The following is a 124999-nucleotide window of genomic DNA, read 5'->3' on the forward strand; positions in this document are numbered from 1 at the left end:
CCTCTGACTCGACACACACCTTCCACGACATACGCGCCACCACCGAAACCGTCGCCTTCTCTACGCCGTCATGGGGGTGGCTTGGCACCCCTGACTACACCTGCAGCAACGTTCGGGACGGCGCCGGGCCGTCTCAACCTCGTAGGTGCCGTCTTGGCAGGCGGCTCCTCCTTGATCGCTGCCTCTGGGTCAGCGCCGTTGTCGTCCCGAGTCCGCTTTGCGGCGGGCTCCGGTGTCACGGCCGTCTCCATGGGCACGTCGCCTGGGTGTTCGGAGGAGGCGTCGTCGCATGCGCCGGCTGCCTTGGCTCCAGGCCTCGACGCCTCAACGGACTGAACGTCCGGAGACTCGGCCTGGCTCGTCGACCCAGCACCAGGTGCCACGTTGACCGCGGACGTGGCCGTGCCGCTCTCGGGCGTCGCCGCCGCTCTCTGCGATGGTGCCGCCCCGCTGACCGGACCCGCGACGGCCTCCTCGGCGTCGGCCTCGTCCATGAGAAGCTCGGATTTCTCCTCGCCTCCCACAGGGCCCACGGCCGACGCGTAGGTCCTGTTCGAGGCGGGGTTTAGGCCGCACGTCCGGAAGCTTCCTGGCTCGAGACGACGTCCATTCCCCGAAGTGAAGAACCCAGGGGTTCAGTGGAGGTGGGAGACTTGGTAACGTAACGAACGGTTTAATTACATGGTTGCGATACAGTCGTCAAATCCGAGAGAACAACGGAGCAGCCTCGCGCTCCGCCTTATATAGGGTCCGTTTCTCCCTCACTCCCCGCCAGGGCAGCAGGTGCGATGCAGCAACCCGCCGTCAAGTGCGATGCAACAAAGTCCGCCGTCCAGTGCGACGTAGCCAAAGTTCTCCGCAGTTAGGCCATGCCTCTCTCCCTTTCCCGAGCGCACCAACCACCACGCACACACACACGTCCCGCCAACGTCACGGGCGCGTTGAGACTTGTTGCCGCAGGCCCCGTCACGCAGGCGACGGTCCCGGACTCGTCGGGACTCGTTTCGCGCAGGCCCCGACAAGCGGGCGACGGTCCCGGACTCGTCTTGACTCGTTTCCGCAGCGTTGAAACTCGGAAGAAGGTCGCCGAAGGTTCCATTCTTAACAGCCCCTCCGGGGCCAGGGAAACCTCGAATGGCCGGTGGTACTATCGCTGGCCTGAAGAGGTGCGCTTGGAGTAGGCCTTGAGAAGATGCTGCAAGCACTAAGCAAACTCCCAAACCTCTCACAACGGAGGCATCAGCAGAAACGTCCCCCACAACACCACGCCACACCGCAGTCAAACGCTCGGAATCCGCCAGAGACCCGCCAGACTGGATTACGGATTACCAAAATTTGCCAAAACAATGCAATTTAAAACCTTAGGACAATTTCGGGTATCGAGACCCGCTGTCGCCAAAGCAAAACTCATTTTTCCAAAAAGGTCACTATGAACAAAATACAAAAAGACAAAAACTCTTCGCAATTTGTGAGGTCATTTTGGGGTTTTAACGAAGTGCCCCCACTTAGATCCTCATTCCCGTGGATGACGAAAACCTCTGAGATCATCCCTACTCTTTTTGGTGATATCAGAAAAATCTGCTCAACCCATCGGCCTTGCTGTTAAATTTGCCTTTCCTCTTTCTTACGCTGAAGTCATAGTGATCGATTTTCACGTGATTTCTAGACGTGAAAATGCGGTCCTTATAGCGCCGATAAAACAATCCGCCTTTTTCATGCCCCGTCACATTGGTCCTAGCAATCTCCTGAGCTGTACCGCGAAACCCTGACACACTAGGGTCGCTCTTCTGCTCGACTGTCAAAGACACTCTGTCTACTCGTAACGGAGGACCAAAGTTACGTGACGCCGGAGCTACGAGAGATCCTTTGATGATCCCGTCTTCCTCCGCCTTTTTCGCCGGCGCGTTGGGACGGCGTACGCTTTCTGGTGCTACGAGGTCGGGCTGTTCTACAACCCGGACCCCCTCATCCCGTTTCTCTGCCTCCAACTCTGGGAGTGCTTGCTCCCCGTCAGCTGCCTTTCGCTCTGGATCACTCGTTAACAAAGGGGCGAGCTGACGCGATTTGGACCTCGTACACGACTGAACTAGTCCTTCTCCCAGTTGTTGACCCCTTTCGCGCAGCAGGAAATCTGACCGGTTAGAAAACAAATAGGGATACTCCAACGGGACTGTTTGCGAGACAGCCGCCTCTGTCACTAGCTCTCCGAACGGGCCAGTTATCCTTACTCTCGCCATAGGCAGACAGACACTGTGCTTCTCGAGCAGCTGCTTGATCCAAACTACCTTTCCAGTAAAGTCGGATGTCGTTACATACGACGGATGAACAACGTCCATCGTCGCTGCACTGTCCCGAAGCACCCTGCACGGCTTTCCGTTTACCTGGAGCTCGTGAAGATAGGGACGAAGAAGCTCCAGGTCCCTGTCACTACCGCTCACGTACGAGAACACAACCCGCGGTTTGTTACACCTGGCCGCTGTGTGTCCCGGCTCCTGACAGTTGTAGCACAGGAACGGCTTCCTTGCCTCGAACTGCCCTTTTTGGCTTTTCCGTGCCTCGTCTCCGTTCGAGGGATCTCCGCTCGAGGGATCTCCGTTCGAGGGATCTCCGCTCTTTTCTGGGACCTTTTGTCCTGTTTCTGGCTTCTCGTGCCTTTTTTCTCGCGAGCCGTTTCCCTGTTGGAAGGGCTTGCGCTGATCGCTCCGGCCGGGTTCGCTGTCCTCTCCGCTCAGCTTTCTACGCGTTGCGTACTCTTCGGCTAGCTCAGCAGCCCTTTCGACAGAGTCGACTCCCACCCTATCCTGCACCCAGAGCTTGACTGACTGCGGAATGCTACGAAAGAACTGTTCGAGGCACACACACTCGACTACCTTGTCGCGGCTTTCGTACACTTCCTCGCTCTTCAACCATTCTATCAAGTTGGTTTTAAGCGCGTACGCGAATTCCGAGTAGCCCTCGCTGCTCTTCTTGGATGCGTTTCTAAACCTTTGACGGAACGCCTCGGCAGAAAGGCGATACCGCTTCAAAAGGCTCGACTTCACCTTGTCGTAGTCGTCCGCGTCTCTAGTATTAAGGCGCGCGACAACCTCTGCAGCCTCACAGGGCAACAAAGTCAAAAGCCGTTGCGGCCACGTTTCTGGGGCGAAGCTCAACTTCTCACATGTCCTCTCAAAGTTAACTAAGAATAGGCCCACGTCTTCCCCAACTTTAAACGGCTGCAGGAGCTTCTTCATTTGATACGACTCGGCCTCACTTGCTCGTACAGGAGCCCCAACTCTACTGTTCTGAGAGTTTAATCGCTGTTGTTCAATTTCGAGCTCTAGCCTTTTTAGCGCTCGTTCCTCTGCCGCTGCAGCCTGCGCTCGTTCCTCTCTCGCTGCAGCCTGCGCTCGTTCCTCTCTTGCTGCAGCCTGCTCCTGTTCTCGTTCCTCTTTCGCTGCAGCCTGCGCTCGTTCCTCTCTTGCTGCAGCCTGCTCCTGTTCTCGTTCCTCTTTCGCTGCAGCTTGCGCTCGTTCTCGTTCCTCTTTCGCTGCAGCCTCACTTTTAGCGTTCTGAAGTAATTCCCACGCAATTTTAATATCCTCTGCTTCCGCGCTCTCTGAAATTGCTTTACTGATCTCAGATTTCTTCATCTTTTGCTCCACCTCCACACCAAATTCTTCACATAAACAGAGTAAATCTGTTCTCAGTAACCTCATTAGATCCATGATCGCTGCTCTTTAGCTTTGGCTTTGCTATAAAACTTGTCGCGAGGTTGTACACAAACCTAGCGCACGAGTCAAACACTAAGGATTCCCAGCAGTTCAAAATTAATTACCCATAATCTGAAGCCTGGCGAATCTCAAAGCAAAGTCCAAACGCTCACCCACAGATGTAGCACGATGTCGCATGGTCCGATCCCAACTGCTGCCAACCAGTTGTTCGAGGCGGGGTTTAGGCCGCACGTCCGGAAGCTTCCTGGCTCGAGACGACGTCCATTCCCCGAAGTGAAGAACCCAGGGGTTCAGTGGAGGTGGGAGACTTGGTAACGTAACGAACGGTTTAATTACATGGTTGCGATACAGTCGTCAAATCCGAGAGAACAACGGAGCAGCCTCGCGCTCCGCCTTATATAGACCAACACGCGAACCTGACGTCACGCAGCTGCGGTGGCGCTGTCTACGGCACTGCGCATGCGCGGACGCTTCACTCCTTCCAAATTTGGTTTCTGCGCGTGCGCAGTGCCCACACCTGGTGTGGGCAAACGTGGGCTTGTTTGTAAACAGCGTGTCGGTCTATAGGGTCCGTTTCTCCCTCACTCCCCGCCAGGGCAGCAGGTGCGATGCAGCAACCCGCCGTCAAGTGCGATGCAACAAAGTCCGCCGTCCAGTGCGACGTAGCCAAAGTTCTCCGCAGTTAGGCCATGCCTCTCTCCCTTTCCCGAGCGCACCAACCACCACGCACACACACACGTCCCGCCAACGTCACGGGCGCGTTGAGACTTGTTGCCGCAGGCCCCGTCACGCAGGCGACGGTCCCGGACTCGTCGGGACTCGTTTCGCGCAGGCCCCGACAGGCGGGCGACGGTCCCGGACTCGTCTTGACTCGTTTCCGCAGCGTTGAAACTCGGAAGAAGGTCGCCGAAGGTTCCATTCTTAACAGTCCTTACGCACTGCGTGCCGTCGTGGCCGAACCGTCGGCAGACGTTGCACTTGGGGACGCGGCACTCCTTGCGGATGTGCCCCGTCCGCTGACACCGCAGGCAGAGCGGCGCCCTGCCCGGCACGACAACGAGGGCGAGCTCACCGGCGACGCGCAGCTGGTGCGGGATGTCGTCGGGAGTCACGCCCCCCTTCAGGCGCAGCACCGCCGTCCGCGTCATGGTGCTGACGCTGTGGCAGCCGTCGATGTGCCACCGCTCCCTGGAGACGTCCAGGACCTTGCCGTAAGGCGCCAAGGCTGCCCTCACGTCGTCGTCGCCGACGTTAAAAAGCAGCCAGTGTAGCTTGAGGCGTACGTCCCGGTTGCCCGGGTCGACGACGATGCACCGCCGCCCCTTGACGACGAGCTCCGACTCCGCCAGTAGCTTCTTGGACCCCTCGGTAGTCTTGAAGGTGACGGCCCAGACGTGATTCATTTGATACGCCCCGAGGGCGGCAACCTCGGGGAGTAGTCCTAAGCGAACCAGCGCGTCGCGAAAATCTTCGGCGCGATACGGACGTCCCTTAATATCGGCATGTAAAAAAACCGTATTTACCACGAGTGATCCGGTGGGCAGCGAAGGCAGGATGACAGCGTATTCCTTATCATCAACGTCCCTGATACCGCGGCCCGGCTGGGCCGCCAAAACCGCTCCGACGGAGCTAGACATTCCGCGTCCGATCGCTTCGGCTGCCGGAAGTGGAATGCCACGGAGGCGATCTCCTTTCGTGTTGACAACGTGTAAAGTCTGCCCAAAACGTCATTCCAGCCGCTGTTTGAGAGTCATTCATCAGCACCTGGGAGCATAAAAAGTGAAGCCCTCTAGCCTCGCCTCCGGGGGGGCTCCAACCTCCAGCCTTCCGGTTAACAGCCGAACGCGCTAGCCGATTGCGCCACGGAGGCGATGTCCTTTCGTGTTGACAACGTGTAAAGTCTGCCCAAAACGTCATTCCAGCCGCTGTTTGAGAGTCATTCATCAGCACCTGGGCGCATAAAAAGTGAAGCCTCTAGCCTCGCCTCCGGGAGGGCTCGAACCTCCAGCCTTCCGGTTAACAGCCGAACGCGCTAGCCGATTGCGCCACGGAGGCGATCTCCTTTCGTGTTGACAACGTGTAAAGTCTGCCCAAAACGTCATTCCAGCCGCTGTTTGAGAGTCATTCATCAGCACCTTGGCGCATAAAAAGTGAAGCCTCTAGCCTCGCCTCCGGGAGGGCTCGAACCTCCAGCCTTCCGGTTAACAGCCGAACGCGCTAGCCGATTGCGCCACAGAGGCGATCTCTTTTTTTTTTTTTTTTTTTTTATTTATTGCCTGTTTTTGCATTTGGTACAGATAAAATGCTAAAACACGTCAATCACTTCTTTGTCGACGTGGTTACATTAAAGTCTCTTCAGGAGAACCAAATCATTCAGGACGTTCCACCAGTCTGGGGGTTCAGGTAGCGCCCGATACACCTCGCGAATGTAGGCCACACTTTCAACAAAGTTTTCTCTGACCGTGCGAACGTTCACGTCCGCATGGCGTACCCCCATCCTCGTCTTCCATATACTGTGAAGGCTGAGTGCCATAAACATGTCGTAGGGAACCCCGCCGTCGTTGTCAACGGGCAGGAAGCGAATTCCCTGCGCTGTTATGGGTAGCTCTTTCTTAAGAGTGCGCTGGAGGATGTCCCAGTGGAAGATGGCATCCCAACATTCAATGAATACATGTTCTATGGTCTCAGGCTTTTTACATAAGAGACAATTAGTAGACCACGGTACAAATACGCCCTTTTCCTCCAGCCATGTCTTAACTGGCAGGACGCCGCAGTGTAATCTAAAGAAAAACGATTTAACGGTGGATTTTACCGGCATTCTTTTAACTCTTTTCAAAACGTCTAAACCTGAGCTATCGGGGTATAAAGACCTGTACAGGGGGATTGGCAATAAAACATCCACTAAGTCCTTATACAGTTTTTTCCGTGAAACCGAACCCAAATACTCTAAAGAAAAACGCACTTTTAACATCTGGAATGACAGCACCACTTCACGCAAATAACCGCGGACACTCAAACACATGACGTTACTTGACGACACTACGAACTCAGGCAACAAGTTTCTTAATCGCGTTTGAATAACAGTGCGTAAGAAAATATCTTCTTGATCGCGCAGAAACATAAACCTCGATACAATTTGCCGAATAAACAAGTGAGACAAGCCGAGCCCACCACATCGAACTGATCGGAACAAGTTCGTACGAGCTGAGCGCTCCCAGGTTGAACCCCAGATGAAGACTGCGAACACTCTGTGCAGCCTCTGCACGTTGATGCGCGACATAGACAAAAACTGCAACACATACCATATTTTTGCCGTCAGAAAAAGGTTACAAACAGTGGCACGCGCAAACATGGACAAATCCCGGCCCTTCCAATTCTCCGTTTTTGTTCTCACCCTCTCTTTCTCGTCGTTCCAATATGGTTCAGTATCTCGGTAATGCTCTAGCGGCACGCCGAGATACCTCGCAGGCAAGGTTGTCCACTGAACATTTACAAAAACCTTAGGTGTTGTGTCCCAGTTCCCGTGCCAGAACCCTGTGCATTTCCCCCAGTTAATTAAGCTACCTGATTTCGCACAATAAGAAGAAGCAGTGCTGACTACTTCATGCAAACTGTCTTGGTCAACACAAAAAACGGCAATATCATCCGCGTATGAAAGGACTTTCACCTCGCTAGAGTGCAGTTTAAAACCCCGAATATTATGATTACTGATGAGTCTTAAACAAAAAGGTTCTAAGTAGATGGCAAAGAGTAGGGGCGACAAAGGGCAACCTTGTCGCACAGAGGACCGAACATCGATTTTTTCGCTTACACTTTTGTTCACAACTAAACATGTAGAGCAACCATGGTACGACATTTTTACACCCTTAATTATTACAGAGCCGACGTTTACATGTTCCAAAATACTAAAAAGCACCTGATGTGACACACGATCAAAAGCTTTCTCTAGGTCGAGCTGCAACATTGCAACTCGGCCGTCGAGAGCGTCACAACATTCCAAAATGCTTCTTGCAACATGTACGTTAGTGCCAATAGTTCGGCCCTTTATGCCGCAAGTCTGATGCGACCCTACAAGACATTGGATAACACTCTGTAATCGTGTGGTTAAAACTTTCATGTAGATTTTATAATCTACATTTGCTAAACTTATCGGTCTGTAAGAAGCAACAGACAAAAGCTTAACTGGATCGTCTGACTTCGGAATAAGTACCGTATGTGTTCTTAAAAATGACGGTGGCAATCTATTGTTTTCGTACGCCTCGATTAGCACTTTTTGGAGAACATACGCGGCCTCAGTTTTAAACTCCTTATAAAATTCGGCGCCAAGACCATCTGGTCCGGGTGTTTTTCCAGTGCTGAGGTCGTCGATGGCTATCTGAATTTCGTGAACACTAATCGGTGTCTCTAAACTATCACGGATGTGTTCGTCGAGTTGGGGCATCAAAGATAAAAATTCTGAATCAAAACCCTCCCCTTGTTGTGTGCTCTGCCCGAGAAGATGGCGATAATGCTCAACAAATGCCCGCTCGATTGCTTTCTTATCACGAGTGACTGTGTTATGGCAGCAAATTTCTTTTATCTCATTTCGCTGCGCGTACCTTTTTTCATCGCCCAGCGCACGCTTATTAGGCATTTCGCTCAACCAAAGCTTTTCGGATCGCGCCCTCACAACGGCCCCCCTGTATCTTTCAGCATCGATCACTTCCAATTGATTCTTTATGTTCCTTATTTCCTGTTGAAACTCGCCGGGTTTTAAGCTTTCTTCGATTAGAATGAAGTTCAATTGGCGCCTCAGCTCGTTCTCTTTCCTCGTTTTCTGATGGTTTAATATAGTACTTCTTTCTATCGCGTTCATTTTTACCTCTTCTTTCAAAAGTTCCCACCTTACCCCCCACCTTGCTTGTTCACTTTCGTGTAACGTCCTAAAAGACTCTTTGACGGCAGCTCTAAACACTTCGTCCTTCACCAGACTACTGTTTAACTTCCACAGTGACCAATTCCATTTTTTTTCTTTACCTCTGTTACCCAAGGTGAACATAACCATCGCGTGATCACTAAAAGAAACATGCTGAACCGCGTATTGGCTGCATAAGTGAATAAGGTCTATTGAAATATACGCCCTATCCAGTCGCGCGTGACTATAACCTTGAAAATGTGTGAACTGTACGTTGCCGTTAGACGCACAGTATCCAACGTCTTCTAAAGCGTTCTTCCCAACGATATCGTTTAAATAAAAAGCACTTTGGTCGTGTAGGCGTACTTGGCCGGAACGATCTTCTAGAGTGCAAACACAATTAAAATCACCCAGAAAAACAATAGCTCTATTACATTCGAGATACGGACTGAGACTTTCAAAAAATTCTTTACGTTCGCGTTCGCGATTTGGGGCGTATGCACAAATCACGCGCCATTCAACATTTGAATAAGAAAAATCACAAAAAGCGAAGCGGCCAAAAGCGCTCGCGCCTACAGCCGTCTCGACAGCGCCAACTGATCTGCGAATAAACAAACAGCACCCTCCCGACGTCCCGACAGCATGAGAGACACAGACATTAAAGAGAGCTCGAAAAGGCTGCACCATACGGTCTGTCTGTTCTTGGCTTTCCACTTTGCTTTCCTGGACGGCGATAATATCTAGCTCGTTGTCCGCAAACAACCTGCTAAGTTGGTATTGCCGCCGCCTCGCCGCTAGCCCGCGTACGTTAATCGTGGCAAAACGTAGGGCTGCCTCTAGGCTGATGGCCATTCAAAGAAAAGACAGACCGTATGGCGCTTACCTCGGACCGTAGAGACTTCGCTCTGTCGCGACGCAGTGGTGGCGACTGACTGCCCGTCGCGCAGACTCCGAGGTCCCAATCGGGCTCTGTCCCACACACTCAAGGGGGTGGCTTGGCCGCCCTCCTCTCGTCCACGGGAATGTTCGGTTTCGGGGTGATGCGCATTCTCCTGATGGGCGCCGTCTTGATGGGCGGCTCCTCCTGGCTTGCCGCGGCGGGGTCTATGCCGCCGTCTTCCCTGGTTCGCTTCGTGGTCAGGCCACTTGCAGAGGCCACGGTGTCGTCCATGGGCACATCTCCGACGGCCTCTGCGTTCCCGTCGTCGTGGGCCTTGGCATGCCTGGTGCTCGGCGCGGTCACTTCGCCGGCCGAACAGTCCCGCAGCGCCGCTTTCAGCGTCGCGTCCGCACCCTGTGCCGTGCCGTCCACGCTGGTCGCCGCGTCGCCCACGGGCGCAGGCGTGGCACCCGGGGACGTGCCAACAGAGCCCGCAGCGGCCTCCTCGGCGTCGGCCTCGTCCATGAGAAGCTCCGATTTCTCGTCGCTCCCCACAGGGGCCGTGGCCGCCGCGTACGTCCGCACGCACTGGGCGCCCTCGTGGCCGAACCGCCGGCAGACGTTGCACCTGGGGACGCGACACTCCTTGCGGATGTGTCCCGTCCGTTGGCATCGCAGGCAGAGAGGGGCCCTACCTGGCACCACGACGAGGGCCAACTCGCCGCCGACCCGCAGCTGGTGCGGGATGTCGTCCACAGTCACGCCTCCCTTGAGACGGAGGACCGCCGTGCGCGTCATTGTGCCGACGCTTCCGCAGCCATCGACGCGCCACTTCTCCTTGGCAACTTCGACGACTTTTCCGTACGGAGCCAGAGCCGCCCGCACGTCGTCGTCAGCGACGTTGTAGAGCAGCCAGTGCAGTTTGATCCGCACGTCCTGGTTGCTTGGATCGATGACGATGCACCGACGGCCCTTTACGACGAGCTCGGACGCGGCCAGCAACTTCTTTTTGCCCTCCTCGCTTTTGAAGGTCACCGCCCACACATGGTTCATTTGATACGCCCCAAGGGCGATAACCTCGGGCAGTAAGGCGAGACGAACCAGGGCGTCGCGGAACTCTTCGACGTGGTAAGGCCGTCCCTTGATGTCGGCGTGAAGAAAAACAGTATTTAAAACAACTGACCCAGTTGGCAGTGGTGGCAAAACAACGGAGTATTCCTGTGTTCCTTCCTCGGTCCTGTTACCGCGGCCCAATGAGGCCGCTGAAACCGCTCCGACGGAGCTCATGATCGCACGTCCTTTCGCTTCGGCGGCCGGAAGTGGACTCCACGGAGGCGATCTCCTTTCGTGTTGACAACGTGTAAAGTCTGCCCAAAACGTCATTCCAGCCGCTGTTTGAGAGTCATTCATCAGCACCTTGGCGCATAAAAAGTGAAGCCTCTAGCCTCGCCTCCGGGAGGGCTCGAACCTCCAGCCTTCCGGTTAACAGCCGAACGCGCTAGCCGATTGCGCCACGGAGGCGATCTCCTTTCGTGTTGACAACGTGTAAAGTCTGCCCAAAACGTCATTCCAGCCGCTGTTTGAGAGTCATTCATCAGCACCTGGGAGCATAAAAAGTGAAGCCCTCTAGCCTCGCCTCCGGGGGGGCTCCAACCTCCAGCCTTCCGGTTAACAGCCGAACGCGCTAGCCGATTGCGCCACGGAGGCGGGTGACGACCCCGATCTCCTTTCGTGTTGACAACGTGTAAAGTCTGCCCAAAACGTCATTCCAGCCGCTGTTTGAGAGTCATTCATCAGCACCTGGGCGCATAAAAAGTGAAGCCTCTAGCCTCGCCTCCGGGAGGGCTCGAACCTCCAGCCTTCCGGTTAACAGCCGAACGCGCTAGCCGATTGCGCCACGGAGGCGATCTCCTTTCGTGTTGACAACGTGTAAAGTCTGCCCAAAACGTCATTCCAGCCGCTGTTTGAGAGTCATTCATCAGCACCTGGGAGCATAAAAAGTGAAGCCTCTAGCCTCGCCTCCGGGAGGGCTCGAGCCTCCAGCCTTCCGGTTAACAGCCGAACGCGCTAGCCGATTGCGCCACGGAGGCTTTTTTTTTTTTTTTTTTTTTTTTATTGCCTGTTTTGACAATTGCACCAAGTACACACATGAGAGTGTTAAAAGAGAAACCGACAACCTCCGCTAGACTAGCGCGGTTACATTTAAAATCGTTTAAGGCACACCAGCTTTTTTAGAAGCGGCAACCAGTCAGGGGACTCAGGCTGTGCCGCAAGAACTGTTCGAATGTATGCCACGCTCTCAATAAAGTTTTCTCGCACTGACCGTACATCGACGTCCGCGTGGCGCACAGCCATTCTCGTTTTCCAAATACTGTGAAGACCGAGTACCATAATCATGTCGTACGGAACCCCACCTTCATTTTCGATGGGCAAAAACCGAATACCAAACGGTGTTACAGGAAAGTCCTTTTTTAATGTGCGCTGGAGAATATCCCAATAAAAAACTGCGTCCCAGCATTCGATGAAGACATGCTCTATGGTCTCCGGTCTTTTACAGAGCAGGCAGTTGGTTGTCCATGGAACAAATATCCCCCTACTCTCAAGCCACGACTTCACAGGGAGTGTGCCGCTGTGTAGTCCAAAGAAAAAGGATTTAACCGCTGGTTTTATCGGCATTCTTTTAACTCTTTTTAGTACATCCTGACCCGTTCCCTGCGAATATAGAGATCTGTAAAGGGGTACGGGCAATAAGACGTCAACTAAATCTTTATACAACCTCTTTCGCGTTACATTACTCAGGTATTCTAAAGAAAAACGCACCTTCAACATCTTAAAAGATAAAAGAACTTCTCGCAGGTAACCGTACGGACACTGCCACTCGCTTCGGTACTCGATGACACCACAAACTCTGGTAGAATATTTCGCATTCTTACTTGGATAACTGTGCGTAAAAAAACATCATTTTGATCACGGAGAAAAATAAACCGAGACACAATTTGTCGGATGAACAGGTGAGACAGTCCTAACCCACCGCATCGCACTGAACGGAACAAATTCGTGCGGGAAGAGCGCTCCCAAACTGATCCCCAAATAAAAACTGCAAATACTCTGTGTATCTTTTGCACGTTGATACGCGATATAGCCAGCGCTTGCAACACATACCACACTTTCGCTATCAAAAAAATATTGCATACAGTAGCCCGTGCAAACATCGAGAGTTCACGACCCTTCCAACTTTCCGCTTTTGTCCGGACCTTCTCCGTCTCCTCGTTCCAATACCGCGAGCTGTCTCGATAATGTTCGAGCGGCACCCCAAGATACTTGACTGGCAAGGCCGTCCACTGGATGTTCAAAAAAACACTAGGCGTCGCGTCCCAGTTACCATGCCAAAAACCAGCACATTTTCCCCAGTTAATCAAACTCCCCGTTTTTTTTGCAAAAAGAAGATGCAACAGTGACCACCTCGCGCACGCTATCTCGATCAGTACAAAAAACGGCAACGTCGTCCGCGTACGCCAGAACTTTCACCTCGCTTGACTGGATTCTAAAACCATTAATTCTTTCGTCTTGAAGAAGTCGCAAACAAAAGGGTTCTAAATAAATAGCAAAAAGCAAGGGCGACAGTGGGCAACCTTGCCTCACAGAACAGCGGACGTCGACACTCTCACTAACATCCTTATTAACAATTAAGCGCGTAGTACAGTTTTTGTAAGCCATTTTGAGACCGTCTAGAATAACACTACCTACATTAACATACTCCAGAATATTGAAAAGAACTTGATGCGATACGCGGTCGAACGCTTTCTCCAGGTCGAGCTGCAACATTGCAACTCGACTGGAGAAAGCGTCGCAGCATTCTAAAATGCTTCTTGCGACATGTATATTCGTACAAATGGTACGCCCTTTTATACCACACGCCTGATGTGGCCCCACTAAACATTTAATTACGGACTGTAATCTTTGAGCCAGGACCTTCATGTAGATTTTGTAGTCCACATTCGCTAGACTTATAGGTCTGTAGGATGCCACGGACAAAAGTTTTGCGGGGTCATCGCTCTTGGGTATAAGGACAATGATGGCGGCAAAATATTTAAATCATAGGCCTCGGTTAGCACATGGTAAAGGGCATTTGCTGATTCCCATTTAAACATTTTGTAAAACTCGGAGCCTAGGCCGTCAGGACCGGGTGTCTTTCCTGCGCTTAACTCGTCAATGGCCCGCTCTATTTCGCGGACACTAATCGGCGCTTCCAAGCTGATACGAAGATGCTCTTCTAGCTTGGGCATTAGCAGCAAAAACTCGCTGTCAAAACCGTCCTGTAATGGCGCGCCGTGCCCAAGTAACTCGCGATAGTGTTCGACAAACGCCCGTCGAATTGTTATCTTATCACGCGTTACAGAGTGGCCGTAGCTGATTTCATTTATCTCATTCTGCCGCGCGTATCTCTGTTCGTCACTAAGCGCGCGCTTTGTCGGCTTTTCGCTGCACCAAAGTCTTTCGGATCGCGCACGCACGACGGCCCCTCTGTAACGTTCTGCGTCAATAATTTCCAACTGGTTCTTGATGTTTCTTATTTCCAGCGCGAACTCGCCGGGCAGAGCGGTTTCTTCGCTTAAAAGAATGTCCAATTCACGCCTGAGCTCTTTCTCCTTCCTCTGTCTCTGGTAGTTGAGTAAACTACTTCTTTCTATGGCGTTCATTTTTACCTCCTCTTTAAACAGTTCCCACTTGACCCCCCACTTCATTTGATTATTCTCTTTTAACTTCTCAAATAAACTGTTAACTGTACTTTTAAAAACCTCGTCCAGAACAAGACTCCCGTTTAATTTCCACAGCGACCAATTCCACTTTTGCCTTCTGGCTTTCTTTCCAAGGCTGAACATTACTAACGCGTGGTCACTGAACGAGACAGGCTGAACAGTATAATGGTCACATAACGGGGCGAGATCAAGCGAAATGTAAGCTCTATCGAGTCGGGCATGACTGAAACCCTGAAAATGAGTAAACTGAACCTTGCCTGTGGAGGCAAGGCGCGCGACGTCTTCCAATTCATGTTCAGCAATAATATCACTTAAATAAATGGCACTCTGGTCGCGAACAGGGACTTGATTCACACGATCCTCTGGCGCGCACACACAATTAAAATCCCCTAAAAGAATAATCATTCTTTCACTTTCAAGGTACGCCCTTATACCTTCAAAAAAAACTTTTCGCTCACTGTCGCGATTTGGCGCATAAACGCAAATTACACGCCACTCGATATTCGAAAAAGAAAAATCACAGTACACAAAACGACCGGAAGTGCACGAAACCACAGCAGTCTCTGTGATGCCAATCGATTGCCGAATAAATAAACAGCAACCCCCTGACAAACCAACTGAATGTGCAACGCATACATTAAAACGAGATCGAAAAGGTTGCACCATGCGGTCGGTCTGTTCCTGGCTTTCTACTTTCGTTTCTTGGACGGCGACAATATCAAGCTCGTTGTCCGCGAACAGTCGGCTAAGCTGGCATTGTCGGCGCCTCGCTGCCATCCCGCGGACGTTTATGGTGGCAATGCGTAAGGGCGCTTCTAATCTTAGTGCCATTCCATGGAGGGGAGAGAGACCGCATGGTGCTTACCTCGGGTTCGGAGCCGTGTATTGCGTCTCGACGAGAAACTAGCGTCCGACTGTCCACCACGCCTACCCCGAGGCCTCAAGGTAGCCACGGTCGGACACTCACGGGGGTGGCTTGACCACTCTTGCATCGTCGCCAGGGACCTTCGGCTTGACGTTGAGCCGTGGCCTCCTGAAGGGGGCCGCCTTCGGAGGTGGCTCCTCGTGGTTTGACACGCTGGGGCCCGTGCTGGCGTCCTCGTGAGTCCTTTTGGTGGTAAGGCCACTTGCCGAGGCCTCCACGTCAACCATAGATCCCTCAACGGCAGAGTCCTTAACGACGCTGATTTCTGCGCCGTTCGGTGTAACGTTCTCTGCCGTAGGAACCTCTGACCGCCCAGCTTGCCTCGTAGCGTCCGTACCAGGTGCCGCGTCAACCGTGCCTTTCGTCCCGTCACCTTCAGGTGCTGGCGTAACGTCCGCTTTTGGGGCTGCCCTGTCGGAAGTACCCGAGGCGGCCTCCTCGGCATCGGCCACGTCCATGAGGTGCTCCAAGTTATCGTCGCTCCCCACGGGTCCTGCGACGCTTGCGTAGGTTCGGACGCACTGGCTCTCGTCGTGGCCAAAGCGACGGCAGAGCGCACAGCGCGGTACTCGGCACTCCCTCCGAATGTGGCCCTTGCCCTTGCACCGTAGGCAGAGCGGGGCTCTGCAAGGCACCACTACTAACGCTAGGTCGCCGGCGATACGCAGTTGATGGGGGAGGTCGTCCACCGTGACACCAGGTCCCAACTTGAGGGACACCGACCGCGTTGTCGACCCCATGTCCGGGCATCCTGGGACGCGCCACTTGTCTCTTGTGATTCCTGTCACTTTTCCAAAAGGCGCCAGGGCCGCCCGTACCTCATCGTCAGGGACGTGATGCAGCAGCCAGTGGAGCTTGAGCCGGGTGTCCTGGTTGCTTGGGTCCACCACGACGCAGCGGCCGTCCTTGACTTTGAAGTCTGCGACGGCTAGCAACTTCTTTTTCCCCTCGGCGCTCTTGAAGGTGACAGCCCAAACGTGATTGTACTGATACGCCCCCAAAGCGAGCACCTCTGGGAGAAGTGCCACACGTGCAAGGGCGTCCCGAAAATGCTCAAGACGATAGGGCCGAGCTTTCGTGTCGGCATGCAAAAATGCCGTGTGTAGAACAGATGGTCCTGATGGCAGCGACGGCAAAATGATTTCATACTCCTGTGATGCAGCGTCAGCATTCCTGTTACCGCGGCCCGACTGGGCCGCTGAAACCGCTCCGACGGAGCTCATGATAAGAACGTCCGACGCGTTCGGCAGCCGGAAGTCGAATCCAATTGCGCCACGGAGGCGGGTGACGACCCGTCGACCCCGATCTTCTTTCGTGTTGACAACGTGTAAAGTCTGCCCAAAACGTCATTCCAGCCGCTGTTGGAGAGTCATTCATCAGCACCTTGGCGCATAAAAAGTGAAGCCTCTAGCCTCGCCTCCGGGAGGGCTCGAACCTCCAGCCTTCCGGTTAACAGCCGAACGCGCTAGCCGATTGCGCCACGGAGGCGATCTCCTTTCGTGTTGACAACGTGTAAAGTCTGCCCAAAACGTCATTCCAGCCGCTGTTTGAGAGTCATTCATCAGCACCTGGGCGCATAAAAATTGAAGCCCTCTAGCCTCGCCTCCGGGAGGGCTCGAGCCTCCAGCCTTCCGGTTAACAGCCGAACGCGCTAGCCGATTGCGCCACGGAGGCGATCTCCTTTCGTGTTGACAACGTGTAAAGTCTGCCCAAAACGTCATTCCAGCCGCTGTTTGAGAGTCATTCATCAGCACCTGGGCGCATAAAAATTGAAGCCCTCTAGCCTCGCCTCCGGGAGGGCTCGAACCTCCAGCCTTCCGGTTAACAGCCGAACCCGCTAGCCGATTGCGCCACGGAGGCGATCTCCTTTCGTGTTGACAACGTGTAAAGTCTGCCCAAAACGTCATTCCAGCCGCTGTTTGAGAGTCATTCATCAGCACCTTGGCGCATAAAAAGTGAAGCCCTCTAGCCTCGCCTCCGGGAGGGCTCGAACCTCCAGCCTTCCGGTTAACAGCCGAACGCGCTAGCCGATTGCGCCACGGAGGCGGGTGACGACCCCGATCTCCTTTGGGGGTGACAACGTGTAAAGTCTGCCCAAAACGTCGTTCCAGCCGCTGTTTGAGAGTCATTCATCAGCGCCTGGGCGCATAAAAAGTGAAGCCCTCTAGCCTCGCCTCCGGGAGGGCTCGAACCTCCAGCCTTCCGGTTAACAGCCGAACGCGCTAGCCCATTGCGCCACGGAGGCGGGTGACAACCTCGATCTCCTTTGGTGGTGACAACGTGTAAAGTCTGTCCAAAACGTCATTCCAGCCGCTGTTTGAGAGTCATTCATCAGCACCTGGGCGCATAAAAATTGAAGCCCTCTCGCCTCGCCTCCGGGAGGGCTCGAACCTCCAGCCTTCCGGTTAACAGCCGAACGCGCTAGCCGATTGCGCCACGGAGGCGGGTGACGACCCCGACCTCCTTTGGGGGTGACAACGTGTAAAGTCTGCCCAAAACGTCGTTCCAGCCGCTGTTTGAGAGTCATTCATCAGCGCCTGGGCGCATAAAAAGTGAAGCCCTCTAGCCTCGCCTCCGGGAGGGCTCGAACCTCCAGCCTTCCGGTTAACAGCCGAACGGAAGAATTCGAGGAAAGTTATTAAAGCGCACACAATAAACCAAGGCTCTGCCAACACACACATTTATTATCCTGTGCTGTTTATACACCTGCTAATTACATTGCAGGAATTAAGCTCAAAAATTTTCACTCCCAGCGGTATATTTTTTATGCCAAATATTATACAATCTGTCAAAGTTGAAAACATAAAATCGACATTATCAGAACTCAATGCATCAAATGGAAATAAGAAAAAGTAAATCGTTTTCGGCTTATTGTTTCCTGACAACGCTTACTTTTACCAGCATGGTCCCACACAAATTCCTAACATTATGTTCTTTTTCAACCATTGTGAATGTGGCTGTCTTCACAAAAAAAAATATCCGAGGGCAGTGGCGTAGCCAGTAATTTTTTTCGGGGGGGGGGGGGGGGGGGCTGAGGTGGCTGGGATGACCATGACTTGGGGTGCGGAGAGGGGGAGGAGGGGGAGGAGGGGGAGGGATTCAAAATGCATGTGTATATTACAGGGTCGGCTAGATTTCGGAGGGGGGGGGGGGGGGGGAGGAGAGGGGCTGAATAAGACCCCCCCCCCCCCGGCTATGCCCTTGACCGAGGGGACAGGTACAATGGCGCAAGACTGTCGGTTCCTCCTGCAATAACGACGGTCGCGCTGGGATGACCATGACTTGGGGCGCGGAGAGGGGGAGGGGTTCAAAATGCATGTGTATACACGTTTGCAAGTCCGGTCTTAGGGCGCCGCCATCTTCCTCAGTGGGGTGCTCTCTTGGGCGCGGCCATAATCCGATTACGACGCCTTAGCAAGGCTTCGTAATCGGATTATGACTCGTCCAAGCGCACCCCAGCCAAGCAAGATGGCAGCGCCCTGAAGCCGGACTTGCAAACGTGTATATTACAGGGTCGGCTGGATTTCGGGGGGGGGGGGGGGGGGGGCAGGGGGGCTGAATAAGCCCCCCCCCCCCCCCCTGGCTACGCCCCTGACCAAGGGGAGAGGTACAATGGCGCCAGACTGTCGGTTCCTCCTGCAATAACGGCGGTCGCGCTTTCCGCAATGCTTGGATAGAAAATGGTGTACCATTTCGATTCGCACGATTATCAACGACCTGCGCGCTTCCCCGTGTCCCGTTGTTCGGAAGTGCCATAATTTGCGTAGTGAATGTTACGAAAATGTGAAATGCGGGACATTTTGAAGATTTGGGAATATCTCGCGAGACGCGGAACACGAGCCCTCAATTCGGGACAGTCCCGCGAGTCGCGGGACGGGTGGTCGCCCTACTTGGCTGTGACCTGGAATCCGGCAGTAGTCAACGATTTCTTTGGTCAAGCGGGAAGTAGTTGCGCTGTGGATGTGACTGAGGCCAGCAGTGTTCATAAAGGCAGTTTTATGCGGTTGGCCGCTGTAACCTCTTGGCGACCATAGATCTCTGGTGTCGAAGTCTTAGCAGTACGCGCCAGAACCTTGTAGTGGCCGTCATAAGGTGGAATGAGACCCCTTTTTATGCCTTCTTCGCGTAAAAAAGCATAAATGCAGATGGTGAGTTCGTGAACGATAAATACTTTTTATAGTGCTTTGGGTCACTGAGTGACAGGTTGCGAACGACGCATAACATTTTGTGATTCGTCCCGATAGTGATGAGAGGATGGAACGTTACCGTTGCCTTATGCGGAGGAAAGGAGGTCACCCGGTAGACGTGAAAGGTGCGCCCTATACCAACTCTACTGAGGTGCATTTGAGGTCTGCTTTGAAAATAGAGCGGAGACCGAAGAGTACCATGGGCAGGTGATCTACCCCAGTGGGTACGTCCTTCTCTTTTATCCCCTTGGCGTGCCGCCGTGCCCCGTAAGGCCCCAGGCTTGATTTTGTCGGTAAATGATCAGTGGCACTGATCATTTAATTATCAAATAATCATCAAATAAGTTAATCATTAATTATCAAATAATTATATCGTCTAATTTCGTATTCACTGGTGCGTACACAGTACGTCACTCTAACAAAGAGAACTCATTAGAAAACACTTCAATAAAGAAAAAATCGTAAGGAAAACATCGTAACTTTATTAAAATGCGTTGGTCCGACGAGTAGCCAGAAAGGAGGAAACTTCCTTGAAATCCTCCTTTCAACACGGTCCTCTCGTACTAAAGGCAGATTTGTTGGTTTTTCCGTGCTTTTAATATTTTATCTGTTAGCAATTTAAATAAACATACCCTCGGGTTACTTGTGTATAATTTCGTGAACGGCAAACTCGCTCTAACACTTCTTAACGATAATCAGTTTCCACAGCATAAGATAACTCGATTCGCATTTCATCATAACTTGTTATTGCCTAAGCCTAGGACTAACTATGGTAAATTTACCACCAACTTCTCAGCCACGGCTGCGTGGAATTCATTACCTTTAGCCATCAAGCAATCACCATCAATTCACGTGTTTAAGCAGAAACTTCGCATATTTCTTCAGTCCTTTTAGTCATACATTGCTGTCATGACGTCATTGTGTATCTCTCTTTTTGATAATTGCCATTTTGTCTCTCATATTATTGTAATTAGTACTGCATTTCACTTATTCTCAGAATTGATTTGCAATTTCAACTGTTATAACCTTGCTCTGTTTATTCAGTGTTATTTTATTTATAAGTTTATAATTATTATGAGTGTTTAACTTACTGTTATTTTGTTCATTTTATATCACTGCAATTAGTTCTGTGTTTCACTTATTCATGTCATAATTTATTTTCTATTCTGACTGCTGTAAATTTGTTTTATTATTATTGCTACCATTAACAGGAGGTCCCTTTCCAGTCTCCGACTCTGGGACCTCCTTCTGCAATATTTCTAATGTATTTAACTTTGATCTACGCACAATAAAACCTGAACCTGAATTAAAAAAGTTGGCTTTCTTTGTATGCTCAAACAGCCTTGATGTTGGTACGCCCCAACGGGTGAACGGTCTCCCGGCTGTAGATGAGAAATTTAGCCAGTGCAGTACAACCGCTAACGTGTGGTTTTTAACGTGCATCACGCAGTAGTGGTGCATGTTTAACGTGCTTCACGCAGGAAGACTCCTCTTTTCTGGGGGTAGCAGCTCAAAGACGCGCTGGCGTGGTGAGAGGAGACAACAGAGCGATTCCTATAAAAATGCTTAACGCCATTCGAAGTACGTATTATCGCCAAATGGTGATTCGTGTATATAAGCAGTCGATCAGCTGGCTATAAAGGGTAATCGTCGTTTAGACGTCATCCGATCGACCTTCGTAGCCATTTCGCCACCGTCAACTTTTCGCCATTCTATAGGCGGCTATTGGAGAATATCAAAATACTATAAATTTTATAGCCTTTTAATCTCCTCAAATATCCGATTGATGTTAGTATGGCACCAGGATAGCGATTCACTAGTTGACGGTGGCGCAATGGCTACAAAGGTCGATCGGATGACGTCTAAACGAGGATTACCATCCACGGCCGGCCGTGAATGGTAATCGTCAGATAGACGTCATTTGATCGACCCTCGTAGCCCTTTTGCCACTGTCAGATAAGTGACGACCAATCTATTAGTGGGAAGTTAAAAAAAAGTATTCTGTTTTTATTCAAACTTCGTTAGCGTTTAAATTTTTTCAGTCAGTCTATTGATTTCCTAACCAGATAGATCGTCTCCAAATTAAAAATATGTTTGCATTTGGGAAATCTTTGCCTATGAAATAAAGTTGGTCATGAAAAATATTAATGAACTCGGAAGTACTTAAAATCGAAAGAATAAAACGCGGAGGACAAGCACAGGACAACCACGTTCTTTCATTTTAGCAACAACGTTTAATTTGGGCAGGAAAATTCTACCCTGAACGAGATCCCAACTAAGATAGGGTAATAGGGGGGAAGGAAAACTGGGGGATGGAAAGGGGGAGGAAGAAACCACGTGGCAAGGGCAGAACTAGTGATGCATGGTGTGTTTTTTACCGGGAGTGGCGATATTTTTAAAGTTCAGGCCTGATGAATTCTATTTTTCGTCTTGATGAGGTTACTGAGGCCGATGAAACGTTGTTTTCTGCGTTCTGGATGAGAAAGGATTCGATGACCTCACGTCCGTAGTGATTGTGCACGTCCCCCATTTGTTTCGGTTCCCACAAAATCAGGCGCTCACCCAATGCATTCGTTGGCGTTGAGCGCGATCGGATGAATGGCGTTTTCAGTTCTTGAAATGGCTTCATTTTTGTGTTCACGTAAGCGTGGGGTGACCAGACGCCCCGTTTTGGCCGAGACAGTCCCGTTTTCGAGGTCCGCTTCTGCCGTCCCGTCTTTTTGTCCAAATAAAGAATCGTGCCTTGTTTTCGGGACATGATACATTTTTTTTTTTTATATATATAGTTGCGTAGACTTTTACAGCTGAGTCTTGCAGGATAATGTCCCGCTTAGGAGACTTTAATAGTCGTCAAAATACACCCACACCAAAAAGGACCCGAAGCAGGACCTTCCAAATGAGTGCATGCAATTGAACCGTGAGTGGGACTATTCCCTCCTAGGCCCTTAGTCTTAGTGCAATATGGTAACGTTTTGAAACGAAAGCAGTTATTTCATTGAAGTTTTTCTCTCAATCTCAATCCATAGAACAAACGCCCGACTCGAGCTAGGCGCCTATGCTCCTATCCTGCTATCATTGCATTATACCGCCTAAAAATCGAAGAAATTGTAAGCGTACCACAATCATGTGGCTGCAGCAGAAACTACTTTTCTTAAGAAGTGCACAAGGGCCGCCGACCTGTCCCCGACCGCCTGATTTCGCAATGAAAGGCCAGCGTCCCGAGCTTGCCCAGAGCTTGGCCGGCCTTGCGGACCGGGTTAAAGCCCCTCGATGTGTTTGCGTTTGTTTTTGAAGTAGCGTGGAATGCGATACGCCCGGAGCGTCGCGCGCTGATTGGCTGTCCGCTCAAATGTCATTCGTTGTAAATGGCATTTGAGTTGCCCGTGTGGCCACGGGTATTAGAGTAATACCCCTGTTACACGGGCACACTTAACCGCGGTTAACTCAGATTTAACTGCTGTTACGCGGCACCACAGATACCGCACTACACTCTCAGACACCTGTTCCACAAGAAGTGAAGAGAGCGCGTGCACTGCTTCAATGGGTGCTCAAGATGCTCGAGCGCAGGTTCCCCCATAGCTTTGACTGCATAGCCGCAGAATGTTGTCGGCAAGTATTGTGCGCTAACTGTGGCTTAGCGTAACTGCAGTTAAGTGTGCCGTGTAACAAGGGTATAACTGTGTATGCTGCACTTGCGGAGCAGACTACCGCAATGGTGCTCCAAGGACGGCCATGTTGGATCCAAGGCCGCATTGCAGGAAGCAACCGTAGCTTCTGCAAGAGCCCCGAATGCGCGAATGGCGTGGCCGTGAGGTGGCGTGGCTGCGCGCGCTGTCGTCCCGTCATCTGTCTCCAGTTGCTGTGTATGCTTTAGGTCGAATGTAATAGCCACTGATCTCTATGTGGTAATAGCCGACAAAAACGTCGTCCTTCCGCAAGCCATAGCCATGCGTTGTTGTCTGGTTCGAAGTGCCCCGATGGGACATTCCATGCCAAAGGAGACGGTAATTTTCGTCATATTTCGGATATGCTTGAAAAAAATAATATAAATAAAGACAGGTTCGAAAGTTAGGATGACTAAGTTTGAGGGCTGAATTACGTTTATTTTTGCTGACGTCATGCTCCAAAGTGCGGGCAATCGGAAAAAACCTTCTGTATTTCGAAAAATCGCTGAAAAAAAGCTATTCTTACCACATAATTTTAAGTTTGCATGCAATGGATCACTAAAATATCCTATCATACCTCGAAAGTAAAACACCTTACGCCGCCATTTTGGGTCCAGGCAGGCACTCCAAACCTAAGCAAATTTTTAAGATTTCTTAATTTTGTTTAGTCAACTTGAAATTAAAATTTGACTAAGAAACTTTTTTTACTTATTTTCCTCAACCTTATGCTCGACTAGGTTGCAAATAGTAAAAAAAATATTTGGACAGTTTTTAATTAAATGGTTGAATATGGTCTCTTTTTTTCAAAAACGGCCATATAGAGGGTAAAAAAAAGTCATGTGGGCAACGGTGCTCGCCTTTTCTGAAATGGCCGATAGGTTAACCGACCCCCTCTGTTCAACATATCAAAAAATTAAAAAATTAGAAAAGTACTTTTTGATATTTTTGAGAAATTATTTCTTAAATATGAGGCAGAACGGCATCGCCTCCAGGTGTCCACCTCGTCGGCAACGCATGCCGCCGTCTGCTACGGTCGAGTGAAACACTGCACGGGGAACTTAATTTCGTTAATCATATTTGTATAAGTAACGCTAGGAATCTTGCCATTATGAAATGTCTGTTTATAGTGACTAGAAAGTGCATAATTCGTTTCGCCCAAAACATCATGTCCGAGTGCGCTTGCAAGTTGAATAGCGACAACTCGAAATGTTGTTTGGGATACTTTTTATCAAAGCCGAAACAAAGCACATTTGTAGCTCACCGACATTTATTTTTCTTATGTACATAAATGTAATATATAGTTCAGGAATACTATATCACATTTAGAATATCAGTGTTTCATTGGTTTTCAGTTCACCTCATAGTCTAGAACACTGCACACGTCTGGAACATCACCTGTACAGTTCTTCTGTTGCAATGTCTTTAGCGTCGCACGGAGAACTCTTCCTGGACGTCTGATGTGGACGTTATTTTAGCAACCACATGCCCGTGTCCTATAGGTGCCACATAATGGTATTGACGTGTGTTTTGTATGGCTTTTGCTTGTTCATAGCGGTTGCTGAGTCTTTGTCTCTCAGCTGTGACAACGTTATTTGGAACCCATATGACGTTCACAGTTTTCATTGAAGCCTTCGCCCATTCATAAAGATCTTGTGCTGTGGTGATCTGACTCTCAAATGGCCTTTGAATGCTAGCTTTGTTAGCGAGCCTTTTTATAGTGCCGCCTAAGCCATCACAAGGGCTTTTTCCATGAGATGTGGCAAAAAAGTGCCACGTCGCTTCCAGCTCGAAATCTTCCTTGTGAAAGCAGAGGTTAAGGAAGTTTTTGCTGTTCTTATACTGGGAAGCAGCGCCATCCGTAAAATAAGGAACTTTTGCGAGGTCTGTTTTTTGTTTTCTTAGTTCATGCAGAAAGTGGTGTTGAAATGTATGCACTGCCGCGTTGTCATGTTGAATGGAGTCGGACACAATTACGAAGGAATGAGTAATGTACGAGTCAGTACCTTCCTCCATGCTTTGAGTGTAGGCAACAACAGGATGAAGTGTCGCTTGCGTGCTGTTCCAATGGAAGGACTGCGCAGCGTCCTGAACGATGAAGTTGTAGTTCTCTGCAAAGTCTATGATGACAATTGCCTCTGTTGGTGGAAGTGTCGATTTCAGAAACTTAAGATAATTTGACTGAACTTTGCTCACATAGTGATGGCGTTTCAAGTTCTCCAGCTTTTCGAGGAGTTCTTTCACTACTTCTGTGGTACTCGATACAACAGTCATGAGTAGGCACTTCTCCGAATGAACCCACCACTTGTACTTTATTTCGTCGTCTTCGGAAGTCTTGCCTTGGAGAAAAGTTTTTAGCGGTTCCGGTCCTGGGCATCTCGAGCAGGTGTTCATCATGCAGCTCTCTTTTTCGAGTGAACAAACGGTTAAAGCCATAAGCTCGCCACATGTTTCTTTTATTCCCAGTGCATGGAGCATAAGCTTGACGTTTTGATGGTACTCGCACACACAAACAGAGTGTGTGCCAGCTGAGCCTGCTAATACAAACCAGGGGGGACGCAGGGATGCGAAGGTTGAAAAAGAGGCTGGCAGGTCTGGATTTTCCCCTTTCCATTGAATGAAAGCTTCTTTGAGATTCAACAAAAGAAGCCGCTTTTGATTTCCTTTCAGGACGTCTTTCATCCCTGGAAGACAGTACGATATCCTGTCATCTTGGTAAAAGGCCTCAATTGAGGTTTTCACTTCGGAGGACGGTGGGCGATTTTTTTGTGGATCGTGTTTTTCGAGAATTTCCCTTGTGTCTCGGAGTCGTCTGGCAGATCGAACTATCTTCTTGCCGCAACCAAAATATCCACTAGTTTCGGATATTGTCCAAGATGGCGGGCAAGGTGCAAGAATTAACAGCTTCTCTTGCCTGGACTTCGAGTTTTGAAATTTTTTTCGAAGGCTACTCACGAAAGACTTATAATCGCGCAGCAATGATTTGTCGTCTCCAGGAATTTCAGTTTGTGACATATTCGAATAGACACTGACACAGGCATCCACGCAGGAATTTGAATCCGGATTTCTGCACTTGGATGGCTAATTAGAGCTCTCGCAGTCCTTTGCGGGACGCTTTCTGCTTCCTGAGGCCTCTGTTGTGGGGCTGTAAGGTGTATCCGCAACATCCTCCCCGGATGACATTGTAGCTGCTCTGTCGCTGTCGAGCTCAGATGCCTCTTTCAGATTTGCACACTTCATATAACATTTGGGACATAACCTGTCACCAGAAACTAAGCCGAGAGATATCAGCCTTTGCGCCAAAGTGTTAGAAATAGCAGAAGTTCCGCGGCATGATCTTCTGTGTTCCGCGAAGGGGTCCACGCACAGCTTGGAAGTGGTGTGCGTCGTGTACTTAGAAAAGTACATGTAAAAATGGTGCGCACATATGTCCGTTACAGTAGACTTGAGTCTTTTTTCACGACGACAAATAACATCCTGTTGGTCTTGTGGCAAGTTCGAAACAGCTTGACCCACGTGGTTCGTACGTAGTGTTTGAGATGGCAACTTCCTGGGCCAAACGAACAATCCGCTGCGGAATCAACGGAACTGCAATTAAAGAGAATGTTGGCAGATGTAAACCCACTGTTCTAAAATGAGCCTTCTTTCTTATGCACTATCAGTTATGACATTGTTTCTGGGCAACTCTAATCCTACATGTTTAGAGCGGTGCTTTTTCCGAGGCATAAGTTGGGTACAGATGTCACTTAGATAAGACCTCAATATACCAGAAAGGGCAAGCGAATACTTATATTTAGGGGTTTTCGATAGGAGCAAAACACGGAACTTTTTTTTATATATAGGGTAGACTTACATTTTACAAGCGGTAAACGCGCAGCATGCCTCTTTAGTATCATAACCTTCGAATGCCCGTTGGCCTGAATATCCACTTTTAATGTTCTGCTTCTTCCAATGTTTCACTGTCTGTTTTTCATTCAGTTTCACTATCTATTTGCACCACAATACCTTTTCGTCGAAGAGGAAGCCAAATCACCGTTATCGCTCGGCATCTTTCACGATCTCCCGCGTTCACTATTTCATTTTTTACAAGCAAATGCAGTATGACCAAAAAGTGAAGACGCGCCGTCTGCTAACGAATTCTGACGAACCGTCTGCATTCACAAACTCGGTTAGCAGACAACGGCTTTGTCTGCAGTCACCTGAGCACGTGTAAAGTGGAATTAAAACCTTTAAATTAGCGTGCCATACGAATATTATTACGTGGTAGCTAAAATAACACCCACATCCATCGTGCAGGAAGAGTTCGGCATGCGAATTTAAAGACATTGAAGCAGACGGATCATACCGGTGATGTTCCGGACGTGCGCAGTGTTCTAGCTATATGACATGAACTGAAATCCAATGAAACACTGATATTCTAAACGTGATATAGCATTTCTGGACTATATATTACATTTATGTACATAAGAAAAATAAATGTCGGTGAGCTACAAATGTGCTTTGTTTCGGCTTTGATAAAAAGTATCCCAAACAATATTTCGAGTTGTCGCTATTCAACCTGCAAGCGCATTCGGACATGTTTAGGGCAAAACGAATTATGCACTTTCTAGTCACTATAAACAGACATTTCATAATGGCAAGATTCCTAGCGTTACTTATACAAATATGATTAACGAAATTAAGTTCCCCGTGCAGTGTTTCACTCGACCGTAGCAGACGGCGGCATGCGTTGCCGACGAGGTGGACACCTGGGGGCGATGCCGTTCTGCCTCATATTTAAGAAATAATTTCTCAAAAATATAAAAAAGTACTTTTCTAATTTTTTGATATGTTGAACAGAGGGGGTCGGTTAACCTATCGGCCATTTCAGAAAATGCGAGCACCGTTGCCCACGACTTTTTTTTACCCTCTATATGGCCGTTTTTGAAGAAAGTGACATGTTCACCATTTAATTAAAAACTGTACGAATATTTTTTTACGATTTTAATGCAACCTAGTCGAGCATAAGGTTGAGGAAAATAAGTAAAAAAAAGTTTCTTAGTCAAATTTTAATTTCAAATGACTAAAAAAATTAAGACATCTTAAAAATTTGCTTAGGTTTGGAGTAGGGGTGTCGCGAACCGGCCGCGGTTCGAGTTCGACCAGGTTCGACTTTTCGAACTTTTCGTAAAAAGTTCGGCGAACCTTGCATTGAGGTTCGACTCGTGTGCGCATGCGCGACAGGCTGACCAGTTGGCTTCGGATTGGATGGTGATGGCTAAGTGATGAATCAAGGGCAGCTAATTGGTTCTTTCAGTTAATTCAGTACAATAAATTAACTTATTAACTTCTTCAGTGATAAGAATGGATTTCTTTTAATTGCAACTGTTCATAAAATAAAATAACCCATTGCATACAAAAAAAAATTCTCCAAACCTAGACATGCTTGCATCAAGGTCTGGCCACAGTGTCCATAAAGTCGAACTGGTCGATTCTGGTGAAAAGGTAGAAGGTTCGTCGACCGGTTCGACCCAGTCGAACCCCGAAAGTCGACCTAAAAATCCGCTTCGACAAAAGTTCGCGACACCCCTAGTTTGGAGTAGGGGTGTCGCGAACTTTTGTCGAACCAGAATTTTTGGTCGAACTTTTGGGGTTCGACTGGGTCGAACCGGTTCGACGAACCTTCGAACTTTTCACCAGAATCGACCCGTTCGACTTTGTGGACAGTGTGGCCAGACCTTGATACAAGCATGTCTAGGTTTGGAGAATTTCTTTTTTTATGCAAAGGGTTATTTTATTGTGTGAACAACTGCAATTAAAAGAAACTGATTCTATTCACTGAAGAAGTTAATAACTTAAATTTTAGTAGTGTATTGACTGAAATAGCCGATCAGCGCTGCACTTAATTCATCTCTTAGCCATTACCATCCAATCCGAAGCCAGCTGGCCAGCCTGTCGCGCATGTGCACACGAGTCGAACCTCAATACAAGGTTCGACGAACTATCCACTAAAAGTTCGAAAAAGTCGAACCTGGTCGAACTCGAACCGCGGCCGGTTCGCGACACCCCTAGTTTGGAGTGCCTGTGTGGACCCAAAATGGCGGCGTAAGGCGTTTTATTTTCAAGGTATCATAGAATATTTTAGTGATCGATTGCATGCAAACTTAAAGTTATGCGGTAAAAATAGCTTTTTTTCAGCGATTTTTCGAAATACAGAAGGTTTTCTCCGATTGCCCGCACTTTGGCGCATGACGTCAGCAAAAATAAACCTAATTCAGCCCTCAAACTTAGTCATTTTAACTTTCGAACCTGTCTTTATTCATATTAATTTTTTCAAGCATATCCAAAATATGACGAAAATTGCCGTCTCCTTCGGCATGGAATGACCCCGATGTGCCACTCGCGTATCACTCCACGAGCAGTACGCGATCTTCTTCCGTGTCGTCTTGTTCCCAGACTTTGAAAAAATGTTTTAAAACATTGCTCGCGTAATAAAACAATGCGATTATACTGTATCCAGTGACTACACATAATGTTAAATAGTCAAGGAACCTTCCAGTTCGTTCTATTTGAGTGCAGGAAGTATATTTCGCAAACGCAAAGGGAGAAACATAATCCAAACGAAACTCGGCGCCTGCAAGGTTGCTTTTCCGTACGAAGGTCGGATCCAGCTAGGCGCACGTGACCGCTTCTCCGCCAATATGGAGTTGGCGGGAAAGGAAAAGGAATGCGATACTTTGGCGCAAACGGAAAAGGCTGGCTTTCCGAAAGGTGGCTAATGTGGAGCTTGTCAACCGAGCCGATCCAGTAACGTTGGTTTGAACCGAAGCGTGTGAGCGGGCCGGTTAGGTAGGTTCGTCTGCTGCGGAGGGAGCGCTTCGTAATCGGCCTGTCTCTCCGGTTTTAGTGTCCATAAGAAACTCGTTATGTTTGGAAGAACGTCGCCTTACCGTCCGCTGTGCGCGGTAAAGTTTTGGATACCCGAACGATAGGTGAGGTTCGCTTTTTTGATGTTCCGTTTTCAGTTACAAAGTATAAAAAATATAGGACAACAAAGGTTGATCATCGCCACAGGGCAGTAAAAGCAGCACATAAATTCCCCCAGCCAGAGAAATGTTCCCATTTCTAGCACAATCCCAACAGCCTCCAGTGCTTGTACAAAACCCAAATCACAATCTTTTCGTGTTTCGTCTTTTATCGTGTGTCACTCAACACCATAACCATCCCCCTGTTCAAAAAGGGATCCAACCATTGTGTGATTAGCAGCCAAGTTAAAAGCTTAACTCAAAAGGATCAGAATGTAGATTATTTTCGACGCAGCGCCCCCACGACGACCACCCCCTAGAATAATCGAGGCCTGTAAACATCCTCCTCTTCCTTTGTGGAACGTCATCGCAGTGGGATGGCACTGATTCGGTGTCATCTTTGCCCCTTTTTTCACTGCGACGATGTCATAATTCTGGTGGCGTCGACTCGGCTGGGGCTAGCGTTCGAACACTGATGTAACGACGAAACACAAATCCCAGCTGAACGCAGTGCTCGTGTCCATCTGTGCTGCGCACTGGACCGGTCCACAGCCCTCGTGTTGAGCAAACACTGAAGAAAACGAGCTACCTAGGTAAAGCGTCTTCTGTATTTCCATCTCGTCTTCAATACGCCAACTCACTGTTGATGAAGAATCACGTGGTTACGCGATGTCGTGAAAGCCGTGGTCTTTGCACGTAAGCAGACCGCTATTTGTCTCGTCGCGAGTGCGAACGAAACTCAACCTGCAAGCGCGAGCATGCTGCCCTGAACTACTCTTGCCACCCCTCAAGCATGCGTGCTCAAATAGGCCTGTTAAAAGCACGGAGCTCACTCTTGTAGCTTCTGCAGTGATCAAACCTAAAGTGATACGGGCACATGACAAATGTCCCCAATTTGCACGTGAAACGTCGGAAAGGCGCCACCGTCTTGAAGTGATGCCGAAAATAGTTTGCGTAGGGTCTCCCTCTCCGTAGAAATGCTGCACGGTCACTCGGCGCATCGGCCAATAAACGAGGTCACCCTGCTTTGGCAATGACGATGGGAGTGGGGCTTTATTGCCAGCAATGAGAGGCAGGGGTCAGTGGTCCTGACGGTGACGTTTCCAGAAGCGCTTCACTTCGTCGTGCCCATTCCTGTTCACCACCATCACCCTCTTGCTTGGGTTATCCCAGATGAGCACACCCAGGTCCTGAAAAACAAAAAGTTAGGACGCTGAGAACATGTGGCAGCTCACTCAAACACAGGCTATTAACTCAAGAAAACAAAAATTATTTAAGATATGCAAAAATGAGGGAATTATCTTTTCGGGTTAATGCTAGTGACAGCAGCGGGCGTCAGGGTTTGAGTGCCAAGTAATAATGAAACATATTACCGAAATAAACATGTACCTTTCTAAATATTCATCTTAGCTGGCGTATTTGTAGTCTGCCGTGAAAGCAATTTGCACCAGTTATTAGATTTTAGAATAAAATTTTACACTCAGCATTATTCGGTGGCAAAGTTCAGGTGTCTCAAGTCTGCCACACCGAAACTAAGAAAACGAGGCACCAAAAAGCTCTGCGAAAAAACAGATGCCAAAGCATGGTGTGTCTTTTCTACGATCACACTACCCTTAAATAACACGCTGGAGCGATATCGGTTCGTAACGATTCGCCACCTGCTCGGAAGGCAGATTGCTGAGGTCACTTTCTGGAAGAACTTCAGTCGGTCTTTTGCTTTTTAGTTCCAATAATATAGTCTAATTGCATCATAAATGCACTACCGAATAATGCAAAGCAGTTAGATTTTTTTTTTTAAATTCTAACAGCTGTTTTGTTTAGAAAAAGAAACACTATTACCCTAGGGCTACCAACTAGCACCAGCTGACTGTTGTAACACCATATGACATAAGTCATGGAACATACACCTTGCATACATGAGAAAGGAGCAAAAAAACAGAAAGTGAAAAAGTCATCCCTGGTTCAATTGCTCTTTTAGAGCCAGTATTTCGAAACCTAGCATTTTTCATGTAAAACCAAATTCACTGGCAGGTGTTAACAAGATTGTACCGAATTTGTTTGAAAATTCCGAACCCGAATTATTGTGGGTAGTGCACTCGAGCGCCTCCTAGCCTTCCCTAGAGATCTCTAGACATCTCCGGAGAATTTTCTTTTATATATTTAGAGAGGAGGAGATCCCTAGCCTCTTCCTTAGAAGAGGCTAGGGATCTCCAGGGACATTCTCTAGATATCCCTTCCCTAGAGAAGCTCCAGTCTTCCCAAGAAAGGAACAGAGATCTCTAAGGGTCTTCCCCTCAAATCCCCAGCAAAGATCTTCCAGGGAAGTACAAGTCTTGCCCAGAGAGGGCTGTTGCACGAGCGCCGAAGCCACGAAATTGAAGGGAGAGGTGCGAACGTGCCGAGGCGTAGTTCCGCAGCAGCTGGAAGTCGCTCTGTGAGATGAACTGGCTGTAGAGCACCCCTTCCCGGAAGTTGAAGCGGTCCCTCTCCAGCTCCCACAGCCGCAGCTGGTCCATGATGGTCGGGGGCACCACGGGGCTCTGCGCACATGCGTCGTTGCCGTCGGCAAGGCAGCCACCTTTACCAAACTCCGTTCTACCAAGCCTCATGGCAAATTCACCGTCCGGTCTAAAAGCGCTTCGTAGACTTCGATAAGCAAGCATGCACAATTTGATGCTTGTAACGCAGAATGTGTTATATGGCTGGCACCTAACCGTATCTGGTTAGGTGTCAGCGACAAAAGTCGACAGGTCCACTTCCGCCCAAACGCTGACGCAGCGCTAATCTCCTCAACGATTGGACGCCGATGCCAGTCAAACCTCTTCCTCGAGCACCTCTGTGTAACTCTCGGCGGGGGAAAAACGTCACGTATTCAAACATGCAGTGACTGCTCTGCTCTGTCAAATGAGTGTGCTCCGGGCTTGCCCGAAGAAAGAGAGCAACGGAGAGAGCGGCAGAATAGAAGAGAAAGCAGACGCTGACTTCTCCACAACAGGTCGACGTATGGTAGTTTGAGCGTTTGGTTCTCCTTTGTTGCGAGCTGGCGCCAGGAATTCTGCTCGGCGCTCCCGTGTTCCAATTGTTATGTTTTCCGCAAGCTTTGTCTACTGCGTCTAACATTCTAACAGGCTCCGAGAAAGTCGCTTTTACGCTGCAACTGCAGAAGATGTCCCCCACAAGTAAGACGTCCACGGAACTCTCGTGCAATTACCTTGCACGACAAGGGGCCGCTTCGCGCCATCCAGTTTCCACATGTGTAGTACACAGTTTTTCTACACAAACACATTACACTCTGTGTTACGACCGCCTTTGCCACATTAGTACGGCAAAGGGGAAACTTTTCCTTTCATTCTCCTTTACGGCAATGAAGAAAGTAGAGGAGGTGAAATAACACAAAAAACCGGCTGATGACGCTGCAGATATTTCCATACATGGCTGCCTCGCTGGACAGGTAGAGAGGGGTTTGCAATTAAACTGAGTTTATTCCTGGAACAAATGCTAAAATTGCAATAAAAATTAACAACCATATGTGATTGATCTTAGCAACATGGTAGTTACCCCAAGTTTTCTTTTCCTTGTGTGGCATAACTTGACGATCAGCCTACAGGATGTATTTAAAACAGCGTGAATATTAGCTGCTCATGCATTAGGGTCCTCAGCCTTTTTGAAAAGAGAAATCATTACAGGCCAGTGTCATAGATCATATGACAGCTAAACTGCTGTCATATGCCGTGAAAAGTTTCAGCTCTGCACATCGACTGTGGGGAAAATTGCATAAATTTCTATCAGGGACATGTCAACCTTGCTTAGTCTATCATTAGAAAAAATAATGCAATGTACAACATTTTTCTTTGCACAATACAAAACAAAATGTCTCGATAGTGCAACTGCAAAAAAAAAAAAAAAGATTTTGTAAAAAAGCAATTTATTTTTTAAAGAGCAATATGTTCTTCAAAATCGGACAACTTTTAGAACACCTGTGTTTTTGAGAAAGCCTCAACATATTTTATTAAAGGCAGAAATAAAGTAAAGAAAATACAATTCCACAGGCACATTATTCATTAATTGCAGTTAGGAAAAACAACGAACAAGCCTTTTCTTTAGTCCCATAACTGAAATTTATACTACTGAAAAAATAAAATGGAGAAAAATGCATTCAAAATGTTTAGATGTCTGCCATATATTTAGCACCGAGTCACCAAAAAATAGTCAAAAACAAGTTCATTATGCAGCTGAAACAAACAAAACCTTGTAGAAACACTTTTCAGGGGCATGTAGACTTAAGGGGGCACACCCCCTAGGAGGGCCAACTTTTAAACCCTTGACTTAACATAAATGAAATTTACAGGGTAGGCTGGTGGTCATGCTGAAGGGTGCATAACAAAATTTCATGTCTGTCGGTTAAGTGGGAAGAAAATTAGGGCAGCTTTTATCAGCAACATGCCTACATTGTTTAGTTAACCTATCGTCGGAAAACTATCACAATATTCAAGATTTTCATTCGCTAGATATGTAGCAGAATGCCTAGGAGGTGCGGCTATCAAAAGCTTTTTGTAAAAAGTCATTTATTTCTATCAATTTTCTCTTCTGCAAAATTGGTCAACTTTTTGGTCTTCTGTGTCTTTGACAAAATGTCAACATTTTTATAAAAGACATCTGTAAAGTGACAAAAACATTCCATAGCTGCATTCCTTATTAAATTTCAGTCAGGAAAAGTGAAGAACGAGCCTTCTCTGTATTGCCATTATCAAACGATAGGTTGACTAAAATGGAATTTATACCAAAAAGTGGAATAGAGAAAAATGTGTTCAAAGTGCTCCAAACACTATCTTTCCTTTAGCTTCGGTGTACAGAAAATAATTTATAAAAAATTACCTATGTAGTGTAAACTAGTGAAAATTTCTGAAAATACTTGCTAGATGTTGGTGGATGTAAGTATGTCATTTTTCAAAATCAACGTTTTTTGCAGAAATATTTTTTTCTGGGTAGTGTCCCCTTAAATGTGACACTGCTCAAAAATCAAATTTTTTCTTGCAAAACAAAACGTCCAAAATGTCCCCACCGCCTTTTTCTGGCTGAATCGCATAAAAGGCCACATACCTGTTTCTGAGCTTCAGGATGAGCGTGCATTTGAAGAAACCTGATGATCTGTTGGCATGAAACAGACATAGAACAGGCACTTCAAAAAAAGCCTCACTGGAACACAGCACTCGTACATTCATAGATCCTTCTTTCCATTGCAATGTTTTCTACAATAAAAATTTTTAAATACCATTTCAAGGTGAATCTGGCACTACTTCATGGTACAGCCACAACAGAAATTAAAGGGGCCATCATATGATACTAGGTTCCAACTTAGCAAACTTTATACGAGCACAGATATTAATGCCACTCAGTGTCATACATGAGACAAGTGTACCAACTAGGAATGCTAATCAACCAAAAGCTTCTTCGTCGCTACAAAAGTCCAAAAAAAGAAAGGATATTCCATTCTCCCTTTCTCCTACACAAAGCCTGCCAACAAACCATGGTCATGGGAATCATGGTGTTGCAAAGTTCAACGGTCTGTGGGTTTGCATTCCTATGCATCCTTATATTCCTACTGCTTATCGTTTTGAAATGCAAACAAAAAAAAAAAAAAAAAAGAAAACTAGGTGCGGGAAGCAATCACGAGCCAAACAGACGACCCTCTCTATTCTTCTGTATTTCCGACTGGTTGGTCGTAAACAGGACGCCTTTCTGGCACGCCAGTACGGGGCAGTCATGCAATAACAGAAGTCACAGGGCCACCTACGTACCGTAAGATACCGGGCAAGCGCCTACTTAAAATTTAGAGATAATCGAAAAAAAATGGGGTATGGGCGTTTGTCCGGTCATCAATTTTACATATCAATGTACAGTGCATATTTGCTCAGAGCTTACAAATTTGGGAATGGGCGCTTAGTGTGGAATGGGCAGATGCGCGGTATTTTACGGTAGGCACCTGCTCAGAATCGGAAGGTGGTCGCTACCCCAAGTGTCTGGCTCAATGCCCTGTAGGAGACTTATTTCTTCTGAAGCAATGGGGAGGTCAAGAACGCTCGCCTTTTGTAGGTGCACACAAACATATGTAGTATTTACTCGCATAATGAACGCACCCCGCCAACGATCATCAGTTTTTATTTATGTTAATTCCGCGCGCAGCCGCCGAGTCAATTAAGCTGCCAGGTGGACAGGCCAAGCCAAGCCAAATCAAATAAGGCAGCAAAGGCACGCGAGTTATGGCTGCAAGTGGGAAGTTGCGGAAGCAATCAACAGCATAACCGCGTGGCGCGCACGGCCAATAAAATTGGGGTCAAGAAATTGCCCGGCACTCGGACATGTTTTGTCCATCGGATGTACTGACGTCAAAGTTTGTTTTCGGATGGGGAAATCGTGAAAGTGGTTACGCCTGGGGATGGTCGCACCAGTTTTTGTGCTGAGTGCCACTGACACGAAAACTAAGTTGGGCCTAGTGGGGAGCTTTCTGTCGGCTAGAAAAACACCCAACTCCCGTTTTCACACATTGGCGCAAACGACGGCCATCCCGAATTCAGTGGTCGTATTAGGCAAGGGCCCAACAACCGCGTGTTCCTCCTGCATTTTCCCTCTTGGACCTACCAAGCACTTATCCCCCAGTTTTCCACAATTATTTCCCAAGTATGAGCGGGCACTTGCTCGGCATTTTAAGATAGTGACAAGACCTCCCAACAATATTTGGGTGTCTGTGTAAATGACCAAGCCTGGCGGGTAATGATGTTACACAAATTCCGAACGTGCCACAATATCCTAACAACTGTTCTAATAAGCTCGTGCTGTAGCGCACGGGTGCTCACCTGATTCGATGTGATGCCACTTCGCAGCGCTTGCCGCACACTCTCTCTCGTCAGCACGCCGACCACCAAGTTGGGAAACCTGACCAAGGAAACAAAATACGAGTACTTATGTGCTCTCAGCAGATGCTAGTAGAGTCGACTCTCATTAATTCAAACTCTCTTAATTTAAACTAACATGCAGGTTCCATCCTATGCATCTCTATGGGAGGAAACTCCTGGTAATTCAAACTTTGCTTTATTCAAACAAATTTTCAGCCCCCCTCAAGTTTGAATTATCCAGATTCGACTGTATACTTGAAAACACCTTGGCCGTTTTGGAAGAGGAAGAGGAAAAGGTCTCCAAGCGACCTTATGCCTTCTAAACAAAGCACCTGAAAGGCTGTGCCTGAGTAGCACGAGAATTTTGTTTGGCAAAAAGAAACACTTTCTTTTTGTATTTGAAATGTTTCAGACGTTTTGGTCTACCAGGTGCAGTTAAATTAGACGAATCAGTCGGTGCTCAGATTTTAAAATTCCACCCACGGACAGCCAAGTTACAGGCAAGTGACAGACATGAAACGCTGTAATTTAAAAAAACCCTGAAAAGAAAAAAATGTGTTTTTTTTAAGTCTAATTGGGACACGCATGTAAAAAATAAATTTGACATGAAAAAAAAAATTTTTAGAGCAATATTGACGGCGAGAGATTGATTTGAAATTCTGCGCGCGAAGTCCATGATGTCACGGGTCATTCCGGAATGACCATCTCGGTCGTGAAGGCGAAGCTGATCCACCTCTCCTCCACGCGCCCGAAATGCCAACAGAAAAAACAGTGGAAAGGAGGTGGCTCAATACTAAATCGCGTCTTGCGCCGTGAATATTGCTCTAAAAAAATTATTTTTCGCGGAAAATTAGTTTTTTGACATACGTGTCCCAACAAGACTGTTACAAAAAAAACCTTCTTTTCTTTTCAGGTTTTTTTTTTAATACACTAGGTCCGGGTAGGTACGCACTAATGCGTGTACACTGTGCACTTCTACGAACGCTTGAAGGAAATGCCGTAGCAATTCCATTTCACATTTTTGGTACGTCTGTTCCACGAACTTACTGCCATGCCACGGCCCGAGAGGTTTCCACATCAAAAAGTGTGTGACGGCGAGCAGGATGCAACACTTGCCCCTTTACGACGGAGACTGTACCACGGCATCCAAAGATTTTGAGCCAGAGCAATAGGGTAAAAAGCATCAGCCCACAAAACTCTGCCTAATTTGGACCAGAATGAAGCTACTATGCACAACAAAGATTTTAGACCGGCACATGAAAAAACTGTAGGACTGTATCTACGCCTAAGGGGCTTGAGGGCTGAAGAAACGGTTTGTGCCTACCACTCCGTGATGCTTTCCGTGCCGAGTGAGCTTCGTGGGGCACTTCTCTTTTGGCAAAAGGCACGCCAAAAGCGCCTTAAAAAGGTTCGCAATTTTCAAAACATGGTTACTGTCGTGCGCCCCGACCAGCCGTGGGTACGCTTTCATCAGTGGAGACGTGCCACAGTACCTCGCCGTGTCACATTAGCACCTAATATGACATTTGCATGAAGTATCTAAATGCAAAAATTTTACCCCGCGTAACGAACGCACCCCCAATATGTGTCAATTTTTCGGGAAAAAAAAGTGTGTTCATTACACAGGTAAATATGGTATGTCACTAAATTGAGGGGAAAAAATACATGGCTTTCAACAAAGTAAAATACGAATAAAAAAAAACTTTGTTATATTGCTTATATGGATTGATTGAAGATCACTAAGTCATCACCAAATATGAGGACACTTCTCTAAATTAAGAGGCCTTGACTCGGGAGTTCCCTACTACCAAACTTTCTGGTTTATAGTCTGTGCCTGGTGCATCATACATACGTAAAGCATTCTAATGTTTTTGCGCACAAAGAATCTTGCATCATGTAGAAATCATCATTAAGGTTGGACACTAGTCAGAGCACATACTTCCGAGCTGCTAGCCCCATCTAAATAATATATGCAGGGTTTATTCATTGCGCTATGAGACGACACAATGCGAATTTCGAGCTTTATTTATTTATCCTGCAAAGAGTTGCATCAAAATGCATAAAACAAAACGTCCACCCACTGAGGAAACCTATCTTTGAAAAACGGTAACGAAAATGGCCAGTTTCTATACTGAAACATGAAGTAGAACAACTATATGTCCACAACTGTAAAAAGAAAATGTTAAAGATCATAAAATTTTAACGAAAAAAATCAAGTTTTGAGCTGCTTCAACAATGACTTACCTGTACATTAGCTCACAGAACAGTGCCAACAATGCAACCTGAAGTTGGGAATCTGTAGGGATAAGCAAATGACATCAGACATCAATGACCTGCCAAAAAAATAAGGTCATAAGATGATTTCTGAAATAGGATAGCTTTCATTCAATCACTCCTTCCTTCAATGTTTACTGGATCTAAATACACAGAGCTATATTTTTTTTTGTAAGCAATATAATACTTGTTTCTCAAAAGGGTCCCCGAAGGCCTTTTGGGGTCCTTGACGCTCTGGACTGTCAATCAATCCGAGCAATAAACTTTTTTTATTTACGCTAGCTGTTCCACGAAGCTAAATAGACCAAACCATATGCACCGAGCGAGGGCTGATCACGCTTTGTTTCTGAACCGTGCTAGGATTTTAAATACATAAAGTCAAGCTGAAGATGCCAGAATTCCAGAACAAACATTTTTTTTTAAGGAAGTCAGAGCCATAAAAATAAGACCTCATCAAGCACAATTACTCGTTAGAGATTATAGTTCTTTAGAAAAAGAAGTTATCTAATACCCAACCCATCATTGAATGAACCGAAGGTGGATTCAGCTCGGGACCGTTACTACGAGTGATTGGCAAAATAACCCGTAATAACAGTCTTAAAATCAAGGGACAGCACCGTGGAACGGGAGTTCCCTGTGTCTGTGATCTGCCGTGCCGACTGCCACGTCATACAAGTTCGCAGCAGGTGCCCACTTATCAACTGCCCATTTTTGTGCAAGTTTCTGCCGCCGCACAACGAAAGATCGACCACCCCTCGCTTTTTCAATGCTTATCTCATTGCCATAGATGGGTGTCCGTCTGAGAGATAACGACGTGGATTCTCAAACTGGTTCCGAGGAACCCGGACTTTCCCCAGAGTACCCAGAAGCATTCCGCGAGCTCCCAAATTTCCTCATCCACCCTGCCCTTCATCAAACACTATATTAAAATATATGAGCCACCCATTGATGTGTAACTATGTGCCCAAAACTCCCTGGTGCAGTCATGTCTCGCTAATATGGATGCTTCCATTCCCCAGAAGCATTGTCCGTAATGCAAGTTATCGATGATAATGAATCGGGGTCAAAATGCACACATTAACAAGCATAGAGGTGACTTCCTCCTTTCCCTTTTCTCCAACCATAAGACAAGAGAGGAAGGAGGAACTCGTACCGGGACCCTCTTTTGTGAGTCCCAGAGGTCGCTTTGTTAGCCGTTTGCTGAGTTGCGGTGAAAAAGGGGATAGGAGAACTTAGCTTTGTGGGTTCAGAACTCCTCTCCCTCCCATTCCCCAAACAGTGACGAGGTCTACAGTGAGGTGATCAAGCTGCTTTAGGGTCCCTTCTTCCTTTCTCCCCATTATAGGTCATGCATAGGGCTCCGTGTTTATTTTTTAGCAAAAATTCAGTGTTTATCGGAGTTTATTTTTCGTAAATCTCCAATTCTCCGAAATTCGGAGATGAATTTCTCCGTATTTCCTATTAAAAATGATAACTAATAACCGGATGCAAACAAATGCCAGATAAAAAATAAAACGCGCTTCTATTAATTAAGATTTCTTCAGCTGAATTTGGCGTTGTTGTATTTGGCAATACTAATTTATCCCACGACAAAAGTCGCATACAAGTGTGGCTTCGATAAAGGTCGATAACTTAAAATCAATAAACTGCCGGAGGTAGCCGCAAGGAAGCTCGTAGTCATCCCATCAATCCATCCCGCGGCCGCGCGAGGTGGAGTGGTTAAGGATGTAATAGACAAGTTTCAACTGCCCCTCTTCCCTATTTTATACAATCTCTATGATCCATAGCTTTCACTGTTACCCCCAGAAACGTACCCTCTCCTTCCTCTAAATCCCAAATCCCATGGCCCAAACTGGAAACCAAAAGAGTGGCTTTTGTCGTGACACGAATGGTTCGATGACCTGTTTCCCTGAACCAACCTTTACGAGAAAAGCCGTAAGACCTCCTTTTGACAACTGTCCGAGGTTTGAAAGATAAATATGGTGTCATTTTCCCAGGACCATTGGTCCTGCGCTGCTCAAATTGTAAAAAAAATAACCTTTTTTATTTTGGGGGGGGGGGGGGGGGTGGCATGGGCACATAACAATTCTGAGTTTATCGGATAAATCCAAATTGACAAAAATTTTGTTTGCCGGCGGGTGTTTTTCTGAGTTTTTCGGATTTATCCGAAAATACGGAGCCCTAGTCATACACCATCTCGAGCAACAAAAGACTGCAAGCGGGAATGACCCTCTTTACGTCAAAGACGAATCAAAAACATCTTTTGGTGCGCAGCTCTTATTGCGAGACCCGCAACAAACCGTACGGGTGCAAACTGTGACCTCTCGGGTTCAGTGCCATCCTCCGAAAGCTTTTGTACCTTTTAAACTGGGATACTGGCATCCATAATGTTAAGACCCTTCATAATAAGACAAAAATGCCCGTATTTAGTCAATTTGTCCTCAAAATAGCCGCCCATAGTCCGGACTGTGGGTTCTCATATTAGCGGGGCAGAGCTGCACGATGAAGGATCGGTCGCCGAAAATATTATCCATAACGTGAGGTGTCTATATTAGCAAGGTCCGTATTAGCAAGGCCTGACTGTATGTGCATTATTGTTTATGACGTCTGTAAGTCTCTGCATTGCTTTACTGATTTCTTAAATGGACTTCCAGCCGTTAGGGAAATTTTCTCAGACTGTGTATCAAAACACAGCTTTAAAAATAGTATAAAGTGGTAGCTTCTGTCATGTCATATTGAGTAAGTAATTTTAGATTGTATTTTCACTGCGTATGAGTTGCACTACCTGGTTTGTTTATTTCCAAAGTGTTAAGAAATGCACTAAGCTCTGTACAAAATATGCTGTGTTGATTAATGTTGATGTGCTATTGTATCTTCTTGTACTTTTTTAAAGGGGCAGTGACACATCAAAATCATATTTTTTTTCACTATCCGAAACGATTGAAAACGATTCCAAGACATTACTCTCAAAATTCAAAACTTGGGAATTCAGTATTTGTGAAGTAAAAAAAACAATTTCCAAATGCCTAATTCGAAGTTCCCGCGCGATTCGCGCTGGTGCGTTGACGTCAAATATTGCAGAGTCTTGAAAGTCAACTTTCTTTCATGACTATGTGCTGTTGCCATCGTGACCCAAGGCGAGAAGGAAAGGAGCGAGCGCCGGCGGACCGGTTTTGAGCGGTGTCGCCCATTTTTTGAGGGAGGATACAAATCCAGGAGGCGGCACCACAACGCACTCAGATTTTTGGTATTTCAAAAAGAAGGGCCGTAATGCGTCCGCAATTGCATTAAAAAACATGCTTTACGATTGCCGTTATTAAATGTTATAGAAATATTGCCTACAAAGCTTCTAAATTTCATGATCCTTGACGTCACGAATCAAAAGAAGCGAGGAGGCAAAAAGCGGGAGAGGAGGGCGCCAAAAAATAAAGGCGCGCACGCCTGTAAAAAAAATTTTTTCGCAATGCGTTTTTTTTTTTTTTTTTTTTGTTGGCTATGATTGCAACGTGCATCGTTTTAAACAATAAAACAAAAAATACGACCCTTGGGGTGTCACTGCCCCTTTAAAATTTATTGTTTCTGTTTTCGCCTGCTAAGCAGTGTAAACGGGTGATAGGGCCACGTCAGGCAGAGTTAATCTGCCTTTTGCCCTGTTAGCCTAGAAATAGTGTCTAAATAAAACCAATTCAATTCAATTCTATATCAATGTCGAGACCAGGAGAGGATCCTCGGCTGCCTTTAAGAATTCTTTGAAAATGAAAAGTTTGCCGAACCAAAGGGCGAGGGTGTGGCACAAACCCAAGACCTGCACGTTTCGAAGCAGCTCCCCACCTGTGTAGGCGTAGACCCTGTAGTTGGTCTCGACCACAATGTAGCCCGCCTCGTAACTGCGGAGGTTGGTCTCCTTCAGACCCGAGGCCAGGTTGATGGCCAGCCTCGTGGGGTAGAACCGCCCGGAACGCCTCTGAAACAACCGAGACAGCTCCAGTGCTCTGCAACCTCTAAAGGACAGCACGCTCACAAACGCACGACACGCTTCGTTCGAATATTGATGCCGACTCAAGCGCACATTCTCCGAAATATAGAGCCTTGACCCGTGCTGAGTGAACACCCATCTTTTTCAGTTTTGCTAGCTTCCCGACAGACCGAATTTCACGGCGGAGTTTAAGAGTGTCTTGATTACGCACTCGCTATACTGCGCTTGTTGCAATTGTTTACGCTTTCTCCACATCTTATCAAATGGTGTCTCGTGCATTTCCTACCCGCATACAGGGGTGAATTTATGGCTCAGGCTTGGGTGGGGGGAAGGTAGGCGTTTGGCTGGCGTGGGGACAAGGGGGGGAGTCTGCTGAGATGTGACGTTACGGCCGAAACATTGCCCAGATTTATTTTGTTGACCCAATATTAGCTGTCTTCAAAAACTAAACTTTCCGCTGGTGTACACCAATTTTTTTATTAAAAATATTTGACCATAGGAAACTTAAAAGGGGCAGTTGTCCGTCCCACCCGCCCCCCCTAAATCGACCCCTGACCGCATGTCAGGAAACAATTGCCAGAACTCAACCTCTCCACTCGGACAAACAAAACCTTTTTGAGTAAACATTTTGCATTTTCATTTGGCATAGGTATTCACTTTACAAGATTTCAAAGTGTAACTACGAAGTGGCCAATCATGGCTCTACGACAGCAAACATTGCCATTTCTTTTGTACCACATACATACTTTAAAAAAAAAAGATAATTCGACAAGTTCTCTACTTCATTCAAACTGCGCATAAAGACGTCGAAACAAACATGTTTCAAAACACGTGGTCAAAGCTGTAACAGGGATGTGATTGGCCTAGGCCATTTTGGAGAACCTTCCGGAGCAGCCAAAACAGTGTTTTGGGGCAGCAAAAGTGGCCTTTGGAGCAGAGAAAACAGTGTTTTGGAGCAGCAAAAGTGGCTTTTGGAGCACCTGGAACAGTGTTTCGGAGCAGCAAAAGTGGCTTTTGGAGCAAATATTCTTAGAAAAATAAAAATATCTGTTTCAAGTGCTGGACAAACGAAGGACACTTTGCTCGCTGCAATAAACAAATTATAGTCAAGTTAGACCACCTGGGAGTCTTTCCACATGTAACTGAAATGGCAATGACATGACCCATTTTGCAATGCTTCAGTTAAATTATACATAATATGTACCTGGTATAGGCAAATAAAAACCAAACTGCACATAATAAAATTTATTTGAAAATGACCAGCTTAGTAGTAAATAGCACAGCATTAGGTTGACCAACTGATCAAACATGTAACTACTGCAGTGCAATGCAAAATTATCACGCGAGCGGAGATGGCTGTTCAATTGAAACAATGCCACTCCGCTCCGTCGCCAACTGGTTCTCAAAATTGTAAGCAAAATGTAACTGTCCAGCATACGACAAAAAACAGTCCAGCAGCGCGTGCTTGCCAGGCCGGCAGGCAAGGCACAAGCTAAACACACAGAAAAAAAAAAAGAACCTGAGCACATCGATGCAAGACATCGCGAGCCAGGATCAAAAAGTTCTTGGAGCGCTTTGTGCAATGACTAAATTCGAGACAAACAAGCACGCTGTGCAGGTTCAGCGTGCAGACATAGCCTTCTTTGCTTTAGCTCACTTCTCTTCACCAACTTTCTTTCGCGGCAGATTTTTCACATACCGGGGTCCCTCTCAAAAGAGAACCTACCGAGAGAAACCCAGGAAATCAATACTTCAACACAGCAGTATTTGAGCTAGAGAGACTTTTGTAGCAGCGTATTAAACAAAAACAAGAATGCTGATGAACATGCGGCGGTCCTTACATTTCAGCTTAGAAAGCACCATATCTGCAGTGACGTGGGGACGGCAACACCCGACGCCGCGCGACCACGGTGACTGGCAGGCAGGGACCAAATATAGTTTTCCTACGGCCGTTGCGTTCAGGAGTGAGTGCTTCAGCTCACAAAGTAACTCCCGCCACACAAAAAACGTGGTTTCGTTTCGCAACATGACAGCATGGCTGGTACCCAACATGCTAGCGTTGGAGCATCTGCACACGCTCGCGTCTAGCGCTTAAATATTTTTAAAAAGACGCGAGACAATTAGGGCAATGAGAGCGCAAAACGAGAGACGGTGGGAAAAACCACGCAAGACCGGACGAACGATTGACGCAGGGTACTTATGTCAGGCGGCCGCTTGCGCCACCTAGCTCACGCATGCTCATTAGCGGTACTTGGTTTAGTTTCGGTTTTGAAAGGCGACCAAAATTGGTCCTTTGAAGCAGGTTTGGTGCAGATTACCTGTATCTTGTCAAAATGTAGCAGGATGTAGCAGGGTTTGCCCCTTGGCGCAGTTTGGCGCAATTGGCGCAGCAATCACATCACTGCTGTAAGCAGCTTTCTCTTGGACAAATTTGCACCCCGATAGAAGCTTTTGAGGATTTTTAGCCACGTTACATCCCTCATAATGACCAAGCACATTGATTCAATGCAATTCGCTGCCATTGCTTCCCCATATAATTCTCCGCCAATAAACACTAAGTGGCACTGAACAATGGGCAATGAAGGTAATTCCGCCAACTCGCTCGGCCCCTACATTGCGGACCTCACTTATCACCTCATCTTTTATTGATAAATATTGACTCGCGACTGCTCAGTAAGCTTTAATAAAGCTTCTGGATGATGTATCGGTCGTGACATAATCTCACATGCAAAAAAACAGCTATGGCAAGTGAAAGTTGGCAAATTACTATATAGAGTCGCCAACCAATTTTTCGGATGCATACAATTATTCGGACGTTTTTGCCAAAATGTCTCTCACCCCCATAAGAGTTCATGTAAAACATTGACCGAAATTTCGGACACCACAAAGCTTGTTGCTCGATATTTCATACATAATTTGTGTGATTTCCTCAGTTTACAGCCATAAAACAGCCACCTCGACAGCGCCGCAAGCTTAGTCATTGCCATTTTGGTTGTTTTGATTTCGCCCTGTAGCCTCAAGGCCTCGATATCACGTCCTACGCAATAAACAAGTTAAGTTAAGGCTACAGTCTGGTTTCCCGATTCCGCTATAGCCAACATGGCCACCGTCTGCCCATTCTTATGCCTCTTCCAGTTTTTCTTGTGGTCAGTGTTTTCCGAGTGTGACCGCGAGAAGAGCGGCCGTCTGCTGTTCTTGTGGTCTTTGAGCACGAAGGTATTTTGCCAATAGGCGTAGTATTGAAGCAAGCTTGGTGGACTAAACATTGTCTACAAATAGTGCCAAACGGCGCCAGCTTCAACTTCGCCATTTGTGCCAACAAAGGTGCCGACAAAGTGCAGCACCGTGATCAAACATATCAACAAACAAGTGAAAAGTTAACAATATAAAGCGGAAGTTGCACGAGAACTTAAGAATGACATCAAGCAAGTGCTGAAATTGATTTTTCGAACTGCATGATTATTCGGACAATTTCGGGGTCCACTATGAGTCCACAAGATCGGTCGGCGACTGAACTGCACTACTTTATTTTCACAGGATCAATATTCTATGAATTTTGCGTAGTGCAAGTATAGGGAATATTTCGCAGCATGAACTCTTGCGATTGGGAGTGGTACGCCATGTATCCGCTACCATAGGGTAATATAGTTGCAGGGCCTATCGTTCGCAACATTATTCATGTCGCAAAACTTGCCAAAAATTAGGACCTCACAAGAATTAAGTCATTTACAGTTCTTGGTGCCAAGTTTGGGATTTCTGAATTAAAAAGGTTTCTCAAGTAAATATACTGGCCTAGAAGATACCAAAGCAGGATGTCTAACATAAGAAAGCCCCGTGAAACTTATCACAAAAAGCATTTGTGTCTGGCTGTCACCAAGTCGTGACCGGTGACAATCGGCAAACTTTCTTAATTCACTGCCACGTGGTCCAGATAAACTATCTCGGAGATCAAAATAGAGTACACAAAATGCAGTTTGCACTGTCCTTCTATCTAAGAAATTGCCCAAAACATATTCTATTCAAAGTTTTCTGAAATTGCCCACCAGTAACCAAATAGATTGCAAAAATGTGCTACGGCTTAGAAGTTTCACAAATTAAGGTCGGCAGAGATATGAACAGCCCAACAACTTAGTGAATTCACCAAGCACCAAGCTCTCTACTTGCCAGCTCGTACAAATAGCCCATGTACATATTTCAACACCCAATTCGAATATCAGTGTAGTATTCAGTTTCTATGCATTAGGTAGTAGCATTAGGTACTTCAATTCATTATTAAGGATTGAATATTTTTCAAATTTTCTGTTATGGTTCTTTTAGGACCTTTAAAGATACACTAAATCGGAATTTGAGATTTTCTTTTTATGCACAAACTAAACCTACATGCATTAAACATCACATAAAAACAAAAAATACAATCATGTCTGTCATTCTTTTTTTTTTTTCTATAAAAAAAACACGACCAAACATTGCGACATGCCCCTTTTCCCGAGACAGATCTCAGAAAAAGCGGGCGTGGTGCAACTAATGAAGTTCATGCAAGGGTGCAGGCAAGCTGGTTAAGAACTGACATTTTATTACCCGGGAGGGTGGGGAAACAGGACAGGACATTCGTGTTGTCCTGTCCTGTTTCCCCACTTTTCATGGTTACAAAATGTCGGTGATGCTATGTTTGGGTACATTTTATTTAAAGGTAAAGGCCATCCACGACCGTAATTTTCAGTGTTTAGGGTGTTTAGGGCGTGTACGTGAAGCTTGCGTCATAAAAAGAAAATCTCAAAATCCATTATAGTGCCCTTTTACAAGCACCTCCCTTCGGTGCAGACGCACTGCGGTAAAATGACACCTGACACAAGCGGCCTCCAACCTCCAGAAGCAGGAAGAAAGGTCACCTCTCATGGCTGGGTTCGTCAAAGCATGCAACGCAGAGGAGGGGGAGGCTTCAGAGCTACCTTCCGCTGGTAGACGAGTCCAAACTCCCGCAGGTGCTGCAGGAAGACCAGCAGTGACTCCGACATGCCCTCCGTGCTGTAGTCCTGCACGCCAACACCCGCCCCTCGTCACATTCGCGAAGAAGACACGACACTCTTCCGCGGCAAACACGAGCACGATCAAGTCACTTGGCTGCGAGACAGGAAAATTGTAACTTACCTAGACACTTCGAATAAAGCCGACGGACGTAGAATGGGACATGTGTTTGTGTCGACCTGTTTCGTTTTGTTTCAATCTGTTGCCTCATTTTACCCCGTTAGGATTTTTAGGGTAATTTGTTAGACAGTGGATCTCAACCACCAATGTTTTGGGGATTCGATCCCCCAGGGTGGATGGGGCCCTTGGTTACAATGACAAAAAGTAAATTAACAAAAAGACAAAATGAATGCAAACCAACTTTGAAGCCCTCAAAAGGGAACAATATTCAACCCTACTCACTCGTCACATACGGTTTGGTCTATATGCGGGTAGAACCCGAGAGATAGGAGCAGACGAGAGCGACGAGGACGCGAGAGCAGCAAGCTCCGACTGGAATGACTAGTGGGTAAACGCAAACTAGCTACCTTTGTCTCAAGTCAGTGTTTGAATGTGTTTGAATGCGAACTTTGAAAACCGACGTTCGGCGTTTGAGCGCATTCGACGACTGAGTAGAGACAACTCATTGAATGACGTCTACATATGTACTAATTATTCGGTCAAAACTCGGCGCTCTCGCCTCCTCCTTTCCCTCAGCTTCCACCCGCATAGTTTTGTGGGACATTTAGCATCAATAAAGAGTTTTAATGCTTTGGCTCGACCGGCGGTCAAGGGCTTTTGGCACCCTAAGAAGGCCTTTAGGGACCTCAAGGCGTCTGGGAACCCCCATTCGAGAACCACCGTGCAGTTAGGGAATCAGATATGAACATGCGACACATCTTGCATCGGTCGGCTTTATGCAGAGCATCGAGGAGAGTCATTGTTTTCATTACCTCATCACATAACCTATAAACTCCGTGCAACGCGACCGGCGAGTTACCAAACGGCCGTTACCAAAAGTAGGCTGCAAGAAATTCGCACTGTTCGGATCCGCCCGGACTTTGCAAATTCTGGCCAGACTGTGCAAAAGTCTGTCTGCCCTCATGGTTGCGCACATGCACCAACACAATGGGGTGTCGACTACGACCAATACCACCTAGAAGACGAGGCCGGTGTATTGCGTCGTCGTTGGTAGGTCCTCAACCCGCCCCGAGCGGCAAACGCGCCGAAGTCCGACAAGAGCCGCCGCGAAACGGCAGACGCTTCCGACTTGGCGTCCCTGTGTGCTAATGTTGAGCTCGTCGCGAGAGGCTGCAAGATGTGCTGTCAATGATGCTAAGGTAAGCGGCACTGCGTGGATCCACCATTGTTTGGGCAGGGGAGATGCAGGACTTGTGTTCAAGGCGGTGTTGCTACGGCCAACACCTTCTCAAGTCACTGGAAAGGTGAGAACGGCGTCTCTTTTGAACGCCTGGCCTCTAACATGCACTCACTGCCTTTTGCAGTGCTCTGGCTTCACGTGAACGCTGGAGGCTCACGAGATGCTGAAGTGCTACTGAAGGTAAAATTAATTAAATGTATACCGCCTTCAATTCTCCGAAATTTGTCCCCTCGATAGCTCAGTTGGTAGAGTGGTTGATTGTAGAGGAAACGATTGCTGCCATCCATAGGTCACTGGTTAGAATCAGGCTCGGCAGACGGAAATTTTTGTTTTCGTATTAACTTGGCGGCGGTGGCCGGGAGCAATCAAGCGATCGATGACGTCACCGGGAGTTTCCGTGAAGGACGACCTTGCATAGTCCCCGGGAGGTTCCCACTAACGGCTGTAGCTGTAAAATGCGCTCCAAATGCATAGCATTTAAAAGTTGGGTCACGTCAGGTGACACCAGACATGACAGTGTAACATGACATCAGGTCATGTTACGTGACACCATGACATCACTGTGTCATGAGACATCATGGGACGTCACTGTGTCATATGACATCATGGAACGTCACTGTGTCATATGACATCATGGGACCTCACCGTGTCATATGACATTATGAAACGTCAGAGTGTCATGCGACTTCATGAGACATCACTGTGTCATGTGATGTGGGACGTCACTGTGCCATGTGACATCATGAAACGTCAGTGTCTGTGACGTCACTCTGTCATAGGATGTCACTCTGTCATGTGACATCACGGTGTCATGTGACATCACGGGTGGTCACTGAGTCATCTGAATCCATGATGTCCTGTTACGACAGTCATGCCAAGGACATTGCACAAACACGATGACATCACAGTGAACCTTTTGAAACACTGATAATGCCACGGGATCACCGTGACGCCATCATTGAGGCTACATTCCATAGACTCGAAACACTAAGAGCTGATCCTATACATTGTATGCATTTAAAAAGTTTCTCGGAAGTTCAGGTTCCTTTTATATTTAGGGCTTTTTGTTTCTGAATACAACCCAATTTTCCCAAACTTTTGACCCAAACACATTTAATGAAAATCCAATAAAACCCAGTTGGCCAGCAAATATGAAAAAATGTCCCTGTCCTGAGCCTTATTATTTTAAAACTATTTTGACAAATAACAAACAATGATCAGTACTTATAGATAGACAACTATGAAAAGAACCACACATTTTCATCCAAGAAATTTGGCCGAACTCATACGCACAGCGCTGGTCCAACCCATCAAGCTTAGGTGTTGGAGTAATTTTTGGAGCAGAATCAATATTGTTTTGGGAGCAACTTTGCGTCGGGAAAACTGTGACTTTGAAGGAGTACCAGCACAAGCATAATTATACAACCCTCCTCTCAGGAAAAGGAGACTCTCACCTTCCCAAGCGTCAGGAAGCTCAGTTGGAACAAGAACGTCAAGCACTCGACAAGGTTCAGTCCCCGTGACTGCAAAAAATAAGAGTGACCACACAAGGGTTTTGCATCCGCTTTAGCACACAATGCATGGCCCACACTAAGCATTCTTAACAACACAGTGTGGCGTTCCGGCACAGAGGAAGGGGGCCAAACTTGGCTTCTCGGATCAAGCCTGCCCTGAAAGATAAGCTATTCCTAGGAGTTTATCTTTCGTCAAATTTGGAGGGCGTTCATTTCGGGGTTTATTTTGTGCCAAAAATATGGAGATTATTGGAGTTACTTTTCTTCGATTACCAATTATCCGAAATTCACTTTAATTCTGCTATGCTTTTTCTATTTTTTTTTAAATAAAAATAAATATATAAGGGTTTTAATGTGCGCAACGAAAAAACATGCTTGAGTCAAATAATATTTCTCAGCTGGATACTGCATTGCCATCCTTGCCATTGGCAATACCGTTCTGTCCTATGACAAAACTTGCAAACGAGAGTTGCTTCAATAAACAGCGATTCTTAAAATCACTGAACTCCTGGAGGTAGTCGCTGAGAAGCTTGTTTTCATCTTGTACTATTCCATCACCCTACTCTGCTGCAATAGAGTGCTAAAGGGTGTAATATAGATGCTTCAACTTTCCCCCTTCTAAGAAATCTCTATGGTTTATAGCTTTCACTGTCACAAAAACACAACCCTCTTAAAAGCACAAATAGTATGGTCCAAACTGGATACCGTAACAGTGGCTTTTGTCATGACCAAGAAGTACAATGACCCGTTGCCCTGAATGAACTTCGACGAGATAGACGCTAAGACCTCATTTGTCAATATTCCAAGGTTTGCAAAGGAAACTGGTGTGGGATTTCGTCAGTACCATTGACCTTTTGCTCTGACTAAACTTAATTGTTAAATACCATCTTTCTTTGCATTTGCCATTGATTTAAATTCAGAGTTTATCGGGTAAATTTGAATTAAGAAAAATTTTACCTGCAAATATTTTTTCAAGTGTTTTGGATTTTTCCAAAAACAAGGGACATTAGCAAGATTAGTACACATCGGCAGCAAAACGGCAGCGTCCAGTTCAAAGTCATGTGAGGTGGACTTTAGATGAGCATCCAAAATCCGCCACACTGTTTTTAATGTGTTACCGCACCAACTTTGCGTAAAAATACTGTAAAATACCGAGCAAGTAGTTGGGAGATAATCGTTAAAGCCTGGGGGATAAGTCATAGTTAGACCCAAAACCAAAATCGAGAAGAGGCACATGACAGGATGGCCTTCACCGCTTTGCACTGGGTGCTTGGAGAAGCAGTCAGCTAGGTGGGCTCACAAGTCTGGTGTGGGCACTTGGCATGTCCTTTGCTTAGTTTTCAAACATTACTAAAGTAGCAGGTGGGCGCTTGTTATGACGTGGCTGCAGCTCGCTATTTTACGTTAGTCGTGAAGGCGTAAAGGCCGTTTCGCCGACCATTCTTTTAATGTATCGTCAGTCACCATACGACGAAGCAGCAAATTTATAAAAAAAAAGTATACTGCCTCTGCTCTGCCTCACAGTTTCTGGGAAAACCAGTGCCAGAGGTTCACGGAAAGGTTTCCGCCAACCGACAAGAAACGGACGCCGCGGCGGGCAAACAAGGGCTTACCTCCAGAGTGTCCAGGTATTGAAGCACAAAGTGCCACACCTGGGAAGCAGTGTCCATCAAGAGAAACTGGAACCCTTCCATGGTGATCAGGGGGGCACTGCCCTCTTCTTCCTCCCTGGGAGCATAAGGATGGGGGCAAAGAAACCAAACAATGTGTCCTAACAGAATCCAGGTTTCGTACTGTCTGAAGGCATGCCTTTGAGTGGACGCGGTAGGCAGCAGAGTTGACCGCCTGCAAAACACCCCTTTGCACACATTGCGTGCGTTATGAGTGACCCTAGACGACCCTGCTCGACTTCAGTCTGGGTGTTTGTGCACTCTCCGCATCATTGCAACAAGAAAAGATGAGAAGATGCATCATAAAAATATGGCAATTCTGCATAACACAGTTTGATCAAGAAACACAACTGCTAATATTTTTCTTAAAAAATGCACTTCAAAACATAGACAACCCTGATAGTAGTACTTGTGGTGCAGATTCAATAATTTCGCCTTAAATAAATTTTAAGGCATCAAAATTCATATTCTTTCATTGTCCCAAAGGTTCTAAACAAAAGTCTACTCCCTTTTTTTTCTCTCTCTCTGATCCTCCTTACCTCTTCCCTTTCAGTGCCATGCCGTGATGAATATAGTCAAGAAATATTAAAACTTTAGAAGCTTCGAAGCATTACTTTGTTTTAACACATTATCAACATTTATGAACCAACTATTTAGTTGAATTCAAATTATACTAAAAGCAGTGACCGGAAGCCAAGAAAATTCCCTCGCATCACAATGAAGCAGGCAACTGGGAATGACAGAGATTTTGTTTCCCAACACAGAGACATGGGGAGGTAAGGCGGCAGCTTGTCAACCAAGCATGGTGCGAGGCGCGGAAGTATTAGTGCGCGCCATAGTATGCTCGTGCCAGAGTAATTAAGTTTGGTCATTGGCTATTTCTTGATTATTACTTTCTTGTGTCCAGAACCAGCCCTAAGTAGTGGCAGACAGAAGCACATGCACTCTAATACAAGGAACACATGTGCAAGAACAAGCAAAACACCAGCATTAGTTAACAACTCGATGGTCAGGGCATTTCTAAGAGCACGCTTAATACTCAAATATATTTACGCAATACTGAGTGGACTAAAACCATTATCAATTCGTAAGATGGAAGAAATTCGGCATAGATCATGTACCGTATTTACACGAATGTAGGTCGACCCATTTTTCAATTTGTGAACATCTGAAGGGGGGGGGTCGACTTATAATCGAACCAAAGCATTCCACTGCCGACAAAGATGAAACATTTGCGATATCAAGAACACCTCGACTTGTTACAAGTTCAACCGTCTGTACCTGTTGCATTGTACTATTTTTTGCACTCACTTAATAAGTTCTTTTTTTCTTTTATTTGCAAGAACAAGTATTATTGATTGTGATTAGAAAATTAGCTTGAATGTACTGTGGTGAACCGCACACCATAAAACTTGCATCTGCTGCGTCCGCGATTTGCGGTATTCGTTCCCATGAGATGAGAGTTTTTGGCAAGTTTGCCCGGGTCCTTCGCACCGTGAAATGCAAATCTGCTGTGTCTGCAACCTGCGGTATCCTTTCCCATGACACAGGAGTTTGTAGCAAATTCCCACGTGTCTACCGCATCGTGAAATGCGAATGTGCGGTGTCCGCGATCTGCGGTATCAGTTCCCGCGTCACGTGGTTTGTAGCTGGTGCCAGGGTGTTTATCATCAATTTTCGATAAGGTTTTGTTGTGGCGTCCCCAGAGATAGCCCACCCCACGTTTTTGACCATTTATCTTTTCATTTTGGGTGGGCATTCTTTGGGAACTTTACGGTAGTTCTTGCAAATTACAACTACCGTAGAATACCATGCACCCACCCATCCCACATTAAGCGCCCATTTCCAAATTTGTAAGATCTGAGAAAATACGCACAGTACATTTATATGTAAAATTGATGACCGGCAAGCACCCATCCCCAGTTTTCTTGCTATAATCTGCAAAGTTTGAGTGGGCGCTTGCCCGGTATTTTACGGTATGTTTTGTGCGGTGAGATTCTTTTTGTATGTGGTGGCTGATTAGATATAACAAATCAGAGTGAAAGGAAATGACTACTCCTCCATTCACACAAATCAAGTGCATGTCGTGTAATCTGCCATGTTAATTCGTGTAATCCGCCATGTTAAACTGAACTGCCTCTGTCAGTGTCAAGTCAGCCATCTTGCAAAGGTATTGGGTGCATAATTAGTAATGTGTCGGGACTTTTTGACAAGCATTCAGTGGCTCGTCAAATACTCAGTGGACTTATTAGGTGCAGTGAAATGTTATCGTTCTAATGTTAACTTTAGATTCTTCAAGCTGCTATGATGCTTTAGAGACTGGTGCCTGCTATCTTTCTTTCGTATTAATTATCTTTTAAATAACAATGTTAAAAATCAGAACTCCACAAGGTGATACAACTTTCTACAATAAAGCTTTGAGAAAAATTAGGGGCAGGCACACCATCATGCCAATTTTTAGGACTGATTGTTGATCACTGTGTTGATGATCCTTGTTGATCAGTTTTATTCAAACTTCAATATTTCCCCGGTGTATTTATTGTGTACATGATTAAAGCAAGTGCTTCAGCATTGCTGCGATTGCTGCACACGCTTGGCTAAAAACCATAATCCTACAACGTATGCCGCCAGCAGTGCTCAAGCTTGTTCACATATCCGGAAACGCATGGCAAACTTTTGCGGAACATTTTCCAAGAAAATTGGGCAAATGCTCAGCCTTGCCAAACCCCAACTAGGGCAAATTCAACCCGGAGCATACAGCACGGAAACGGTGAAAGCACGTACGACTTCATGAGCCCCGCATGAAGGAGAATCCGCACTGCGTCCGCACTGATGCCTTCCTTGGTGTGGCAGCCCACCATGAAGTGCAGCACACACTGCAATGGGATGACAGCACATGGAGATACTTTGTTGGATAACAGGGAGCACAGAGATCAACCACAAGCCCTAAAACAACTGCTGCAAGTTTAAAAAACAAATGGTTTACCTTACCGAGTTTCAGTGCAATAATTGAATTAAAAGAGGCAAACAACTAAAGGAGGCCACTCCTAACTCTTTTTTTTTTTTTTAAGTGCTTTGGTTTTATAAGCAAATGAGTACAAAACAAATGGAATCTGACTTGTTCCACATACCTTACATCCTAATGCAATACAACCTACTTATCATGCCACTCGAAGCAAAACTACAAAATCAAAATAACCCACTTATACTAAACCCCACGGTAAAACAACCAGCTAAATTGAGCAACTACGGAGCCTGGAATGTGCCTTGGATTGGTCCGTTTACCGCCCATGCGTTCAAAAAGGTCCCAAGTGGCGACCATTGCGTCGCAGAGTCCGGCGCGACACAATGGCGACGAAAAAATTGAGCAGTCCCGTTTCCCAGTCCCAGCGATGGCTGTGACACGTCACGGCGAAGTCGTTCGGCATCGGCGTAGCCTTCACCCACCGTGGGGTGCGTGAACAGAAGCGCTCAGAACAAAATACATAGACATCTGACAGGCAGAAAATGAGGAACCCCTTTTGAGGACGCAGTAAACACGACAGTTGAAGACCCGTTCTAGGCACGACACTCAGCGTAACTTTTTTTCTTTTTGCCGATGATGATAATGCTGTTAATTACTATGAGGATTATTATTATTATTGCGAAATGCCCGGTGCCTCACCTCCCACCGCTCCATGGCATACCGGTCGAGGAACTGCGCGTCCCGGCCGTGCTTGTCCTTCTCCAGGGTACTGTACACTGCCCACGGCTGGCCACTGAAAAGGGTCATGATCCTCCGTCTTAGCAAACTTGATCCGGTCGAACGAGACATCTCTAGAGTATCGACAAAAGCGGAAGCGTGTCAAGCGGCAATTCGCAACTGCTCGCGGGCTGAAATTCGCATTTCGATTCACATTTGGAGCGTCCATCAACGACGTTTAGAAGGGACTCTCTTCTGCAGGTGCGCGCCAACGAAAACGCACGCGAAAGTTGCCACGTTTCTGCAGATCATAGTAAAGACTCTGGCAAAGTTCTCAACAAGTTTCCAAACTTTTCTTGGGCTGCCAAAACTACCTGGAAAGCTTTGGATATTTTCCATAGGTTAGGTAAACAAGTCTAATCAGAAAGCCAGTCTCCCCAACTATGTCAGGTCTACAACTTGCCGAGCAAACTACAGCCGACTACGAGATGTTTTTTTCAAGACAGCAAGTTATACTTTTTTCCGAAGGCACTGGAAATAGAGAGCCGATTCCTTCGGGATAATGTAAGCCACCGTTGGTGGGCTTCAGGTAGAGAGTTGAAAATGAAAATGAATGAATTAATTACCTAAAATTATCTAATTAACTTCTTTCGTATTCCCTTTAGCTGGCCAATTTGTTGCTGAAGATTAGTTGCTCGTCATCAAATTATGCTATAGCAGTTGTTAAAAATAAGGCAACCAGGTTCTGCTCCACGCTATTCATTGGCGAAATTAGGCTGTCAAGTTTCCCCCACACTGTAACTAATGCAGAAAGAGCACAAAAAGCTCAGTGCTTGAGTATCGATACAGCAGGGTAGGGAACACCCTTTTCGGCAAATGGCTAGTCGCCATCCGCTTCCACTGCATAGGCTGACGTTGCTTCCGGGTGGAACTTCCACCACGGTTTTTGTGTCTTGTTTCGGTATGCCGTCTGCCCAAGGCTTAAATCTGACACAGAATTGCACAGAGCAGAATTTTATTGTTCTGACAATTGCTATGGCATATTTTGACGACGGGCAACAAATTTTTAATTGAAATATGTCAGCCGAAGCAAATATTTAAAAAGTTAATTAGTAAATTTTAAGCAATTCATTTATTTCCTTACGCTCTCTACCTGATATCTGCCACAGTGGGTAACATTATCCCGAAAGAACCAATTCTCTATTTTCAGTGTCCTATTTTTAAAAATTACTATTGTCTTAAAAAGCCTCTTGATATAAAAAAGAAATCATAAAATAATGTTGGGTTTCCACTGTGTACTTTCAAATGCCTTTATAACAAGATCCCCAGAATTAATGAGAATGCCCTAGCTAGTTCAGTAATCCATCACTAGCTCCAAGTCCAATGTTTTGAAACAATTGTTAACTTGAATGTTTCTGTGCGTGTTTTGAGTGTTTAATTTTTTTCCCCTGTTTTTGCTGCTTTATATAACAACGTTCGCCAGCATGTAACCCAGTTTTTGTTTGTTCCTTTATATAATGTTTCTTCAGCAGGACTGTGCAATGCCCGTAAGGACCTTCAAGGGTTACAGTCCCCATCGAGAAAAAACTGTTTTCAAAAATTGACATAGGACAGATATGCATCTCATATTTTGAGGTAACAACTCCTCCCGAAATGTTTACATCTGAGTTATAAAAACTAGACAGCCCCAAAGTCCCTCATCCCCATTGTTTATATTCAAGCAGTCAAAAAGGCACTTAAGGGGGGACACTACCCAGAAAAAACAATTTCTGCAAAAAAAAGTTGATTTTGAAAAATGTCATATTTACATCCGTCAACATCTAGAGAGTATTCCCAGAAAGTTTCATTAGTTTACACTGCATAGTTAATTTTTTATAAATTATTTTCGGTCCACCGATGCTAAAGAAAAGGTAGAGATTGGAGCACTTTGAACGCATTTTTCTCCATTCCACTTTTTGGCATAAATTTCACTTTAGGAAAACTATCGTTTTGTTATTATGCAACTTGGATTCATTTTTATGAATTTTTCTGGGGTGAAATTTTAAGGGGAAGATAACTATGAGCTTGTATTTTTTATTTTTGTCATTTTTCATGCTCAAGAACTAAAAGTTTGGACAAAGGATGGAAATCTAAAAAACTGTTTTCGTGTTTATGTGACTTTTTTGTCATGAAAGTTGGTATAATATAGAAATATAGCTCCATAGTTATCTGCTCTGAACTGTCCTAATGCTATGTAACACATGAAAACGACAAATTTATAAGTAATTTCAAAATGATAGTTTTCCTACGCAGACATGCCCACTTTCGTCTTTGATCGTTTGCAATTTTTTGTGTACTTCACCCAGGTTAACAAAAATTGGCAGAAATGTTCTGAACATCAACAGAAACAAGCCCTGTAAATATAATTTTAATCAGAGAAGTGGTTCAAAAATGTACTTTTTTGGGTAGTGTCCCCCCTTAAAAGGCAACTCCACTTTATTTTTTTTTGGGGGGGGGGGGGGGGTTTGGTGGCCGAGTGGGCTAGCGCACACCAGCTCAGAGCCTGTGGAGCGAAAGCTCGCACTGCAGAACCCAGGAATCCTGGGTTCAATCCCTACCTCTGCCCGTTTCGATCTGGATGAGCATCGTACCGGCGTGCGGTCGTGTATCACTATTGCGTGGTTCACATTAAAGACCCCAGGCTAGCGGTCGTACTGCACAGGCTAAATTGCCCATCTACAGCTGGGAGACTCGTCGCCCGTTGAGGCCGACCAAGTTCTAGGCTGTATAAACATACACACAACCCAATTTTTTTTTTTTTTTCATTTCATTTTTTGTTTTGAAAAAAAAACAAAGCAGTCCTCTTCAGTATCGCCTAGGAAGACCATACGTCAAATATTACGACACAGTTCTGTCTAAATGTTTCTTAAACATTCCAACAAGCTTTGCAACTCGTCCAGTTGCCGAAATCGGCTGACTTGAGCGGGCGAATTCAGGCGCAACCAAAAGTGCAGTCAAGGCTACGGCGTGGGCGCAGCCAACATTGAGCTAAACGTCATCACCATTGTCCCCTTTTGCTTGTTTTTACTTCTCTGTGCAAGCGTAACGGGTGATGTCAGCAACGTGTCCTCTTGGCGCTCAGAGGTGTCCATGCGATTGGCGTAATGTGCCTGCGCAGCACACTTCTTGGGAGCCGTACCGCCGACCCGCAGTGGTTTCGTCGTTACCGTCGTCTCCCGCGTCACAACCACCATCGTCGTCTCATCATTTGTGATTATTATCTCTCGGAGTTTCGCCCACACTACGGACACTACGTGTGCAGACATATGCCGCAGTTGTGCAGATGTCGTCGAATGTCATAGACACCAAAACGTGGCGAAGACTGCGGTGCAGATGACACTTGCACCTGGTACATGCCTGCCCCGATCCTGCCCATCGTTGTGTAGAGGACCACGTGACATCTCGTACCACGTGACGGCCATGTTTTTGGCGGCCCGAGGCCAATGTTGCCGGACGGAGCCAAAGTTCCGGTTTTGATTTCCGCTCGCGTTTAAAATTATATTTAAAAATATATATCCCATTTTTCGCGAAGCAAACGACGTGGTGTCTTTTACAAGGGCCTTTTTAATGCAAAATCACTCATTACCCCGAAATCTTCGAAATTGAGCGGAGTTGCCCTTTAATAGCTTCATTTGCATATCATAGATTTCTTAACGAAGAGCGACACATCACCTTATGCAGGTATGTAAAACATTCCTAGAGAGCTGAAAGTCGGCACAGTACACCTACATCCGATGTTAAATCTCCCCTGCAAATTTCATTCCAATCACTCGGGTAATTCAGAAGTTAAATCTCTAGTCAGTGTTCCCCCTAAGATGGCATAAGAAAGGGGATACTAAAGCCCCGTCCCTTCAGTTTTCTGCTGTCCAAGATGAGCGCGTGGTTTATCTAATGTAGACACAAACAGAAAACCTCAATTACAGTTAAGCAGGGGCACAGCACACGCAGGACCAATGAAAATGGGTGCCACAAAACAGCGCGTGGCAGTTTCTGTAGTAACTGGCTCGAGCACTCGGGCGCGTCCCTACGTTACAGGGACCTATGTGCCTTGCGACGCGGCGCCACTCGGATCTGGTGTGTCCAGGAAATGCCGCACGGTGACAGCAAGAGTTGAGCGGCAGAAAAGCAAAGATGGCAACCGTTCCGTTCAATCTTCAGTTTGGGTTCGGTGACATGTGTGGCTCGAACGTTCTCGTGAGAATGTTCTACTCATCTGTAAAGTTACTCGAAGCCCCATGAATTACACGAAAGGTGTTGCGAGATCATCGACTCAACTAGCAACCGGCAGGTCTTCCTGGACAACGACGACAAATCCGAGAAGCGGCGGTACGATGCCAAGATTGGTTTGGTTGTTTGCATTCAAGGCGGGGAATCTGTTAGCTCTCTGTTCGGCGCCATAATTGGCGCCAACTCTATGTTCGGCGCCAATGATGGCCCAGCAACTATGTGCTTCCTGCAAGAGGCTTTGGTGTGCATGTGCCTTGGTTCCACAAATATCGCCGCATATTGCCAGCTCATGCGGAGTGTCACGCGGCGCCCAGTTCAATCGCTCATGTGTCCCCGGCTTTAGACATTTTAACCACCATTTTTGACAGATGCAACTTTGTCGTCCGACATTTCACACTATAAAGAAACATTTGACCGTACAGCCACTCCAAGCTAAGATGTTACGCTCAATTAAATGGTGCAATGCTTATAAGAGCACAGTGCATTCACGAGGGCACCCATCAAACCACCCTGGCATCGTTGCCACGAGGCGGCTATGCAGTTGCCTCGCCACAGACACCATCACATGGTCGTGTCGCCGCGAGGTCGATCGGGATCTCAAATTGGGCTCCCGACGTGCCGCTTTCTCTCCTAGCCATTGGATGGCGCTGCAGGCGCCCCAGGGCAAGCGAGGAGAAACCTCCCCGCCCATCGAGATATAGACGGTGGACCGGGGGGCGAACAGCCTCTGAAGACTCCGGGCGGTACTGAGAACAGGCAAGTGTGTGCTACCGGATTTCGGGTAATTGTAGGACACGAGCCCTGGGGGCCCTCTTTGTGTTTAGCTTTGGCTTTACGTGAGAGTATGAATATTGATGTAATGTCACGTGTCTTTGTAGTTTGAATTGAGTGTTTTGAGCGTTGTGCTTTATGAACCAATAAGAGGGACCGGAACTCCGCACCCGTGAAAGAACCAGGCTGCACTCGGGTTGTTTGTCGGACCACGTGGGATCTGGCGTATCGGCGACGGTACGCAATTTTCTACATGCTCAGCTACAAGGCCAAGCACCGCAACTTACGTCTACAGATTTCTGACTGCAGAAGCGACGCTGCAACTGAAAATCATGAGCAGAATCGCACCATGTGACTCAGGCTCCGTACTCTAAGAAATCCGGATTTCTGAGGTTTGTTCACTTTGACCCCCTCTCCTCGTCTGACCCCAGAGGGGTAAAGAAGGAAGCTGAATGGAAAATCGTAAGTGCCGATATCGAAGAGAAAGATAAAGGCCTAAGAACAGCAGAAAAAAGAAAGCCATTAGGCTTTTTGGTTTCAACATACAAGATACATTGGGCATGTTCGCCCTGCCCCAATGCACTGAAGTTGTTTGAGTGCTTGTCAACACCTGTATTTCTCTTCACACTGAAGAACGCCGGTAAGTGCCTGCAAAATAAAGCTAAGTAGACTAAGTACTGACATCGCAAGAAGTAATTTTCTGCCTTTGTGTTTATTAAAGTTTTGCAAGTTATCTGGGCCCACTGGTCCCACCAATGTCTGCCTCTATGCACGGCCGTTCTGAGGCAAGTGAAAGGCATGGTGAGATGGCAGACCTTTTCCTCTGGATTTATCGTATGAACCAGGGTAGCTCACCCTCCAAGCAAGGCGATCTGGATGTTCTTCCGGAAGACACCACTCAGCGACCATCCAGGAAGGCCTCCTGGAAGGCTCGAGTCCGCCCAGATGTGCAGTGCCGTCAGCGCTTCCAGGGACTCCAAGTGCTCCCTGGGATGTCACAATGACATGCCGATCGATCCAATCAATAGACATATCAATGATAGAAACAACGGTGAAGAGAGCTTAAAGTGGAGAACTTTAGACACTGCGAAAGCCTAGGACATGGAAACAAAAAGGCTGCCCAAAACATGTGAGGATTCTTGCATGTTACAATGCTGAATCTGATATATATATATGCTCACGTTCTTTTTCTTTTTTATCGCATAACATTTTACATATTTAAGCGTGCATTCATAATGAGGCCCTGCAAGTAAGAACATTTGTTTGAGAGAGTCACTGACAACCACTGTTCATCATCAAAGGATTGTAGTAGGGTGCTTCAGAGTATTCTTGGTACCCTTTCGAGAACCAGACACCCACACCTTTATGCACCCCCATCCTTGGCAGAACTTCTAAGACAGCAGGTTTTAATCCCGCTAGCGTTATGCCGTGGCATCTTGAACACGCGAAAAATAATCATAGGCACCATATTATTTTATGCACAATGTGCACCCCCCCCCCCCCCCCCATATTTCGGCAAACTCACATAGTCACTCACACTCTCAATGCGATTGTGAGTGATTTTGAGTGACTCCATGATATGCTCTTGAGTTTGTGAGATATTATCGAGTGACTTCGTGATATGAGCCTAGGTTCGTGAGATGAAATCGAGTGACTCCGTGGTATGACTGAGTTTCTGGTATTGAGTGACCGTGACATCAGCTCGTGATATGACATTGAGTGATTTTGTGCAGAGACTGTGAGTTCATCTGCTTGCATATGAATCTGTTGGAACTTGAAAGCAAGATGCATGGGATTGGTTTCTTGCTGAAATAATGAGTATACTGCACATCTGTGCACTGGAGCTTTGCATGGCACGAGTGCAAAGGCGCTTCCTCCAAGGAAAGCTCTCGCTGAGGGAGGGGGCCGTCATCAGTCAGGATCAGGGGACGCTTACAGGGGGATGATGTGGCACTGAAGTAGAATTGATGGCAGCGCATGGGAAAGACATGCTTAGAAGGGCTGTCGTTTTTTCCCACACTGCACGCACGCCTTTGACTGTCGTGAGAGAAAGGTTTAGGCATTCCCTTTTATGTGTAACATCGCCCTGCATGCGCCTTTTTAACTGTTGGGGGTAGGAGCTGCGTGCTTCCTCTTTTTGGCAGTGCACAGATGTTTTATGCTGCCGCGTCTTTGCTTTTCAAGAGTGTCAATGCTTGAAATTATTGTTTTTTGTGCCCGCTGGATATGCTTTCATCAAATTTTGATCAATGTAGTTATATCTCGAAGATCACATTGTCTGCGGCTCTACCAATCATTTCAAACACCAGCATCACTCATAGTTGCAAAGGACGTAGTCACCACTCATTGGCAGTGGTCATAATTATATTACGAGATCGCCTCATTTGTATAGCAGAACCATCTTGACTGGCATACTGCAGAACAAAACTTCCCAATCTTTGCACACTTTTTGGTTGTTTTACGTATGAAATGCGAAAGCTTAGAATATTTTTTTTTTTCGGGCGTTCAGGCGAAATTGGTGCGCACAGATCTATTTTGAGAGGCTTCCCTTTATTAACAGATGTGGAAACCCTGAACAATGACGGCGAATAATGTTCTAAAGATTGCAGTGCTTTTCATCCGAGCGCTTTTATCATGTAATTCTCACAGCCCTGCACGAGTGTGTTCATCGCTTTCAGATGAAAGGGAAGAAATACAAGGACGGGCCACTCAAAGTGGCACTGGGTGGCCCGTCCTTGTTCCGGGCCACTCAAAGTGGTCGGGAACCGCGCCTTCATTACCCTCACGAACTAAAGCTTGTATACATTATTTTAGTGTTTGCACAATCACAGCCCAGTGTGCTACCCTCACAGCCCAGCGAGCCCATATTTGTGGCTTCGTAAGGCAAGTAAAGCACATGCTGTACATACAAACACTGAAAGTGGCATCGGCGAAATGCACGCCTCTGCAATGGGCTATACTCCATGTCACATACAACTACAGTGCTGAAAAAGGCTCGAGCGCAAGCCTGTGGTTCTCAACTTGGCTTTCGTGCTGGCAAAAGCTTCAGCGAGAGTGCGGTTCTTCAGAAATCTTTGTGTGCATGAGAGGCCATGCATAAGAAGCATGTTTAAAACCACAAGCTGGTGCTCACGCCCTTGCCAGCATTGGAGACAACTTGTGAGATAGAGTATTCGCAACTCCAACGCCCTATAGATGGTGGGGAGGTGGTTCCAAGATGGCTGAAGAGATGGGGATAGATTTTCAGTGCACCCGCTCCCTGACACTGGTCGGTGCGCACAAATTAATTTATTTGGCTATAAATGCAGAACGGTCAGGGCAGGAGCGAATCACGCTCCTGCCCTGACCCTGATGTCCTGATGTCTGTCATGACCTGATGTCTGTCCTGATGGAGATGTCGGCATATGTTAGGAAAGCCAGCATGTTGTTCTTTAAAAGTTGGGGAAACCTCGCAGAACTTGTGCCGCTTTGTGGAAGGCGAGCGTATTTTGGGCAACGGTCACATTGCTGTGTATGGCAATGTATTTTTGTGGGTGTTGAAAATATTGTGGTGCTTACACTGTGCCTGGCCACCAGTGCTCTAAAACACGAGCTGTGCATGGTGAACGTCAAGCTCCAGTAGAACAGTGTTTACAGTATGGACGTCTCTGCGTCAGCAGCTCGCAACTCACTGTACATCATCGCGGTTTTAGTGCACTGCGACACGTGATTAACCCACGCCATGGTTCCTAATAGGCAGTTTTAGCCTAGCATAGTCGCAGGATACCCTACAGTGAAACATTGCAACCAGAAGTTTGTGCTGTACCTTTGAAGCATGATTTTCGGCATGCACCACGAGCTTTGATGTGCCTAAGGTAGCCTGCAGTAACGCCATTGGCATGTTTGGGGTTTTTATTTATTGCTCCGTTAAAAGGCATATTCAAATATACAGTATACTAGTCCTGTGTACTATGTTATAACCATCGTCGAGACCCGCCTCGGCAAAACTGCCAATTGTAAGCACACATCACGATCGGCACAGACGTGCATAAAATTCTGCAGGCATTTTTTTATTTGGTTTTTTAATTAACTGAAAGCAGGTATGCTCAGTCAGTCTTTTGGAAGTGCTTGGACAAAACTGTCATGTTCCTCATCACGGCCTTTAAAGGGGCCCTGCAAGGACTTTTTACTGTTTTTTAATTTGCACCGAACCTGAGCGCACTGAACGTAATAACTTAGTGAAACTTTTCTTTTCGCAAAGTTTGCTTTATTTTAAAAGTTATAGGCAATTTAGAATTACAAAAACAAGCAAAAAATAACCTCCTTCATGACGTCGTAGGTCCTGGCTTGAGTGGCCATAAAGTAGAGGAGGAATAGTGAGCTCATCGAGCGCTCACGGCCGCCGCACTCCGTGTCGATGGCGCCAGAGGGCGCCACTAAAGCATGTTCTGGATAGGCTGTATGCAGCGGGCAGCCAAAGCGGCTTTCGTTGCGTTTGCTGCGCGATTAAACACTAATTCGCCATGACACTTCATTGGCCACAAAACGACAGCAAACACGGGGTAAAGATCAGTTCAGAATGGGAGCCACTTCGCGCTGCCATACCGCGAAACAGCCAAACCACGAAACAAAGCCTTTTGCCGAAGGCCTTCGGAACGCTCGGAGCCGGTCGGATCCTCTTGTCCATACGACCGCAGTGCCACCGCGTACATCCGGGATTTTTCCGTGTCGGCGCCTTATCCCACTACTCCTTTCTAGAATGCACCGCCTGTGCCACCGCTTGGCGGCAGGTATGCCGACGGGTCATTTCTCGTTTCCGTACTTTATAAACTGCAATACTTTCTTTTTTTCATCTATAATAGTGAACAAAAACTACTTTTATAAATAATTGAAACGGTTCGCGCCACTTATATTTTGTATTTCGACCAAAACAAAGTTTTTAGTGGCTCTGACCAGTAGTAAGCCCAGGACCAAAGACGGCACATTTTGCGCGCTTTCGGTACCGCGGGTCGCCCTCGCCGGTGGAGGAGGTTTCCATGTCGTCCGGTTAAAATATAGGGCACTGATATTTAGCTACTCTTTCTGTGCCCGCTGGCTTGCCCGAACCCCAAGAGACGTGGAAAGCGCATAAAAGGTAGACGCTTAAATATGATTGCAGGGCCCCTTTAAGCACATAAAATGTGAACCCATTCCCGATGTTCATCGCTTGATACACCGTTGCACGAGCAGTTCTCTTATACTTTCTGGAAAAAATGCACTTTTTGTAGATGGTATGCGAGAGTTTTGCACTACTAGCGAGATCTTGTGCCATCACGTTGAGCACAGATGGAACAAAAGGACCCAAAATCCACAGCGTATGCGATCTACAAAAACATTCCCAATGAAATGAAAATGCGTTGTACAAGGGACCGGAAATGCGCTGTTACAAAGCGGACAACATTTGGTATCATAAAGGTGCACTGTAGTGCGTTTCGAAAAGTTTGTTTTTGGGTGTTATATTGATTAATAGGTGTCAGTCAACAACATCTAGTTCCAGATTACAAATACAGCCTACTGGTCATACGGCAATAAAAATCATGCAAACCCTTCTCCTCTGTGTTTTATTTCTTTTTTCTGGACCAATGGAGATTACGATCATTATCATTATACCTAGCTTTGGGCACGTCGCACATTATATTTTGACAAAGACCCAAAATATTTATGGTGCAAGAGGCATAATACTGAAATTTCGCTTCAAAACCGGCAAATTTTACTTTTCCTCAGCTTTCGGTGGACCCAGAGAGATGTGTCAACCCGACTCTGTCGGATAAATCGATGGATATTGATTGTATGCTTTATAAAAGGCGGTAGCTTACGCCACTTAGACGCGGTGGGCCATCGCGGTTCATCTCCATCACACTTGACTCGTCGGCGTCGTGCATCGTAACCTCAACGAGCACACCCGTTCGCTTGTGTTGGCCGACGCTGGCTGCGAACGGGAACCTTTACTCCAGTGTGATGTGCGTTGCAACGTAGCGCAGCGTCCCAGCGCGCATCGGCGTAGCTCATGACGGGAAAACAAACCACGAAACTCACGCACCAACGACGGTGGCTTTCCCAGAAGCTCTCACGTGACCGCCCCATGGCCTCATTCAGGAATCTGAATGTCAGGGCCAGTCGGAACTTTCAAAGTGTGAGATGCTCATTTTGGTGATCTGAACCTGCAGTTCTTAATGTGCGTCATGTGCTGTTATTGTGTTCCTGTGTTGGTATGCATATTTAACACTTGTGCGATTGACTGGGCGAGTTTGCGCGTGGGCGTGGACTGCTCCGAGCATATGCAACCCCCGATACGCTTTGTAGGCCTAACGTGCAGGACTCGCATGCATGTTGTGCCGGCAAAAGCTTGAAGTTCAAAGGCACACTGAAGGTAGAGTAAAATAGAATTAAGGACGACCTAATGTGTGAGGCATATATGATCATGTTGTGCTAATGATTGTATGCACCGGCAGCCGTTCCCGATCAAAACAAGTGCCAACGAATCTATGGGAATGGCGAACCCAGTGAAACATCTGCTATTTAGCCGGCGAGAAATTTTCAACTGGTTTGTTTCAGTTTGTAAACGATAGAGGTAGGCATCGTACGCTGTCTTCGGTACTAGTTTCTTGAGTCAGAGTGAAAGGCTAGATATGATAACACCACTCTGGCCATCTGTCAAAACGAAGATGTGGAAGATTCGAGTGCGTCGCTTCCATTAAAAATTCCCGGCAGATTCACCACAGGAATACGGGGTGTGTCTACAGTCAAGAAGTACCAAGGGCCCTTGAAAATCTTTTTTTGTAGATCAAGGTTATTTAAGGCTTTTGAGGGGCTAGAGAAGCACTGACAATGCAACCCAGAAAACGCAGAAGTTGTAGGCAATGGGATGCCCAAGTGTATACCTGGCTAAAGGAGGTTCTTCGGCAATGTCTTTGTGATCTGCACATCTCACGCACACAGAACAGAACAGTGTCTGAATGATTTGAACTTAATAAGAACCTGCTCGAGTGAACTCCAACGTAAGGCTGCGACTTTAAAGCGTCTCTCTCGACATCAGTCCCAGACATTGCTTGCACTGACATCAGCTGCTGCTGTGGCAGTCTCCTAGTTGCCGAGTGCGCACCTGCTGCGGCACACATTTCGTACCACCGGATTGTTTCTCCTCGGCACGAGCTAGAGGGAATGACTACCAGTGTGGTGCGATTACACTGTGTGCAAGCCATGCATACATAGCAATTCTAAGCACCTGTCCAAGGCAAAAACAGGGAGCGTGTTGCTCCTTGAAAAGGAGCACACGTTAAGCAACGGGCGTTGTGTAATCCTATAACCTACTGGAGAGATGGAGGAACATTTGGTGGTTGTCACCTAGTGACAGGACGCAATAAACCATATCACAGTAGGAAGAAAGTAAGCATATTGTCGCGTCTTCGGAGTTATATGTTCATATAGTCGGATCACTTCGTCTTTACCACTCGGTGAATCGGTCTGCGGGTCCGGAAGGAACGTCCGATTCACTCGGTGAATCGGACGTTCCTTCCGGACCCGCAGGGTTAGGCCCTGCAATCATATTTAAGCGTCTACCTTTTTTGCTGTTTCCACGTCTCTTGGGGCTCGGGCAAGCCAGCGGGCACGGAGAGAGTAACTAAACCTCCTCCACCGACGGGGGGCGACCCGCGGTACCAAAAGCGTGCGAAATGCGACGTCTTTGGTCCTGGGCTTACTACTGGTCACAGCCGCTAAAAGCTTCTTTTTAGTCGAAATGCAAAGTATAAGTGGCGCGAACTGTTTCAATTATTTATAAAAGTAGTTTTTGTTCAGTACTTTATATCAGAAAAGAAAAAAATACAGTTTAGAAAGTACGGAAACAAGAAATGACCCGTCGACATACCCGCCATTAAGCGGTGGAAAAGGCGGCGCATACTAGAAAGGAGTAGTGGGATCAGGCGCCGACACGGAAAAAGGTCCCGGATGTACGCAGCGGCGCTGCGGTCGTTTACAGACTGGAGGATCCGATTGGCTCCGAGCGTTCCGAAGGCCTTCAGCGAGCAGCTTTGTCTTGCGTTTTGGCCGTTTCACGATACGGCAGCACGAAGTGGCTCCCATTCTGAACTTATCTTTACCCCGTGTTTGCTGTCGTTTGTGGCCAATGAAGTGTCATGCCGAATTAGTGTTTAATCGTGCAGCAAATGCAATGAGAGCCGCTCTGGCTGCCCGCTGTATACAGCCTATCCAGAACACGCTTTAGTGGCGCCCTCTCGCGCCGTCGACACGGAGTGCGGCAGCCGTGGGTGCTCCCTGAGCTGACTATCCCTCCTCTTGTTCACGGCCATTCAAGCAACCAAGGACGTCATGAGCGAAGTTATTTTTTGCTTGTTTTTTGTAATTTTAATTTGCCTATAACTTTTAAAATAAAGCGAAATTCAAGAAAAAAAAGTTTCATTAAATTACTACGGTCAGTACGCTCAGGTTCGGAGCAAACTAAAAACCAGTAAAAAAGTGCTTGCAGGGCCCCTTTAAGGGATTTTACTGTATATGTATCCCGAGTAGAGCAACTGGTGACCTGCGACCTTCCACGGACTCACTTGACGTATTTCTGCTCGTTCCACGATGACACGACAGCCTGCGGCACTGGCTGGTCGACGAACATGAGCCGCATGATGTAGTGGCGGGAAATGATCGGCAACTCCCTGAGTAAAAAGAGAATTAAGGTTGGCGAATCAAAACCGAAATGAAGACCAAAAGAACTGTCAGCCTTTCCACTCTGGTGAAGAAGGAAGACCAGCAAAGCTGTACTATGGTGGGAAGGAAGTATTTATAAATGTAAGGATTAAGCGCGAAACACATGTGCGATGAAACTGTCCGATCCGACGTGCGGACTGTCGGAATGACCTTGGGGGGCGAGGGTTTTCGTAGCACCGGAGAGCGTTGAAAGCCCTCTCCTCCGACCGTCGCATTGCCTGGTTGGACGTCGGATCGGACGGTTTTTGTCGTACATGTGTTTTGCGCTTTAAGGTGTGATTGGGTAATTGGGTTATTTGAACAATTAAAGAATCAGACATATAAAGAACTGTCCGGGGTTGTTATTTATTTTATAACCAGTGACCATGGCCTTGTGATCGCTGTGGTACACTGCCATAGGGTGCACGCTGACGGCAGGCACGTTTTTTGTGAAGACGAGGTCTATATGCATCTAATGCGTGGTCGTGGGCACCGTAGGTATGTTCACACATGCAAGCCCGAAACGCTCAAACATAAATGAAGTGAACCACTTTCCCTCCTGGCGTGTAATGTCAACATTAAAGTCACCCGTCACTACGGCAGATGTGTCATCGCCGAGCATGACGCAACAGACAACATTCATCATTAATGCTTCAATGTCTCTCTTGGGCGCCGCAGGGGAAACGTACATGAAGGCGACCACTGGACCATCGCGCACCTTGACGGAAAAGCTGAAAAGGTTGCCACTATCCATGAGCAACTTCGGCAAACAGAGTGGCTGTCTGGTTGCCGCCGTCGCTCACAGATGGCGGTAGCTGTCCAGAGTTTTGTGCCGACATTTATTTGGAGACGGACACGAAACTGGGGAAACTAGCCCTTAACAGCTCCACCGTAAAAACGCCATAAACGTAAGATGCCCCCCCCCCCCCCCCGCCCCCAGAAAAAAAGAGGCCCTATTTGGAACTTTTTAAATGCGTTCTAAACGCATTTAAAAGGTTTAGAACTTTTAGAAATTTAGAACGTCTTTGCAAACGTCCGCCCGAAGCCACAGTGTGTCGATCAATACCGTCTGTCGCACCCATTACACACCGCGCGGTCCACACCGAACGCATCGTCCGTGAATTGGCGCTTGAACTGCCGGTCGGCCGCTGTGCAACGGGGCTTCCTGTCGCTGCTGGGCCCGACGATCTCGTTTTACAGCCGCGTCCCCTGCTCCCCCATCTTCCCCTTGATGTGCCCGCCGTTGCCGCTCCTGTACCGCAAGCAACAACTTTCCGTCCTGCTGCCGAGCACACACCGGCGACCGCACGCTTTTCTACATCAGACACGAAAGCGTTTTAGAGCTGACACTATAAAAGCCATGCAATTAGATGTGGACGGCGTACCGGAAGACGGCGAGGCATGTTGCTGGGTGCGTGTAGAGTTGGTCCAGCGTCGCCGGCGACAGGGTCTTCAGGTAAGCGTGCAGATCGTTACATTTCAGCGAACTGCTCGGCGCCGACAGACTCATGTCGTGCCGTCTTCGAAGAAACTTCTCGTTTTTGAGCGAGTCATAAGCTCGGCGTGGGCATCACCTGTGGCCACCGCGTCGGTTACCGTCCAAACCGCACGCGCTCACATTCACCTCTCGGAAGACTCAGCGGCTGAGTGGCTGAGTCGCTGAACAAGCCAAGCAAGGCAGGCTAGCCAAGCCGGCCAAGCGGCCAGCAAGCGGCTAATGAAAAGCAAAAAAGTAAAAAATACACTCAAATAATATTTGTTGGAAAGTAGGCGAGAAAATAGTAGACCACTTCAGCGCGGCCTACTAACAAGAAGCTAAGAATTTTAAAATAATTGATACGAAAAGTTACTTATGATATTAGTACCAGCGCATTAACGAGGTAGCAGCGCATGCAGCGCATGCCATAGGCGCATGCACGAAACGTGTGCGCGCGTCAGCCGCATCGCCAGCAACACCGAACAAAGCTGGGATTTTAAATCGCTTGTTTACTTTATTTTGCTTGAATCTGTTGCCTGGGTCCGTTGTCAGTAATGTGCCAGCCGTCCGATTGAATCTGTCCGCGGGCTCCAGAAAGGAATGGAGGCCGCCTCCAACGTCCTATGGACATTCAGCACGCTAGCGGACGGCTGCGTGACCGCGGTGAGCCTGCTCCTACGGCTCAACGAACTGGTTGGCGCCGTTCTGCTGAGCGCCGTCCTCCGACTGTGTAGCGTCGTGGCCCAGATTTCGACGTCGCTCTACCACGGCCTCTACTACGCGTGCAGAGACTTCGTGTACTTCCTCGAGGACATCGTGGTGCTCGTCCGCTCCGTGGTCAGCGCCGTAGACTGCGCCGTTCACGGCATCACCGTGTGCGTGCTGCTGGCGTACACCTCGATAATACGGGCTATCGTCTTCATTTACGACGTCATCACGAGCACGTGGGACCTCATCGTGGCGGGCCTGTTCTACGTCTCGTCTTCGGTCTCGTCTCTCGTGTCGCTTCTCCTCGGGTCAACCCTCCTGCTCCTCCAGCTTCTACCTTTCGCCGTCTGCCAGACGGCCTTGTACGCGTACAGTTCGGCCGTAAGCGTCCTGACGGGTGTCGTCGGTCTGTTCGTCGCTGTATGCACGGTGACTTGGGGCACGGCGTCAAGGACGGTCTGTTCTGTGCGGACGTTATTTTGGAAGCAGCCGCGGGACGTCTACGCCGGGTTCGCGATTGCCTGTGTCCTCGCGGCCGCTGTCCGGCTGACGTTCCGTTTCCAGCTACACCGACGCCTCTTCCAGCGGCTGGTGGCGCTCCGACCACCTCGGCGACGACGGCCGTCGAGGCGAGCCGGCCCGGACCGCTCGCCTCCGTTCACGATGACACTGCGATCCACCCAGCGCCGGGACCGGCTCCAGTGTCTCGAGCGGGAGCTGGAGCAGGAGCGCGAGAAGCAGCTGTGCGTCGTGTGTCAGGACGAAGAACGATGCGTCATCCTGCTGCCGTGCGGCCACTTCGCTCTGTGCGTGGCCTGCATGGAGACGCTGCTCGAGATGCAGCCCACCTGCCCCGTGTGCAGGCACTTCATCAACAGGGTCGTCAGGGTGTACGCCTAGACTAGACCGAAAATGCTGGGGACAGTGAAGGGGGTAAACACTACATAATCGCTGGACCTGCCACACGTCTTATCGTTCACCCCTACCGACTGACAGAGACCAGGGGGGGGTCACGAAAGGCGGACGGTCGATTGGTCCGGCAAGCATGTATACTGCCAGCTTAGGGGTGCGTGGCGCATACCGTAGGCGTGACGTGATTGGGGGATGCTCCATCCAGCCCCGAGCCAGTTACGCTTCGTTATGACGTACTATGGACCGCAGTGGATGCTACAATGCCGTCGGAGCCAATTTGATGTCGTGCGAGCGTCACGTGACCTTCGAGACGGGTGCAGCAACGCACGTGGTCATGTGATACGTTTGCAGCGCTGGATCAAAAAAAATTGCTCGTAGCATCCACTGTCGTTTGTCTCAAGGTGAAACGGGGCATCTATACCACATTGTTCTGCCGTGCGTAACGCTAAGCCAAGGTGCGTGCACTGATTTGCTGGTCAGAGCAATGTGTGGCTTGGCTTCCAGCTGCCTCGTGATTTGACGTTGCGGCTGTAGTCCCTCATTGGCCGAGACAAAGTGTGACACTTTGTGTGTGTTGCGAAAGGGGACTAAGAAAGAGACAGTTCACAAAATCGACAGACAAGATGCACCACATTACGCTCAACATTGTTCAACTTCCATCGACGATAACCATACCGTACCTGTACAGGCTCATTATTTTCTTTCTGTCTTTTTCATGTACTTCCTTTTCTTAATGCATCTTGTAATCATCTTTTTATACTCTTGTCTTGGTTTTTTATTTCTTTACTGCCATGTTATTTTGTGTCGTTCTACTCTGCAGTATTATCACCTCTAAAGTCCAAATTTGTATATATCATTTTGTGTAAAAAAAGGGAAAAAAAGAGGTTATTTTAGGGCATTATTATGGGGTTAAAATGCCATGAAGTATCCGCTGAATTCTTGCATAGGTTCTCTATATTCTTTGTTTTGAAATTTACCACAGTACCTGGTGTGTTCTGTCAATGATAAAAAAAAACTGAAAAAGAATTCTGTGTCTAATATTCTTAGAGCGACATCGATGCATTGCTCCAAAGACTAACTGAAATGGAAGATACATGGTGGGCGGGCAAAGTGTATTTGCCTGCCCATCCTGTATCTTCAAAACATATTATGCAGTTGTAAAAGAAAAAAATTGTACAATGCCTTTCTATTTGTGAGCTCAATGTGAACACCTTGCTCGTGTGAACAGTTCAATAGTGTGGGCAGTTTGAAGCATCTGTAGCCTGTAGTTTCTTACGATTATGATGTTAATACAGTCTCTGGCCGTCAACTATTGGTGATGACCTGTTTCGATGGCGCCACCTCGCGGGCACTCTCCCGTGACGTAGCGGGTGTGATTTGAGCAGACGACGCTCCAAGTAATTGCACGAAACGGTTACGTTAGTTTGTTTTTGTATGGAATTGATAACTTAATTTATTGTAAAAAGAGTGTATGACATCTTTACGAGTTTTTTCCTACTGAATTGCAACATTTTGGAGCCACTTTTAGAAGTGGCTCGAAAATGCTGCAGGGTCGACAAAAACAAATGCACAAACAGTTGTGATCAATAGCGGGTGTATACCGTAAAATCCCAAGCAAGTGCCCACTCAAGATTTGGAGATAATCGTATAAAGCTGGAGGATGGGTGATTATTGTCCGGGTGTTACAAAATTAAGGGGTAAGCGCTTATTGTGGAATGGGCAGATGCTCAGTATTTTGTGGTAATTCATTTCTGGGATGCCGAGGTGTCATTGACACCCTAGATCTTGCAGGTGTCGACCGCGGAGGTGGTTTCGCACGTCTTGCATCGAACGGGCGAATGAGCGGGCGTTTAGTTACAACTACTCTGAGTCAGCCAGTTGTCTCGAGCAGACGTGTTTATTAATGTGAAAGCATTAACTGTCCCATGAGCCGAAGTCATCAGCTTTGATGCCGCGCCAGATGGCATGTAAACTCCTTTCTCCAAGTGAAGCCGCAATCTAATGGCTCCCAGTTTTGAACCCGCGCAAAAAGCGTAGCTAAGTGGCACCTAGTTTCACTTTACCCAATAAAGCGAAGTGAAGATGAAATCTGATAGATTTCAGCTTCTGTCCCATTGGCTGCACACGTCATAGTTTCAAGGAGCGAGGCTCCCATTGGCCGCAGCACATCACTTTCGAGCGAGGCAGCAACTCCACGGCCGAGGTCAGCGCGGCCTTGCCGCGCTGACCTCGGCTGTGGAGTTGCTGCCTCGCTCGGCGAACAGATGCTTCATTTTAGCGGCACGCTGGTGGCGCTAGAGGCACTGAAGGCGGCGTGGACACGCAGCGCCATGAGGTGGCGGCCGTTGAAAGTGATGTGCTGCGGCCAATGGGAGCCTCGCTCCTTGAAACTATGACGTGTGCAGCCACTGGGACAGAAGCTGAAATCTATCAGATTTCATCTTCACTTCGCTTTATTGGGTAAAGTGAAACTAGGTGCCGCTTAGCTACGCTTTTTGCGCGGGTTCAAAACTGGGAGCCATTAGATTGCGGCTTCACTTGGAGAAAGGAGTTTACATGCCATCTGGCGCGGCATCAAAGCTGATGACTTCGGCTCATGGGACAGTTAATGCTTTCACATCAGCCGCCAGTACGCCACAGACGAAATAAGGGAGCGGAAGAACGACATGCATGCTTTTGCATTCACACCTTATAAGTACGCTGGTGTACCTAAAGCCTTTTGGTATGCAAATTGCGAAAAACAATTGCCTTGAAACTAATAAGAGACTACCACTCACAAAACACAGTGGAATCCAGGCATGTAGCCAGGGGGGGGGGGGGGCCCATGGGGCCTGGGACCCCCCGAAATCTTTCATTCTGCTGGGACCTCCTCTCCCCCCTCCCCCTCATACAGCATTTTGTCATGGGCAAACTCCCCCCCTCCCTCCCCCCCCCCCCCCCCCCCAAACAAAATCCTGGCTATGTGCCTGGTGGAATCAATGGGGTACACGAAGTCGCTTTCATTGAAATATTTACCACGTGATAGGTGTTCGAATTTGGCTTGCCCATTTACAGCTTGATGAACTATTTCGTCCTTAGTTTCTTCTCCTTTAGTTAAAATTAAAGTTGCACCCTGTTCCCCATGGCAGGTGTTGTACAGAGGTAAAGCAGTGAATATTCCATGTTTATTGTCCAGTGCTTTAATACTGGGGTAGAGAACAGTATATCACCATCCCGGAGCTTCAACACTTCAGCACCAAAAATGCTTACTTAGCCCGGCCATGTGTGCCACATCTTCAACCTATGATCAAACGACATGCCACAAACATCATGCAGTCAGAAGAAAAAAAAGTTGCATGGTATAGACCTTTCCAGCGGCAGTCTCGAACGAAGCGATTTACAGCGCGCGTCCCTGGTTTTGAGAGTATACGTCAGTGTTGCCCGACTGCGCTGAGCTGTGGAGTTTCTCGTCAGTGAGCTGTGGCAGCCTGCGTAGGCGCAATTCCGGACGCCGGTAGCGGCTGAATTGCCGCGTTTTCTTTTTTATTTTGTGTTCTGTGGCGAACATAATTTATAGAGGTCTTTAAGGAAGCAGTGCTCTATTTTTGGGAACAAAAACAAAGAAATGAAAGCTGTTTTGGTGAGTCCGTGCGCGACAGAACAAATGCAACTGGAATGTTTGTTTCATTTTATGTTCATCGTTTTACGACACCGTACACCCAGCCGTGTCAATCTATATAGGTCAAAATATTTGACCACACAGGATATCCGAACTGCATGGATATTCCCCGCCCACAACACGAAATTCAATGAGTCTCATCAATCGAACAACATATATTGTTTGTACCCCACGGTGCCGCGTTATCCGAACAGGATTTGAGAAAGGTCTCAAATAACACAGCATATCCAATATACAGTGTCGACGATAGTCACTTCACGACAATCGGACGGAACCCGGCGTGTTTTGGGGAACATGTAGAAAAGAGCAGCTTTTTTGCACAGCTTCGTCAAAGCAAATGAATGAACGTGTCTATTCTGTCCTCACACCCCGGACCCGACCCTATCAGCTATTTTTCGCGAAGACCCGGAACACAGCCGGGAAGGCTTTTTGGAGATTATCTCAAGGGAAATAATCCTCAGAGAACGTCGAACTGCCTGCGTCGCAGGCTGCTTGACGTTCGCTCTCTTGGTTCGTTCCCTGCGAAGGCCGAGCAGGCTACGAGCCCTGGTATTCTCTGGTTCTCACTGTGGAAGATAACATACAAAGTGAAAGCATCCTAAACAGGCGAATAAAGTAAAAACTTCCAAGAAAAGCCGCCGAACTCCGAATGCAAAATGCAGGTGGGGAGTCACGCTGACTGGGTTTCCACAGCTCAGGCGGGTGCCAGAAATTTCTGGCTGATAGGGGTCGCTCGATTCGCAAAATGGCGGCGGCCAGAGAGCTCGTTTTGCAAAGGTCTATAGGTGTGAAACATGGAAACTAGCAACACTAAATGGGTTACACTTAGAGTATCCGCACTCTGTTCCACGGTATTGTTGTGGGTGCCGCCATCTTGGTGCTTGTGCAGAGCAGACGCAACTGCCAATTGTCAAGATTCAGAAATGTGACTTCACAGCATGAGATTCGGTGTTGGAAAGCTCATGTAATATTTGTTTGCTCTGTCGTGAAGTGTTTAAACAATTGTTTCATTTCATTTCATTTATTGTTCCCTTAAAGCGCCCGTAGGGCTTTACATAAGGGGGGGCTTTGGCAGCAAACAAAAACAAACAAAGAAAGGAAAAAACAGGATTAAAGGTTGCTAAATATCGAGAAAAGTAGCAAGTGCAGCTCTGAATCCAGATGAGTCTTGAATTGTAACAATATGTTCTGGCAGAGAGTTCCATTCTGAAAGTGATAATTGCAGTGGAGAGAATTTAAAAAGGTTGGTCCTTGGTGTTACCAGATGAACTTTCTGAGAATGGTCTGTACGAGTAGAAATGTGATGAGCCGCTGGACAGTACAATTCTCTCTTTAAAGGGGCCAGATAATACAAAGCGTGCAATGAAACTAGTCTGGTCAGTTTCCTTCTTTCCGCGAGCAGTGGAAGGCCGAGTTCTTTTTTTAGCGTAGTAATGCTAGTGTGTGTATAGTTTTTAAGAATGAACCGAGTTGCCCTGCTTTGGATCGACTCTAATTTCTGAATTAGGTAAGCCTGGTGGGGGGCCCATGTTGTAGATGCATACTCGAGCTGCGGGCGAACAAGGGCAGTGTAAGCTACGAGTTTTGTCTCCCGGTTAGCCATATGTAGTGTTCGTCTCAAAAAACCGAGGCTTTGGTTTGCCTTTACAACGATCTGATTAATATGAGCTTCCCATGATAAGTTTGACGTGAAATGAACCCCGAGATATTTGTACGTGTGGACATGTTCAATGGGTGTATTAAAAAGAGAGTAGCTAAACACTGTGGCACTTCGCTTAGTGTTGAAGTTTAAGAATTTTGTTTTTAGGATGTTGATTTGCATTTGCCATTTTTTACACCATGTTTCTAGGGTAATCAGGTCATTTTGAAGTTGAATGCAATCACTAATGCAAGATATTTTCCTATACACCACACAATCATCAGCGTACAAACGGATGGTTGAAAGAATACTATCGGGTAAATCATTCACGTACAAAAGAAAGAGCAATGGACCCAGCACGGTCCCCTGCGGCACTCCCGATTTTACTTTCTGATGGGATGAAGATTTGTAATCTTCATCCCATCAGTTGTGGAGGATGTGAAAGCATTTCCTGTGATTTTAAATAACTGGCAACCATGATTTCAAGCCACAAGATGGGTAAGTGTTGTTACTCTAAAGTTTGTATTAGAGCCTTGGACACACTATTGCGAACAACACATGAAGCGAGTTGGCAAGCCAAGAACCTGCTGCCCCTGCTGCACAGTCTGATGTCGTCTGGTCTCTAATATCTGCTACCTCAAAAAAGATGACGATGATAGCTAGGATAGTGCCCCCTAGATTTGCATATGAGGCAAACAGGACAAACCAAAAGATAATTTTACTCGAAGTTAGAAATAGAGCCACTGAATGGCTAGCTAGGAGGCATGCAAGCCCCTGACAAACTGACAAGATCAAAATGTTTATGTACAACGGACCATAGAGTTATCATAATGTATGCTAGAGGTTCAACTGGTGCTAGTGTCCATGTGACTTCCAGGAGGCAAATAATTGAAGCAGACAGCAACCTGTCTACATTTCCGGTGCTCCTTTGCATTCCTATGGTAAAAATGCGCATGCGCATTTTGTCTCCATAGGAAATAACATAGACAACTTTTGTTATTCAGGTCGCACCGATTAGTAGTATGTACGTTTATTAACATTGCAGAAGTTTAATTGTTTTAGTTATGGCATCTTTTTTTTTTGCCACTGAATGATGTTAAACTTATATTTTATGTCCAAACCCCTATTCAATGGCCAGTTATGTACCATATTTTTCGGACTGCAGTCCACGCACTAAACATGTTTAAAAGTTGAAATTGTACCCGGTGAAAACTATATCTACAAATGCGGATTATAGAAGGTTTTGCATTTTTCTAGATTGTTCTGTGTGACAAGACGGGAATGATTTTATGTCTAACAGAGTATATTAATAGTGATTTGTGTTTGACACAAGCTTCTTTGTGAGCTAATACAGCAGACATTTGTCAAGCTATGCTGTATGATCATTTTTACGTTAGGACTAGGCACGAAGTGCGGACACTGCGCTGCATGCGGAATATCTAAGCAATTCGCCCCTGCGGATTATTTACCGGGTGCGGACTATATGAACCGGAAAATACAGCAAAAACAAGTGATGATTCTAAGAAAACGACAATCGAAAGGAATGTAGAGTATGTTCAAGGTTTGCCAGCATTCCAGTGGTGCTTATACAGAGTGTCTCAAATAGCAGCCAGGCTCTTTAAATCGACCACAAAAATCGGTTTCTTAACCTATCGCTCAACAATTTTGTTCAGCGTTGCCCACAGGTGGCACATTTTTTCTATAAAATTTTCAAAGAGCAAACTTGCCTGAGGAAAAGGCTGTAACTTCTATGAAAACGCAACGAAGCCATCGGTCTTGACACAATAGGACGCCCTATTTGAAGGCCAGTGGCTTAGCTGCATTTCCATAGGGGCACTGACAGGGCATTTATGCTCGTCAAGGTTTTTATTTGTACGTGACCTATGAGAGTCCATCTACCCAGAAAACAATTCGCAGCTCAAGATTCTTTTTCTTCCCACCCGAAAACCGCTGATTGAGAAGTGGCCGGCTTGAGTCGCACTCACTCTCTTCTCCATGGTGACGTGCCGTTTTCTGTGCTTTAGACCAGTGGTTTAGACACAATTGACCCAAATGTACTCAAAATCCTGGGTCATCAAAGGCACACATGATATTAAAAATAAAAAAAAAATATGATGCACATTTTTTGTAGCTTGAGTTATTATAATGTACGCTAGAGGTTCATGTGGCACTAGTGTGCTGACGTAAATTGAAGCAGACAGCAAACAGTCAAAAATTGACTTCCGATAATGCATCTCTATGGGGAAAAGTGAGTGCCTTTTCTTCCTGCGCTTGGTCATAAAAGCAAATATTCCAAATTATTTGTACGTTCTAGGTAGCTTGAAACATTTCTCAGTCAGGCCGACGAAATAATTGGTCAGTTACGGCGTTTTCATTTCAAGTTCATCGCATTAAAAATGAAAACGGCTTCATACGTGTATTTATGGCCACTGTCGGACACTGTTAAGGCAAACACGACATCGGCGCTTTTCAGCATAGGGTGGTCCAAGTCACAAGGCTCGATCTAAAATGGACCGTAAAAATCGACGCCTGCACGTAGCCGTTTAAACTTTTCGTCAAAGGTGTATTTCACAGGTCGGTTTTTTCTTGTAAAATTACAGAGCGTAGTTCTCTTTCTGTAAAAAATAATGCCAAGAAACTTGCCAGGGTCTACGGCGGGCAGCGACGTAGACAACAGGGGTCCAGTAACGAGGTGCGTTGGCGTTCGTATTGATAGATGGCGCTGCAGCTCCTTATCACGACAATTCGCGACCACCGTGGCTTATTAAAAGGAACATGATGTTTTTGAAATGTACCTTTGGTTAAAAAATAAATGCGGACAATAAAAGCAAAACTAAAAGTAAAAAAATGTGTCTGCATAACGGCGGTGCTTTTGCTGCCAACGGAGTTTGTCTGCATGTCGTCTGCTCTCTTTCACTCGTCGGCTGCACCTTCAGACACTGCTCCCGACGCCATCTACCAATACGAACGGCAAACACAGCTCGCTACTGGACTTGGTCGTCTGAGTCGCCGCCTGCCGTAGACCCTGGCAAGTTTCTTCGCCCTATTTTTTACTAAAAAAGAACTATGCTTTGTAATTTTACAAGGAAAAACCGACCTGTGAAATACACCTTTGACGAAATGTTTAGATGGCTACATGCAGGCGTCGATTTTTACGGTCCATTTTAGATTGAGCCTGGTGACTTAGACCACCATATATACATGCCAAACGAACGAAGAACATCTGGAATTTAAGGGAGACGGCAAGAAATATGCAGTAACACTGGATCAGTAACTACCCATGCATGTACGATCAAAATAAATTGAAGGCCACGTAATCTATTCCAGTTTTAAATGACTAAGTACCGCTTTATTCTTTCTGCTAGATCTGAGCGAAGATGTTCGTTCTACGTTTTAAAATATCACCCGCACGCTCGAAGTCTTTGAGAACAAGTGGCCGATAAAAGCTGCCTGGCAGAGAAAACAAATACAAAGAGACACCTTTCATAGCCCATGAACTTTATTCTCTATGTTTTTATCCACTCATGCACAATGACAGATCCGGCACCCACTGGTCTCCATGATCAGTGTGCAAATACATTGATTGGAAAACAAAAAGTTGCACAGCCACGTGACTTCCGCCAACTCTCAGTTTGGTTTCGAGCTGTTACGTTTTTCTACTTTTTTTTAAAATAATGCGACGCTAGCAAAATATTCATTGGGTAGTCTTCTGACATCATTATAAATCGCCTGGCAAAAATAAAAAATAAATTTTGGGTGTGTCAGTGCCCCTTTATGCCTTTTTCTTTTCTTTTTTCCTCGGGTAAGTTCGCTCTCTTCAAATTTCATTAAAAAAAAGAGAGAGAGAAATGCACCATTTGTGGGAAACGATGTACATATTCACGTGCTGTCACTATGTGAAAATGGCTCCATCTTCTACTTTACGAACAGTTCAAAAACATTTGAAACAAAAAGAATGAAGTATGTGGGTTATGAAAGGTGTGTCTTTTTATTATTTCCTATGTCGAGCGGCTTTTATCGTGCACCTGATCTCTGGGTTCTTTATTTGCAAATATTTCGAGCTTGCGGGTGATGTTTTCAACGCAGAACAAGCATCTTCGCACATATTCATGAACAGAAAGAATAATCAGTACTTATTCATTGCAAATTGAAATATATGCGTGGATTTAGTTTGATCGTCTGCATGCACAAGGAGTTACCCAGAGTCCACTGTAGTTACGGCGTAGTTCTGGCCGTCTCTCTTGCTTTTAACTAGGGGTGTCGCGAACTTTTGTCGAACCAGATTTTTTGGTCGAACTTTCGGGGTTCGACTGGGTCGAGCCGGTTTGACAAACCTTCGAACATTTCACCCAAGGAGGTTAGAAGTACTAGGAGGGGGCACGTTGCATTATTGGTGAAGCCTAGTCATAAAAAGTTTAAACGATTTTGTGCCCAGCATAACCGCAGATCTGTCTGGCGATTGGTGCGCGTGACATGTCACGTGCGAGATGGATGGTTGATTGTAGGAGGATTCCTTGCAAGCTTGCGCGCGCTCCGTCCGGTAGGCTTTATCAGATCGAAGGCTAGGCTGTGGTCTATTCTAGTACACCATAGCTAGACGAAGGCTAGCTACCAGGGTTGCCACTGGGTTTCGAGTCAAAGTAGCCAAATCACGTACAGAAAGTAGCCAAAAGTAGCCATTCTATTCGAGATTCCGCCGAAAAAGTCGCCACACCAAATATGTACAATAAAAACGTATTAAAAAAAAAAGTAGCGAACACTATATAGGAATCTTGAGTTTACTGCACAAGCGTGAGGGTGAAGCACTTCAAACTCATATCAAACACTGCAGCAAAGTGCTAGTAGATGCTGCTGGCCCCAGAATGATTTGCAGTCATTTTCTGGAGCATTTTATCTGGGATCATGTATGTAGATGATGTTTTCCACTGCAGTCGGTGGCCACACTTAATTCTTAGGATGGACTCCAGAAGTTAAAGCTTCATCTCATTGCGAAGTTCCGTTTTAGTCAGCGCTACATGGGAGAATACTCTATCTGCTTCGGCATTTGAGACTGGAAGCTCCAGAATCTTTACGGCGCCTGCGGTTACTCCTGGAAAAGGGCATATAGCGGCAGCATCCCTGAAAACCAGTGCTTGGTACCAAAAGCTGAACACAGGACTCGTCTTGTTTGTGGCAAAAGCAGACCACAGTGTTGGATCACCGCTTCCAGCTCATTCCTAAAGGTGCTGAAAAGGTGAGAAGGCAAACTGAAAATTTCCCAGCAAGCATTGGGCCCCATTTCAACCTCCGGGCTGATTGCTTGAAACCTGCAGGGTGCAGAAGTTGTGTTAAGAATGCGCGTTTGCAGTTGACTAGGAATTTTATTTAAAACCAAAGCATCGTTCCCGAATGCGAAGTTGCTCTTGGGCAGGCAGTCCGCTAGTAGCAAGCAATTCTGAAAATGCTTCCCCAAGGTCAGTTTGTGCAGAATCCAGGTAAATGCTCCCCGTTTCCAGCGTTTAAAATTTGCAGGACGAGCTTGCTTTGGCCTGGAAACGTGTCTGTGCGATACTGCTGAGAGCCGCAACGAGCCGCCAAAAGTAGCCAAAAAATCGCCAGATCGCCAAGCGTAATTTTTGGTAGCCAAGCGCCCCCAAAAGTAGCCAATTTGGCGAAAAGTAGCCACCAGTGGCAACCCTGCTAGCTACGGTCACGTGATGTGGTGAGAGTAAGGAGGAAAATGCGAAAGAGGCGAGGCGTCAAGGGAGCATGGCTTGTAGAGGCTACGCGGCTGACGTCATGCCCTCTCCTAGGCTTCTATTCTCCATGCTCTCCTACCCTTCTATTCTCCATGATTTTACCAGATTCGACCGGTTCGACTTTGTGGACAGTGTAGCCAGAGCTTGATACAAGCATGTCTAGGTTTGGAAATTTTTTTTATGCAAATGGTTATTTTATATTGTGAAAAGCTGCAATTAAAAGAAACTAATTCTAATCAATGAAGAAGTTAATAACTTCATTTTTAGTACTGTATTAACAGAAATAGCCATTCAGCGCTGCACTTAATTGATTTCTAAGCCATAATCGTCCAATCCGAAGCCAACTGGTCAGCCTGTCGCGCATGCGCACACAAGTCGAACCTCAATAGATGGTTCGTCGAACTTTTCACTAAAAGGTCGAAAAAGTCGAACCTGGTCGAACTCGAACCGCGGCCGGTTCGCGACACCCCTGCTTTTAACATTATTGGTTTAACGTTGTTTAACATTATAATAGCTCTATGCAGCGGACGCACCAGACCCCGTGGAAAAAGTTTTTTTCATAAATCCTAGAAGAAGTTGTTGGAAGAAATAACGCAGAGAAAGTTATAAGCATATTTATTCGATACTTTGGGGCATTGTTATGAAAAAGTGTAAAATGTAGGCCAGGCGGCGCAAGCTACCGCCCGATACAAACATTAGTTCTGTCCATCTGTGGATGATCGCACTTGCAAATCGGCGTTCGGCCAGGTTCGGCGTCGTCCGCATGTGATATCGAGTTGAAAGTGAGTTCTGAACTCGTATTCATCGTGCTCGTCGGCAAAACTGTTCTTCTACAGAAGGTGCGTGAACTGTATTTTTAAATAACGGAAGATTTGAACTACGCGTTTTCAAAATCGGCGAGGGGGCACTTTGTTGATCGTCGGGAGCATCATTTCACCGGCATCTTGTTAATCTAGGCCTAACCTTCGGGATGCGTGAACGATGCGGCCTTTTTTGTCTGTCGACACCACCCTTGGATAAGCGTAAATCGATAGATCAGTGCTCTAATGTCTTCACTAACTAATCGAGCTTCGCTAGCAACCGATTATATTCTCACTGCGCCTGAGAGCGGTTTGTAATTGTCGGGTTACTACAGCAATGTTTTCACTTAAAACGTCGATGTCGGAATATGCGTCGTGCTGCGTACCCCACGTTTCATAATGTGTTCGGCAAGGAACGCGGATGGCAGCCCCGTTGGTTAAGGAATGGGAGTAAGCGTAGATGCTTTACAGGATGTCTTTACTGGACGTTCTCCGCTTGCTGACGGCGCGGCATTAGTGTGTTTTTGTAGATCGCACGTTGCAGAAAGTGGTCCCAGCAGGCGCGTGCGCAGTCCATGCTTCAAAGCGTAGCTCCAGAATACGATCTACTAAAACTAGGGTGCCTTCATGTGCGCTTTGCTTGGGGTGATGACATCTGGACATTTTGTTTCGAACGCTTATTTTTTTTTTTTTTTTTTCTATAGCGCGTGAAAGAGCGTGTCCCTGCACTAGAGTGACCACCTTTCTGCTAGCGAAATGCGGGACACTGGAGGCGGGAAGAGTGGAAATTTATTGACACACAAACCACGAACTGTGCTGTTTATACACCTGCTAATTGTATTGCAGCAATTAAGCTCAATTAAGTTTCACTACGAGTGAAGTATTTTTTTTATGCCAAACGTGTTATTAAATGTGTCGAAGTTGAAAACATAAATCGACTGTAGCAGAAATCAATGCATCAAATGGAAATAAGAAACAGTAAATCTCTTTCAGGTTATTGTTTTCTGTCAACGCCTACTTTTATCAGCATTGCCCTACACACATTTTTAACATGTTTTTTTTTTTTTTTTTTTCGACCGTTGCGAGTTGCAGGCTTTCTGCTTTGTGTGGCTGTGTTCACTAAAACAAAGATCCACAGCAACCCTTTCACATTGACAGAGCGATATCAAAAGTAACTACAATATTTGGTTAAAACTTTGGCGCGCAATTTTTCTCAGAATATTTTGCCACCAAGGGGAGAGGCACAACGGAGTATGCGCGTCGGTCTCCTGCAAGAATGACGGTCGCTTCCCGCAATGCTTTGAATAGAAAATGGCGTACCATTGCGATTCACACGATTACCTGTGACCTCCGGGCTTCTCCGTGTCCCGTTGTTCGGCAGTGCCACGAGTTGCAGAGTGAATTTTACTACATTATGAAATGCGGGACATTTTGAAGATTTGGGAATTTCTTGCGGGATGCGGGACACGAGCCCTCAATGCAAGACAGTCCCGCGAGTCGCGGGACGGGTGGTCACCCTACCCTGTATGCGCTCGTGGCGCTGATTGTGCTACGGCGACATTTTGTTTCCTGCGATTTTTTTCCATTTTTCCTGTGAGCACGTGCTGTCGGCATCGGGTACTACACACGATAACATCACCCTAAACAGAAGGACATTGAGGCACTTTAACTAAAACTGTTGATAGCCGGGTACAGGTATACACCATTCCAGTGTTTACAACTCCTCAGCCCAGCACGTGCATGTTCGTCGCTTCGGAAAACAAGAAAATTGCGCCGTACGCATGAACACTGAAATAAAAACCGGACAGGCCCCCCCCCCCCCCCCCCCCCCCCCTTTTTTTTTGGAAAGGTCTATACATGGCTTGCACATGACGTCATTGAAAGAGCTCTCCAGAGAAAAGGGGAAGAAGGAGCTCCCCATCAGGATCCTCCTTTATGCCTCCTGGATATGCACAGACGTTGCTATTCTCCTCCCAGAAGATTATAGAAGATCAACCTGTCACTCAAAAATCTTACAAAAGCAGCTTCCCTCTCCTCCTCTTACATGGTGGTCAGAAGTAAGGGATTTGACGTCAGTGCAAGGAGCCTATAGGTGCTGTGCAGGATTCCAGAGCGTACCACCGTCGGTTGATCATCAGCGCCTCCGTGGCCAACTGAGACAACACCGGGGAGGCTAAAATCGGCAGCGCCACCGGCTTACCCTCGTGACATTACGTTATTGCCAACTCCGAGCGCTGTGTTGGCGCGCGCTATGGGTGGTAGTCACCGGAAGTCCTAAGAAGACATTCTTGCCCAGGCGAAAATTTTCAACTGGGACCAATTGGTCCCAGTTGCAACTGGTTTATGGAACAATTCCCAGTTGCAACTGGTCCCAGTTGGAGTTGTCCAACTGGTCCCAGTTGGAGTTGGTCCCAGCTGGAATTGGTCCCAGTTACAACTGGTCCCAGTTGGGAGTTGGTCCCAGTTACCGCTGGTACCAACTCCAGCAACAATGAAACACGGCACAAAATGGAAGGTTGACAAGACTTTATTGTCAAAAACTTGAAGAATGAAACTAAACAATAGGTTCGGTGACGTACATGCTCCGGGTTTAGCCACTTGCTTGCGACAGTTAAATCGCTTTTTCAGAGGTGGTATTCATGAGATGAAGGAAGATCGGCCGCTGGCGTCTGTTAGTGAAGACGTCCTCAGCTTCTCTTCCCATCGCGTGAAGAAAGGTGCTCACCCGTGATCCCGCGTTGCGCAGGTGAAGTCCTGATAAGATGCGGTGGCACTCCCACCTTGCAATCTCTGTCACAACAGTCAAACATTTTCGAGGTAGACCTCCCGCCATTTTCGCCATTGTGCTCTCCGCGGCGTTTTCTCTTCCTTCCGGTCTTTCCTGGGTGCCCTCCGATCGCTGAACTGCATCTTTCCATCCTCGAAGTTCACCGCTGCCACCATGGTGTGTGTACAGTTAGGTCCAAAGAAGCGCAGCTGTAGTTTTGACATTTTCATAACGACGCGAACTTCGGCGATGGCGACCCTTCTCTACCGCGTCCAACCAACTCCGGCGTCAGCATAGGCAGCGCCATTTGTCGACAACGCGTACCACTAATCTGCACCCGCGTGCCACAGCGGCCCGCTAGCTCTGATTGGCCAAAAGATAAATTTATTTATTAAAATAAAAAAAAATACTGTAGGTATTAAAATAAATGCTTTAATATATTTTAATAATGCACTAAATGTTCATTTAAGTGAACACATTTTGTCACTAATTATATTTTCCAATTAAAAAAATATTTAGTTAATTAAAAATTTTATATTATTTTTATAAATATATAAATGTACCCCACTAATTAAAAATTTCCCTATTTGTATAAGCCTAAAAATGTTAGTGTTTTTAGTTTTCTTCATTAGCAAAGGTCAATACACCCCCAACTTGTCAAAATTGTTGCCCCGTGTGAACTGGGAACGGGAAAGGCATTTGAAGTCCGACTGGGAATCGCTCCAACCAGTTACCTTCCTAACTGGTTCCAGTTCAGTCCATTCCCAACTGGGAGTCAAACCAGTTGACTCCCAACTGGGAATGGTTCAAACCAGTTGACCCCTCAGCTGGTCCCAGTTGGACTCCTATTGGTCCCAGTTGATTCCCAGTTGGGACCAGTTAGTCCCAGTTGATTCCCAGTTGGGACCAGTTAGTCCCAGTTGAAACCAGTTGAGGTGCCAACTGGTCCCAGTTAGAAATTTTTGCCTGGGTGATGGTGTGCAACGTGCATGTTCGAAGCATTGTGGAAGCTTGCCGTCAACACACTCTCAGCAGCAGCGAGCTCAGCTTTGGCCGCCAGTGAATACCACCTATACTACCGACTGTTTCCAAAATGTATTCACCATTAAAGGAGCTGTGCAACAATTTCAGGGCTTTGCTTAAATAATTGTGGAAGTTGATGCCTGACACTTCTGAAGTGAACTAAGAAAACAGATTTTGCCTGGATACCCTAGTTTTTATTTTGAAAAAATGAAAAAGATCCAGGTTTCTGCCACCTCTCAACGCATACGTCATCTTCCGGGTCACATGCGCAGTGACGTTGATGGGGTAGACGCGGGGTTCCGGAACAGTTCTCTCTTTAGAGCAATCAGTGAGCAGCGAGAACTTGTTTGCTCGCGACCGCGTGACCACGTGCTGGCGAGCGCCGCGCAAACAATATGGTGAAAGGAGGAAAGTCTCATCCGGGTCCAGCCATACCTGTCCGGCTCTGTCCAACCTGTCCCCCTCCCCCTTTGGCTTCTGGCGGCTGTTCGCGGTAGCAGAGAGAGCTGACGGTTTTGTGGACCTAGGATAGATGGCGCCGCTAAAACTCCGTATAATAAAAGTTTTGTCGATGATACCAGGTTTTTGACGCATTTATATCTATGTTGGAACGACAAGATTGATAGAAAAGTTACCTTTTATCGAGCAGGTATTGGTACAATTTGCTATCTTTCTACAAGATTCCCCATTGACGTCATGACGCATGTTTCTCATGGCCGCCGCTCGCAGCTGCAGGTCGGGGAATATTCAAATTTTTGCCTCGCAATTACGCGGTGGATTCGCAACATTTCGATGAAAGGGGGTGTGTTTTCTTTCCTTTGTGGCAAGGTGAACAATATCAAAAGCAGAAGATGCCAATTATTTCAACGTTGAAATCGTTGCACAGCTCCTTTAAATGTTTGTGTTAACCTGTATGCGTATGTGGCTGTGTGGTTCTAGCATTGGGGAGTTTCAGTAGATGCCATCCTCGATAGGTTGAGACAACCTAAAACAAGAACTAGCGGAACAAAATTGAACATCCAGATGTTTCGGCCAAACTTCAGTGAAATCAAGTAGACAAGGCCAGTTTTCTCTTCTTTTTTTTTTTTAGATCGCAGCTCTTAGGTGCTTATTTCCGGCTTGAGCGGCATCGCCGTCGGCGTAATTGTGCGGTGCATTATGGGACGTTTCCCATAATGCACCACAATGACGTTCCGGCACGTTGCCGAAACGTCGCCACGATGCATTATGGGATGTTTCCGGTAATGCGCCGCATGGACATTTTGGCACGGCACTCGCGCCGAAATGTCGCGTGACGTCACCGTGCCGAAACGTTGCTTGACGTTTCGGCACCACTCTGAAACGTCGCGTGTCGACGTGCATTTCATGTGCGAAAGAAGCAGGAGGGGAGGAGGAGGGGGTACGGATGAGCAGGAGGGGCATGCCCTTCCCTCAGTACCCTCTCTTCCTTCTCAAGAGCTATGCTCTAAATCAGTGTTACGGGGGGTTGTAAACGTCTCAATTTTTTCATCTTGCTTGCGCGCGCCTCAAAATTACAAAAGTATTGTCCCCTCGTCGTCGTGTTGAAGACGACTGTGGTGCCTGAGGAATGTGTTTTTTGTGCAAGCTGGCTGTAGTTTGGACGGTGTCGACACAGCTGCTCGTCGCAAGGTGATGCTCATTCTTGTCGATTGAATATGCTGTTCTCTTTTACATAGAACACAAATAAACGCTGCATATTTAACTTTTTTTTTTGTGGGGTACTTGCATTTTTTATTTCTCGAGTAGACTGTCTTCTTGCAACCGAGACGAAGTTGGGATAGCATAGGCACGGGTCGAAATAGAGCAGCCATCTTGAGCAGCTATGCGATCACGCTAAAGGCACAAACGCCACTCCATTTGGCAGTCGGCAAAGCGGAGAAAACGCTCGCTCCGGTAGCTATGCTTACTCCAGTAACTATGGTTAAACATCCATGAAATGTTGTATGATCAAGATGTGTCGGCAGAGCAGTAGGAATATCAAAGGACTGTCAAGCGCAATTATTCCAAATATTGAGTCAAATGGCACATTTAGGAATCCATCTCGAGTCATATGGTTTGAACAGAATGCCTATTTTACATGTTCTATGATATTTATTCATCTCCGATGGCGTTGTATTTCCCACGGCCTCGACGGGAATCTACAGAGCTTTACGCCTGCTAAGCTTTCGGGGTCGCGACAGTTAGGTACGCAACATTGCCTACAGTTTCAACGTTTGCTCGAGTCGTAAGGGCGGGCTGCACTCTACATTTTTTGCATTACTGGAGCCTGGCCACGAGCGTCATCCGCCAAAGCGCCAGACAGCCAGGCAACACTGGCCCGTTGCATTAACATCACCCGGAATCATAGAGGCCCGAGAACGTTTTCCTGCGTGGAACGTCGTCACAGTCAGATGGTGCCAATTCAGCAGTTCGACACAAGCCCGGTTGCCTAGCGCCCTTCGACGTGTTCGTTCGACAGGAGGACTGGCGGAACGCTTACGCAGCACCCGCGTCGACGCCAGAATTTTGTCCGCAGGCTTAGAATCTTGGGTTGCGTTGGTTTAATGCGGCATTGCCTTTCCCTCGTTCTCTAGCTTTATATGGGTATCCTGTACGGACCTTGCTCGCTGGTGTTGGTCACGCCCTAACAAGGGCTTGGAAAAGAGTCGGCAACCGAGTGCAGCAGCTGTTGGTTTGCGGTCATTGCACCAGTGGTGTGGCACCGCGTGGGGTGAAGGGGAGTAAATGGTGCATTAGCACACTCCCTACTTGTAGGAACGGGGGCTACATTGCAGGGTAGGGTGATCTAATAGGTGCGGAGATGTTACGGTCGGTTCGTATTCGCAGGGGCATTTTGGAGAAAATTGCCTACTGGCCTCAAAGAAGAGGTATGTGAATGAAGTGAGGTCCTTCATACACTCACAATTCCTTCACCACATGTCTCGTTTCATATCGTTCCGATTGCAAACACTGGTCATTAAAAAAACCCAAGTGCTATCCCACCTTCACTGCATATAACAGAATGTCTTAGCCAGATGATCTTTTTGTAAGCCATCGTAATTCAAGCTTAGTTTTTATTTGCGCGTGCGTTTGTCTGTGTCACCCCGTGAGTGAACGGACAGATTAGCACCACTTTGTTGTAAGCCGCCTCGGTGGCTCTGAGGCGAGAGCGTCGGCCTACGGATCCCCATGTGGCGGGTTCAAATCCCGGCCGAGGTGCCCGCAATCTGACGGAGGCTTATTGCGAAGAAAACGCCGTGTAACCGAGCTTTCGGTTGCGCGTCAAAAGGTCCCCAGGTGGTCCAAATTAATCCTCAGTCCTCCGCTGGGGCATACCACATGTCCGTCATTGGTTTGACACGTAAAACCCCCAAATTTGACTTTTAGCACTACTTTGTTTTCTCCGCATGGACATCGGGTTTGCTCCTTGGCGCAGGTGCGAGCAGCGAGGGAAGTGAGCGGCGGCCATGTCGCTGTGCTGCGCCCTGAGCAACGAGGCGCCCGAACAACCGGTGGTTTCACCGGTCTCGGGCGCCGTCTTCGAACGCCGCCTCGTGGTCAAGTACCTGAAGGAGCATGGCACGGACCCGGTCAACAACCAGCCTCTCACGGAAGACATGCTCATTGAGCTCAAGGTGGCCCCACTGGCCAAGCCCCGTCCCCCGTCGGCCACCAGCATTCCCGCCCTGCTCAAGGCACTTCAGGTGGGTACGGCCGGAGCTGTTCGATGCGCTCGGAATGCTGCACGGATGTATAGCCTTCGTAATGGGTCGTAGCTTGTTGATAGAGCGTTCGGATATTTCTCGCCATTTTTTGAAGCTTCCGGGATTCTCTGAGGCAAAAACATTCCAAGACCCCTTTTCTTGGCACTTTGTATGTTATTCGAGCATAGTTGTTATATTTTGGTGTAAGGCAGTGAAGAAGTCCAAAATGCTAGAAATAGACTTTCCTTCAATATTTTGCTTCAGCCTTCCTACCTGCGTGTCCTTGGAAAAGCAGAGTTTATCAAACCTTTGATAAGTTGAACCTTCCTGTAATTTCACACGAAGGTTAAGAAAACTGGGGTCCGATTTTGATCACGGCAAGAGTGAGATATAATTGGCCTGTTGCAGAGCGAGCGCAGATAGTGTTTGTAGGCTTTTTGTCTGCTGACGCAAGCGAAGGACAAGGTTCGTCTGCTACGAAGCACCATTTGCAGATGGAAATAAAACAAGAAAACATCGTACAACATCTAACAAATCGGGAAAATGTTTGTCTGCTATGCGCCGAGCGCCTCGGCGAAGTGGGATTATGGATGAAATTGTATTGTCCGCTCACTTCGCAAATCTCAAGTTGTTCCGCTGCATTACACAAGCAGACTTTGGCCGCTAGACGAAGGAGTACTAAGGACAAGCACATTGGAGGCTGCATAACCTCTCTCAATATTTTGATGTTAGTGAGATACTCTTACCAAAATATTGTACAATTGTGAACTCCCAAACAGGTCAAAAATTTCTCATTACCGTAAAATACCGGGCAAGCGCCCACTCAAACTTTGGAGGTAATCGCAAAACAATGGGGGATGGGCGCTTGTCCAGTCGTCAATTTTACATATCAATGTACCGTGCATATTTTCTCAGATCTTACAAATTTGGGTATGGGCATTTAATGTGGAATGGGCAGTTCCGCGGTATTCTACGGTAGTTGATTGTGCTCAAGCTGGAGTACCACGTCCAATATGCAGCCGACAATGCACTCGCCTTGATTAAATTCAAACCAATGGCAACTGTGTTTCAAGCAACTAGGTGGCTGAAGTGTCATTGCTTCGAGGTGTAGCCCGACTAGTGACTCGTGGACCAGCATTGCCGAGGTTGTGCCCTTGAGAAAACACGGCTGTACGCTTGCAGGACGAGTGGGACGCAGTGATGCTGCACAGCTTCTCGCTGCGGCAGCAGCTGCAGACGGCTCGGCAAGAGCTGTCCCACACGCTGTACCAGCACGACGCGGCCTGCCGCGTCATCGCCCGTCTCACCAAGGAGGTGACGGCGGCCAGAGAGGCCCTGGCTACCCTCAAGCCCCAGGCAGCAGGGGGAGGGCCTCAGGCGGAGGCAGCGGCAGCACCCGCGGAGGCGGCCGAGGAGACTGCCGGCGGCATGACGGCCGAAGTAGTGCGGCGCCTGCAGGAGAAGGCCACCCTTCTCACGGCACAGCGCAAGAAGAGAGGTGAGAGGACAAGATGTGGAAGCCTTGGGCGGGATAGAGCTGGGATTCTCAATATCTTGCTAACATGGGAGTTCCTGGCAGACCCTTCTCCGAGCTTCCCAATGTTTTTGGCAACCCATAAGCCTAGCGTTTTGCCAGCTCGGGCGTTTTAAAGGGCAACTCCAGTCGAAAACGAAACCAAACTAATGGTGAATTCCACTCGTAGATCTGGAGCGCTTTCCAAAATCCGCGAGGGAGGCAAAATTCCGCTCCGTGGGACCCGCTCCGAATCGACGAGGGGAAGATAAACGTGCATTTTTGGAGCGACCTCCCCCACACCCCCTCCCCACCCCTTCTCCCTCCGCCGTACAAAATGGCCGCTGCTTGAACTTGACCTGCCCACCAACGCAGCCGGCTGATCTTTCCAACGACCAGTGACGACTGTCACTGCTTAGCTGCAGAAGTAACACGCGACACAGGCCGGGCGAAATTATACATACCGCGGCGCCCATGTCACAAATAACGAAGACGTCCGCCTTCGGCACCGTCACATACCTTTCGGCCGCCTCGAAGCGGCGGGGCACGGACAGCGATTTCCAGCGTGGAGTTCAGATTTGTAGTACGACTTTAATAAACACAGAGGTAACAAACCATCACTTGCGCGGTCGTTTCCTAACCACTTCTTGCTTTATTTCACGGGAAAAAGCCGACGGAATGCAGTGTAAAAAGGTAAACAATCACTGGCTGCGGAATGAATAGGCCTAACCTTGCGTCTGCCTCCGGCTTTTCTGTCGTTCTTCCTCTCACGATCACAGACGTCAGCGCTTACGAGTTGCCACGCTCCACATTCCCGGCTTTTTATCCCTGATCTACGCGAGGTAGAAGCGTTCGAGCCGTCACAATCCAGAGTAAACACCGACGCACCCGAACAGATCCAACTCCACGACCGACCCAATCCAGGGTAAACACCGACGCACCCGAACAGATCCAACTCCACGACCGACCGGCCCGCCGATCTCTCCAACCTCGCCGCGCATGCGCACCGCCGATTCAGACGGAAGTCACGTGGGCCGCTCTGTCAGTTTCCGGAGAGATCCGTGAAATCCCGCAGAGCAAGTTCGGCGGAGTTTGGGGCGCTCCGTGGAGCGGGCGCTGCCAGAGATCTACGAGCGGAAGATGACCAACTTGAGCCAGATCTGCGAGCGGAATATGCGCGCTCCAAATGGAGCGCTTTTGGAGCGCTCGAGATCTGCGAGTGGAATTCACCATAAATGACTGGTATTGTTTTAGTGGCACGAAATATGATCACAGCCGCAATATAATGTCGAAGTGAAGCCGGATACTAAACTGAAACCTATTTTAAAGATGCGACCAGCTGCTCTTTAGCGGGCAGCAAGTGGGTTAGCTTTTAGTTGGGAAGCACTTGCACAGCACCCTCATGACGTCACGTCGCGGCGTGGCTGCGGTTGATTGGTTGTACCGCATACCTCAGCACCACGTTGGCATCACGTCCGTATGTCTGATGATCAGTGTTGCCATCCTTCTAGCACAGGGGTGGCCAAGCTGACCTGGCCTAAGAGCCGCAAACAAAACCACGAAACTTCTAAAAGCTGCATGGAAGAGGAAAGGCACAAAAGGGGGGGGGGGGGGGGGGGGGGGGATTTTGTCCACAGCATTAAGTACAATTTGACCTATTTTCAGTCTCTCCAAGTCAAAAGCAGTCCAACTGTATGTAAGGTAGCAGTAGCACAAGACTACCAAACTACCTGTGTCGATTTAAATCGCATTCCATTTCTCTTTTTGAGGAAGTTCTCGTGTGACCTGGAAGGAAACGGGTCTGTGTGTGTGGGTGTGTGTTTGGGAGGGGAGGGGGAGGGAAGAGGGGAGGGGGAGGGTAGTGGAGAGAGCCGCGAGCTGCACTTTAACACGCAAAGAGCCGCATGCGGCTTGCAACCGCAGCTTGGCCACCCCTGCTCTAGCAGGTAGTTTCGGTTTTGCCGTAGACGCCCTAACCAAACTTTTGCCGTAATATCTAAAATCTATGCACAATACTAAAAAAAAAAGAAAAAAAAAATACTTTGTAATTTAAGACCTGCTTTAGCGGAAAATACTTGTAATCCCATACTCAAAGATATCCACCGTAGTTGCCCTTTAACAGATCTGAGCCACCCATGGACGCGTAACTACGAGCCAAATGTTCCGAAGTATGTTCACCGATTTTTACAAGGCCTGTAGGCTTCTGCACTGCTTTACAGCATCATTGCCGAGTCTGGGAAGGGTCGAAGGAGATAAGGGTTCTAGGAAGTTGCAAAGCGTGGCGGCCCATGGCCTAGAGCAAAACCACCTAGGGCCTTTGCACCACTCCCTCTTCGCAGCACCAAGCCTAGCGCCGCGTGTCCGGACGCTGCTGGCTATCGGCCATGCCAACAAGGTTGCACGAAGACGGTGACGAGTCTCGAGTCAAATTTGAGGAGCTTATGCGCCAAACCAACAAAGGGCACCTGGCACACCCCAGCAAAGGATTGAGAATTAATTTGAACTGCACGGGGATCTTCCGACTTGCAACCGAAATCTCGGTTACAATGGTCAGGTTGCGGCCACCTCGGCCGCTGCTGGTGACAAGTGGGAGAGAGGGAGCAATTCAATGGCCGCTCATTTTTGGACCCTTAGTGTCACATTAGGAGGAGAGTGAGCGGGCCTCGTCGGCATCTACAACTACCATAATGTCCCAAGAGGTGGCCCACCCCCGAAAGATAGCCCGCCTCCCTATTTTTGGCTTTATTTCCTATTCTCTTTCAAACATGTAAAGATGTTTGAAAGAGAACATCTTCTTTCATACATTTCAAAGATAACCCGCCCCCTTTTTTTTTGGCTTTATTTTCTATTCTTTTTCAAGCAGGAGAAGGCAACGCCAGGCGAGGGGAGAAAGGGCGAGCACTAGAAAAAGCTGGTGCAGAAGAGAGAAACCTCCTTTTTCCTCTAATGTTCCTAGTGCTCTCCCTTTCTCCCCTCGCCCCCTTTGCCCTCCTCTCCCGTTCCGCTTTCCCAGTGCGCTCCCTTCCTCTCTTCGCCGTTGCCTTCGCCTGCACTGCCCACAGCTAGTGACACGGAGTATAGTTGATGTCAATGCAGCACTCCTTCCCTGTCATCTAAAAAATAAAAAAATAATTAAAAAAAAGAAAAAATGGGGTGACTAAAGGAGAGCAGGGGTTCAAAGCTAAGGTGTGCGATCGTTAGAGACACAAACTTCGTATTCCTCTGCGGCCGAAGCGCTAGCTTTGGCAGGGCTTTCTTTCCGAGACGCCATTCACGGCGACGTTTGCGCCGCCGAGGCCTAAAATGCGGGCCGAGTTTCTCCATTCAACATGGCTGCGAAGCAACATGCAATACGTCCCGTTACCATCGCCTGTGCCACGATACTTTAGATAAGGTGTGTAATTTGGCTTTCAGCTTCACATGAGCTTAGGTCGCATTAAATGGAATTGCTTTTTGCCCTTGGTTCCTGGCGAGTGCGACCCGTCTGACCCATTCCCTCGATAGCCGAGACCGGGAGTCCTCATGCTTTTCAATCTCAAGGAACGCTTTTCTGCCTTGAATGGCAGGCAGACAAGTCCTCCTGCTCTCGCATTGAGGCAATAAAGCACTGCAGAAGCCTACAGACATTGCGAGCAGTAAGGCAGATACAGTCTATGCTCATTACAAGGGCACTGGTTACAACAGACATTTGGATATAACATACCGACTTGTGAAGTTCGGTTGGTTTTCCCCTACATACCATTGCCTCAACTTCATATTTGCATACAACATACTCTTCTTACAACAGACCGAAATCTTGGTGAAAATCAAGGTCTGTTATAACAAGCTGAGACTGTGTAACTAGGAAATGTTTTCTCCTTGGTTGTGCATCCATAATTGCTCAGGTTTTCTAAATTACTGCTTAAAGTGGAAGAATGATTTACTTAGGGATGACCTAGGGTATTTGGATGCTTGGGCAAAGCCAGTTTGAGTACCCACGGGCAAGAACACGGGCAGAAAAACACGTGTTTGAGGCACGTGTAAGGGTAGATAGAAGCGAGGGTTGTTCCAAGCGTCCCCTTGCACGCAGGCAAGGCCATCCCGGAGGATCTTGCCAAGCCGGAGGAGCTGCGTGCCTTCCGTGCCCTGGGGTCGCACCCCGGCCTGCACAGTGCAGGCCTGCCGGGCATCCTAGCCCTGGACGTGAGCCCCAGCGACCGGGTGCTCACTGGGGGCAGCGATCGCAACGCGGCCGTCTTCAACAAAGACACAGAGCAGGTCGTGGCTGTGCTCAAGGGGCACACCAAGAAGGTAAGGGCAGGGCCCTTTTCCCTGTCGCGCACGGCTCATTACGGTTGGCAGCGGCTATTTGGTGCTGCATCATCGAGGCTACTGTAACTTCTTGCGGGAGCCTTAGGTGATTAGGTTACTTACTGGTATTTAGATTGATTAGATTAAGGAGATTAGATTGCACTTTTCTTTGCATTTATGTTACTTGTGATTAGATTGCATATTTGGTGCTTCCTAGATTGCATATTTGGTGATTCGATTGCACATTTAGTGATTAGATTACCGTTTGATTGCTTGTTTTGTGATTAGATTACACATGTGGGGGTTAGAGAAATGTTAGGTTGCATATTTAGTGATTCAGTTAAAAAGATTAAATTACAGATTTGTAACTTAAATTGCAGTTAATTAGATTGCATATTTAGATATTAAGGAGATTAGATTACACATTTGGTGATTAGATTACAGAGATTGCACATTTAGAGATGACACAGGAGACCGTGATGCGGTGGTCCTTTCTCCCAGGTCACCTCGGTGGTGTTCCACCCGGACGAAGACACGGCGATCACGGCTTCCCCGGACGCGACGGTGCGTGTGTGGCACGTGCCGAGCGCCCAGACGACGCAGGTGATCAGAGCCCACGAGGGCCCCGTGACGGGGCTGAGCCTGCACGCCACGGGGGACTACCTGCTGTCCACCTCGACGGACCAGCACTGGGCCTTCTCGGACCTACGCACGGGGAGGGTGCTGGCCCGGGTGGGGGACACCTGCGCCCTCACAGCGGCCGAATTCCACCCGGACGGCCTCATCTTAGGAACGGGGACCTCGGACGCCCTCGTCAAGATCTGGGACCTCAAGGAGCGCACCAACGTTGCAAACTTCCCGGGTGAGTGTAAAGCCAACGATCTAAAGCAGTGACTCTCGACTACCGACGCTTTTGGGATCCCTTCTGGATTGGCAGAAGCGACGGGGGACCCCACTCGCCGGCATGTCAGACGATTACGACGACAAAAGGGTAAATGACTGGAACTAAATGTGTGCAGACCAACTTTGAGCCTCTGAAACGGAGAATAATCGACCCCGCTCGCTCGGAGCCCACGGTTTAGTCTATTTAGCTGCGTGAAACAGCCAGCATCAGCAAAGAGAAGAAGTTTCATTGCTCGGCTCGACCGGCTGTCGAGGGCTTCGGGGACCTTGAGAAGGCCTTCGGGAAACCCTGAAGGTCAGCGGACCACCATTTGAGAACCGCCGATCTAGTGGGAAAGGTCCTACGCACTAAGACCACTTTGGAACAGCGGGGCACAGACGCAGACATCAATGGTCCCAACGGGCCTATGTCTTTGGCAATGCCTTGATCACGCAAAGAAGCAGCGAAACATCGCCTGGAAGGTCCGTATTTGGGTATTTTCTGGTTTACCTTGCAGGAAAGCTCCGGCATTGCGCGTGGAATCACAATTAATAAAATTGACAAGCCCTCGAACAATTTCATCTCCTGGCTGCAAAACGGACACGTCCAACCTGTAGTCTGCTTTCTCTTTTCCACTTTTTCTTTCACTCTTCTTGTTTCTCTCAGGACCGTTGATGTCAGCAACGATGATTTGATGTGTTCTGCTCCCGTCTTACCCCCATTCAGTGGGGGGGGGGGGGGGGGGGGGGGGGGGGGACGGTGTAGTGCGCGTGGAATAGGCAAAATATCTGCCCGAATATGCGAGAAATTGCACATTTGTAGAACTGTTGTGGCTGAATTTGGTTGCACTAAAACTTCTCTACAGTATAGCCTCGTGTAGTGGAGACCGGGACTGTTCTTTAGGGAGCACATTGTGTGGTCCAAAACCCCAATTTGTTTGTTTTACTCTCTGAGCCAGGACAACACAAGGGGGGAGTGGTAAACATATAAGTGGCGGAAAAAACTATATAAAATTGTTACCAATGGGAGAAAAATATATGAATAGTAAAATCGTGAAAACTATACCAAGTAGCAGCCAAGTAAAAGTAGGATGCAGTCACGAAGAAATGGAGGATGGACACATGTTAGGTCTAAGAGCAGAAGAGCCGAAGGGGTGCACGGCAGTGTAGGTCCTCGTTTGGTCTGACGAAATGCTACAGAAGTGTGGAGGTCTGGCAGAGCCCCTAATTTTAAAGCAGCATCACCACTCTCGTCGAGCCCCCTTGCCACTGTTGCGTCGGCCTTGACTACTTCGCACCAGTGTTTGCCATCGTAAGTGGTTGAGGTGATTACAGCTCAGTTGATCTGTCTTAAACACATCTGTGATCTAGTCTTAAGGTCAGCAGTGCCTTAGTGCCAAGTAAGTGCCACGCTCCATGCGAATCGTCTTCTATCGTAATCCTCGACTAACTGTCCGGCGGCTCTTCCCCAGGGCACACGGGGCCGATCTCGGCGCTGGCCTTCTCGGAGAACGGCTACTACCTGGCCACAGCGGCAGGGGACGCGGCGGTGAAGCTCTGGGACCTGCGCAAGCTGAAGAACTTCCGCACCCTGACGCTGGACGAGGGCTACGAGGTGCGGGACTTGTTTTTCGACCAGAGCGGCACCTACCTGGCTGTGGCCGGCACGGACGTGCGCCTCTACCTGTGCAAGCAGTGGGACACCCTCAAGGTGTTTGCCGACCACACAGCCCTGGCCACGGGCGTGCGTTTCACCCACCGGGCGCGCAATGTGGCCTCGGTCAGCATGGACCGCACCCTCAAGATATATGGCCTCTAGTGAGACTCCTTTCGAGCGTCTTGTCTGTTCACTCGATCCTTGTCTCGTTTTTGTTTTCTTTTTCGGTTTCATGTTTGGGAGGAACAGAGGTAATGATGTCAGGTTGCGTTTCATCGTCGAAGTTGCACAGGGGGTCTGACCATGTTTCCACGTGACACTATGCGTTTTACAACCAAATAAAGATTGCTCATTGAGATTTGCTCTTGTGGTTCTCTTTCTCCCAGCTCGTTTGCCTGCCTAAAGAGGGAAATAAACATATGAGTGTTTCCTAAACTTCAGCCTTCCGGTTAATAGTTTCATTAGGGAGCCACAGGTGGGATGCAAAAACATATCCTGCCTGTGAGCCTTTATTATATAACGCTGCATCAGCTCCCCTTAACACGACCATCTTATGTCTCGTGTGTCGATCATTGAATAAAGTAAGCATCTTCGACTGTCGGTAGTCACGTTTCCATCTCTTTTTCCTACCAATGAACGCTGGATTGGAATCTCCCTCGCACCTATCGTAGGCGTAACGAAAAATGCGGAATTTAAGGATGCTATTTGCAATTTTGTTTTGCATTTTACATAACTATTTTTGTTTTTGCCTACCTACTGCAATATCCCAAAAAGATAGCCCACCTAAAATCAAGAGCAAGGTAGGTGAAAATAATAAAAAAATTAACTTCTTAAACGTTGCAAAAAAAAAAAAAAACAGGTTGGACATTTTGGTTTCTTGTAACTGCCATGGCAACCATTTGTCCACGCAACAGCCACTGGGTGGCTGCTGTTCTTTTTATGTTTTAGTCGACATGAGTGCACTCTTCCGGTAGACCTACCATGTTTCTTGCAACACGAGCGACTTCACAATTCCGAAATTGCAACTAGACTTGCGCATCTGAATCAAATGTTAGCTGAACATTGTCTTCGAGCAGTTCGAAATGACGCCAACAAAGGCCCCGACAAGCTTTGCAAATGTGGCAAGATGACAGCTGTGAGAAAAGCTGTCCCCTTACTGCCAAGGTCACTAGGCGGTGTGATTCTTAGGAGTTAAAGCTACCTTTTGGTGTTTTTTGAACAGGAAATCATACCTAAAACTGGCATTGGCCAATTTTCAAGGGTGGGGCACCAGGGATATTGGGTTATTACTATTTCAGGGTTCATACGCGTCCTTAAAACCCTGAATATGAAAATGTTTTCATGTACTTGAAGTCTGGATTTTTTCACATGCATTGCCGGGTCATAGACAGCCCGAGAAAAAAAGACGAAAAGCAAAAACCTGATGGAAGAGGTATTGGACCTTCTGGAGTCTTAAAAAAAAATTGGGTTGTGTGTGTGTTTATACAGCCTAGAACTTGGTCTGCCTCACAGGGGCGACGAGTCTCCCAGCTGTAGATGAGAAATTTAGCCAGTGCGGTACAGCCGCTAGCCTGGGGGTCTTTAATGTGCACCACGCAGTACCCAGACAACAGTTGGACATCCCCAGGATGTCCTCAGGACAGCCTTTTGAGGACATTATGATGTCCTGAGGATGTCCTCAAATGATCCTGGAAACATCCTAAAAACGTCCTATTGTCCGGCCTCAGGACATCCTCAGAACGTCCTCAGGAGGGCAGCCAAGGATTTTTCTAGTACATTTTTAGGACAATGCACTGCAGGTGCAGCTGTTCACTGAGGTGTTAGGATGTTTTCATTTTTATTGTTTCTAGGTTTTCTCCAACTGGATTTTGAACCTGAAGATGCCTTCAAGAGCTGCCTGCAGGGAAAAGAATGCTTTGTTGTGCACTATTTTAAAGTGAAATTCACACACTAATTCTAGATCACTATTCAGTGAGAGGCTAAGAACATAGGGCAAGGGAAAGGAGGAAGAAAGCTGACGGAATGCTGAAGAGGAGAGAAGAAAACCTTAGTAAGGTGGTTAGGTGGGCGAGTTGGTAATGATTGAACATGGTTAAAATTGAGCACAAGCAGAAAGGAACAGAGAAGAGGGAAGAGAGAAGAGACAAGCGCAAACTCACAACTCTATGTATTGAAGGTAGAAGAAAGAACAGAACAACCGAGGGCTGTTTTTTTTTTCTACCTTCAATGCACCGAGCTGTGAGTTTGCGCTTGTCTCTTCTCTCTTCCCTCTTCTCTGTTCCTTTCTGTTTGTGCTCAATTTTAACCATGTTCGAAGAAAACCTCTCCCCTCCAGCATCCTGTCGGTTTTCTCCTCTGCGTATTTCTTTGCGCTATGTTCTTAGCCGGTAGCTATGAGCATGATCGTGCCATTCATTATTGCAAACAAAGGTAACTGTTCAAGAAATACTTTATTGCAGAGCAAATGTTATACATGACTTTTTTCAACGTCTGCACCAGACGTGCAGTCTGGCTTCGCATCTTGGCCAGCACTAGTCCAAATAGTCAGCGGGATCTGCAGAAAAAAAATCAATTCCATAAGCATTATTAATAAAAACAGGTAATATGAGAAACTTACCATCATGTCGAACATCTGCGGCCTTTGACTGCAGCTTTTTTCAGTTCCTCTCCAGCGTGGCGCAGCCATACTTTGATGATGGTCTCCACGTCAGCTCTGTTTGCGCACTCAACATTTGATTTCACTGCTCCTAAAACATTGATTTGTGATGACAGTCACAGCAGAAAGCTAAGATGGTCTAGAAAAAAATCACAATTAATGTTCGTGCGAGGAAGATACCCTTGTTACCGAGTCTACTTTCGCACAGTTGAAAAGCTCGAAGCATTCGTTTACGCGCCGGCATCTTTCCCGTCAAAATTGCCGTTCATTGCTTTCCGCCATTTAGAAGAATTCATTTAAAAACACACTAACCTTTGTCTCCTGGCTTGCATCGCACCCATCATCAATTTGGATGGAACAGCGCGGGTATACAGACTCGCAGCGCTGACTAACAACTCTAGACCTGTGCGCCGCCGCGCCGCGCCGCCGCCGCCGCCGCCGCCGCCGCCTGTTTTGCTCTCGCCGCCCTGCGCCGCCGCCGGGTTCCCCAGATCCAGCACGCCGCCGCCGCCGCCGCACAATAAATCCGGCGCGCCGCCGGCGCCGCCATCTTTTTTTTTTTTTTTTTTTTTTTTTTTTTTTTTTTTTTTTTTTTTTTTTTTTTTTTTAAGGGGGGGGGGGGGGGTATTGGTGTTTTTTTTTTTTCTGCTTCTATATGAGTTTTACCTACTATATTATGCATAAAAAATGAATAGATTGTTTTTCCTTTCATTTTTACTCCTGTAACTATATCAATAGATGTAGAAGTTCCATAAAAAACGGAGACACAGAACAAAAAAAACAAAAAAACTGACAAAACAACAAGTCTCAAACACCGTCTGTAGTTTATTTGAACAACGAACGCTCACCACCAAAAAAGAGACACCTCCCCTTCAGTAGGTCACCGAGAGCCGGACACTCAGACAGAACCCATATGATTCATGATTCAGACATATCTAAATGATTTACACCACCCTGATGACCTCGCTTGAGGGCTGACCAGCCACATGCGATAACAGGCAACTCCAGCTCCAGCACAGCCCTTACAACTCTGAGAAAACAGACACTAAAAAACGCTTCATATCACTGTCCAATGCCAAGGACGGTGTGCTTGCTCAATTACCAGAGGTCAAAATACGCATGGTCTCCCTCAGAACTCTCCTACCATTGCTGATTGTTGGGCGAGTGTGTATTGTGCGTGAGAAAACATGATTGCGCTTTAAGACATAGACAGAGGAAGAAATCCACAGAGCGCTTACTTTCAACTGATTTAATCAAAGCGCCTCAGCGTAGATACACACTGCGTCACCACACCACATCGCAACCAATCCGTGACCCCGCCGCGGACTGCAAATAAGCTATCTCTTTTTCTGCAAAGTCAATTGAAACCACGCATGACTGCAGGTGCAAACCATTATTTGCTTCCTCCACTGTTCTCGCTAGGCACACAGATAAGACTGTTAGAGAGATAATTGAGGCGGACGCCATCAATAGTTCCGGCACGTGTTGTGCACGTGTTTTATTCTGGCACACCTGAGGACTACCCCGAAAAGGAGGTTAACCTTTCTAATTTGTGCTGAGCTTTAAAAACTAAATTTACACCGAACCTCTCTGCCATTGATATAAAGTTATGAGAGATTCCAAGGTAGTAAGGCACACACACAACATTCCTTACAACCGGTTTTTTCCACAGGAGCCGGATTAAACGTACGTTCCTTACACCTTGAGCACAACTGTAACAATTCCATCCTGGTGTAATTGTTCAAATGGTTGTGAACGAAAATTGAGTTTGGCAGAAGGTGTTGTCGGTTTTTATCTAGAAATGCCTGACAGGAGTGGAGCAACAGCCCATTGTCACTCAAAAACTCTGAGCAATTGATTGAAATATTGAATCCGCATCATGGGAGAAGGTGCGATGTGACAACTGTAGACATCAAGGACGTATACGTTACTCTATGGATAAGTCGGAGCTGTTAATAAGGGTCAGGAGGTGGTGTGATGATAATCTAGTGAAGCTGCAGTCTGCCAATGGGATTGATGTAGATAGTTTTATCAGCATTCATTTAGAGTCCACTGCCGTAGACTTTGATGGTTCTCTTTTTATTCAAAAACAGGGTGTGTGTATCGGGTCGTGAATTGCTCCAGTGTTGTCCGAGATTTTTTTAAAACGAGACTTATGTACACGTTGACACGGTTGTGCGGTCCTTGTCGATTGGACCGCAAAACCCTGCCATCGCAACAGTCAAATTAAGTACTTGTAGACCTACTGTTGCACACGGAAAAGGGCCTGTGCTGGATGTACGGCAAGGAATCAGCCAAGCCTCTGTTGGCAGCTGAGAGTTGTCACTTGAAAATAGTTAAGAGTGATGTAATTGCGTCTGCGATGGATAACGCTTGTAAAGAATCCCGTATGTTTTGGGTTGGTGAGGTAGTTGAGTTGCAAAAGATGCGTCGTTTGGAAGCGGGCCATCACAATGATGTAATTGTCAGAGTTGTGCTCAAGGTGCTGAAGGTTTAATCCGGCTCCCGTGGAAAAACCGGCTGTGAAGAATGTCGTGTGTGTGCCTTACTACCATGGAATCTCTCATAACTTTATATCAAAGGCGATCGGTGTAAATTTAGTTTTCAAAGCTCAGCACAAATTAGAAAGGTCAACCCCCTTTCTGGTGGTCTTCAGGGGCGCCAGAAAAAAACAGGAGAACCCAGATGTAACTTTTCAGGCAGGAGTGGTGTAGGGACCCTCTCATTTCGTCGAAACTCGTTTCGTGGAATTATCGCAGACAACATTTCATGGGCACACGTTTCACGGCCACACGTTTTGGCGAATTGCACGCTGTAGGGACATCTCGTCACGCGTGTATCATATATTAGTAAGGGTTCTGATGGAGTTGCCTGTTATCGCATATATGGCTGGTCAGTCATCAAGCGGGGTCGTCTGGGTGGCAGGTTAGTGTGACCATGAATCTTTTGGATCTGCCTGAATGTCCGGCTTTCAGTGACCTACACTCTAAAAAAAGGGTGTATTCTTACACCTTTTGTCCCATATAAGACACCCCAAAACTTCAGACGTCGATCTGACGGTACTAACTTTCACGAGAGGCTTGATAGCCGTGTGGTACAACTTATTAAAATAGCTAATGTACGTTTTACTGACTACAAAAAAATAATAATAATAATAATCGGGGCTGCGAAACATCAGTGTTTTCTTTCTGTGGTCTTTGATACGTACTTTAGCTATTTAATCAGTTATATCGCTCCGTTATCAAGCCCCTTGTAAAACGTGTCGCCGTCTGTGCGCTGTGCGTCAAACTAAAGTTTTGGGGTGCGTTATATGCATGGGACAAAAGGGTGTATGGTAATACCCTTTTTTTTAAAGAGTTCTTTTTTGGTTGTGAGGGCCTTGACGTATATATAAGAGCGTTAATTCCGTATTCAAATAAACTGTTTATTTTTTTTATTTATTTATCAAAGTACCCTCAGGGCCCGAAGGCATTACAGAGGGGGAGAGCACATACATGAAACAAAGATGTTCGTATACGCGACGCGAAGTCTTACGAGATTTGGTTGTCGGAGAAAAAAGCGATGATTTTGGCACTGGAACGTGTACGTCTTGATAACATATATATAGTAGAATCCAGCTACATATATCTTAATTCTCCACATAAAGGTGGAAATTAGTAATGGTTCGCAAGGAGTCGGACTCTTTTTACTAGAGTTCTTGATGTGAAAACGGGTATAAAACCTGTGTTTGAGACTTGTTGTCTTGTGCGTTATTTTTATCGTTTCGTGTCTCCCGTTCCTATGGAAGTTCTTCACCAGCTCGTCAGTGTTTTTAAAGTGTTATAACGGAATGAACGGTTTTGTAGACCGCAAAACGATTTAAATGAAATTTTTGTGAAATAATTTGATACAAAAGGGCTATATTCCCGTCCGTTTTTCAGGCTTCTTTCAAACGTATTTTATTTTGATCCACACGCCTGGCTTGTTCCTGTCACATCGTGTTTCTGGGGGTCCTTATTTCTCGTTTCCACGCCGGGATCCAGCATCGGGGGTCGAAGTCGAGCCCCCATCCGGTCGAGTCGGGGAGGCTCTCCTTACCGGTCTTTGCCGCCAAATTATTCGCTTACACTCCCGAGCTCAAAATCCTTGCACCCTCGCACATTTTGTAGATGTTGTCATGATCCTCTGTTATGCGTCTAGCCATCGTGGAGGGCAGCGTCGGCGTGATGCGCTTGTAATCGGAAGATCTGCTGCGGAGCAAGGCGAGTTGGTTGAAATCGACGTCAATCGCTGCAGGTTGTTCGTGAAACAAAAAAAGAAAAAAAAAGAAAAGAAAGAAAAGAGCTATCGTGCGGCAGCTTGGCGGCAATCCGGTGTGCCTTGCGGGGTAAACCTGGAAATGGTGTAGGTTTGATTGTTCACGTTGGTGATGAATTAAGTGTCCATGGAAAAGCAGGTTAAGTTTCGAGGAAGGAACGCCGTTCGTGTACCATACCCTGTCCCTGACCCTGTATGGAGCATGGTCGATATTTTGCATCGTATAGGAACGCTTCATGCTGTGAAGGTAAGCGAGGTTCGCGTTTGCAGCGTCGCAGTTCGCGCGGGACGTCGCCGTCCTCGTCGGGAAGCGGGGAAAATTCCATTGCTCGACGTGGGACAAAGTTGAACAGGAGTTCGAACGGTGATGTCTGGAGTCCGGCGTACGGCTGCTGGTTCACTTGAAAGCTGGTTGCCTGGACATAATCGCTCCAATGGTCGATGTCGCCGTTGACGTTCTTCCGCGCAGACATGGAAGGATTTTTCCGTTGACGCGTTCGACAAAGCCGTTAGCTTCGGGGACGTAAAGTACTGTTAGGGATGCTCTGAATGTGCCTGTCGGCGAAGTACCGCGAAGCCGAACGAGAGGTTAGGACCCTGTCGTTGTCGGTGATGACGGCTTGAGGCGTATCAAATGAGAGTACGAGTTCTATAAATCGAAGGACGTGCTCGGTCGACTTGTTAGGCACGGGGCGTGCGACAAGCGCGTGGTGGGGTGAAACGCGGTGATAAAATACCTGTTGTCGTCGGTCCTCATCTTGCGGAATATCTTGCGCCGCAGCTGCCAGCCGGTGACATATTCTCTTACAAACGAGAATAAACAAGACGCCGAAGTACCTGATTCTTCTAACGGACGCACTCTTCACAAAAAAAAAAAAAAGCGTGTTCCTTTTTATGGTTATTTGCATCTTGTTTTCCAAATTCAAACGACTCCTTTCTCTCTCCTCCTCACTCTCTAATTTACACCCCCCTCCTCCCCTCCCTCTTCCGCGCCACGCCGCCGCCGGTCCGTTGATCCCCGCGCCGTCAACACGCCGCCGCCGGAGGTACAAACACCGGCGCGCCGCCGCCGGCGATTTCTGACCGGCGCACAGGTCTAAACAACTCAGTGATATATAATTTCTTCTTCCTCAAATCGTCATCATCTTCTCCTTCGCCGTTAATGAGAACATTTTAAACTTTTAAACACAAGAAACCAAATAGCCAATAAACATTAATATGTAAATAATAAATAAATAAATGACAGCTAAAAGTAAATAAAACTAAGAAAATTAAAAAATAAAAATAAAGTTAAAAAATATTTTTAGAAAATAAATTACAATTAAAAAATTAAACTTAAAAAAATATTTCTTTTAATTTTTTAAGTTTTATTTCTTTTTAGTTGTTATTTATTTATTATTTATTAATTAATGTTTATTGGCTATTTGGTTTCTGGTGTTTAAAAATTTTAAATGTTCTCATTAACGGCGAAGGAGGAGAAGATGACGATATGAGGAAGAAGAAATATATGACTGAGTTGTTAATCAGCGCTGCGAGTTTGTTTCCTTCTTGTGTGCCTGTGAGTATGACTGTATCCACTGTATCCGCGCTGCTCCATCCAAACATGAATTACCATCTAGCCCAAGCATCCACATTATCAAGCCATCATCAACCTCGGCGCTATTCAAGGAGGTTAGAAGTACTAGGAGGGGGCACGTTGCAATATTGGTGAAGCCTAGTCATAAAAAGTTTAAACGATTTTGTGCCCAGCGTGACCACAGATCTGTCTGGCGATTGGTGCGCGTGACATGTCACGTGTGAGATGGATGGTTGATTGTAGAAGGACTCCTTGCAGGCTTGCGCGCGCTCCGTCCGGTAGGTTTTATTAAAGTCACTGGATCGGGGGAGGTTTTATCAGGTCGAAGTCTAGACTGTGGTGTATTCTAGTACCCCACGGCAAGACGAAGCCTAGCTACGGTCACGTGATGTGGTCACGTCGGCATGGTAAGTGAGGAGAGTAAGGAGGAAAATGAGAAAGAGGCGAGGCCGCCGAGGCCACAAGCCATGCTCCCTTGACGCCTCGCCTCTTTCGCATTTTCCTCCTTACTCTCACCACATCACATGACCGTAGCTAGCCTTCGTCTAGCTATGGTGTACTAGAATACACCACGGCGTAGCCTTCGATCTGATAAAACCTACCGGACGGAGCGCGCGCAAGCCTGCAAGGAATCCTCCTACAATCAACCATCCATCTCACACGTGACATGTCACGCCAGACAGAGCTGCGGTCACGCTGGGCACAAAATCGTTTAAACTTTTTATGACTAGGCTTCACCAATATTGCAACGTGCCCTCTCCTAGTACTTCTAACCTCCTTGGTGTGAAACGAACTCATAGAGGTTCCCAACGAGGTAGGAACTTCCGGTGGCTTCGCTTGTGCCACAGTAACCGTGAGAAATATGAACAATAAAAAAAAAAATATATATAAAAAAACGGACAGAACAACGAAGTTTCTGCCATGTGCCAGAGCCATGTATCATATGATATTATACGGTGTCCATGTGCCTGCCATGTGCAAAATAGCAGCGCCCCTAGCGGTTCAGGTGCACTATGGGAGCAGGAGATGGCCACGGGAAGTTTCGGTTTGGGTTTCGCCAGCTTGCGCATCTGTCGTCTGCTATCATCTCTGCATCGCCATTGCTTACGTTGGCGCCAGATAGGAGTCATGCGGTTTAGAGAAGCTCGTTTTAGCGAACGCCGTTTTACCGACCACAGTTTATCGAATTCCTTTATAGATAAACCCAGTTTAGGAAAAATGGCGATGAGACTCCTTTTAGCGAATTCGGCCGCCGCGAAGCGGAGTGTGCGGATAAGTCAGGTGAGTTAACATGTTTTAATGAGCCGCCGCAGACTGCCGCCGCAAAGCGGTGGGAGCGCAGCGGGGGGCTTAGGTTAACACACGCACCAGTGATGCACGCGCGAAGTAGAAAAACCTTTCTTTAAATAGCGTCCCCTTTTCGATAAACGGCATTTCTCTAAACTGAGGCTCTGCTTTCTCTAAACTGTCATGTGAACGCAGATCGGCGTACGCCGAACACCGAGCCAGCCCACTGCGTACATTTGTTCGAAACCTCGAGAACAGCCACTGAAAATAGTAGTCCAGTTTTATAACACCCTTGCTTCGCCGATCGCTATCTTCACTCAGGCCAACGTGATGCATGATGAACCTCGCTGTACGAGAAGACGCTCAACGCCAACATGCACCTCGTGGTACGTCGTGGTGAGGAAATTCACGACGGGCCAACAAATATTTTGACAGGGGACGTCAAAATAATTATGAAAATATCATACACTATGCCCTCAAAGATGCACTATGCAAATGGACTATGCCCTCAAAAATATTTAGAAACGGACCCGTCGGAGAAACGTGAGAGTGGTGGTAACAGCTGTAGAGGATATGAGAAAGGAGAACAATGGGTAGATCCCGCCCTATGCTAACCAAAGACCACATGAAGGCTTCGTAGACACCACACTCGACCACCAATCCTACCTTGTAGATGTGAGTCGGATTCCATCACATATAATAAACGAACCAACGGAGCAGAATGAACCGGAAGCTTCAGGGAACACCCAGGCGGTGTTGAAATATTAGCTTTCGTTTGGGGTTGCATATTTTCTAGGCTTATGCGGATGTTCGATAAGTAGTTTCAAATACTATGCTATTCGACATTAGTTCATAGCTGAACAGCGATTGTCGTGTTCTTCTAAGTGATCGCGGCAGGTTAGCCTCGTTGAGCGCACTTTGTGCCGAGCACCGGTGCACTGCGAGGAAGCAGCACTCGCGGAGCTCGCTTCGCCGAAACCGCACCAACTTTGCTTGGTAGAAAAAGTAATAATAATAATAATACTTTATTTCCATCCTTTATGATGGTGAGGCCCAAGAAAAAAAGCTGCAGTAAGCAGCTTGACGAGTCCCTGGGCCCCTACACTGACAGCAGGAAGCGTGCGGGCGTGCTAGAGGCAATGATGTTAGAAGTCAGTACGCAAAACTAAAAGTAGCTTTTGCAAATGTTAAGAGAGAAAAGGATCACGTACAAGTACATAATAAGCGCAAGTCTCTAAAGTTTAGACTTTCTAGATCAATGTTATTGCTCTTAAGGCTGTTTAACAAATGCGGGAGTGTGGAGCTTAACATTTGAGAGTCATAATTTGTTCGCTGTACACTTTAAAAGCCGGATTACGCGCGCGCAGAGACCCTGTGAATGTTGATCTACATTGCAGTAAAATTCTGAAAATTAAAGTATAGCTATTATGCAGAACCATTCATCATTCTTCTTCTTTTCTTTTTTCCTTTTTTCAAATCCGGGATGGAATGACGGTGTTTTGCACACAGCAAGAATATATATTAATCCGCTATAGCTAAACATTTCAATAAATTTATTTCTACGTCAAATTCGTCGTTTACTCCCTCCGATTTTTAGCGATCACGGTTTTGCGCTAAAAGCACCAAATTCCCCAAAAATGAAAAAAAAAAAAAAAGCTTTTTCTTTTTTTTTTTAAGTTTGAACATTTGTTTTAGCGAGAGTAATTCAGCAGTCTTTTGGAGGATATACTCACATACATAGATCAACCACAACAAGTTTTTTTTTTTCGCCAGCTCTTGCGGTAGTACTACAACTATTACCTTAAGTTATTTTTGAATGCCTATGAGAGCTTTGTCAATTTAGCAGATTTTTGACCTCGCATCTGGCAATAGCGCCATACACTCTTCATAATACTAAATATGTTGCGTTGGGGTTACTGTAACGGACAACTTGAGGCCACCGTTCGGTAAATAAGTTTGTGTTTCCTCCCATTTTCTCCTTTGCTTCGGCACCGCAGCTTCTTTTTTTTTTTTTTTTTTATGGACAAACAAATTTAATATGGTATAGTGTGTTCCTGCAATGCCGACGAAATGATGTGCGATATGATTATTATTTTTTGTTTTGACGTAGTGACTAATGTCAATTTTACCGTGTATTGCAGGGATTTGCTGAATGGGCCTATTAAAATAATCTGGGTCTCGGTTTTCTTTCCCGTTGTTTTTTTTTCCCCGCCTTTTATGTCAAAAAAAAAAAAAAAATACAGCCCCTCCCCCCCCCCCCCCCCCCCCCCCAATATTTTTTTCGAACCCTTCTATTACAATTTTGCGCCCCATGCGCACACAAGCTCCCTCTCACTGAGGGGTCACGAAGTGTGGACTTCACTCGCCGGTCTATCTGTGTGTGTGTGTGTAATCATAAAACAAACTTTCCATAAAAAATAGTATAATATTTGCGTCGTAGCATGTTTGAAAATCGCTTCTATGGATGAACTGCCCGCAAAAAGATTTTTTTAAGTGTTTGGATTGCAGATGTGTGTCTCAGAAATGAATTCTTCCCGAAAGGGGAAAAAAAAAAATAGTGCAGTAGCCACGTCGTGAGACTCTTAAGGAGGGATTTTCAAACGTGCTTCTATTTCGACGCGTCGCCCCGAATTAGCAGCACAAAATAGAGGCACTTCGCCAATACTCAAAATCAGCACCGCGACCTAAAAATTATGGCGCTAAATATTTTGTCCGGTGCCCTCGGCACAAAGTTGTTTTAACAAAGTTCAAAGCAGGGCCGTAACCAGGGGGGGGGGGGGGGGGGGGTTAGGGGGTTCTGACCCCCCCCTAAATGTTTTTCTGGGTACGGCCCTGGTCGGTGCACTTGCAGCCAGCCGATTTTAATCTCCACCTCTGCGCACGCGCAGTGGCGCCGGTCGGCTACCGGGTACCAAACCGGGACCGGTTCTCCGGTTTGCTGCAACTCTCCATTATATGCCACCGATGCACATGATTCATAGGCGAAAATAAGACAATAGACACTTTCAAAATGGCCGCCGTTGTCCCCGAAACCCCCCCCCCCCCCCCCCCCCCCCCCCGAAATTTTTTTCTGGGTACGGCCCTGGTTCAAAGACTCCATTTTCGTTAAAGTTTGACTGACGTACTTCTTTTTTAGCTCAGTGTTTTTTTGTTTTGTTTTTAATAGCGACTGATTACTTTTTATAACAATGTTCTTTTTTTTTTTTTTTTATTATCATTATTGTTACGTTGTGTGCAGTGCTTAAAGTCTCCCGCAAGCTGAGGGGGGTCCCTACAAGAAGGGGGGGGGGGGGGGGGGTCTGACGAGATGTACTAGATTACTAGATGCACATAAAATAAACCCCACTGCTGACTCTACCCACTCTGCACCTGCAACCCTCAGATGGATAATCCCCAATTAAATGTTATATTCCCGAAAACAAAGCTATTTTATTGCAAGATATGATTTTGATTTCACTAATGCTGGGGCTGTGGAGGAGGGTCCCAGACCATCCTTTAAAATCAGCGGGGGGTCTGAGACCCCCTGAGAGCCCCCAGACTTTAAGCCCTGGTTGTGTGACCTGCGGAGCTTGCTGCGAAGTGTTTGGCACCCGGTCAAGTCTTTTCGAGCTTGGCTCGCTTCACTCCCTCTTAAGGGGTATTCACACGAGGGAGAAATCCCGGGGATTTCTCCCCGGCACGCGCATCCCACGACGAAAACGTCAGGCTTTGCGATGTGCAAGAGCCTCGCGTTTTCATCTCGTGATGCGCGCGTGCCGGGGAGAAATCCCCGGAATTTCTCCCTCGTGTGAATACCCCTTTACCAACGCTAACTCTCATCAAAGCTAACTAAGAGTTTTGCTTCGGTAAGGACGTAATTCCGCATTGAAACGAAGAGCCGTTACCTCACGACCCCCTTGACGACCTTATCTAGGTGGTGTTGCCTTATCGCTACTCAAACTACCCTCTCTATCTCACGAGCACAAAAGTTCTACGAAGCACTAATAGATGGCGCCAACTAGAGTAACTGTATATGCTCCGCTTGCGGAGCTCTGCAAGCAGAGCCTATACAGTTACTCTAGCGCCAACCACCCGGGCGCGGCTGCATGTGTTGCGTTTCGTCTTGAGGCGGCGGCGTCGCGGCGTCTCTCCAACGCGCCACACCGTACCAAAGTTCCGGTAGTTCCGGCCCACATTCCCGGCGGTCACGTGACTGCCCTCCCTCTTCGGCCTCAACCACCTGCCCTGCCCCCCCCCCCCCCCCCCCCCCCCCCCCCGAAATTTGTTTCTGGGTACGGCCCTGGTTCAAAGACTCCATTTTCGTTAAAGTTTGACTGACGTACTTCTTTTTTAGCTCAGTGTTTTTTTGTTTTGTTTTTAATAGCGACTGATTACTTTTTATAACAATGTTTTTTTTGTTTTTTTTTATTATTATCATTATTGTTACGTTGTGTGACCTGCGGAGCTTGCTGCGAAGTGTTTGGCACCCGGTCAAGTCTTTTCGAGCTTGGCTCGCTTCACTCCCTCTTACCAACGCTAACTCTCATCAAAGCTAACTAAGAGTTTTGCTTCGGTAAGGACGTAATTCCGCATTGAAACGAAGAGCCGTTACCTCACGACCCCCTTGACGACCTTATCTAGGTGGTGTTGCCTTATCGCTACTCAAACTACCCTCTCTATCTCACGAGCACAAAAGTTCTACGAAGCACTAATAGATGGCGCCAACCACCCGGGCGCGGCTGCGTGTGTTGCGTTTCGTCTTGAGGCGGCGGCGTCGCGGCGTCTCTCCAGGTCTCTCCAACGCGCCACACCGTACCAAAGTTGCGGTAGTTCCGGCCCACATTCCCGGCGGTCACGTGACTGCCCTCCCTCTTCGGCCTCAACCACCTGCCCCCCCCCCCCCCCCCCTCTCGAAAAAGTTTTGGGCCGCACGACACGGCCACGCAGCCTACCTACCTACCTGGATTACCTGAAGAGACGCGCTCGCGGTGTGTGCAGTGGCGTCCGTCGCAGCAGTGGTGTCGTCGCCGCGGATACTCGACGGTGCGTGCGTGAGTGACTGACTTCGGTGTGCCATGCTCGGGACCGGCGGCTGGTGACCCCGCGTGGCCGGCGACGTAACGCGGGCGGCGGCGGCGATGGCCAGTCGGCGGGATCGGCGGCTCTTGGGCGCAGGTGAGAGCGCCTTCGTGGCAGCGTTGTCGGCTTTGTTTCCCCTGGCCCCGTTTACGGCCCCGCGTGTCGGTCCGTTCAAGGTGCGCCGGTGCTGGTTGTCGTTCCCAGCTGCGTGCCACACCTTCGCTGCCGCTCGTTTGTCTACTACACCGACGCCCGCGCTGCTGGCAGCAGGCACACTCGCGGGCGGCCACCACGATCGACCGAGAAACGTCCCGTGCTGGGACGCCGAGCGAAAGCTTTCCCCCACCGGGGTCGGATGCCGTGTCCACGTACGGGCAAGACCGGTGATCTCGCGACGCTAGTTGTGCCATCGCGGCCTGGGAAAAGATTCAAAAGAATGCTGTAGCCGTGGACAGGTGAAGAGTGCCATAGATTGTTCTTCCGCGTGAGCCGATGTGCTATCAAAGGCAGAAAGTTCCAGAAACCTTCTCAATGTAATCATCGCTCCAAGCGGCAGATTTTGCATTTTAAAGTAGATAAAAGGACTTTCGCTTTAAAACTGGCGTATGAGGTGATTGCAGAGGTAGCGACGCGTTATTTACAACCTGAAAGCGGGGAGGGGGGGATATTGGGGAGGGATATTTTCCTTTTCTGTTTCAAAACTCCAGCACTCAATTTATTTATTTTTATGCGCCCGTTGTGTATTTCTTTTTCTTTTTTTTTGTAGGCATTTAACTTCCTCGAAGAATATACTTGCTTCCATTTTCCTCCATAAAAGTAGAAGTGTTCGTGGCCGAGCACCGGCGATTCACCGTAAAAAAAGCAATCAACTTGACCACGCGCACGTATCGTCCTTCTGCTTTTAAGTTGGCGTACATGGTTTCAAAGGAAAAATGTCGTGTAGTAAAGAAGCGAGCGGCGGAGCTTTCCTTTACCTTTCTCCGCATAAATAAAGACTACACTCCGCGGTGGACGTGCGAAGTTAAACGCGGTGTCAACTTTTTTGTGTCAAGTCTTCAAAGCAAGCATATAGCTTTGAAGACTTTGAAGACTTTCATCATTTTTCATCATAGCTTCCTCAGTGCTCATGTACTCTCGCAGCAGTGTGGAAGATGTGCGCTAGCCCTGGCAATGTAGCACAAAAGATTCACCTCTTGGAGGGCACGAGAGGATCGCGTGCCCCTGCGATCCTCCCAAACGAGCCGAGGGGGGACAGTGGGGCAGTGCTGACTCACGCACATTTCTCGGAAACATTGCAGCTTTCTTCGGAGGATGACTGCAGGTTGCAGCCTTTCGTTCCATTCCCACGCGAATCACCGATGTTTGTTTGCAAACAAGATCGCTCACCGTCGGCCGACCCCCCGGGTTCTTTTGTTTCGCGTCCTTTTGTTCTTTCTGTCGCTCTTTAGTGCGAGCAGATTCTTACGAACGCATTATACATGGCTCGGAATGACTGTGCTTCAGTGGCCATTGTTGTGATGGCCTCGCTGCTGCGCGCGCGTACTTCCGCAGAGTAGTTTTTCGCCCCACGGTAGGAATGACCATGCACCAGCACGATGCGGCGACGCCGAGTGGAAACCACGGATTTTAAAAGTCGCCCGAACAAAAATCCTTTTTCCCAATCGCTGTACCTTGCGGAGGAGCAAACACGTGTTCTTTTCTTCCGGAAGTCTACTGGGAGCCGGGACACGAAATAGCGTGATGTGCCCTCGTGATATCGGAGGGTTTTATCGTTCCGATAACCCCAATGACGATACTCCGCCGACGACTTTGCGCATACATCGTATCGTTGTGAGTCATCGTTAGAGAGTTTTAGGGAACCGGTTTCGCAGATCCGATCCGATACGCTGGGCCCTCCGGTACGAACTGCGCATGCGCGGCAGCATATGCGCAGTTCGTATCGGATGTGCACAAAACGGTTTCTAAAACTCTCTGTTATCGGAGGTATCGAAACGGATCTACTGAAAACTCTCTATCAACTCCCCCTGAATGTCGTGAGTAGTAGTGAACTGAGCGCTTGTTTTTATCACAAAATTAGTGTTGCTTAGGAAGGACCACATCCGCTGGCACAGTTCTCATACTAATACTGTGCGCACAAATTCTGCCACAAAATAGCTTGTAAAATGAAAAAAATTAGGTTTTTACCGTATTGTTGCTGTCCTTTCCAACGAAAAGCTTGTTCCATTTTTAGAGTCGACGCGCATGACGCACGCTTTGGCGCTCTCCGAAGCGTAATGGGATGCGTATGTTATTCTAATCACGATACCGCGAGTTGACCGCAGCTTTCCATTTTTGTTTTTCGTTGCAAGATTAACCGAGGTTGGCAGGTGTTGACCAGCGATTGCATACCTGGTTCGTGCGTTATTTTCAATGCGTGCCCGTCCAAGAAAAAGCCAGCACCCGGCTCGACTCGGTTTCTACGTGGTCGGTACCCATTTCCTTTCTTTTGGAATTTTTACAAACATTGCCATCGAGGCGTTTCTACAACGATCACGTGGTGGGCGGGTGACGGGAGGTTGGCTCGAGAATCAAAGCTAGTAACGCTTATTCCACGGAAGTGGACGGGACCCTCGATTTAGCAGTCAATCAGTCAGTTTACCATCTCGACTACTAAAACTGACAGAATATAAAGCGTACAAATTGTTTAAAATTGCTTCACCTGCTAAGGTTGTAATATTATTTTTTTGCGCTTAAGGATCTTTCAGATTCTGTTCTGTATGTAGAGTGAAATAGTGTTATGAGTGCGTTTTGTTTCTGTGCCTTAAACTCTATGGGGGTAGGGGCCAAGTCAGGTGTAGTGACTTTTGTCCTTGTGTCTATCTGAAAATCCAAAGAAAGAAAGAGGGACACTGACCTCCCCCCCTCCCTTCCCCCTTCTTTTCTTTTTTACTATGCGATTTATTATGGTGTCTGGAGGCTACCCAATCAATATTTTTCTGCAGCCACGAACATTTTTACTAAAGCAAAAAAAAAAAAAAAAAAAACTCAACTCCTCCGAACCGTAACTGAAACATGAGCACGGAAGCTCATGGCCAGTAGTCACGTGGCTACACCCGACCGCGTTTTCTTTAATTTCTTCCCCCCCCCCCCTCCCCGCGGTCCCCCCGCGTATAGAGACGTAGATTCGTAGAATACGTGTACTTCCTGTGATCTGTGCAGCATTTTTTTATTATCACCGTATTTCCAGTTTTCTGGAAGCCACAAAAATGGGGTTCATATTCTTTTCTATTTGTAATATCGCATATGTGCCTTAGATGACCCACGACTTTGAATATACGTGGTACACACAGATTGAACGCCACGTGACCATGGAAAAGTGAGTGAGCGCGACGGAAACCGGCCGATTCTCGACCGGCTCTTTTCGGCTGAAAGAAACCGAATTTCGAGCCGCAAATTGTGTTCTGGAGAGTTGGACTTCTGGATTAGGGGGTAAACCTTAAAGCTGGCTGCCTTTGTGTTTTCTGCACTCGTCAAACGCTTTAGAACGCGGAACGCCTGCGTCCGTCGCTTGACTCTCGCACCCGAACGCGTACGGGAGCCACAAAGAGAGAGACATAGAAATGGAGGTTGTTAAGAGATTGTAATTATGAAGTGTATTATTAAACCTTTTTTTTTTCTCGTTGATACATTCCGTGCACGGTTACAGTGATGTCTCGTTAACATGGGCGCCTCCGTCGCCCCAAAATATCGTCCATAATGTGAGTCGTTCGTAATAACCAGGCAAAAATGTGCGCGTTTACTTTGTTCGTACGTGATAACGATGTCTGTAACCGAAGTACCCGTACTTACAGGGTCCGTTTTAACGACACTTCGTACCATGTCGGAAGATGGACTCTGCCAGGTGCCCGACACACCCCATAGTTCAGTGATGCACCAGCAGCTGCGAATAAACGATTCAAGAGGCTCGACTCGAAAACCCTTAGCAATGTGTTCTTCTTGCGAGCACTCGAAATGTAGATGGATGCTCATCGAAACGATTTCCCACGTACGGTACATATTCCAGAAGCCTACGATTGCAATATTTACACGTGGACGTATTAGGACGTTGCAGACTAGATCGCTACTTCGATAAAACTATAAAATAAACAAAAATTAATAACCACACGCTTTAGTTTATTGGAGGCTGTTTAAAAGGGTCGTGAAGCAATTCTTGGAAATTTTAAGCGCAGATGTCGAATGTTTGTATGTAATTCCGAACTCCTTTTCCAGCGAGAAAACGCGAAAAACTTTCTTGCGTGTCTTCGGGCAGGGGATGGGTGGATGGATGGATAGACATTTCGCCCAGCAGTTACTTTGTGTACTTGCGTTCTACATTTCTCTCTGCAGCTTCGACTCTCGTAACTCTTATGTCCCGATCCGCCTCTTTACTGTTGTCCAACCGTATAGATGTTTTCAAGTTCGCTTTCTTCATATCCTGTCGACTTTCCTCGATAAATAACTCAGTACCCTTTGTGCCCATCTTCTTGAATTGATTTTTTTTCTCGGTCTTATCTCGGACTGACGCAAAGCCACTGCTCGCACACTGGGCATTATTTACTTAGCCGATGATAAGGGCGACGAAAGCAGCGACGTAGCTCTTTTGGTAATGCTTGATTGGGCCCGCCCTCATAGCGTCGGCTGCGCTTCGGTGAAACCGTTTGCCTTCGAATGACGACCGTTCCATATCGCCGTGTCCCCATTCCTTCCGTGTTTTACCACACGCTCTCAGAGCGAGTCTAGTGACCTTAAGCGAGTCCACCGACTCCACCTTGTTTTATTTCTCATCTCCTTTGGCCGTCCGGCTTCGTATGTACGGAACTGCGTTTGCAAAAGTCAAACTGGGCAGCATCCATAACCGCCTTCCGAATCTCCCTCGCCACTTCTTCCTACCAGTGATTGTTTCGCGATGCTCTATTGTTGGTTACAGCGTGCATTTCTTTCGCCCTTACCGCTCGCGTATTTTTTCATCGAGGTACCCTAATGAATTTATACCATACTTTGCATTTATCGACGGTCTCAATTCCACACCCTCGGCCAGCTGCGACTATACCTCAACTCCCGCAATCCATCACGGTAAGGCAGCCAAGAAAAAAAAGCTTAACTTCCAACAAATAATAACAAAAAAAAAAGTATTGGCGTGCATTTTTGAGCAGGTAGAGAGGTCGCGGTTTTCGTTCTAGCGAACTGCGTTGTTTGCGCTCTGTGTACGGTAGAACGACTTCCGCCCGTCGCTTTTATTTATTGTTTTTTCGTGACGGACGCCATGTTATATTTAGTCGTCACTGGGCTCGTGTAAAATACGTTCCCGCTGCTAGTTCAATTTTCTCCCGGTTATACTTTTTTTTTTTTAAATTTATTATTGAAGCATTAACGGAACCCCCAATCCCCCCAAAAATGCGTCCGTCCGTCCGTTCCTGCATTTTCCTCCAAATCTAGCCGGGAAATTGAGTTACGTCACCTGTACACCCATTCAGTTTTCCCGCTAAACTTAGCGGTGAGAGGACCAAAAATATAGGTTCTTCATTCCTCCAAGCGACTGTTTAATCCTCTTCTAATCAAATTTAAATTGCCGTCCCTTACATACGGCACATTCCATGCATTATAGAGAAATTTGAAATGTGGACATCAAGGTCTGTGCCAAGTTTCGCATTGTCGTCCAACCTAACTACGAACTGGTATTTGAACGCGGCAACCGTCTCTGACCAGGTGTGGGAAGGTAGACCATGCGACGGGCGACAACCCATCGTTCCGGAACACCGCGTTCGGCGGGATAGAGCGGAGCTATGTCCCGCCCCAGAAGATTTCCGGTTGCGCGTTCATTTCTTCTTCCGCAACGCTCGGCGATCGGGAAGGACGTTATTTTTCCGACGGAACAGGTTTGGGAGAACCGGCAAGCGTTTTGGGCATTACGCGGCCAACAAAAGGACAAAAATATAATAAAATAAATAAAAACAGGCGGAATTACGCGGGGTTTACGGACAGACCAGCGAACAACTGCAAGCGCACGCGCGCTTGGCATTCCATCGTGTAATAGGGCTCCATACATCTATATGCTTTCTTTCAAAGGATACAAGCATTGCTACTGGTATGGAAACACCGCTGGTTGGTTTCCACCGTAGTAAATCTTGTCATCACAAGCGGCGCTGATCCATGTAGGAGTAAAAAATAAAATGTAAAAATAAATTGTAAAAAAAAAAAAAAAAAGTCTTCAAAATACAACGAGAAAGAGCTGCCTAAAAGCAAATATTGCACCCTTTACGTGGTGTTTCAGTTATTTTGAAATCATATAACCCCAAGGTTTCGTATATTGTCACGGGTGGTGGCCAGAATAACAATAAATAAACAAGAAGAACTAAACGTTTAATGTGGCGAACTTGTGCCAAAACAAAAAGAGAAGAGAAAATAATAACAAAGCGTCGCGAGCGTCGAGGTCGGCGAGACAGCAGAGTCGAGCGCTGGGGCGAAACTGAATTCGCTCGCCTGGCGGAATCCCTTATGTACCCTCGTGGGTTTCTGGATCGTTCGGCGTAGAAGGTTCGGTGTGTAGAACATTCTAACCTCGAATCAGCAAGACCGTTCTCGAATTCACTAGAACATCAAATTACACTGTCAACAAAAATGTGTAGTCGCGGCCAGGAATCGAACCCTGGCCTTCTGCGTGGGAGGCAAGCGCGATAACCGTGAGGCCACGCGCGCACTGCCTACTTGTCCAGCTGCGCGCGCGGCAATATGTAGGTGGCGCTTCCAACTGTCCATCTTTTCGACGGTTTTGTGAAGTTTCATGAAAGAGTATACATGTATCTAGCGCCTTTCTCCTCAGTGGCATCTCAGTTAGTATGTATGATCTCTATGGACATCTCCGAATGAGCCGTATGTGTTTGGCCCTTCATTAGGAAGTCGAGGAGTCAAATCAGAAAGCGTCATTTCCCGAAAGCGTGCTGCGTGTTCCAGGCCTTGGTTCCAGGGCGTCTTCACAAATTCGAATGTGGCCAACCTGCAGAAGCCGGAAATAATTCACTGGCGTTGGTCGCGAGAAACAAACTTGATACAAGTGCCTCGGAGTAACTCCCGGCGATTGGAAATATGGTGCACGTGATGTTTCAATCACGGTCGTCCAAAATCACGGCGGAAGAGTGCGACTATCGGAACGATCGGCATAATCCGTACGCCAAGCGCCGAGAATCTGCCGTCCGAGCAAAACAGAGTTGAGTGGCACATTGGTTTCTTACATCTTTCTGCATGACCCTAATCGAAACATCACGTGCACCCTATCTTTAACCAGGGAAGGACACTTCCGCGCTTATTAAAGCCATATACATACGATTAATTCTGTTTCTCCCTACCACCAGTATAGGCTGTTTGCACATGACGTCAATGCGCCATTTTGTTGTTAGTTTGTTTCTTCAAACAAATTTACTACATTGAAGGATTACATCGTAACCGGTTGAAATGATGTCAGCGGTGCTCTACGCATTTGAGAAGGCATGTAAATCCTTGAAATGCTCGAGTTTGGCACACGCGAGACAGATCGCAACAACAAAATGGTGGACGAAATTACGTCAGTGAAAACACCCTATAGGGGATTCTTTTCGGCTTCTGGTTGGCCAAGAGAGCATGTCAAGCCCTCTTTCTGCGTCTGGTGCACGCCCTGGCTCTGCCCGCGCCTCGACTCTGCTCCGAACCCATGCGTCCTCCGTTAGTTTCTCCGAACGATTTAATTGATTAAACACACGCACACAGCGACTCAAACCGCAAAGTCAAGGCGCGCTTTCTGCGATTTGTTGGGTTAGAAGAATGATATAACACACATCCACAGAAAAAAAAAAAAAAAAAGACGAATCTAGTGACGTTGTGCTTTCGCTGCACTGTTTGATTGCCGCCATCGGCTCGTAGCGTCCCCGACCGCCACGCTTCCACGTATTGTGCAACGAGTCGAAGCGTTAAAGTACACACATCGGTGCACAATGGAATATTTCCTGCCGAGCAAATACGCCGCTATCCCGCTTCGCAGTTTGCCGAGGATCGTGGTTCATCGGTTGCACAATCCCGAGTCGTGTGCCGCTCGAGCACCGCACCACCGACCGGTCAGGCGCGTCCGTTGCCTGCGCTCTGTCTCGCTGCCGTCGAGAGAAGCGAGAAGCACGGAAATCGGACGCGCACACGCACTACCAGGGGCGGATTAAGAAGAAACGACGTACAGAGCCGTTTTTTAGCGAAGAGATGTTGTTTTGAGGGAAATTGCAATTATTAGGTCAACAAAGTATGTCCAGGCAATTGAACCCTTTACCCACCGACCCCCCTCCCTCCCCCCCCCCCCCCCCCCCCCCCAAAAAAAAAATAATAATATTAAGATAAACAGTTTTGTTTACGCGAATCAAAAAATAAATTTTACGCAAAAAAAAAAAAAAAATTTAGAGCAATATTGATGGCGCGGAACTCGATTTAGTCGGCAGTCAGCGCCTTTCCACTTGTTTTCTCTCGGAATTTCGGGCGCCTGGAGCGCCCGAAATGCGCACGGGCGGGTGGATCGGCTTCGCCTTCACGACCGAGATGGTCATTCCGGAATGAGCAGTGACGTCATGGACTTCGCGCGCAGAATTTCAAATAAATCTCTCGCCGTCAATATTGCTCTAAGAAGTATTATTTTTTTTTTCGCGTAAAATTTATTTCTCGACACGCGTGTCCCAACCAGACTATTTTAATTTTTTTTTTCTTTTTAGGGGCTCTTTAAGTGATGACGTCACAGCATGGCCCTGTGCTTTGAAACTAACCGTTATTGCTAAGGCCGTTTTTATGGACAGATGCGCACCGGGGGCTCGACGCGAGGTTCGAATTTGTCCGATATAACTGTGAAAAATTTTGTCCTCGTAATGATTGTATATTTTCAATATCTATTCAGAGAATCTGTTCTATCGTGTCGGTGCCATATGGTGGCGACGATAAAAGTCCGTAAGAAAGATTTACGGCCGGTTTGGCCCTGCTGGCAGACGACACGATGACTTGGCGAGCCCCGTTTAGTCCATGTGTGCTATGTTGCGCTTTTTGGACTCCCAGGAGACTATACTTCGTTTCAGCTTCGGTCCAGACGCAGCCGATGCTACAAGCGCGAGCATTTGGCCCAGAACAGTGCTTGCACTGCACGAGCGCACGTGCTTGGCAGGGATGCTGA

The 124999-nt window shown here is 47.2% G+C and overlaps 3 protein-coding genes, 13 non-coding genes and 1 pseudogene across 16 annotated transcripts; 2 read left to right on the top strand and 15 right to left on the bottom strand.

The window, feature by feature from the left end:
* Positions 1-1550: 1550 nt before the first annotated feature.
* Positions 1551-3326, bottom strand: LOC120841529 (annotated as a pseudogene).
* A 2183-nt stretch (positions 3327-5509) lies between these two features.
* Positions 5510-5583, bottom strand: Trnan-guu. The gene has a single exon. It is a non-coding gene; the product is annotated as a tRNA-Asn (tRNA).
* A 111-nt stretch (positions 5584-5694) lies between these two features.
* Positions 5695-5768, bottom strand: Trnan-guu. Its single transcript has one exon. It is a non-coding gene; the product is annotated as a tRNA-Asn (tRNA).
* Positions 5769-5879: 111 nt separating this feature from the next.
* Positions 5880-5953, bottom strand: Trnan-guu. The gene has a single exon. It is a non-coding gene; the product is annotated as a tRNA-Asn (tRNA).
* Positions 5954-10934: 4981 nt separating this feature from the next.
* On the bottom strand, positions 10935-11008 carry Trnan-guu. Its single transcript has one exon. It is a non-coding gene; the product is annotated as a tRNA-Asn (tRNA).
* A 112-nt stretch (positions 11009-11120) lies between these two features.
* Positions 11121-11194, bottom strand: Trnan-guu. The gene has a single exon. It is a non-coding gene; the product is annotated as a tRNA-Asn (tRNA).
* A 124-nt stretch (positions 11195-11318) lies between these two features.
* Trnan-guu lies at positions 11319-11392 on the bottom strand. Its single transcript has one exon. It is a non-coding gene; the product is annotated as a tRNA-Asn (tRNA).
* Positions 11393-11503: 111 nt separating this feature from the next.
* Positions 11504-11577, bottom strand: Trnan-guu. The gene has a single exon. It is a non-coding gene; the product is annotated as a tRNA-Asn (tRNA).
* Positions 11578-16586: 5009 nt separating this feature from the next.
* Trnan-guu lies at positions 16587-16660 on the bottom strand. The gene has a single exon. It is a non-coding gene; the product is annotated as a tRNA-Asn (tRNA).
* A 112-nt stretch (positions 16661-16772) lies between these two features.
* Trnan-guu lies at positions 16773-16846 on the bottom strand. Its single transcript has one exon. It is a non-coding gene; the product is annotated as a tRNA-Asn (tRNA).
* Positions 16847-16958: 112 nt separating this feature from the next.
* On the bottom strand, positions 16959-17032 carry Trnan-guu. Its single transcript has one exon. It is a non-coding gene; the product is annotated as a tRNA-Asn (tRNA).
* A 112-nt stretch (positions 17033-17144) lies between these two features.
* Trnan-guu lies at positions 17145-17218 on the bottom strand. Its single transcript has one exon. It is a non-coding gene; the product is annotated as a tRNA-Asn (tRNA).
* Positions 17219-17343: 125 nt separating this feature from the next.
* Trnan-guu lies at positions 17344-17417 on the bottom strand. Its single transcript has one exon. It is a non-coding gene; the product is annotated as a tRNA-Asn (tRNA).
* Positions 17418-17542: 125 nt separating this feature from the next.
* Trnan-guu lies at positions 17543-17616 on the bottom strand. Its single transcript has one exon. It is a non-coding gene; the product is annotated as a tRNA-Asn (tRNA).
* A 13443-nt stretch (positions 17617-31059) lies between these two features.
* On the bottom strand, positions 31060-71843 carry LOC8035432 (general transcription factor IIH subunit 4). The gene is made up of 14 exons (XM_029982421.4): positions 71557-71843; positions 70036-70140; positions 62312-62443; positions 56402-56495; positions 55522-55613; positions 52681-52795; positions 51008-51076; positions 48118-48201; positions 43024-43156; positions 39163-39214; positions 36880-36958; positions 35126-35173; positions 32425-32565; positions 31060-31215 (listed from the first exon to the last, which is right to left on the bottom strand). The coding sequence occupies exons 1-14, from the start codon at positions 71679-71681 to the stop codon at positions 31105-31107; spliced, it is 1380 nt and encodes a 459-aa protein (XP_029838281.1). The 5' UTR covers positions 71682-71843; the 3' UTR covers positions 31060-31104.
* A 242-nt stretch (positions 71844-72085) lies between these two features.
* LOC8035433 (E3 ubiquitin-protein ligase RNF26) lies at positions 72086-75361 on the top strand. The gene has a single exon (XM_002411298.4). The coding sequence runs from the start codon at positions 72249-72251 to the stop codon at positions 73254-73256; it is 1008 nt and encodes a 335-aa protein (XP_002411343.3). The 5' UTR covers positions 72086-72248; the 3' UTR covers positions 73257-75361.
* Positions 75362-85019: 9658 nt separating this feature from the next.
* LOC115322097 (pre-mRNA-processing factor 19) lies at positions 85020-101297 on the top strand. The gene is made up of 6 exons (XM_029982423.4): positions 85020-85142; positions 92330-92597; positions 93780-94095; positions 98180-98400; positions 98902-99262; positions 100755-101297. The coding sequence occupies exons 2-6, from the start codon at positions 92361-92363 to the stop codon at positions 101099-101101; spliced, it is 1482 nt and encodes a 493-aa protein (XP_029838283.1). The 5' UTR covers positions 85020-85142; positions 92330-92360; the 3' UTR covers positions 101102-101297.
* The last annotated feature ends 23702 nt before the right edge of the window (positions 101298-124999 follow it).

Source organism: Ixodes scapularis, unplaced genomic scaffold (genome assembly GCF_016920785.2).
Source record: "Ixodes scapularis isolate PalLabHiFi unplaced genomic scaffold, ASM1692078v2 ptg000165l_1___fragment_2___debris__unscaffolded, whole genome shotgun sequence".
In the NCBI taxonomy this organism is placed as follows: Eukaryota; Metazoa; Arthropoda; class Arachnida; order Ixodida; family Ixodidae; genus Ixodes; species Ixodes scapularis.

Bases quoted from the DNA above. Each gene is read 5' to 3' on its own strand.
- LOC8035432 (XM_029982421.4), bottom strand. From the start codon at position 71,681: ATGAGTCTGTCGGCGCCGAGCAGTTCGCTGAAATGTAACGATCTGCAC. The intron at 55,614-56,401 runs GTGAGGCACCGG...ATCCCATTGCAG, and splicing joins ATGCCATGGAGCGGTGGGAG to TGTGTGCTGCACTTCATGGT. The intron at 36,959-39,162 runs GTAAGTCATTGT...TTCCTTGGTCAG, and splicing joins TTCTGTGAGCTAATGTACAG to GTTTCCCAACTTGGTGGTCG.
- LOC8035433 (XM_002411298.4), top strand. From the start codon at position 72,249: ATGGAGGCCGCCTCCAACGTCCTATGGACATTCAGCACGCTAGCGGAC.
- LOC115322097 (XM_029982423.4), top strand. From the start codon at position 92,361: ATGTCGCTGTGCTGCGCCCTGAGCAACGAGGCGCCCGAACAACCGGTG. The intron at 94,096-98,179 runs GTGAGAGGACAA...CCTTGCACGCAG, and splicing joins GGCACAGCGCAAGAAGAGAG to GCAAGGCCATCCCGGAGGAT. The intron at 98,401-98,901 runs GTAAGGGCAGGG...CCTTTCTCCCAG, and splicing joins TCAAGGGGCACACCAAGAAG to GTCACCTCGGTGGTGTTCCA.